The 119,165-nt window shown below is 41.7% G+C and overlaps 3 protein-coding genes across 3 annotated transcripts; 2 read left to right on the forward strand and 1 right to left on the reverse strand.

Moving 5' to 3' along the window:
* Window positions 1–6,325: 6,325 nt before the first annotated feature.
* On the forward strand, window positions 6,326–10,277 carry SCT (secretin). Its single transcript, XM_009991458.2, has 5 exons — window positions 6,326–6,414; window positions 7,422–7,526; window positions 7,816–7,920; window positions 9,053–9,154; window positions 10,166–10,277. Exons 1-5 carry the CDS (start codon window positions 6,326–6,328, stop codon window positions 10,275–10,277), a joined length of 513 nt encoding a protein of 170 aa, XP_009989760.2.
* Window positions 10,278–12,665: 2,388 nt separating this feature from the next.
* On the forward strand, window positions 12,666–29,402 carry CDHR5 (cadherin related family member 5). The gene is made up of 14 exons (XM_086613963.1): window positions 12,666–12,744; window positions 12,968–13,146; window positions 14,053–14,103; window positions 14,458–14,550; window positions 14,666–14,764; window positions 16,133–16,243; window positions 16,606–16,782; window positions 17,191–17,281; window positions 22,034–22,131; window positions 22,916–23,122; window positions 24,179–24,295; window positions 25,214–25,286; window positions 27,779–27,930; window positions 28,824–29,402. The coding sequence occupies exons 1-14, from the start codon at window positions 12,666–12,668 to the stop codon at window positions 29,400–29,402; spliced, it is 2,106 nt and encodes a 701-aa protein (XP_086470089.1).
* An 8,093-nt stretch (window positions 29,403–37,495) lies between these two features.
* MADD (MAP kinase activating death domain) lies at window positions 37,496–103,425 on the reverse strand. The gene is given in 39 exon segments (XM_086614209.1): window positions 37,496–38,957; window positions 40,833–40,879; window positions 45,764–45,833; window positions 51,133–51,239; window positions 53,109–53,181; window positions 54,477–54,641; window positions 54,725–54,832; window positions 55,782–55,892; window positions 59,110–59,215; window positions 60,372–60,492; window positions 60,877–60,939; window positions 61,492–61,600; window positions 63,274–63,432; window positions 66,410–66,493; window positions 66,839–66,936; window positions 70,008–70,061; window positions 74,958–75,164; window positions 78,794–78,944; window positions 79,119–79,231; window positions 79,234–79,304; window positions 82,194–82,215; window positions 82,218–82,295; window positions 82,749–82,808; window positions 83,840–83,878; window positions 84,733–84,834; window positions 86,058–86,197; window positions 86,841–87,172; window positions 87,789–87,982; window positions 88,824–88,927; window positions 89,925–90,081; window positions 90,457–90,692; window positions 91,383–91,561; window positions 92,315–92,371; window positions 94,133–94,213; window positions 94,914–95,027; window positions 96,270–96,401; window positions 96,730–97,033; window positions 99,809–100,423; window positions 103,239–103,425. Coding segments are annotated over 39 exon segments (5,133 nt in total). The 5' UTR covers window positions 103,301–103,425; the 3' UTR covers window positions 37,496–38,849.
* Between the last annotated feature and the right edge of the window lie 15,740 nt (window positions 103,426–119,165).

Below are 119,165 nucleotides of genomic sequence, written 5' to 3' on the forward strand. Positions count from 1 at the left end.
GCACTGCAGGTTTGGTGACCCCTCCCTCCCACTGTAAAGAGAAGAAAGACCTTCCTCTATGCCACTCTCAACTTTGCTGCCTTTGGGATGGGCCAGCTTGTGCGCACTAGCCATCAGGTACCCTTTAATGCAGAGCCTCGGTATGGAAGAGGGAATGGCCCCTCTGTTCCCTAATCTTTGCTCACTGCCTCGCACGAGGGTGTCCCCAGCCAGCAGCGTGGCTGCCATGAATAGCCCTTGCACCCACTGCAGCTGGATTTACTTAATGCAGCTCACCACAGGTCTCTCCACGCGGCACATGTCAGTCGGTGTCAAGTCTAAGCACAAGTGACTGCACAAAGACTCTGGTGGCTTTACACCTGGCAACGTCCTCAGGGCAGCTCACCTCCTGCGGGCATCTCTCTCTGCCTTCTTCAAGGAGTGTTGATGCACAGCCTCAGCGCTCCTTAGCATTACCTGTTTGCAGCACTTTGCTATACATCCAGTAAACACCGTGTTATGTCCCATAAACAGGTAAGTCACTGGCAGCTGGTGGCAAGGATCAGTTCAGCCCTGACTTCTTGCAGCTTCAGGTATGAGAGCTGCACAAGGAGCAGGTATCAGATGAGGGCAATAATTTCCTTTTCCTTAGCCATTCTTAAGAGTCAATGATGGGGAGCTTTTCTCTGAAATGATACTGAACAGAGATGATGGGTTAGACTACAGTGATTAGTGGATGATTTAATCACGCTTTGTGCCTGCTGGATGCAGGCAAGGGAAATCTCCACTCCCACTTTGAATGTTCACACAAATGGAGAATGGGAAAAGCAAGGTAAATTCACAAAGCTCCATCAGCTGCTCTTGCTAAGCAGTATTGTTTACCACCCTGGTTTCCATAATGTCTCCTGATGAGACTTTAATGTTAATTCTGGTTAAAGGAGAATCAGATGTTGTTTCAGGAGTGGGGATTTAGTTTGGGCTCCAGTTTATTCAGGTATAAATTTCAGCTTGCAAAAGCTTTTGAGTTTCCTTGCACCGTCCTGAATTTCCTCATCAGGGGCCTCAGGAGCTGCATTTAAGCTCGAGCCCGTGGTTGTCGCCTGCATTATGTTGCAGCAGTGCTGGGCATGGCCACACACTTTTCTGCCCCATCACATTTTCACTCTGCCACTGTTGCTGCAAGGCAACCCCCCATCTTTTTGTTGCAAAGTAGGTAAATCAGGTTACTTGGTTCACGCTCTTCCAGTCCCCAGAAGCTTTTGCTCTCCTGTTACTCACCCTCTGCTGCCATCATGGGGCCACTTCGCCATTGCAACCTGTTCTGTTCGCCTCTTATCTAGACCCGTTTAGATTCGCATAGCAATCAGTTTCCCCGAGCTTGGAGGCGTTTCAGACCCATTGAGGTTATTTGCAAAGGAAAGGAAATTACATTAGTCATTTTTAGCTCTCTATATGTTGTTTAGCCGGTTTTTAATAAACTTTTTTTCCTCCTTGCCTTGTTCCCACATGGTCTTTCTCAGTTGTAGACGTTTGGGAACAAAAGTCCAAGCTGAAACCGGCTGCCACCAATGCAGACATAAAATATCAATACAGAAATATGAAGATTTAAATGCAAACAACAAAAATACAAGAACTTCAGATGTCACTAGTGTCACTGGGGGCTCCCAGAGCAGGGCTGTGTGCCCAGGGGAGCTTTCAGCTGCGTTGGAAGAAGGATACCACTCACAACGCATCCGTGCCTGGTTGTATAGAGAGGAAATGCAATGAATGAGATGGTAATGCTACAGCAAGTTGTATCAGAGTGATGGTGGGAGGGCTGCAGGAGAAATGCCAACACAAATGCAGCTGAAGAAAGAAAGCACTCGAGAGGAGAGGAGAGGAGAGGAGAGGAGAGGAGAGGAGAGGAGAGGAGAGGAGAGGAGAGGAGGAGAGGAGAGGAGAGGAGAGGAGAGGAGAGGAGAGGAGAGGAGAGGAGAGGAGAGGAGAGGAGAGGAGAGGAGAGGAGAGGAGAGGAGAGGAGAGGAGAGGAGAGGAGAGGAGAGGAGAGGAGAGGAGAGGAGAGGAGAGGAGAGGAGAGGAGAGGAGAGGAGAGGAGAGGAGAGGAGAGGAGAGGAGAGGAGAGGAGAGGAGGTTGGGAAATGCCTGGATGTGTGTCCTGGTTGTGGCTGGGACAGAGTTAGTTTTTCTTTTCAGCAGAGCAGCTAGAAGAGCTCTGTGTTTTGGATTTAGTATGGGATTTGTTATGAGAAGAATTGAGGGTCTAATTGGCCAGTGGAGTAGTCCATATAAAGCAACATCATACTCAGTATATAGATGCCCCTGGCCTCTGCCAGGCTGAGGCTGCTCTCAAACAGGGGTGCACACCGCAGCTTGGGTGTCAACAGGTACAACTCTAAGAGATCAAGAGAGTCCCACAGAAGACAGTGAGCCATTCTTCCTGGTCTACCCTCATCTATACACTGGGCATGGTGTTGCTTTATATGGAATATTCCATTTGTCAATTTGGCCCTCAATCCTAAATCTAAGTTCAAATCATAAGAGGAGTTGTGGGCTCTTTGTCCCACCTGTTCTGCCCCCCCAGCCTGTTGTGCTCCTGCACACTAGCAAAACATGGCAAGCTGAAAAGTCCTTGATGTCTCATTACCAACTACAAACATCAGTGTGCTATCAGCATTCTTCTCATAACAAATCCCATACTAAGTCCAAAACACAGAGCTCTTCTAGCTGCTCTGCTAAAAAGAAGAACTAACTCTGTCCCAGCCACAACCAGGACAATGTGTGCAGGACTGACCTGCACTCTCTCAAAGGAGGAAATGGGCTCTCCTGTCTAAGCAGTGGCTGTGGCACCTCTCGGTCCTCCAGTCCTGGAATGGGACCTGGAACGTCCCTGCTGTTTCTTCCCCTCCCTTTTGCAGGGGTTCAACTGCAGCCTGCAGTCACATGCAGTAGTGCTGAGGCTTGCTGCTCATCAGTGTGTGGGTTATTCTTCCAAGGGAATGATGATGGGGAAAATCAGGTCCCTCCCAGCCCTCTAGTTATGGGGATGCCCTCTGCTTTTCCAAAGAAAAAAAAAGTAAGCAAGAAAAAGTGTAATATAGCTCCTATTTCTCCAGTTGGAAGATAAGAAGATTTATTTATAACGATTAATCCTTCCAAGCTACTTTATACACCATAAAGGAGAGAAAGTGTAATCCTATTTTCTCCCTCCATTTCCATGTCACCTTTAGTAACAGTATTTGACAGCAACCAGCTCCAAATCCCAGCAAAGGCAGGGAATATATTCAGGATGTTTTCTATGCGTGTATAAGTATGTCTCTTTCTTTGAAGCTGTGATACAGTCTGTTCGCGGCAGGCCTTTCCCAGACATGGCTGTGAAATGACAGCTTGCCAGGTATTGTCCTCTTAAGCAAAAGCCAGCCGTCATCCTACTGATCAATGTTTGCCCTAAAAAAGTGACATGTTGTTTAGCCAAATTGCAGGTACACACATACACTCACTGACTCTTCCTGGCAAACAAAACTCAAGCCAGAATTAAAAAAGAAGAACAGAAGATTAAGCTCCTATCAAGAGGTAATTGAAGCCAGGAGGAGAGATAGTGATGACAATCATGATGAATCAATTGGTAGAGGGATGTTTGCCCAACAAATTACTGTCACTATGCACAGAAGCAGGAATTATTACACATCAGCAGAAATACAGTCCATTGAACTGATGAGAACGACCTGATCAGATTTAGAGAGTAATTAAAATTACGTTCCAGCCTGGATGCATTATTTGCTGTTGTTAATGATGATTACTCATATTCATATCTTTACCCAAGTAATTGCTTCTGATAAGGGCTGCAGATTTATAGGGGGCCATGGAGAGGAGTGGGCCAGTGGTGCATCGTAGCCGTGAGACAGCTGAGCGCCTGGAGTGACCACGGTTTGGTGAGTACTGCTGTGCTGACATGGTCAGGCTGGACGGGTTACCTTGTTCCTCTTTCAATTTTTGGGTGGTGGATTTCAGGCCTCCGTGATCCTGAGCCATGGCCATGAGGCCATCCATCTCCTGAACAGCAATGCTGGTAATAGGTGGGGTTTTCCTCCTCTGGAGCAAGCAGAGTAAAGAACGGAGCCCAGACAGCAGCTGAACCAGGTGGCTTCCAGAAATACATGATCTTTAGTTTTAGGTAGAGCACAGCAGATGGGCAGGAGCAAGAAGGTGCACAAACTGACTGTGTACCAGCCTTTTTGGAAGCGCTCCTAGCATTAGTGCTCCTGCAGGGTGATGGGAACCTTGATTCAGTTAAGTCTTTGTGTGCAATCTGACACTTCCACAGTAGGATTTGTCTGCTGGAAAGGTCTGAGATGCTTCCAGGTCCTGGGCTGTCTTGGTGCACACTTGTTTCAGCTAAAGGTCCCAGCTAACTAAGGACTTTGCATTTATTGAAAGCCGGCATCACTGGGAAGGGCAACAAAAAACTCAGAAGTATCTTAAGAAGATTAAACAGCTCTACTGTGATCACATTGAAGATCTACCTGCTTCCTGGGTCTAACTGATTAAAAAAAATGATGCAATACATCATTATTGATTCACAGGACAAGTTCCCCCACAGCTGTTACTGTTCCTAGCAGCTTCAGCAAGCAAATATGATCTGTGCAGGGAAGACAAAATTATGTCCAGAAAGGGAAAAGACAAGCTGATCCACTTGATTGGCAGCTAGAAATGTTATGAAGAGAGGTGAAACTCTGGAGCTAGGGATGGGATTTAAAATGGACTCTTAAATGTGATGCTCCATGACAAATGCCAGCCCAGAGTTGTCTCAAGGAAGGCCAAAATGCTGCGGTGAGATCCTGGCCAGGGGTCAAGGCATTACATGGCACGTATGGTACAGACTGAAGGACAGGCTCAGGATCTATGTTTCCCTTCCCTGAAGGGTGATGTGCACTGGTTTTGGTGGCTGTTTTCAGCTCTTTCACATCTCTCAGCTGGGAAGCAGTACTGTGAAGTCTGTTTTGTTTGGACTCCAATAAGAAACTGATCTTTCAAATGTCCTTCTTGTTTTACATATTCCATCCCCTTCAAAGCCAAATCAGGCAGGAATACACAACATTAAAGCATCAGAAGTGTGTGTGAGATGAAGCTTATGGCTCCCTAATCGTGCAAAACCTCTCACCTGTCTGCTCTGCAAACTCCCATTAAATATTTGTGCTGCGGCTTGCAGTGAATAAATTTCTGTATAAATCTCCCTCTCTTGTCCTTCCTCCTCTTGCCTCTTCACGTCTTGCAGTACCTCTAGAGTGTCAAATAGTTCCAGAAGGGTGCCTAGAAAGTGTTCAGGAAACTCTGTCAGTCCTTTAATGTGCTTTGTACTGTCCAGTTTCAGACAGCAAAGTGGGAGGACTTTAATTTTGGGTTAGTAAGTGCTATCTGAGAGTTTCCAGGACAGCAACTAAAGAAGCAAGGTTTGCTTCCTTGCAGGAGGAAGTCAGGTATATTATAAATTATAGATATGGCTACTGTGTAATCCTTGGGGAAAAGCGAACACCCTCTTGTAAAGGTACATACACATCTCTGTGGGCATAGGGCTGCAAAAAGAGCCTGGAAATAAAAAAGGAAAAGATGCAATGGCCTGTGATAAACAAAACGTGTTTTCCTTTTCTTTTTATTTCAGTAAGAACACCAAATACGAGGTTCTGCTGCTAATGAAAACGTGTGTTATTTCTTTTTTCTTGAAAGATTCGAGGATAGGCAGATAATGGCACACTCAAGAGCCCTTCCCTTCCTCTGTGTATAGATGAACTTTTCTTTGGAACTTGCCTTTTTTTTCAGTCTAAAAAACTCAAACAGACTTCTCCTGGGCATCTTCTAGGTATACTAATAACTGTCTGTGTGGGGCATTTTAATGGATGCTTTAAATCCTCTCCCTGAAGGCTCAGCTCTCAGAGACTTATTGTAGAATGGGGTTTATTCCATGGTGTTGCGCTGCTGATGGATTAGCTCACATGATACCTCCCTGCATATTCAAGGCTCACAGCAAAACTGGCTCACAGCAAAACTCCAGCACAAGCATCATCTCACGCAGCCAACCTCAGACCCGTGCTCCGGGACTGCATGATGATCGTGGTGGGATAGCAACTACAAACAACTTCCAACTAACTGGCAACATGATGATTTGAATTGTTCATCTTTTGTATTTTAAAGAAATACTGTCTTTACTTGCAGGATTTGCTGCCTAATTTAGTTATAGTGGTGTTAGTTGTATAGCCATCGCTTCTGTGTGGCATGTGAACTGTACCAGACAAAGACGAAGGCCATTTGCTCTATTGCTCATGAAACCTTGTGCTTTAATTCAGGAGAGAACATGGTTTCCCTGATGACTGGTCTGTGGCAACTAATTATTCCCATGATTGTCCTATCACACTTCTCAGCATCTCTTCCATCCCGGGAGAGGTAAGCATTACTTGTGCCTCTGCTTACTTTTTCTCCATGGCTTTTCGTTCAAAGAGCCTGTTAGCTATAAAGTCAGCCTTATATCTTCCTTCCAGAACTTGCATCTGCTTGGCTGTTGAATTTTTTTCTTGCCTAAATCGATTTAGTTAAATGAGTGAAAAAGTTGTAAACATTTTTTCTTGCTTAAGAATGGAAACTTTGATTTGACTTACTTCAAGAGAAAAATCAGGACCCCAAGCAGATCAAACTACAGTAAAAAAGACACTCTTAAGTTTATTTTCCGGCTAGATACTTACGCGGGCTGATAGAGGTGGAAGTTTCTATTTCAAACAGCCTGGTCCCATGAAAACATAACCAAAAGTAGTCAATCTTGTAAGTTCACCAGTTCACAATCTTGCGTGTAAGACTTTGGCAGAGTTGTGTCTCCTCCCGCTTGTGCAGGTGCAATTAAAGCACAGAGAGACTAAAGGACTTAGGGTGGAAGAAGACAGAGCTGAGACTCCCTTGTAGCCCTTCCATGGCCACAACCAGTGCCTGACCCAGCTTCCCTAGCACTGTACTGGCATAGACGTACACACACACACACACACACACACACAGAGTCTCTACAGAAGCTGGACCCCAGACCTTTTATCCTACCCACTGGCTAGTCTGGTTCAAAATTTAGTAGCTCTGGTTGACCCTCACTGAGGCTTTGAGCCCTTCTTTTAATGGCTTCTCAATCAGTCACCTGCAAGTGCTGGTCTTTGGTACTACCACTGTTATCTACCTGTTGCTCAAGGTTTGTGTATCTGGGTGTTTAATTTATTACTTCTTCAGTCTCTTGTCCTACTCTTTTGTGCTGAATCAGTATTAACTGTTTTTGTGAAACGTTGCCAAATTGACACAAATGCTTGCTCATCTTTATTTGGGACCCTCTCTCCTTGAGGGAGCAGTTTTAGATGCCTGTTCTTCTCCAGTCTTAAAACCATGCCTTTTAGCCTCTTTTTTCTCTTCTAACCTCCCAGGACTGAAAGACATGCGGATGGGCTCTTCCACAGTGAGCTCAGCAAGATGAACGGCAATGCCTATGTGCGACAGCTAGTCAAACACCTGGTGGGAATGAAGGAGAGGTAAGGACCAGACAAAACTACTCTCCTGGGGCATGGAAGTCTCCAGTAGGAGATGGGATCCCATCAATGAGAGGGACGTCCATGAGGCTGAGCTGTCTCCAGCTCCAGAGCCAGCCTGAGCACTGGCCTCATCCAGAGGATGCCCAAGATGAAAGGAGACAGAAGGGGAGAAGGAGAGGGATACAGGGCTCCTTGATGGTGGGAAGAGAGAAATTTCTGTGTCTTGCAATAAGTCCCATATCACATGGCTGGGAGGAGCAGCTGTTGTACTGTATTTTTCCTGGCACAGGTCCCTGAGGCACTCAGATGGACTGTTTACCAGTGAATACAGCAAGATGAGGGGAAATGCTCAAGTTCAGAAATTCATTCAAAACCTCATGGGCCGCAAGCGCAGGTGAGAACTCTGCTTCCTGGGGTATAGGAAGGCAGCTTGGGCCTTGCAGGCTGCCGGGAGACAGGTCTCAGCTCCAAGGAAAGGGGGGTGGCATGACCAGTGGTTTGGAAAAGTGGAGACAGGGCGAGCAGGCTGGGGTTTGGTCTCCTCCAGCTGGAGCTGCTGTGCAAGAGCAGAGACATTCCACCCGCCTGTCACAGCAGGCAGAGCAGGACACAAACCTTCTCACCAAGGCCATTTCTAAGCATAAACCAGCATTGTCTATTGTACATGCATATCAAGCTTAATCCTTAGAACACAAAACTTTACATCAGATCACAGCCTGGGATTTTTTATTTGCATTTTGATTTAGCCTTTTGGGGAAAGTTGTAGGTGATTCACCTCCTTCAAATAAAGCATCTGAGAAAATGTTTGTAGATAAACAGACTCTGCAGCAGAATGAGAAAGACCTCTGGGTTTCAAAGTCCCCACCCATGGCTCTGACTGCCAAACTGGGCAGGCTTTAGACATAATCATATATAAGGCCAATATGGGGTCTTTCATCCAGTTGAAATATGGGGCCACTAGCTCCCACCAAAGCCACGTATATGAGCACATCACCAGTTATAGTATGTGGTACACTGTGACACAACTCACAACTGCTGCTGCGCTTGCCACTGGTTATGAAGGGACAACATTACCTGGAGAGGTTTCCTTCAAGCTTCGTCCTTTCTTCAAGGGAGAGACATAGCACATTGATTCCTTCCCATCTTTTCAGGGTGCTTTGATATTTTCTGGGGCATGCACCACTAACAAAATCCTGCCAGATGCAGTAGATTTTTAATTTCTAAATGTTGGAAAAAAGTATATATCCATGGGCAGAAGGATATGCCAGTACAGGATCATGAGGCAGACTGCAAATGCACATTAAAACCTGTCCCGTTGCCAGCCAGAAAGCATCTGAGCCTGATTTGAAGAGGATACTTCTTTTTCTTTCTGCACAGCTACAGTGATAGTCAGCAGGTTAGCAGAACACGGAGCATGGGACAGCTCAGTGGAGGGGTGAACTTGCCTTCCAGACAGCAGTGCTGCTTTACAGCTGTGGTGGTTACACTATTACTATTATTATTATTTTTTTCTTTGTCTAAACAAGCTCTTCAGGCCCACTCAACACAGATGTGCAGGGGAGCGAGGAAGAAAATGGCCATGAGGAGCTTTGCTTTATGTGGTTGTACCAGAACTTTCTAAACACCAGGTACGTGAGATAGATTTGTCACCTCTGTGGCCCTGATCACCACAGTATTGAAGCTGAAAGAGGACTTTTAGTAAGTTGTAAATGCCCAGTTTTTGCCCCAAGCGCAGAAGTCTGATGTAATGCAGCAGATCAGAAGGGCTTAGCTGATATCCTCAAAAATATCCTCAAAAAGGGGAAGGGTGAAAAATTTGTCCATATTTTAAAATCACTTCTGCCTCATTTGCCATCAGCTCATGAGGCACTGTCTCGGGGACTACCGTCACTGTTTTATACCTCCTGTCACTCTCCCAGCAACCACTCCTGGGGGCTGTTTGCAGAGCTAGAAAAATAAATGCTTTAGTCTAACTGCAAGGTGGCATGTGGCTGTGTGCAATCTCAATTTATTTCTGTGCCTACATTCTCAGTAATCCCTGTTTCCACATGCCAAGCCCACCTGGCACTCAGTTTTGCCTTACCTAAAGCAAAGCTGGCATTGAGATTTACAGCTAAGAAGTGCCATATAAAAGCCAGTTATTAAAAATAATAAAACCCAGGGAAATTAAATAATATCTTTTTCTTATCATAGAGTTGTCATCCTAGACTGAAAGAATTGTTCATCCCATTAGGAAACCTGATCTAACAGTTACAATAGAAAGCCTTTTCTACCTTGTCTTGATTCAGTCATTGATTCGAACGCACACCTCAGGATGGGCTGTCCCAGCATCTGGACATTGTCTCTTCCTAGTGACCAACCACTTTCAATTAGACATCTCGCTGCCAAATCACTAAAATTAGGAGAAATAAGCTGCCCCTTAGTACCGCATGCCCACATTGCCTAGAATAAATGGGGATGATAACACCAATAGCCTTGCCTCTGCATTTGTGGAACCAGGCAGCCATGATCTGGGGCCTTCTATCATACGTCTGCTCCTTGGAGTCATCTTTGAATTTTACAAAGTGGCCTTGTCTTACTTCCTGCAGTCCATGCCCCCAGGAATAACAAACTATCCCTCATTTTTTGCCTCCCAACAGCCACTCAGACAGTGATGCCAGGGAAGCTGCTGCAATTACCAGCCAGTACGTTTGCCCCATCTCCAAGCAGCTGGTTGCAGACATGAAGGAAGATACAGACAGTTTCAACTGAAGGTGAAGGGAAAGAAACAGCCAAGAAGACAACTTTGCATGTATATAGCCTTCAAAATAAACAGGGAAGCTGTTGAATTTGCTGAGATCAGCAAACAAAAAAAAAACCTGGAAAGCAGACAAAACCAATAAAAATTCTTAGGTTATTGAGTGAAATATATGTCAGTGTGAACTGCTGTCAGTAGATGGAGCTTGAATGAAGCACATAACTTCCACTTTGTATTAGCATCTTGCTTCTGAAGTCAAATAAAGATTTATTAGCTACGCCTGTGCTTTGGCTGCTCTTTGGGAAACAGTAATAAGGGTGGTACCATGACTAGGTGTTGGACCATTAGGAATGCAAGGGGGGAGAAGTATTTTGCTGGGCTTCCTCCACATGAAGCATGCTGGGACTAGCTGGAGTCCCTGGCCACGTCTTCTGTGGCTGGGACTCAGCACTGCTCACAACTCAACTGTACAAAGAGGCCAGCATCAGGGTCTCCATTTTGCAGAATCTTAGTGGGGTGCTAGATTTTATTGCAAAGAAATCTACTGAGAGCTACACAAAATGGATACACACTGTAAATATTGTTTCCACTCCATCTGCCCCTGTGTTTACTGGCCTGGCTTTCTCATGGCCACTAAAGACAAAGCTCCACGAGGAATTTATTCCTGCCATTTAATGAGGTTTACATGTTATCCCTGCATCATGCTTCCTGGCAGATTCTGTCCTCTGACAGAAGAGAAACTCCTTTCCTGTCAAACAAACAGATTTTAACCAGCTCTAAAATAACGCACCTTCAGCTGCAATTCCGTGTGCCTGCTGCAGAACTGCTCAGTCCATCCCACACCATTAGATGTGATGTACGTGACATCTGCCAAGAAGCCAGTGCCCATGAAATGCTCGTTTGAGCACACACTCCCTTACCGTGATGCTGAAACGCTGTTCTCACGGACCTTGACATTTGTTTATTTTGGTCCATAGGAAACCTCTGCTAGGAAACAGACCTCCCGTAGAACTTTTGGAAGGAGCATTGACAGTCTGTACTTTGTTAAGCCACTAATGGCCACCTGGCTAAAATGCAGCACCTGAGAGCCATCTGAAATCAATTGGTATTTTAAAAGGAGTAGTGAGAGCAGCTGTCTCCTTTCTTCTCCTACACAATGGGTGAATTGAAAGCAATGGTGTTTCTTTGCACAAGTGGTCAAATGCCTTGTCACATGATATTGGGCTTGGAAAAATTTACACAGGCTCAGAAAAAAGGCAGGACAAGATAGTAGAATAGCATGCTATTGATGTTTCAGGAAGCTGCTGAGATATAACTCAGGATGGAGTTTCTGGGGAACATCCCTACAAAGAGCCGCTGCTGGCAACTGGTAGAAGGGAACATGCATTGTCCCTTCAAAGTCTCTGAATAATCACTGGGCTGCATCTGAGCCCAGTCCCTGTCTCTGGATCTGCTCTCCTCACCTTGTGAGGATACTGTGGGGTGGCTAGGAATAATAAGATTGTCTCAGAAACATAACGGATTATCTCAACCCTAGGACTTACATAGGCCCTAGCTCATTCCTTTACCATTCAAACAAAAGAGCAGCCAAGATGGCTTTGTCTTCACTGAAACTTTTGCCTTTTCCAGAAATAAAGGTAAGACATTTGAGAGCTGGCTTTGTATTTTTTTTTGAAAAAGATCTGTTGTTTTCAAGAACGGCATGACAGACTGCAACTAGAAAAGAAAAATCATAAGCCATGGACTGGAGAGCAAAACCTGTTATAAAAGGGAATGTGGGCCATGCAGAAAAAACCTAGCTAAAAGAAATAAGATATAGGGAGTATAGTAGCATCATTATGCCTTTTTCCAGGAAATGATCTGACCAAACCAGACCTTATCTCTGGCACATCAGATACATAAATTTGCCCACTTCCTCTGCCCTTCCTTCCCCACATGGAGTGGAAACAATATTTACAGTGTGTATCCATCTTGTGTAGCTCTCAGTAGATTTCTTTGCAATAAAATCTAGCACCCCACTGTATACTTAGGAAGAGTATACAGACAGCTTCCCAAGTGTCAGCTCTTATCCTCCTTTGTGCTCATCTCAGGGGCTTGGCTCTGAATTCTGAAATGCTTCAAATATATCCTTGTTGCTACAGAGAGTTTAGGATAGGAAAGATCCGGGAACAAATTAGAAAGAGGAATTTACAAGTTATCATGTTCCGTGACTCATAAATATCTTTCAATAAGTCATCCAATGAGGCAAAGAGGCAAAGGTTGAACTGCAGCAATCCACTCCAGCCAGCCAATGTTTTTTGCCTTCCTGTAGCAGTGAAGACAGAAGACGTCACGGGGAGAAACACGGAGAGGAGAATCGGCTTAATCAGAACAGGGACTTTTTCAACAACTGGCCGCTCACTATGGCTGTTTCTCACTGGCTTCTCACTTCCGTGCTCTTTCTGCTGCCCTTCATAAAACAGGTTTCAGCACAGCAACAAGGTAAGCTCTTGCAGGAGATCCATGACCTCAGAGGAATAACCCTCGTGGCAGCAGGTTGCACTATTATAGGTGGGAGATGTTTATACTCTTGCTCTGAGACAGCTTTGTTCAATGGCCTTCTCCCCAATGGTAACCAGAGGAGTCTCAGATCTCATGTCTCACCCAAGTCTGTCACAGTGTGAATCTCTGGGAAATTTTGTGTCTCGTTTGTGTGTTTTTCCAGGATGTTCTGTCAATAATAGCAGACCAAGTGTTTATGAAAATAACTCTCCTGGCTACGTGGTGACCACAATCCATGTGGAATCAGGCTTCACTGTAACGATTGATCCTACTTCCCCCGATTTCAGTTTTTTCGTTATACAAGGGTCTGAGCTGCAGCTGAGCCAAAGCGTGGACTATGAGGTAAGCCTTTAGCTGGCAGGCTGTAAAGGATGAGATGGATAACACTGGGAAGCAATGAGTTTTAACCTGGGGTTTTGGAGTTCCTGTGATTTGTAACCCATTTCTAAAGGGTCTAGGAAATAACTCTGAAAAATAAACCTATTTCAGTTGGGTTTGAGTTGGTCAGCCCCTCCACAAGCAGAGTATAGGGAGAAGAGGGATGTATGATATGTCTGTTGTCACCTTCCTTCAGTGAGTCTGTATGAATTAAAGCAAGGGGAAGTTTTAAAACCGAAAACGTGACAACTGTAGTCTTCAGAGCTCTCCAGCATTGTGTAAAATTGTCCGTGTTTGCCTGTAGGAAATACAGCTCTGAGCAGTGTGGTGATCTTGTGTGGAGCATAAAGGCAGTATAAAAGCTCAGTATGTTCAGTTAGGTTGCTGCTAAATTATTTTGCCTTCCTGGAGCACTCTGTACACAGCCACAAGCATCCTTAAGATGCCTTTACCCTAGTGTATAAACCCACATTAATTTCAGCAAAGAACAGCAGGCAGAGTTAACACCCTGTAGGCGACACTGTACTTGCTGCATGGTACATTCCTGTTTCATTCAATTTAAAAAGAAATCTCTGTTTTAATTCACCTGAAGTGTGAGAAAATGGCCAAGTAGCTCTGCCAACATGCTACAGGGAATCACAGGGAGAGAAGCTGGAAGATCGGTCTGCTTTAACTCCATCATAAACAAGATTCCAGCACTGATGGATGGCTGTAAAGGAAAGAAAGGAAAAGTTAGATATGTGTGAAAACAAGATAAAGCCCAGCAACATTTCTGATTCAGCAATGCTTGTATTTGTCTCATTTACTTTAGAAAGAGTTAGTACATTTCAGCTTGTTTCTACAATGGCTGGGTTTTGTTTTTCTGTACAGGAAAACACCTTGCTGATCGTGTACCTGATTTGTCAAGACGCTGCTGGGCAGGTGAGTGCTCTTCCAAACACTCAGCCTTGTTACAAGGTACTGCAGGGCAGCACGTCCTTCCCTCTGCTCTTCCTAGTCCACACAATGGGATAAGGAGATGTCCTTTGCAGACATACACACTCCTCTTGCAAAGAGAGAGCACCCAAGGCTCTGCAAATGGGTAGCAGGGGAGAACAAACCCACAAACCCCCCACACACTATGGGCTGGCTGCAAACCCCAGCCCCGTCCAGTCCATATCCAGCTGTGCTCCTTACACCATCCCCTCTGGTCACTCTGCAAATCAGGATCAGCCCCTGATTCTGTCTTTTGTTTGATCATTTGTCTTTGATTCTCTCACTTTATCCTTTCTGCAGAGTGATTCTTTGGAAATTCTTGTGATCATTCTCGATGTGAATGATAACAGCCCAGTGTTTAAGCAAACAAATCTCACCGAATTTGTTCCTGAGGTAAGCATTTTATGGAAGTGAAGGTCACCCAGTGCTGTAGGACTACGGAAGGGATAGCAGGGAGAAGTCTTCTGCTCATTTCACAGAGAGAATAACCACAGGAACTTTATTTCAGGATACAAAAGTGAATGCAACCATTGTAGCCCGTGAAGATTTAAGCGCTACTGATGCTGACCTGGACACCATCTTTTATGAACTCACAACCATAGTGTCAGTGAGTATCTTTGTTCTTTGGGGAAAAAATTATAGCTTTGGAGAAGTCTTTGTGTTTAATTCAGAAGAGCTCCAACTTTGAAGCTAAGGTTACTGTATTACATTGAGTTCTCTGACAGTTTCTGGAAGAGCTGCATCTTTTGCAAAATCCAAACATTGGTTTGGTTAGCAGAACAGAACAATCAACATTGCAGATATTGGATTTTTTTCTGCCCACACTTTTGTTACACTATACAGATGAAACTTTCATCTAGGATATTCTGAGCCATATTATGCAGGGAAGTCTTGTTGGGATGGTATGTAAACATATCAGGAGAGACCTTTGTACCTCACAGAGTCCAGAATTGTGCTCAGTTGGATAGGGAAAGAAGTTATTGTCCTGTTTTCCAACAGTGTCCATGCAGAGTGAAGATAACATAAGCTGTCCAAAATCACACAAAAAGTCTTTGGCAGAGCCAAAGGCAGACTCCACTTTCCCTGGGTGCCAGTTTAGTGCCTCAGTTTATTTATTCTTAAGGGGTTTGCTTGGTAACATGGGAAATGAGTTGTATGCACAGTTAAACTGATGCCAGCCTATAGTGCAACGGTCTGCTAGAAACTTAAAAAAAAAAAAAGTAAATTAAAGAGAAAACAAAAATGTACATTATGTACATTTACATTTTTAAAAACATTGTGGAGTGAGCAGGCAGTGTCTGAAATGCTGCCTCCATTACGTCCATAATCCCAGGGATTTTAAGGGCTGTGAACAGAAACCACAAGTTTTTGAATTTCAGCTCTGGAACCAGACTTTGCATTCAAATTGATGTACGTCCAGAGGGACTTAGAAATTCAGAGGAATTCTTGTCAAGGCGTAAGATACAAGGCAAACCAAAATAAGTGCAGAAGGTTATAGAGTAAAATACAACATATGTTATTTCAATTTGGCTTTTCAGTTGCTTCCAAAGTTCAGCTGTGTTAGGCTAAGGCAAGTGACCTTGCCAGCTCTTGGAGGCTGAGCCATCTTTGATCTGTTTTGTGCATGAATGTGACTGCTTGGCTCTCATGGACCCAAAATCAAGGATTGTTGGCAACCTGTTGAGTGTAGGAAATAAATGAGGTAAAAGATTTCATCCAGTACCTGCTGAGCAGGTAGGCAGGCAAAGCAGGGAATCTTAGAGAGGAAAACTTACAGAAACATGAACAAACCTTTCTGACAAGCCAGGTAACTCCGGTGTGCAACACCAAAGATTAAACAGATCTGGCATTCTCACACTGTGACCCCACCCCCATGTCCCCTCTCTCCAAGTTCTGCTTGGGATGACAAAGAAATAAGCAGTATTTCGAACATGTCTGAGTCTGCTAGTAGGATTTTTCCTTTTCCCTCCCACAGGGCACAGATGGTTATTTTGCCATAAAAGGAGTTAATAACCCAGAAATTTATTTACAAAAAGCATTGGACTATGAGAGATTTAAATTGACAACATTGATCTTGTATGCAAGGGTAAGTTCTTTAGAAGAAACAAAATCCCTCCTTTGTACCAGTCTCTCTTAACTGAAGGGTAAGTCTGAATGAGAGATCTCTGGGATGCCAGGAGGGAGGGTGGATACTGAGGGTGGTGAATTTGGAGCAGCCTTCCACTCTTCATACTTACACAGTGGCTGTGTCCAGCTTTGAATCCAGTCCACCTTTGCCAGCAGAATGAGATAATTCACTGCTTTAGCTAATCTCACATAAACTGCTAAGCCTTAAACAGAGTGGAGTTACAACAGCTAAAAGACCCTGGGCCACTGGCTTTTGCAGATGGGTTTTTCTTTTGACAATGAAACTTGCATCTCCTGAGTGTGCTTTGCCTTCGGGCACAGGACAGGCCTGTGGGCAGCACTGAAACCACCAACACAGCTACCGCAACAATAAACATATTTATTGAACAAGCTGACACCAAACCACCCTGGTTCCTACCCTGTACCTTCATTAACACGGACAACAGCATTTGCATCAGCAGCCCCTATACTGGGAAGGTGAATATCTCCGAGATGTCGGTAAGCAGGCATGATCGAACAGTATTCTTGATGCTATTCTCAGACAACATCCAGATGCTATTATCAGTGGGTAGTACCTAATAATTTCCATGAGCTCATGCTGATCTCCAGTCAGAAATGCAGATGATTCAGCATGACAGAGAGCCTTTATCATCTGGGAAAGTGGAGGTTCCCCCACCCCAAGCAGCACCCCTTGTGCTTGTTCCTGCAGCACATCACAGGAGAGGTGGGAGCTGGAAAACTCTTTCCTCTAGGCTGTCTCACCTCTGCCCTGTTACAGCCATCTCCCAGCAATAAATGCCATTCTGCCCAGACAAAACCACAAGAACCAGGCTGGGGCAAGAGAATGCTGCAAATGCTAATTTGGAGCTGTAGTGTGGTATGTAACGCTTTGCCTTGTTATTGCAGACGGAGCCACTCATCCTAGAGCCAGGGCCTATCTATGCTATTGATCCTGACTACACTTTAAATGAAAAAATCGTGTACAGTATTGTTGGTGGTGAGTAGAAGTTGTCACCTTCCACAAATGGCATTGCTCATATTGTCCCCTACATTACCTGCCAAGAGAAGATACCCTCCATGGCACTAGAGAGTTGAGAGTCTGGGAATTTGTCACTCTGTTTCTGCCACAGAAACATAACTAGATCCACAGAACATTATTGATTAAGTAGAAGAAACAGACTGTACAGAGAGGAAGAAAAAGAGAGCTATAGTCCCACAAACTAGTCTCCATGAAATCTATTTCCAAAGGACTTTGTTTTTTAGGCAGGTGACACTTTTCCACAGGGGAAAAGGCTGCTTGCTACAGAACTAGCTGGGATCATCAACAGGGCTTTAAACTAGATGTGAAGGGGGTGGGGGGTATTGTCAGACTTAGAGGATTAACAGCCGAGGAAGGCCCTCCATTGTCTGATGAAAGGAGTGTAGGCAGGTGCCTTCGGCCTGCTGCCTCAGTGATAGTAGGGGGTGATATGTGTAGTCAGGAGCAACACACAAGTTGCCTAGAGGTAAAAGAAAATCCCAAAAATAACAGCTCAGGTAATAAAACTTCCCCCCCTAGGGGTGCAGTGGGGTCGAAAGCCCAACTTACATGCTTCTATACGAACGCACGCAGTATGGGCAATAAACAAGAGGAACTGGAAGCTCTTGTTATCCGGGGAAACTATGACATAGTTGCCATCACTGAAACATGGTGGGATGACTCGTATAACTGGAGCGCTACCATGGATGGCTACAAGCTCTTCAGGAGGGATAGGAGAGGTAGAAGGGGTGGTGGGGTTGCCCTGTATGTAAGGGAAGGTCTAAACTGTTTAGAGTTAAATGTTGGGGATGACTTGGTAGAATGTCTGTGGGTGAAAATCAAAGGGGAGCCTATGAAGGCGGATATTGTAGTGGGAATCTGCTACAGGCCACCCTATCAGGACAGTGAGACTGATGAGCTATTCTTTAAACAACTGGGGGAAGTCTCACGCTCACTAGCCCTTGTCCTTATGGGTGACTTTAACCTGCCTGATGTCTGTTGGAAGTATAACATGGCAGTCAGGAAACAGTCTAGGTGATTCCTGCAGAGTGTGGAGGACAACTTCCTATCACAACTGGTCAGTGAACCGACTAGAGAAGGTGCTCCCCTAGACCTGCTGTTTGTGAACAGAGAAGGTCTTGTGGGAGATGTGATGGTTGGAGGACGCCTGGGGCATAGTGACCACGAGATAATAGAATTCTCAATTCTAGGGGAAGTTAGGAGGGGGAACACTAAAACGGCCAAGCTGGACTTTGGGAGAGCTGACTTTGGGCTGTTTAGAAGTCTGGTTAACAAAGTCCAATGGGAGACAGCTCTCAAGGGTAAGGGGGCGCAGGAGGGATGGTTACTATTCAAAAAGGAAATTCTGGAGGCACAGGAGCGAGCTGTCCCTGTGTGCCGGAAGTCGAGCTGCCGGGGTAGAAAACCAGCTTGGATGACAAAGGAGATTTGGGAACATCTCAAAAGAAAAAGGGATGTCTATAAGTCTTGGAAGAATGGGCAGGCATCCAGGAATCAATACAGGGAGGAAGTTAGGACATGTAGGGAGACAATCAGGGGAGCAAAAGCCCAATTGGAACTTAGACTAGCCTGCTCCATAAGAGAAAACAAAAAGTCTTTCTATAAATATATTAATAACAAAAGGAGGGCTAAAGATCAGCTCCAGCCCCTACTGGACTCAGGGGGTGCGTTAGTCACTAGGGATGAGGACAAGGCTGAGGTCCTTAATGCCTTCTTTCCCTCAGTCTTTAATAATAAGGTCAGTAGTTCCCAGGTGAGCTGGCCTTCGGTGTCTGAGTGCAGGGAGGGAGAGCAAATTGAAGCTCCTGTGATCCAAGAGGAACAGGTCAAGGATCTGCTCCTTCGGCTGGATGCCCACAAGTCTATGGGGCCTGATGGTATCCACCCGAGAGTCCTGAGAGAGCTGGCGGATGTCATTGCCAAACCCCTGTCCATTATCTTTGGGCAGTCTTGGCTCACTGGGGAAGTTCCGCTGGACTGGAGGCTGGTGGATGTTACCCCCATTTACAAAAAAGGGTGGAAGGAGGATCTGGGGAACTACAGGCCTGTCAGTTTGACCTTGGTGACGGGCAAAGTCATGGAACAGGTTATCTTGAGTGCTATTAATGAGCACATACAGGTTAACCGGGTGATCAGGCCCAGTCAACATGGGTTTATGAAAGGCAGGTCTTGCCAATCAAACCTGATCACCTTCTATGACAGGGTGACCTGCCTGGTTGACGAGGGAAGGGCTGTGGATGTAGTTTTCCTTGACCTCAGTAAAGCCTTTGATACAGTTTCTCACAGTGTTCTGGTTGAGAAACTGATAACTGCTGGCCTGGATAGGCACACCCTCCTTTGGGTTAAAAACTGGCTGGATGGCCGGGCCCAAAGAGTGGTGGTAAATGGGGCTAAATCCGGCTGGAGGCCGGTCACCAGTGGGGTTCCCCAGGGCTCTGTGCTGGGTCTAGTTCTGTTTAACATCTTTATCAATGACCTGGATGAGGGAATTGAATGTACCCTCAGTAAATTTGCGGACGACACCAAGCTGGGAGGCTGTGTCGATCTGCTTGAGGGTAGGGAGGCCCTTCAGAGGGATTTGAACAGACTGGATCGTTGGGCTGAGGCCAATGGCATGAGCTTTAATAAGGCCAAGTGCAGAGTCCTTCACTTGGGGTATAAAAACCCCAAGCATCGCTATAGGCTCGGGGAAGAGTGGCTGGAGAGCTGCCTGGCGGAGAAGGACCTGGGGGTCTTGGTTGACTACCGGCTTGATATGAGTCAGCAGTGTGCCCAGGTGGCCAAAAAGGCCAATGGGATACTGGCGTGTATCAAGAATAGTGTGACCAGCAGGAATACGGAAGTGATCCTGCCCCTGTACTCGGCACTGGTGAGGCCGCACCTGGAATATTGTGCCCAGTTTTGGGCCCCTCGCTTTAAGAGAGATATTGAGCTCCTGGAGCGAGTCCAAAGAAGGGTGACTAAACTGGTCAAGGGGCTGGAAAATAAAACTTATGAGGAGCAGCTGAGGGAGTTGGGGCTGTTTAGCCTGGAGAAGAGGAGGCTGAGGGGAGACCTGATTACAGCCTACAAATACTTGAGAAAAGATGGTGGGAAGGTAGGGGAAGGGCTCTTTACCTTAGTGTTGGGTGATAGAACAAGAGGAAATGGGTATAAGCTTAGTCAGGGGAGATTCAGGTTGGATGTTAGGAAGTATTTCTTCTCTGAAAGGGTTGTCAGCCACTGGAATAGGCTGCCCAGGGAGGTGGTTGAGTCCCCATCCCTGGATGTGTTTAAGAATAGGGTGGATGATCTACTTGGGGATATGGTTTAATGGGGATTAGGGATGGTTGGACTCGATGATCTCTAAGGTCTTTTCCAACCTAGAAATCTATGAATCTATGACACATGTTTTATCTTTAAGCTTTATAGACTTGATTTTGCCAGTCTGGTCACACCACTTTCATTCAGCCTTTGAGCTGAACCTAAAATTCCCACATCATCAGCATAATTTTCATTCATTGCCAAGAATTATGTTTTTATTCCCCAGTACATCGCCACTGTCTAATCTGCCTTTTTAGTCTTGATTTCATAAAGACTACTTGAATACATTCAACTGATTGCCCAATCATCGAGTGGGCCATTTATTTCATTCAAAGGATTTCTTCTTTTTCTTTTTTTTTTTTTAAAACAATAGTGAGTTGTTGAGTAACTGTCAAGGCAAAGGTAGATCATATTCGTCAGGCAGAGTGATTACGTGTTCATCTCCCTTTACCTATGCCACATGGGGCCACATCTGTGAGTATCCTCCCGGTAATAAATACATTAAAGAACCTTACATTCCACTGAAATTTTGGATGTAGTTTGGCCTCCTTATCAGACAGTCAATAGGAAACCTCATATTGGGGAGTTCTATCTAAATACAGCCCACGATGTCTCACAGTGAAGAATAGAACTAAAAATTTTGCTTATATTTTAACATATAGCCAACATAGATGTTTTTAAGATTACAATATAGATTAGAGATGTAGGAAGCTGATTTCTACCCCTACATCAAAACAAGAAAGTTTCTGTGTCTAGGCTCTTTTTGTAGCCAGTAGAGAGAAATAAGCATTTCCAGAATAGAATGCAGCTCACCTTGAGGCCAATGTTCACAGTAAGTTGGATAAATCATGCACTGAGATGCCATTTTCTCTTCACAGTATAGGTAAGAAAGTCAGGTAGAGATGTATTCCCTTTAGATGCCTAGAGCTATCTGAGATGAGCCCCCTTTCAACTATTCTTTGTGGATTGGTTTCTTGCCTTTAAAATAGGAGTAATCCTTCCCTGATCTCTCCTGAAGTGCAGCTTGGGTTCAGATAAGGTTTGGGCTCAGGTAAGGGTTAGGGAACTGGAGACCTTCAGTCCTCAAATTGCACCAGAATCTCTAAGCTCTAGGCATTTAGCAGAATTTAAGTTGACTATGTCTGGGCATAGGTGCTGGAAATGCAAAGCTTTACTGTCCTACCTCATCTAGTTGGGTTCACACACGTCTTCTTGATGCTTTTTCTGTTGAGTTCCTCTGAATCCCTGGACAGCACTCCTAGCCCTTGGAGCAGCCAGGCACACAAGGAAAACCATGTTATGCCCTGGGGGTGTTGTCGCTAATGTGTGAAAAAATGAGTCAATGAGTTCCAGGTCACTTTATGAAGGTATCATCTGATGATTGAATAGTCTTTCCATTTTCTTTAGGCGATACAGACAATGTATTCTCAGTAGATGCAGACACCGGGAATCTAACTATGAACAAAGTAGTAACTTCCACAGAGCCGTATCTCTTGCAAGTCATGGTAAGTCTGATGATATTGCAAATAGCAACCCAGCATAACTGGCTTTCTAGGAAGCAGCAGTCTCGATGTGACAGGAGTGAATTACATTAATAATTCAAGCTAACTCAGTTACACGCTTCCTTTTGGAAGGGCCTAGTATTTGACCAGTGTTTCATACCAACTTACATGCAAAGCTCTTGCAGGAGTTAAGAGGGTTTTCGTTTGTGTGTGGGTTGCGACATCAAAGCAAGTTAATGGGATGGGGACATCCTGCTGAGTTGAAAGCATGGAGGAGCACAACCGAAAGGGTGTCTTTAGGCATGACTGAAGCTTGTGTTACGGCAGTTAACATGACTCAACTCTAAAGACAAGCTCCTCTTTTGGCTACAGCTCAAGAGGAAAGGAGGCAGTTGAAAAGCGCTCCTTGCGCATACATACTCAAGAAGATGTGGACTCTCAGGCAATAACTGAACTGACCCAAACTCTATGATGATGAGCAGATTGCCTGCTGGAGCTGGATCTCACTGCTTTGTACTACAGCATGGCAATTTGTCCAGACGTGGCCCTTATGGAGGGTCATATCCAGACTTCAGGGCTAGATCAAGACTGTGTGGAGGGCCAACAGCAGCAGCAAGCTAAAACACAAGGACTCCAAACCGTAAGGCCATGTGTGACAGGCCTAGTTCAAAGCTCACTGAAAATGATGGAAAGAATCCCACGGGTTGCAATGGGTTTCAGATCAAGCCTATCCTTTTGTGTCTCATCACTGATAGGAGAAAGCTAGCATATCTCTTTTTCTCTCCAGGCCTCTCAGGTGAACAACATACAGAAATACGCCGTAGTTACTGTAGAGATTAAGGCCATCAATAAAAGTGATTATCCGCCATACTTTGAGAACCCGATCTACAATGGGACAGTGTTTGTTGGTCTGGCCCCGAGAAGCTTTGTCTTCCAAGCTGGTGATCCTTCAAGCCCCCTGATGATAACAGCAGTGGATGATGATTTCCCTAATGTAAGAAAATGAAAACTCACTGTGCTCTTTCTCACTGCCTCAGGCTTAAAGCAGGATCAGAAAACATGAGGAAGAGAAGGTGGGGAGAGGCAAATAGATGTTTTCCTCTAGTGTTCTGTATTATATTTCCCTGGAAATTCCACATAGATCAGAACTGCTTATGGTGTGATGCAATGTAGAGAAGCTGCTGGACTCGTCTTTTCCAAAAGCCAGTCCTACCCAGATCTATGTAGGTGAGCTGATCTGCTGAAAACAGCGTGATGAGTAAAGCCCAGGGTTAGCAAATATTGTGAATGGGTCCAGATCTGAATTAGGTCTGGGTGAAGTGTTTTCTTGAAGAGTTCAGGGTGACAGGATCCCAGGTGGAGGTGTCCTCTTTGTGCCAGATCAAGGAGAGCTATTTGTGGACTGGCCTGGGAAGAGAAGTCAATCCAAAGACAGCAGACTAGCAAGGACCTGAAGTCTTGGGCTGGAAATTGTTAACCTTCTCCCTGTAAGGACTCATTTTGAAAGAGTCATTCTTGAACAATGTACTAGGAGAAGGGAAGGGAAAGAGATTTACTGGCAACTCTATTAAATAAAGAAAAAAGTGCTAGTTTTATTGATGCCAAGACTTCCATAACAAGATTGGGGACCTAGTAGAGGAATAACAGCCTAGACACAAAGGAAAAAGTTGTGCAAACCTCAGCACAAGTATTATTCTCCATGTACATACCCTTTTGGTACCGTATTAAAGGCAGAACTTATTAAATTTACAAAGTCCCTTGCATAGATGTGTTTTGCTCAGGCTAATACTAAAGATACCAACGCAAGCTGGGTGACTCTTGGGATATTTTTTGGAGGCAACATGTTCAGGATACGTTCTTGAACTCTGAGCAGCAGGGTGAACACACTTGGGTTCAACCTTTCTCACCTCCTCAGTCCGGATACATTTATTGCAATATACTCTTGCTCATACTTCAGGTGTATTTGACAAGTCCTGCCAGTGGGTTGTTATGAAGATGCATGCAAAGCACAAACAGTGTGGTTTAATCATTCATTCTTCTGGCTTTTCAGAAAGTCAACCCAAATATTGAGTACTACATAAAAAACAGCACCGATTTCATCGCAACCAAAGATGGACTCATCCTGACAAGTGTGATGCTGCAGTCACTGGGAACTGTAACCATCGAGGTAGGGCAACTTTCTTCATTATGTTGCCAGGGTTGTAGAAGGAAGGGGTAATTTCTAGCACAGAAGCACCAAGGGTGGAATTTCATTAGGTGAAGGATGTAATGAAAGGACAGTCCCAACATTTGCATCATAGTTGTATAGAGATGGAAGGAGATGAAGTGAGAGCAAATTTACTCTGTGTGATACAGGTTATATATGGTTCTAGCTGTAAAATTGTTTCTCCAATCCTGTGAAAAAAAATCATTGGAGACAAGCAAAAGGTCAACTGGAGAGATTTTGGCAGCCCCTCTCCTACACTGTGGTTCTGATCAATAAGAAAAGGAGAGTGAGCAAGTGGGTAGGAGGTTGATATGTAGGTAGGGTATGATGGCTGGCATACACCCCAGCTCTAAAGGCTACAGCCCCAAACTTGGAAATCCTTTGGTAAATCCACTGTATTTTTGCTCAGGTCAAAGGAAGCAGTTAATAATTTTAGACTTTCTAAGAAGCCAGATGTTCACTTTGCCCATCTGCCTGCCAGTGACAACTGGCTCCCTAAGACTTGCTGAGCTCAATGCCATGTGCTAGAGAGCTATGTGAACCAGCTTGACTATAGCATTGTTTTAGCTACACAGGCAGGGCAGAGAGAGAGATGCCAACGCATGCGGCAGCCTGCCCCACGCTACCTCATTATCTGTGTACAGCACTGTGCTGCAAAGCTGTACACAAATTATGCATTTGGTTCTGGTCCTAGACAGGGAATCTTCAGAGTTTTCCTTCCTCTGTGACCAGGCTGTCCAGCCACAATTGAGGGCTCCTGCGAGGACGTGATGAGGATATGGACAAGGTACTTTGTCCACAAAGGGCCCACCACATAACTTGAGAGTGAGCTGGAGATCTAGGAAGTCCCTAAACTATCTCTTTCCCACGTTCATGTAGGCTGTTGGAAAAGATACGGTGAGCCTGCAGGACGCGAGCACTGTAATCGTGGTGGAGGTCGTCCTTGCTACAGGTAGGCTGGGTGTCTATTTGCTTTTTGCTTTGTGCAGATGACTGGCGAGTTTTTTCCACTCTGTGGGCAAACTAGTAACGACAGATCACTGACTGAAGTCTGTGGACCTGGGCTGAGGCCAGCCCCATACCTACAGGAGGTTCTATGGTGGCTATAAGAGAGAACACACTCAAACAACATCCTTATGATGTGGTCATCACGTGCCTCAAACAGCCTCCTGAGACTTTAAGTAGTGCTGTATATTATAGTGTCTTTTCTTGTTATTCCAAACCTAAATCTGGGGTTGCTTCATCCAGTTTTGCGGCTCAGAAATAATCCAGGATGTTTTATCATGGCCTATTATTAAGGAGGGTCACCTTCACACCTTGGTACAGTATTGCTCTTTCTTGGCCAAAAATAGAGAAAACTGCAACATTGTTTCCTGTCTTATGCAGAGCAGGCAGAAGTGGGCACACCTCCGCACAGCCAGGCTTCCTCGTGAGTCAAGGCGTTTTCTGCTTGGGTCAGGTCAAGTTCTTATACTGCAAGATTTTAAGATCTTACTAGGAGAAATGACCCATGGGAAATAAGATAGATGTGAGGCTACATACATAACCCTCCAGCTATCATTTGGCTTTGTTGACGTAAAAATATCTTACACTTATATACTTCTTAGAAATGGCTCTTAAATAGATCTTATAAATCAGTTAGATTTGAAGCTTATGAAACTTCTTATACTTTGGATTAAGATGAACGAATATGATGCATTTTCACATCAGCGTAGGCAGATAACTCCCAGACTCCATCGGTTTCTACATGTGTGACTGAAGTTCCCAGTTGGGCTCTTCCATTACTTCACCCTCTTATCATCACTATCATGGGGATTTCTGAAGGAAAAAGAAGTGGGCTCCTGGGTGTAAATTTGGATTCCCTAAAGATAGTGTCACTTCTCAGCTAAAAAAACCTGGCTGCTTAAAAACCAAATTTAAGGGCACAGTCCAGCTCAGCAGAAAGCTAGTTCAGATGTCAGTATACAGAGCTGCAAATGCTCAAACAGATGTACCAACACTTTTATGCAACTTTTAAATGTTACCCTTGCTATTTAAACCTCACAAAATAATGATGCAGGTAACTATGCAGAAAAGTAGGTTGAAATTACACTGAATGGCTCAGAGCATATGAGAGGAATTGTGCTTTATTCTATACTATAGCCAGCACTCGGGAGTGGCCTAAGCAGAGCTAGTATTACCATTTGCTTGGCCAATCTATAGGATACTTAACGCTCAACTCTAAGAGGTGGTGTTAAGGAATGCACATGCAGGGGGTTGGAGAGTGCTTTACTGAGTGTTCCACTATCCAGGGAGAAACTACAGTAATTTTTATTATACTATCCTTCTGGGAAGTTGTAACTGTACTTTGGCCTCTGGTTTCTGAGACACTGGTGTCAGAGCGAGCTCACACAGATTTCAAGGTGAGTCATTCCACCAAGCTGAGCTAGCTTTCACAAAGGCACCGCATATTGCACAGCACAGAAGGAGTTGAGGGCGGTGGAGTTTCACATCAGCTTTGTGGGCTGTGGCTCCCTAGGAGACACGATTAAGAAGCAAAAATTCACTGATGTCCTAAACTCTGATCAACGTATTAATCATAAACTGAGAGAGCAATCAAATGTGGAGGGAATACTCAAAGTCCATTGTCATAAACGGGTCAGCAGGAGAACAAAACTGTGTTTCATTAATCATTAAACTTTCAGGAAACTAATTCACACTCAAAATGAAGCTGGAAAACTTAAAGAATCCCACTGACAACAACAAGCAAAGCTGTTTAACCCTGAGGAGATTTTTGTCTTTCCACTACAGTGTTGATCTCTGTACAAATATGCTTACACTGACTGGTGGCCGAAAGCATAAGCAGCTCCTGAGAAGGCTGATGTACAGCAAGAAAAGAGCAAGAAAGGTTTTCCTGTCCTGGGAACCTTCTAGTGCTTTTTCTATTTCTTATTATGCTTTTTTATATCCTATTTTAATGTGCCCATCAGTATCAGAGGTGACATTCCGGATTAAAGGAAGATTTGCGTTTTCACACACATATGTACAAGTGTACCACCTCATTTTTGCATGCTGGTGTAAATAGGTGAAGTGAAAAGGTGCAAGATCTACCTAGCTTTACTCCATGTAACATCTGCTTGCCTAATACAGTCACATATGTATTAGCTTAGTTAAATCATGAGGTAAAAGTCATTGTGCTGTAAATGGATGCTATTTCCACTTCATGTAACTTATTGGAAGTTATAATATTCTGTGAGGGGTCACCTTTAAAAAAAAACCCTCTGCTTTTAGCACAGCAAACAAATGGCCTTCTGTGACATTGAATATATCACTGTCCACGTTCCACAGCACAGGATGATTCTTTGCCCCTTAAAAATTTGTTGGAGCTTCTCTCAAAATGAAATGCGTTAAAAAAAGCTAGCTGCCGTTTTTAGGCTTTGTAATGCTGGTTTGTTTTTGTTGTAGCTGCAGCCTCCTCTGATAAGACACACACTGCTCAGGATATGGCTATCTTAGGTGGTACGTTAGCAGCACTGCTATTAATTTCCTTAGTCTTCCTTGGAGTGATGATATACAAACAGTATGGAAAACCAATCAAATTCCTGATAAGGAAAAAGGTAAGTGCCTTGTGTGTACCTGAATTTCTTAAAGGTAGGAATTGGGATCTGGTGAGGTTTTAAAATATGGATGGGCTGTTCAAATACTACACGTGTTTGTGTGAAGGTGATGAATCACTCCTGAGACAATGTTTGCAAAGCATCGCTTTGGTGGTATTTGCTGCTGTTATTTTCCGCTCCCTGAGTCTGGAGCCATGTGGTAGATGATAAGCAGACATGGTAAGGAGAGGACCACAGCTCCATGGAGTACAAAATCTAGCTTGAATGTGACACATCTTGGAGGCAGTCTCTGAAAAAACTTTGTCTGTTGATAAACCGCTATTCATGCTTCCTCTGTAGTCAATGGAGAGAAAGGTCCCTTCATATCCTATCCTAATGCTTGTTCTTAGACAGTAGTCTGCACCTGAGCTATTTACCTTTGGGTGTCTCAAGTCCCTGGCAGTCTGATTACTTTGACGTTTAGGGCATAATTTGTTTGACCAGATGTTGGTCTTTGCCTTAGGATGGGACTGTGAGGAGCCTGGACTCTGCTGATAACAACATGAGTCCAGAGCACATAGCTCAGGTGAGTAACAACAGTCCTTCACCCTGAGTGAGGTAAATCTCACTCCAGAGTGATACCTCAAATGGATGGGTACAAATCCGTATACATTGCTGGTGCTCAGCACTCCTGGAAAACATGCCCATGCTTATCTGAAAAAATCCAGAAATTGAGTCAATAAAAAATAGCTGCTCTAGGGAGCCATCTCTTTCCCAGGCTTCAAATAAGTCTAACTGCAAAACAAGTTGAAGCTTTACTGAGCAGGAGCTCAGGCACTTCGGTCATCCCTTTTTCACCTTTCCCTTGTTTGTTTTCCTTTCACTACAATCACAAGATGTCTCTCCTCCTGTAGTTCTCCAGGGAAGTCTCTGGGGGTTACCAGAACCAATCTTATGAACAAGATGAACACCCAGATGTGAGCACCAAACAGCATGAGACGCCAGAAAACAGCAGTGTCCATTCGATGACACATGTGCTAGAACAGCCAGCGCTTTCCTTGCCGTCTTCCAATACAGAAGAAATTGATAGCTTCTCAAACGCTTTTATAGCTTCCACCATCATCTTTGACCGGGAAGAGAAAGAGAAAGCAGTGGAAGAAGAGCCTGAGCGTGAGAAAGAAGTGAAGTCTATCCTCAAGACAGACAGGCACATGGCAGATGATGGATACAAAGCAGTGTGGTTTAAGACTGATGTGGACCCAGATGCTGGAGAGAGGGTTGAAGTGATTGAGGAAAATGCAGCAGATGGTGATGATGAGAGTGACCAAGATCTGCAGAAGAATGAGAAGGAGAAAGAAGATGGTTATGACAAAGATGATCACCACAGAGGGCTGGGAGTGTCTTTTGCCTCTGAGAGCTCATCACTCCCAGTTGCAGCAGTGACAGTCAACATGTCTCACACAGATGTGACAGAAGACGACACTGACATATAATGAAAATAGGCTTGCACTCTTCCCAGAAAAATCAGGGAATCTCAGCTGCTTTGCTGACATGAAGCCCATCTTTCTGCTCAGCAGGGAAACTGGAATGCAGGAGGACAAGGTTGCCTGTCCTGCTTGTCTGAATGCAGTGATTAAAGCTGGAAGAGATTACAGCTAATTCAACCTTTTAGTGAGATCTTGAAACATCACTTAGGATTTTGGGTGGGGGGAACACGTCCCATCTCTCCACCTTTTTGCCTGTTCTCCCTGGGGTCCCTTACATCACATTTCCCAAACTGGCTGCAGGTACAGCAGAGATGTAGCTGAACTGACTTTGAAGCAGTTAGCCCAGCTCGTGGTAGCAATTTCGTTACACAACCCAGTGATCGTCTCCTCTCAGTGGGTAAATAAGCCAGCACCGACTGCTTGGGCCGCTCCCTTTAGCGTGTTGCTGTTTGATGCCAGCTGCAGGGCATAAGCCAGCACAAGTCACCCTGGCACCACAGCTGGACACATGACTGTATCCAGGAGCTCACTTCAGGGCTTAGCTCTGCTCTCCGCCATGTCAGACTCTGTGGTCCCAGCACAAGCAGCTGGCATATCACCATGGTCCTTGTCCTGCCAGCAGCCGAGTTTACATCCTCAGAAGCTGCTGTTTCCTCTATCACTCTTAAGCAAGGACTGATCACATATTCTTTACTGAAGGACTTTATAATCGATTTTTCTGCACTAATTGTGCAGTACTTTAGCTGTCTCTCTCTTATCTGTCAGGGAAAAGAAGAGTTTCTGTCAGGACCTGCTTACAAAATAGCAGGGGTATTTCCAGGTCTCTGGGCTTCTGGCAGCAGTGGGTATCATTCCGGGGGTGCTGGATGTGGGGTCAGCACATTGTTTCCCATTGTTTCTCTTGTCCAAAAGGGCTCAGGGTGTCCCTTTTATCATTGCTGCTGAAGGTGGAGGTCATGTCGTGGGTTAGGTTGAACGCCCCCCCTCCCCCCCTCCCCCAGCTGGTCACTCCCCCTCCCCCACCCCCAGGAATGAGGGAGAGAATTAAAGGATAAACGTGAAACCCGTGGGTTGAGATAAGAGTGATTTAATACAGATGATTTAATACAATGTAGGTGCTCACCACCCCCTCGTATGCGAAGCCCGTCTCGTCCCGAAAACTGCAAATCCCGGACGAACGCGAGGCCCCGAAATAGAGAGGGGCAGAGAGGGAGAGATAGTACTCCGAGAGTGGGAGTACTGGGAGAGAGAGAGGAAAGAAAAAAAAGAAAAGCAATAGAGCGAAAAACACAGCAAGAGCAAAAGCGGCAAAAGCCAAAGCGCAAAAGCCAAAGCGCAAAAGCCCTTCTTCCCGTCTGACCATCGCTTTTATACTGGGCATGACGCTGCATGATACGGAATACTAATTGGCCAGTTTGGCCCTCAGTCTTAAGTTCCACACAAATCACAAGGGGAATTGTGTCCCCCTTGTCCCAGCTATGCTCCCCCCTTATCCCGCCGTGCTTCTGCACTCCGGCACACTGAAAAGTCCTTGGCAGCTTGTTATCAGCGTTCTTCTCAGAGTGAGCCTCTGAGTAAAACCAAAACATGGAGCTTTTCTAGCTGTTAAAAAAAACCTCTGTCCCAGCTAAAACTAGGACAGTCAGCATTTTCTCCAAGTGCCAGATGTCACCACCATTTCTCTGCTCCTCTCTTGTCTCAGATGCCAACCCCTTTGCATACCACCTTTCTCCACTCATGAGGAACCCAGCAGGCTCTTTTGATGGTAAAAATACTATCTCTCAAGCTTCACTTAGAGCTGAGCTGCAGCCTGAGAGAAGAGCTGGTTCACTGAGAGCTAGTCAGCTCTGCTTCACTCCCCTTATGAGTCCAGGCTTGAGCTAGAAAGCCTGCTGACCTCTGGATTGACTTCATGGAGTGGCAACACCATAGTGTTTTGGACCTCTTGTCCCTCAATCCTCCTTCTTCTTTCAGCAATATTGTCCTCAATTATGGCCCTGCCATAAAACCCCAATTCAGCAAAGTGAGCACACCCTTTCCTGGTAGCATGGGGAATAAAGCGTTTGATGCTCTAGTCTAGATTTACACCTCCCATCAACCAATCTCTTCTCTCAGCTGGCAACCAAAATTTGGGCTGATTTCCACTGGCTGAAAATATGGCTGTGTGAATTTGTGTCTTCTGACCTATCAGCACAAAATCTGTGCTGCTCCTGATCTTCTCATTTTGGGGCTACCTACAGAACAGACATGGGCTATTGAGTGTTTAACTTCTAGTAAAAAGCTCAGGAGTGTCCAAGACAGGGATGCAGCAGAAGGAGCTTAGGTCACTAATGTTTATCTTACTTTCTCAGCTTAGCACAACAGCATGGAATTGTAACAAGATAAGTCCCATGGTAGAGAAGCAAACCCAATAAATAATCCTGCCTTTTCCCTACAAGCCAATGTCCACATTGCTACCATTACTCCAGATAAAGCCTTAAGAAAGAGAAGCCAAAGTGTGGCTGCTGAGATCTGCATGTACACCAAAGCACAAAAGATTTCCAAGGAGGCTTTTATCCTTTTGGTCCATACTTTGTTTCTGTACATCTCCCTGTCCTGGTGTTGCTAGCGTTCAGTTCTGCTTTCCTTTCTCTGAGGAGAGCTGCCCTTGCTGTGTGGACTTCAGGAGCTGCACTTTTGCTGAAGGTAGAGATTAAGATGTGGAAAGCTTCCTTCCTTACTGCAATAAAGCTGTTTGCGCAGAAATTACACATGTGGTTTTTCTGATAACAGAGTGGAGAGTGGGCCCTGTGTTTGCCCTATAAGGGTAAGTCCTGAGCTACCCTCCAGTAGCTTAGGGTTATCTCCAGTAAACGTTTCCCACGGAACTGTGAGAACTCTCCAGCAGTTGCTAGTTGCTAGCCCAACACCTTCAGCCACCAGCAAGGGTGAGCGCAGTCTGCCCTCCATGCTGGCACTACTCACAGGAGGATTGCCGACGGGTGTGCCAAGCCAGAGTGTTTTTACCCTGATCCCCTCCAGGCATTTGCTTTTTTCACTTCTGGCTAAAGGTCCAAAAATGTGCCACTGGCTTGCTGTGCACCAAGAATCAGCATTTATGAGGGTTCAGTGGTGCTAAGTGCCCAGCTCATTGAGGATGGTTTTGGCAATGCAGGATTGCGTCCCAGGTCAGTGGCTGACATAACTGAGCTTACATGGAACAAGGGATGAGGAGGCTTAAGAGAAGGAGCAAAGTGCAGATAAAAGCAATCTGTGTTCACCAGCCCCTCTGCCCCAGTTTTCTGCAATTGGGACGAGTACTTACCAGAACCCAGTTATTGTTATCGACATGGTTGCAATTGGCCATTCTGGCCCCAGGGCATTCGTAAGGAGCTTTGAATTATTTTAAAGCATAATGACCTGAAAAGCAACTGACTGGCATTGTGAAGGAGAACTGCTGATTGCCAGATCCCGTCTGCCTTTAATGAACCAGGAAAAACATTTCTGAGAGAAATGCTGACACAGACAGACCTGTTTACTGAAAGCAAGGGACAGGAGACAGGCTCAAATCAGTCCTGGTACAGCTGGATATGTGCAGTCAGGTAGTGCTGGCCTGGTATGTACAGCAGCACGGTGAATTTGGCCCCATCAGCTGCTACCAATGACGAAACCACCACAGTGATGAAGGGACACGCACATACGCTCACAACTCCCCTAGACCAGCTGCCCCCTGAGTGTGCTAGAGCAGAAATCTTTCTCTCTGTCAAAGCTGGCTGAACCAAGGTCTGCAAAGTCCAGGAAGGGAAAGATGCTTCTCTACTTACCAGAACGGCTGGAATAGCAGCTATGGGCACCAGTGATGAGGGACAAGAGCTGGGTTGGTGGGCTCTGCAACTGTGTTTGGTCAATTCCCCCGTTTTAGCAGCCATCCTCAGTGGAGTGGCTGCCATGGGACGCAGTAGGTCACCTGAAGAAAATTCCCTTCTTGAATGTGCCCAAGGCACTCTTCCTTCTCATCCACACCAATACCCCAAGCTATTTTACTAGCAGTTTCCCTAAACAAGTACCTACTCTTCCCTCCTCATTTCTTGCAGCATTTTCTAGCTTCAGGATTACTGGAGGTACAACTTTCCTCTCACTTTTACATTCGGAGACTGTTTTCCTGCGGACTATCCCTTTGTAACTCTCCTTTCTACACACTTGGAGAAAGGAAAAATTCTTTTCTGCTTGTCCAGAAGACTGTTTCTTGATATCTGCGATCGATGACTGAATGGTTTCCAGCAGAACGCAGCTCGTGTGGGCTGACACAGTGTAGCTGCTTCATTTCTTCCCTTGTTGCTGCACCATGTGTGATCTATTCCTGTCCTTTGGCACCCTGTTGTCAGTCTGTCTTCCCTCTGCTGTTGTGTTGTTTGGGCTTCTGGACACTTGTGTTGGCGCATTGATTTATGAACTCCCTCGATTTGCAGTCTGCACTCGTCTGTTGGTGTGTTTCACATGCTTTTGGCCTTTCATGTTGGCATGCTGTTTGAATCCAGGCACCCTCAGCTTGCAATTTGTTGGTGCTCTGGCTTCCCTCCACTGGCGTGCAATCGAAATCCCGTCAATGTGCCACTGACCTGCCACGCTCCCTGTTGGCAGTTCGTTCCTCTGGAGCCCCAGCCGCTCAGTCCGTCCCCTCGCAAGCTTTTATGTTCTTGTTCTTTTATCCTGCACAATTCATACTGGAAATATCCAGAAGTCGTGCTTGTTAAGACAAAAGTGAAACCGCAGCACTCAGAAGGGAAAAAGCGTATTCGAATAGTGCCATCACATGGGCAGCAAAGGCACCTGTCTTTAATTCTACACAGCTTGAATGAGAAGGCACAAAGCGAAGGCACTTCTGTCACCTCCTTCCTGCACTCGACTCTGCCTTCAGAGCCTTGTGGTGAATTGGGATGTCCTGTCAGCAGGAAGGTTTTGCTGACGTTCCCTCTCCTGGGATAACAGCCCCACACAAAGACGGCATGCATCTGCAGAACCTGATTACAATTTGTACAGTGAGTGTATGGATTACAGGGCTGGCTGCAGCCCCAGAACAAAGGTGTTGAGGTGCCACCAGTGCCATGAGTTCATCGGAGTGCCATATCAGAAAATCTCACTGAGCACAGCAGGGAGAGGGAAGTGTGGCTGCTGCTCCTCTTTATGCCATTTTTAAGGTACTGAAGGTAGGGTTGCCAGGGCTGGGATGGTGCTGAGAGAGGGGGACGGCGGAAGGTTGTCTTCTTTTGCCTGCACCTAGATGGGCAGGATAGACCAAGAGAAAACGTTCTCGAGCATCAGTTATGATGCTGATCCTCACCACCACTCGCCTGACCATGCATACTGTTTCCAAACTTGGGTCTCAAAAGAGGTTTTGGGTGCCTCTTTCTTTTGTTCTCTCTGTTGTAGTGATGTCCAAGGACCCCTGTTCTATTCTGCAGACTCTTCCCTGCAGGTATACTGTGAACCATCAGGGCCATCCCCAGCTTGAGAGCCATCCCCAGAAGCCATTTTTCTCACAGAAGGAAGATCTCACCTCAGTGGCAACATCTTCTGACTTTCATCCATTTGGCAATCAAGGGGAACGAGGGTGTAAATATTGCTCTTTGTGAACAGCTTAGCTCTTATGTTCTGTCTAGTTCTGAATCCAGCGGTGAACAGGAGCGTATGCCTGACACAGGGGCAAGCGGCTAGTTTGTTCCCATTCTAAACAACCGCTTCCCTATTGACAATACATTCAATGGGAACCAAAAGCCCTCCTCTGGCATAAGCAGCATGATCCTGGGAACATCTTCAATACCTTTGCAACACAAAGGTTCCTAAGAAAGCTTAGAATCATAGCCACATTTTTCCATCCACTTTGATCACTAAGGTAGAACTTAGTTGGAATCAAAGTTCTTCATGATTTACATTTACTAGCAATTTAGCTTTTTAATGCCCAGATGAACATTTTATCTTACACACTCTGCTATTCTGAAAGCATCAAAGTAGGAGGGTAGAGATTATCTAAAGCCAGGAATCAGGGTGTAGGAAATTTTTACAATGGTTTTCTTAAAGCAATGAACTCTTTCCTTCAGCAGACAGCTTCAAAGATTTTTCCAAAGATATCTTTAATAAATATCACTTAATAAATACCATTGTTGCAACACTCACGGATGTTAAAACCTTTAGAACGTGGACTCACTTACACTGGAAACTGACATGGCGTTCACAAGCAAAACGAGGACCTTTTTATGGAACTTCACAATGAAGATCTGCGATCCAGAAGACAGATAAATTAGTAACCTTGGTTCCACTCTGAAAACTGCCAGAAAGACTAGTCACAAACCCCAGCGTTTGCAGAGAACACTGATGGTCATTTTGAAAACCAACTTCCACAAACAAGGAATTGTAGCAGAAAAATAAACTTGTTCGGGATAAGCAAACACCTTAAGTTTTAAGGCAAGTTCATGAATTCATATTTGTGTAAGTGCCTTGCAGATATCACAAGTGTTAAAAAGGTTGTTGTTATCTTGAAATATTTCAAAACTAAGACACAGGCTACTCCTAGTGGTAAAACCGGAAGGATTTTTCATTTTGCTTTAAGAATCTTCTAGCACTATTTATTATTACCAATTATTCTCAGTTAGTCTTCCATTTGGTTCTGGGAGGTTTAGAAGCCTCTAAGTTCTTACTGCTGCTATGGAATTCTAAAGATCAAACAAGTGGGACATGACAAAAAACGTGCAAATCACTATAATTATTTTTTTTTCCTCCAAAGTAAAGATTTTGTACCTCTCAATGCTTAGGAGCGATGAAGCAAAGGATGAAGAAAGGATAGAAGACTGCATTCCAAAAGACTTACGCTTTTATACCAACCATAAATCCGACTGCCCGATCTGGTATCCAGGGATCAGCACTGTGGATTGTGTAGTGGAGATGCTGCACGACATGCCTTTGTCTCAGGTGAATATGCTACATTCCCACAGCCAGCAGAACACCTGCCAAGTCACCATCATCAAGTACAAGAAAGATTTTGTACATTTCAAAAATTGCTTCAATTTTGAAGCCAAGTCAGTTGCTGTCTCACCTGAAGAGCAGAAGCCCAGTAATCAGTCCACTTGCTGAGGCTGTTACTGGTTCTTCCTTGACACTGAACAGCAAGTGCTATAACTATTTAGCCACACCTGCTCTTTAAAAAAATAAAAAATCTGTCAAAGGGGACAGAGGGCCATTTTTATTATCAGGCTCTTTAAAAGTCTTATTCTGGGCTGAAGCTTCTCAGCAGACTACAGCATACAGCACTATGTAATGTATGATTTTAAGTCACGGAAAAATACTCTTGCAAAAATGCAGCTTCTACAGGGGAAAAAAACAGGAGCTGTATATAGTAAGTGATACTGGCATTTAATTATTTTAAACTCTAATCTTCCCCTTACATTTTAATTTAACTCATCCAAGTATGTTAATAGGCCTGCTAACATAATATTTACAATTTTAGAATTAATATTGCCTACCAAAGTGGGACCCAGTATTGCAATAAATGGAACATCCATTGTAGACCAAAGTGATTTCAGTCTTAACCATACTTGTAATATAGAAGTATCGAGAATACTACAATTGCTAAAAATTCAGATATTACTATAAGAAAATTTACAGTCTCAGAAGACAAAAGAAAGAAAATAAAGTAAATACAAAACAGGCTAATTCCAGGGTTTGCCAATTTCAGTTTTATCTTTGTATTAAAAAAGGATGAAAAACCCTTTACATTTGCATGAGTGCAAAAAAAAAAATCAGTATTTCAGATGTGTCTGTTTTCCCCTATTAGTGTTTTTCAGACACTTTTTTTTTAAAGACAAATTATATAGCTGTTATAAGAAAAAAAAAAACAAAACAAAAACTCCTTATGTGGGAAAAAATATAAATTTTCTATTTATAGTCTTTTTTCATCATTCCATATATGTGTACGATGTATTTTGTATATAATTAAATTAATTTCAGAATAAATTGTATCAATTGAAAAGCACAGGAGGATGAAAACCAGTTGCTGGTTGAATGACATTTTATTTTCACATTCAGACAGCTGTACAGTTTCTATAAATAGATGTGGTACTATATTATTTACATCATTTCCTCACCCACTACTAGTATATTCCATTCAAAATGGTAGATACCCTGACCAAGCCACAACGGGGTTATTTCTGGGTGCATTTACTCAGAATTCTATGTCAAAACATACAATATGTCAGTTTGCATCAGAACATTTTTTCCAGGTATTTTACATGTAACATTATTTTCTCTAGACAGTCTCTCCTCCCAGCATCCTAAGAGCTTTCCAGACAAGTGCAGTACAGTTCAAGAACAAAAACAGGATGCAAAGAACATTCATATTCGGCCTACTTAAAATAAGGAATGTGATGGATAGTTTTAACTGTGGGAGTTCCATTGTACATCAACACAGCATTTGTAAGATTCCTTGATATAACAGGTACAGATTGAAAAAAAGGCAATAGCTTAAAAACTTGGGAGACAGAATAATCCTTTGGGCTTCTGAGCATGTTCTGCAGATTGCTATAGAAATACCTTGTGTAGAGTATAGTTACAAAGCCAGAAAGACTTGGGTCTGCTACATGCTTCTGCCAATAATGTTTCCAAGTTTTACGTTTCCTTATTAGTTTTCTAATCCCTGTGATTAACTGCTTTAGGTAGTGCTTATATGTATCTGTTCACTCTACTGCTGGGATATCTACAAATTTTACCTAAACTCTCATTTGAAAATCCACACGATCCATGAGGTGTCAGGGTGTTTCACAATATATTGCCTTCAAAGTTTCTCTCTCCACTTCTTTTCCCACTTGAGAAGCAGTCATCTCCACAGATGGATCAATTTAATAGCCAAACTTCAATTGTCACATGGTATTTTAAGACTATGGTAGCTAAATTGTTCATCTCTACCAAAAGGATCTGAAGAACTATGTGACAAGAACTTCATGTGGGTGGGTAAAAATGAACAACACAGAAGGAAAACAATAAAAACACAACATTTAAACAACATACAGGACCAGACTGCTTCCACTGTGCACATACCAGAGAATCTGAAAGCAGAAGCCTGCAGTTGTAAAGTGATTAATCTGTAACAAATACCACTAGAAACAAAAAAACAACCCAACTCAAGCTGTTAGTCATCCTAAGAAAAACGGAATTCCAAGAACGGCCAGAGTAGGTCACTCATAGCTGGATGCTGATGCTCAAAACTGTCTGATTAACAGCTCATATAAAAACTCCATTAAGGATGAATTCAGAAGGAGACTGGGCAGTTGAGTCTTAGGTTTTTCTATGGGGAAAGACTTGCAGGGTCATACATAAATAATCAAGTTCTCATAGAAGACAGTAAAGTGAGCTCCAGGAACTGCAGTAAAAATGGGAGTACTGCACGTCAATGTGCCAAAGAGTAGGTATTTCCCAATATCACGATCAACTGGAAACTGGTCGAGGTGGTTTGCTTTTGTTTTCTGCCTCTTTTCCACGAACGGCAGCCACATAAGAGAAGAGACACAGCACGGAGTAGCAGATCTCATGAGCCTACAAGAATTTAGAAAAGGAAATAATGAAATTCACATGATTTAGTGTTTTACAAAACCCACTGCACATTTTCTGTTTTGCTGCATGTCTTCCCCCACGGGACAACTACTATAGATAAAATCAGGCAAAAGTGTTCCATACTACCTTCTAACTGAGATGGCTAGAGAAGAAAAGCATTATAAAAAATAAAAAACCTCCTTTGGGATAAAACCATTAGTTGCTTGATAGTATAACAATTTTTAAGAACAGTATGCTAAGCTAGAAAGTTGGCCAGCTGGCTTTAGAAAAAACATCCTACATATCGGCTTTTGGTCTGATAAAAAATAAAAAACCTCCTTTGGGATAAAACCATTAGTTGCTTGATAGTATAACAATTTTTAAGAACAGTATGCTAAGCTAGAAAGTTGGCCAGCTGGCTTTAGAAAAAACATCCTACATATCGGCTTTTGGTCTGTTGTATGAAGTTACAAGACATTTTTGGGGAGGAGATGAAAGAGCTAACTAAAAGGACTAAAACTAAACATCCAATACTGTACCACGACTCATGAGATGGTGGAATTCTTTCTTATTCACAACTATCTTTTTATGCTCAAAAATACAAGGACTGGTAATCCTTGTAATTTTTAACTAACACTAGTGAATCCATGGATAATACAAGCTTGCTTTTTTTCTGTTCTTTTTTTTTTTTTTTAATTAAAAAACCCCTACAACCCAACATAGCATGTTTCATATGAAGAATATCAAGCAATTCTGTCACTACCTTAAAGCTGAGGGTTTCACATAGCATTAGCAAGATTTACGATTATTGCTTTTAACTGATTAATTGCGCAATTATTTAACAGAAAATTCTCTTTTAGCATGAGACTGGCAGCACAAGACTTGGACTTAGTTTATATCCCAATTCTAACACTGGCTATTCTTGTGATCTTAAAAGTTCTTGTCCTGTAAATTGATATTTATAATCTTTCTAAAGGTAATAAGCATAACAACATGTTTTGTTGTATTATAGTACAGCTAAAACACTCGTATAAAATACAATTAATTTTCATTAACCTGGCTTTTCTTATTAAAAGATACAACTATCTGCTTCTTAAGTTATGTATATTCTAAGTATTTTCTTTCTAAAACATTTTTAGCTTCTTCAAGTAATCTCTCTGTCTCTCCTCTTGAAGGACGGTGAGTTTCCATGTAATCAACAAATGTACACATTATACTTCAGATATAAAATAACTGAAGAAATTTCAGTTCTGATGATAATCATTGGCTTCTATTTCTTCCTCCTAAGTGCATATAAGCCTGATCACTGAACTATTATCTGTAAAAGTGCTAAGTATCATTATCAACTGCTGGTGTTCAAAAAACGTTATAAAAACTGAACACTAAACCACAGCAATAACTCACCTATATGGCAGGAATCAATACTTACACTATTCTCTTGCATGTCACTGCTCGCTTTCATGAGGAAATGGGAATTTTTCATAAAGTCAGTTAGCAATCATTTCATGCCCAGGAACTAGTCTCCCTTTCCATCTGTTCTGTGGATTAAGGACTGTGGTCTGCACTGTCTTAAATTTAACAGCTTCACTAGCTCTTACTGTGCTAAAGTTCTGACCAAATCAGGTACTTTGCATCTTTATCTTAACAGAAGAGACCACACTTTCTGCACTACCTGTGAGTTCCTGTAGTTTCACAGAAACAACAATCACCAAGTTTTGTTGTCTTCCCTTACGGAAAACTATCATAACGAAGCAGCTGGTGTTTCACTGCAGCATTAGCATTGCAAATCCTGCAATCTCAACATAACTCTTTTCGCCACACAAAAATCTAAAGATACATCCTCTAAACAACTACCAGAAGGCATCACAGTTGACTCACCATTGGCGTCTTGTACTTGTGGCTCACCACTTCTTTAGTTTCAGGAACTAAAACCGGACGGGCAAGAGACAAAACAAAAAGTTCAAAAAACGAGAGGAAAAGGGGAAAGAAATAGCACAATGTACCCATAGGAAAGGGAAGGGATGCACACAGACAGCAGGTGGAGGTACAGGGCACCTCACTATCCCTCACTTCTAGATACTCTTCCTTCTCTTCATTTACATTACATATGTTCTTGAAGATACTGGTAATGTCATAACAAATTACCCAGGTTGGCAAAAGTATTTCACTGCCTCTATTTGGAAAACCATAGTAGATATTTGATGGTTCTTAGAGACTCTGGCTTTTCTCATACTACTTATTCCTCCTAGACAGCAAAACTAATGACAAAATATGCTTAATGACAAAATATGCATAATGTCTACTACAATAAAACATAAACCAACAATTCCATAGGAATTTGTCAGCATGTGGTTTTTGATGTTTGAATCCTTCTCTGCTGAATAACAGATCTCAAAAGAACTGTTGGACACTTTGTAGTAAGTTAGTGAAATCCAGGGAAAAAAAAAAGGAGCTGAGAGAGAAAATTTTCTAAACTGGAAGACTGTTTCCCAGTTTTATTTCAAGAGTTTTTCAAGATATTCTTTCTCCTGTCTATGATGTATGTGATGGTGTTTACTTGACATACTCACTGAAAACATTGCTTTTGAACAAGTTGCCTTAAAATAAAAACACTGATTTCAGTTACATGTATTCTTAAAATACCAGGCTTGTTGATTTCTAGAAGGTTTTTATATATAAAGAGGATTAGGGCACTGACCAAAAAGAATCTATTATCCAGAACATTTCATCTTGCTCCCTTACGCTGCCTCAAACTAACAGAAAGGAAACAGACATAATATAACTAAAGAAAATTTGCCTTTTGTTCTCATTGTGTAATGCATAAAAAAGCAAGCTGTAATCATCTCATTAGTGTGATTGCATCCAAACTGTGCCTTTGATCCACACTTGGTCTATAAATATTGTTGTGAACAGATACCATGGGAAATCACCAGGAGAGAACAATGATCACACAAAGAACATACAAACAGCAAATTTAAAGTATTAAGATCAGTGGAATACCAAGACCAACTTTGAACACTTCCCTTCCAGAATAGCTGAAATTTGCCATGGAATTTCTGTGTCACAACAAAAAAATTTAGAAAAAGCAATACGGAAATTACGCAAAACCAAATCATACCAGATTCATGGAGGAAGGGTAAATGTTTTATTACACATAATACTACCGACAAGAAAAGAAACAGAGGCAGATGAGTTCAGTATGAGTAACTAGGAAAAGTCCACAACAAAACCTATCCATGCAGATGCCATCTTTTCAACTACAATATGACACAGCTAAACGCTGGAGAGGGAGACGGATCACACTCTAAGGGGCCAAAAGTAGGCAGTGCAGACTGGGTTTGAGAAAGTACTCTAAATATAAACCAGTGCCTACTAATTATCATATGTCACGGTATTGTCATTCTTGAAAAAAAATAATCTAGTGAAAAGTACAGAATATGATTGTAAAAAGTAATGTAGTATTTTTCTTTAATTTTTCAATTCTCTCTTTTCTTGGAGTTGGCACTTACATTAAGGACTGAGAAACAGGGGAAAGTGCACACCCAGGCTGCACTGCCCCAGTGATACCAGTGACTAGACCTGGGGAGATAAGGAGGTGCACATCCAAGCTACCTTACCCGTTGGCACCCGATGTTCCAAATTAACTCCATGTCACCAGGGGATATAAGTGGGAGTGAGGCTGGTGCACAGCCAAATAGGGTAGGACTTTTACAGCTGTGTTAAGTCTCACTGCCCACTGGATAACATACAACTGTCCACATACTCTTCAAAAAGCAGGAAGGGAAAGCTGTAAGGACCTTATGCCACGAGGGAAGGAGAGAAGGGAAGCTGTAAAGTCCTGTATCATAACTGAGAATAGGAAGAGAGGGAACAAGAGCGTACCTAGGCAAGGTACTGTCTCCCCACTTCACAGTCAGTAAGTTGCCTTGTCTTTAAGTAAAGTACTCCTACACAGTCCTTCCAATGGGAAAAATTCTCCTGAAAGGACTGAGTTAGGAAGAGTAAGAAGAGTGGGTTTGGATTTGAGAAGTCAAAGCACTACCACTGCAGAATACAAACAAAAAAGAAGAAGAAGAAAAAAAACACATACAAAAAAAAAGACCCAAGCCTCACATTAAGAGATTAGCAGAAGTACTTTTCTTCTAACATTAAAAGTTATTCCTGATGCTGTTGAGCTAAGTGGATGAAGGGAGTAAATTATTAAGCACCATCCTGCAGCCTTTGGTCCTGTGAATGAAAATATGGCGCTAGCACAGAATGAGTTTAGGGGACATCACTTTACCTGCTGGAGAATGAAGGTTTTCATAGCAGCGGCGGTGAAGGGGCCACAAGAAAGTAAAGCACAAGTACACAGCAGTAACTCAAATTTCAGAGGGAAGAGCCTTACATTTCCTCATTTACTTAAATCTCCACTTCCATTTGTGGGCAACAACTCCTGAACTTCTGCTTGCATCCTGCTCTGAAATCACAATTTCACCTTTCATGCTGCCATCTAAACCCAGCGTTAACACAAACAGACCTTTGATTTCCTGCTGTGGTATCACTAAACTTGGAGCACTCATGCTTGGCAAAATCAAATAAACAAATTTTGCACTGAGGTATTTCCCATCAGACTGGAGTATGCATGCTTACTTACCACTCACTACCTTTCTAAGAAGAGATAGTACTTCAGAATACTCCTGCTATAATGAATCTGATTGCAAGGTTCACAATGTTTAACATGGCTAAATAACTTAAAACGTCCACTCAAGTTTTTGGTGAACACTGTTAGCTTACTATTAACAAATTAGCATGTTAATTTCTCTTGAACAGGACGAATCAGCATATCTTCGCATTTTTATAACAATTAAAAAACCAGCTCTGAGGCAGTCTCTCATCTCTGTCCAAAACCAAAGGTTAGCTCCCCTGCAACATCTATCTTCTTTTCTTCTCTATTAGCTGGCTGGGCAAATTGTACATCTCCTTTAGTACATTCAAATCGGTTCCTGTCTGTGACTTCTGTTTTGGGAGGAGGGTACTTTTAATTTAATGGGTTTAATTTCTCAGTTTTTGCTTTTAATTTCCAACTTCCAGGGTTTTTTTTAATTACTTCTTAAAACTACCCTTTCATAAATTCCATATCACAACTCTGGCTTTTGCAACAGGCCCCTGATTACAAAATTTTCTGTAAAAAAAAAATAATTTCTTTTTCTGATAGTTATTACAGTTGTTGTTTAGGGGCTAAATGCTTAAATAAAAGTTGACTGGAAATAACTAAGTCAAACACTGTCTGTCTTCTTGTGCAACATACACAAACTATTAAAAGAAATACTTTGAGTTAAAACCTCTCAAAAATTACCCAAAATTAATTTCTGATCCAAGTAATTTCTTTCAAGTTAAAGATTTCAGAAGCTGAAGTCATTCTTTAAGCTAATTTTATGGCTTCAGAGTTCATGTTATCTTTGTAAAACTCATCAATATTTTTTTACAATCTTAAGCAATTTCTCTAAGTAGTAGAATGGATCGTGCCCATCAGGGTGAAAACATGTTATCAAAGAAATATGCAACCATAAAGTGCAGACAAGTTCTGATCATCTAAACTATTAGAAATTTTCAGGGTTTAAATACACTGACCGGATCATTTGAACCATGAACAACATATTCAGAAAATGGGTAAAAAAATTTCACAAATTCAAATTCCAGACTTCTGGAAGATTAATTTATAGCAAGCAACAAGCAAACTGCAATAGTCAGAAAGGCTTTATCATCTGAATACCTTATAACTTTGTATCACCGAGAGAAGATAACATTATTATGGACAAAGACATTAATTTCAGCAATCTCGTATTAACTGTCTTTTATATTCTAAGAGAGAATCCCTTAGCCAGAACATGCTATTCACAGCACCAAAGCACAATGAGAGTCTTGGTAAAGAGAGCTGCTGATATAGATTTTGATTAACGGCCAAGGTATGGATGCTGATCTCTTACGAAAAGATTGTTGCAAATTTTACCTTCTTTTTAAATGTTTCATACATACACTTAAGATCTAGGCAAACATCTCACAAATGGGTGGAAGAATAAGCCAATATGGGCGTGAGGACTATTTCAAGAGAAGTATGTGAATCTCTCTTCCGGAGAGCTGCATTTGAAGTTGCTCATTTATTCCAGACAGTAGTTAAGTATAGTGCGACTGACACTAACACTGAATAGTAACCCAGAATTTTCCCCAAACTAGACTGTAGGCAGATTAGATGTAATACCAATAACTGATCAGAACAGCGCAAATTCTCTATTCTCCTTAACCTTTACTTTTTCACTCTTTACCAGTCATGCTCTGAAACAAAAACCACAGGATAAAGTGCGAACTGACAAAACATCTTCTGCTCCATACAACGAAAATGAAATTCCACATAAAGCAAAGAGGAAGCTTTCAATTAACAGTAATTCTTTGTAATGAAAGCATAGTGTGTTAAGAAAGATCAGCTATAAGTCCTGCATAAAAATGTGGTTTCTCAGATGAAAAAGGAACATACCAAAGAAAATTCCTACACACATCCAAGTTTAACTGTCCTTTTGTTTGCTTCGGAAGACTCAGAACATCTTCTTTGTCTATTAACAAAAAGCACCTAGGCCACAAATCTTAATATGATGAAAATTAATGTGTAAATTTTTAAGTTAAGTCACCCATCTCTCAGTTAGGCAACTTCTCACATGCAATCTACATTTCTCTCCCATCTTTGAAACTGCAGTGCAACTCTGAATCTGAAGACTGGAAATTTGAGTTACTGCCATGTGAGTACAGACCTAAAATCAAAATAATGTAATTACCAAATTCCTCCAGGACAAAGACTCCTCGCACAGTATTGCACTTTTTAATGTGATTCAGCTCTATGAAAACCTACAAAAACAGGAGGAAAAGTAACATAAAATTAGTCAGGTTTGTTTTTTTAAACTAAAAACCAAAATTAAACAAAACATCATCACAGCAGATACAATCTAAAGTGTTGTAGCATACACTACCAGTTCATTTACAGTTTAATATATAAATAAAGGGTGAAATAAATATTCAAAAGACAAACTTGCCACAATGCTAGAAATCAACAAAAAACTTAAAAAGTGCTAAGAAGCGAAGACAGCAGAAGATGAAATACCTTCCGCTCCTTGCAGGAGGAGAAAGCATGGAAGAGAAACGAAGGAGTTAGTAACTCTGACATATCCAACATTGCTACCCCTTCAGGCACTCACATGAGTTATTGCAAAAAGAATACCAACATATCTGAAATACAACAGAAAGGGGGACGAGAAAAAAAGCTGGCTCCCAAATTTGACATGATTTGTAGCCTCTGATCCATCCTAGTTAGTTTCTGCCCCTCCATGCATCCTCCTCCAGCACAGAGGGCAGGTAAGGGGCACTACACTTCCCACCCTGACACTGATCCTCCTAACCTATCCAGTAGTCAACTTAATCCAATGAGGAACCACTGATCTTCCTTCTCCCTGAAAGCCTTGCCATTTAAGATTTTACTACAGTTCATGACATATAATCTGCATACTTACTCTTGGAACTGGTCTCCTTTAACAGTCAGTACCAGTCTTCTGCTTTAAGCAGGATGGGAGAGTGTGGACCCTTCTCTATTGTTTGCTCATTTCACCTATGGCTGCTGCCAGCTGAGCAGTCACTTAGAAAACAAACCTGCTTTAAACTCATGTTTTACATACGTGAACCCCAAAAGACAAAACAGTTGAACTACATGACTAGGTTTCTCAGTCCAGAACCAAGATGCCAAGATTGCATGAATAAACAAGTTCTCTGAGCATAAGAACTTTGTTCAATATTCAATCTATTTCAAGATACAAACCAGTTCCTTCTTATATGCACATCTCCAAAAGAGTCAGAGTCAGTACACAGACATAAGAAGCTGTAGGAAGTACTATAAGGAATCAAATCCATGTTTCAGTTTCTAATACACTTGCTTTTTCAAGGCAAGAGAAACACTAGGTGTAACATTGCCCTAACATTCACAGCAAGCCTATGTTGAATACCTTACAGAGACCCTTGCAAGACTATATTACAATAGCCTGGATTGATACTTTCAGTGCCTATACACTTATGACACCATAATCTCAGGACCTGTTTTAAAAAAATGTTACTAGAGAAACTTTAGTGTCTTGGAAAGAAGGGAAAGCAAAACTCTGCAACCCTCTTGAATCCAATATTAGCAACATCCACGTAATCACAGATAATAAGCTACCCAAGACAGGCAAAGGAAGTCAACATCAGAAATTGTTGTGGTTTTTTTAAGAAACAGGCTGTATGTGTCAATAGAGATCAGTAAATGCACCGTACATCTGAAAAAAGTCAGGCTGATTGTCAAGTCAAAGGGAGTTTATGATTATTTTTATCAGCAGAGAACTAATTAAAAGACCCAGGAGGTTTTGTACTCAATATAAAAAACTAAACTTCCACTTAGTTAATGAGAAAACCTGAAGCTTGCTTTCTGCTTACATTCAAGCACGCAAGGGAAAGGAGATTTAATCCCAGCTTTTTTGTTTGCCTGTTTCTGCCCATGTTCTGCATTAGTTTAGTTTGTCAAAAACATTTTATTTTTTGAGGAATAGTTACAGAGTAAACAAGTCAATAACAGAACAGTTTCTTCATTGCATTTAGCTTCCATTTTCTGTGAAAAGTTTTTGCTAGTAGTCTAAAGTATAAAAGTCAGAAACTCTCTAGAAAGGCTCAGATTGGTTGTTTCATTTGGTAACAGTAAAGCTGCCTAAAAGGCTTGACTGCCCCAGGTGCTCATGATTTGAGTATAATGTTAAGAAGTGCTGCATTTCCAGAAGAGTCATAAGCAAGATGAGAATTTATCAAGTTTGTCACAATTACAGTAAGTTATCCATTTTCAGATGACATGAGTCGATGGGCAATTTCTTCCTATACTGTCTAAGGGACAGAGATGATCCCCTCTCACTCAATCAGAAAACAAGTGTAAAGGAAATAACAGTTACTTACCCTAGGGAAACTGTAGTTCTTCAAGACAGAGCATTCAGTGTGGATCCTACTGTAGATGGGCATGTGCCTGCTGCATTTTATCAAACTTTCATCTATTTTTGACATAGATGAATTCATAACAGGGACAGAGTTGCTGAGTCCCAATATTCTAACAAAATTTGTAGGTGTAAACTTAGAATAATCTGCCAATGCCACAAATACACTTGATTCCTCCCTATTCAAAAGGACTTCCTCTGACCTGCGAGGCACAGATAGACTCAAAACATTTTTTCTTCTGAAACTTACGTGCGCTGCTGGCATGGTGAGACAATTTGGGAATGCTAAAGACAACTATCACGTGGCAGTAATAGGTTGCCTACTATGCACCTAAGATGTTTCCTGATGAATTCACAAGACAGTAAGAAAGTATATACATTGCAAATCAAGAGCCTTTAAAAACAGTTTCCTGAAAGCAAGCGCCATTCTAACACTGAAGCAGTATATTCAGTCTTCTCAAGTAGGACAGAAAAGACTCCATCTACACTTTTCTTTAAAAAAGTGGAAACCCCTCTTCCTATGTTCTAAACAAATTATTTCTCATTTTTTCAACCAAGCAGAGCAACAGAAATCCCTTCTTTTAGTCAGCTGCATTGCTGAAAAGAGTACTTGGAAAGAGGGCCAAGAATAGGGCCTGTATATGGAGTAAGGAGAGGAAGATGAAGACAAAGCTGTGTTTGATGAGGTCCTGCAAGCATCTGTGGGTCAGTATCCCCATCCAAACTCAACAGAAAAAGCCATTTTCAACACAGAGAAACAGCTGTCGGATCCTGGTTTTAATCATGTTCATATATATATATATTCTGAAATCAACTGCCTTAGGGAGCAACTCATATCATTTGTATGAAAATTGGAAAGAACAATTCATCTAGAATAGCAGGCCTTTTATTAAGAAAGCAGACTGGTTGATGAGTGATAGAATAAGAATTGAAACATCCTTAGCTCCACAGATTATGAAATTGGAGGGGATTTTTTTTTTTGTATGGTGCAACTAGTAGGAGTCCTTTACATAACTGGTACAGTTGTCCATTCTATACAGACCTTCAAACGGCAGATTTTTGATACCTGTCTAGACACTTTGTTTTGAGAAGGAAAACAAGGATATGTCTTAGGTCCACTAAATAGTACTGAATGCCCTTGCCAGCTGGCAACGTAAATCTAACAGACTAAGAATTAAACATATTGAATAAATGAAGCGTATTTTCCAGAACCGTACCTGTTTCAATATCTATCTTGTAATGAAAACTCATCTGGCTTACAGTCTCATTGGAAAGGTGATGAAGAGGAGGAATAATCTTTCAGGTGGAGGAGAGAGCTGGCATACTTCCTGGGTCTGACCTGCACAAACTGTCTTCCAGAAAAGATGTAGTAATTTCTGTCACAGACAGCAAATTCAAACACCATTCTCTGTAAGGAAGGATATGATCAAGCTCATAGTGCAGGAGTGCTGGTGGTAGCACAGGACTTGATATCTGTGGTACAAAACTCAACTGCTAATGGTCCTGGCAGTTGTATAACAACAATCATTACTAGGTTTCCCTACGGTTTCTTTCAGAATGTCATTCCAGTCTTTCAGGAAAAAAAAAAGGCTTTGGATTTAAGGACAAAGGTATGTTCTAGGATTTGGAGGTTTTCTTTTGGACAGATGCACGTGTGCTCACTATGTGATTAACACTGAGTGTCTTTGTCTTGTGAAGACACCTTTTACACTTGAGAAACCATGATGATGATGATGATGATGATGATGTGGCTACCTTCTTATATATCTTTTCTCACTGCAAATGCATATATGCCTGGCTATTTATGAAATACAGTCATCTTCATGGACTGTTCAAGAGCTGAGCAGTTTGAGCGCAACGTTGGTTTTGACTTCTGGCAGAAGAAGAAAAAGGAGAAGCACACGGAACATTCCCTATGGTGTGTCCTTACCTTAGGACAAAGTGATTTCTATTATGTCCACCTATAACGATATCAAAGTGTTGCTTTGAGACCAGGGTTTAATTTTAAAAGGTTTTAGACTTGTCATTTCCAATAACTATGAAAATTCATTCTGTACTACCGATGAGTTCCCCTTGCAGTTCTTCGTATTTTGACATATACAATAAAAAGTTAAAATCTATAACTAAGACAGGCAGACTGTTCCATCACAGAGTGGGTCTGAAATACTACAGCAGGTCAGTTGTAGTCCAGGTTCTATCCTGGTAATAGACAGGAAGAAAACTGAAGGAGGTTCACAACTCTCCACTCTTTATACTGACACATATGAACTTGAAGAGACACATAGTGCTGCTGTGACCTTGGGAGAAGTATTAAAGATTCTGAGCATGTGTGTTTGAGACGCACATGCACTTCCAGTGGGATCTACACTGATGTATCCTCAAAGAAGAGCAAAGCTTGTGTGGGGAGAAAAGTCTAGTCAGGAGGAAAGGGAAAAACACTCCACAGAGGACTGACAAAAGCTTTTCTTTCTCTCTCTCTCACACACACTCTCTCTCCCCTCTAAAAACTGATTCTACTGTCTAGCATAGCATGCACTTAATATCATATGCAAACCAAAAAAACAGAAGGCAAAATAAAAAACAAGGATCAAAGGAAGCAACAGAAACAACATCCAGAGAAAGGAAGAAATGACAATTCTGGTTGTGTTTCCTCTATCGCCACAAGATCTGCTATTTGGAAGGAAAAAAGAATCAGTAATTTTTTCTTATTTTTGTGAATTACAGCAAGAGCCACTTTCCCATTTTATTTTCATGCTAAATTCTACAGATGATTTCTCAAATTTTAAAACAAGATAGATTAAACATGATGCGGAAGGTTGCCCTCTGTACTCGAAATATTCAAAACCTGTACGTTTACAGTTGACTGCTTATGCCATCAGGATATGTTCATAGTGCATTATGGCAGTTTAGTTACTATAGATCACTTTTCCTGTCCCTTAATATACTGGTACCATTTGTTTTCTGTTTAGACAATTCAGACCACCAGAAACAAGAAGCTGAAACCTATCAACATTTTTTTTCATATGCTTTTTTTATCCCCATCATGCTATCCCTTGTCCTTGTTCACACTCTGGGAAGAGGAAACACATATAACAGGCATGCTGCAAAAAGCTTCATGCTCACAGTCTTCACATAGATTTCCCTCATACCTGACTGTGCATAAATTTCAAGTTAATTCCTTCCAGTGTGACCTGAAGAAGACCTCCTTCACCAGTTTTCATATCCTGCACAGGGAACTCACCACCCAACTCAGGTCCTGTGATATGTTAATTAAAAAAAAAAAAAACAAAACCAAAAACCAAAACCAAACGAACAACAATATCCAGAAAGAGAGAGAGAAAGAACAGAAAGCAGTCAGCCAAGTCATGATATGTGGAAGGGAAATATAAAACAATAAAAACATAATTTCCATTTGATGTGCATAGCAAGAGGACATTATTAAGAACAGTAGGGAGCATTTTAGAGTCCACTCACTAATGACAGCCTTCTGAGAACCACTAGACAAAATTTTAAGTATCGTAACAAATTTCACCCTGGTTACATGAAGGGAGATTGATGTCAGCTCAGTCTGTATTTATTGTAGTTCATATTGGGGTTTTGTTTGGTTAAGTGCCACGTTTCATTTCTGCATGGTAAGACACTGCAATCACATGATACTACAGACAGCATAGCCTTAAGTATAAACACATACTCAAGCACAAACTAAGCTTGCATTTGTGAGCTTGATGATTTTGTACGGCATTGTTTTATGGTTTCAGCAATGAAAAAGTCAACATGGTTACAACAATAACAATTGAATACAGGATATTTTCACCTAGTTTATTTTGCATCATTCAGTTCAGCTAGAAAGTGCTTTCTTATAATGATTTTTTAAAATTTATCATTTGTGCAGAAACACTAAACTCCAAAGAATGGCTTTCAAACAGATTTTTTACACTACATTATTGCCCAATTCTTAAAATAGCTTTCAAAGACACTTGTGCCTGCTCTACCTTCAGTCAATGTCTAGTCCTTCCTCCTCCTCCTCAAATTAAACTGGACTAATGGTAGTAGGAAGAAAATGGTGGCTCTTCCAAGCTCCAACAGCTAGCTGAGGATTGAACATCTAGGAAGCTATATTTAAACACAAGTCATTTTCTCAGTCATGCTGATGCCAGTTATGAGTATAAAATGCAGATCCCTTAGATTTGGCATTAAGACACACCTAAAATAGGCTTGTACCTCAAAGCATGGCTCCCAGAGTCCTAGCATCCACTTGGAAAAAAAAGAAATAGTTTCAACAAAATCAAACTTGAAAAGACAAAACCACAATGATGTTATCCTGATCCTGCAAACAGACTCCAGCAAGGGAGAAATCTTATGAAGGTATAAAATAAGACACCTTTCATGTTACCCAGGTACATACAGCACCTTCTGCTCTCTGGGGACTAAGAAAAATGGAAAATTGCATTCCCAAGAACTTATTCTCCCAAAACCCAAATTCATTTTTCTAGAGTTTTTTTCTGACTCAACAAGGAAAGGAAAGGGGTGTTTGCCAAGAAAAGTTTCAGCAGTACAATTATACTACCCTGTCCTAGATACTGATGTGAAACTAAGAATGTCTACACTGGAGAAGTTATACTGATATAAGGACATTGGGTTAACTGCACTTTTGACTTGCACCAGTATGAGACTTTCCAATATAGAAAAGGTTTGTGCATTGAAAGTCTGCAGAAAGCTGCAGATTCATTACTGTAGACTCATTAACACAAACAAGCATATTTATTAGCCTCCATTCTCAATACAAAGTGGACATCTCAAGCAGGAATATGAGGAGTAACTAGCCAACCATGAAGAGAAAGTGAAGCTGCAGTTTCACAGTCTTCTCTAGTCATTATTTCACTGGCAGCTAGTCCTCCATACACGTAACTCTTCTTTATACAGGTGTTTTGAGTTTTGTTTGTATTTAGAGTGAGGTATATGGAGGCCAGCTAACGATAACACTAAGTCTGCTACATACAGACAGAGGTACAAAACTACCCTAAGATTTCCAAGTAAAAGGTGATAATGTTTGAAGAAGTTATTAATTACAAAATTTTGTTGATTGCAGATTAAACAAATGTTCCCAACAAGCAAAATCTCGTACCTGGTTTAATGCTTTGCTGTCTTGCTGCTGCTCGCTCCATACTATCTTTTACACAGTAGTACAATTCCCGACACTAACATATAAAAGAGGAGTAATACAGTATTATTTTTCCAAATTATTAAGAGAGAAGAGCAAGATTTTAAGATTCTACAAAACAAATAAGCCCATGTTATGCATAATGACAAAAAGCCTGTGAAAGTTCAACCACAGCTAATTACTAGATGGTATTTATATTTATTTTTCAAGTTGACAGAGAAACCATTTCATAGTACAAGCTAGTGAAGAGTTCACAGTTTGGCACATGCTCATGAGCAACGTAATCAAGTTTACTCAGTTTTCTAGTGTAGAAAAAGCCTCACAACAACATCTCAGTCCCTCTCTTTCTTTCGGCTTCCAGTAATCAATGTTGCTGATCTTGCTCATATGATCTATCTTTTTGTTATTCATATCAATTTCCTTATGCCATATTCTTCTATTCATCTTCCTCCAACTCCGCTCTCTACTATGAAATAAGTTAAGCCATAATCTCAGAGTAAAATTTAAGAACGTTTTCTATCCAAAGTCCAATTTACAGATGCAATTAATTTTCCAAGTAACTTCTGTAGCACACTGCTTTTGTCCTTCTTCTCTTTGTATTCACACCTGCATTATGATGACCTGGTCTACGCAAAATTAATTTTTTGAAGCAGAAATCAAATCACTTTATATATCTCAAAGATAATAACCTTTCAATATAATACTTGCATTCACAAACCTTTACCTTTTGTTTGCTGGTTATTGGGTAGGAATTACTGGAGTTCTAAGAGTTACTGAAGTTTTCCTAGTGGATTTAAGCTATTTCTTTATATTTGCAATTGATCATAAGGAGAAGAAAAGGGCTTTCATATTAGTAGAGAATGTAGGCATATACCAAATAAAAATCAAACATGGGCCCATGAAGAAAAATTTTCATCTACTTGTCCGTTTGTGTTTGCCATTAAAAATGATGCAATTAACTCAATTACTAAGACATAGCTTTATTTAGCTTTTTCCCCATGAATCTACCACACTATTTTTACTACCTTTATAAGCCTGCAATCTCACGCAATATTTAGTGATACTGATGCTTTCCTTCTTCTAACCAAAACGAGTAAAAGCTATACATGTAAGTTCTTAAATTACATCCTGCTGTACTACTATCTTCAGGTAAATGACAAGGCATGATGCCAGCTTCAGATGTCAGAGCAGTTAAACAGCCATTGCAGTTCAGTAACCAGTACTGCAGACAGAATGCTACTTTTTGATTAAACATGGAATACAACACACCAAGGATTTGTCTGTGCTATGCAGTTTTCCCTCAGAATTGTGTGTATTAAACAAGACGCATACCTTCTTTGTGTAGAACTTGTTCAGTTGTGTCTCCTGACCATTCCTCCGCCAGAGGCATAGCACTTTTGTTTTGGGACAGTAGGTCATGTTGATGAGTTTCTCATACCACCACCGTTCATACACAGTTCCAATGTTGCTTCTCAGCACGATGCAATCATCACATACCTGGGAGAACAAAATATTACATAAGATTTCTAATATTATTTATTGAATGCTACTAGTTGTATTAATATTATTCTTGTCGCTACCTCCATGAAAAATATGTCTCCTGTTGTGTCTGTCCCAGCATGTACTACAAAAGTCTGCTTCTTGATATGACGGCTGCCACTGGGTCTCACTGGGAGTTCCCGTCCATTCTAGAGAAAAAAATATGCAATTATTCATGAACTTTGAAACGAATTTCTTCTGATCTATTGAAAAAAAGTCCCATTAGGTGACACTAGAAGTATTTTCAACAAATGAAAGAAAAAAAGAAGTATTTTTAACACAGCTGATTGGAGGCAATTTTGGACAAAGTCTTAAACAAGATACGCCAGTAAGTTTAGTTTCAACAGCTGTGACAAGTTTAGTTTCAACAGCTGTGACTGCGAGACTTATCACAGTATACAACAACATCCATGCTGGTACCATGCTCAGTATGAGATAATGAGGTGTCTGACTTCCAGTAATATTAAACTGGTCTGCTTTTTCACAACTAATTGTAAGATAATTTTGTGTCTTTTCTGTGCATAAAACTAAGTTCCAAATGCAAAAATGCTTTGAAAAATTAGCTTTCAAAGGGCCTAACTTGCATCCACACTGGTGATGGTTGTGTTAAAAGCTGGCTGGTTTTATTAACTTAAGTGTTAGCCTATATTCTTAATGAGCGTTACAGGACATAAGGTTTATTCTGCATAGCAGCTGATAGTGGAAACAGTTTCGTATAGAAACGGATTGCTACAAGTCTTATAAATGACCTGGAAACTGATGGAAAACAATAAGCTTGTTACAGTCATAGTAAGAATAAAGGTTCCCACCCACAAAAGTAATACTAAGAAAACATGAGGGTTGCATAGAACTGTGGTACTGAAGTGTTATGTTTATACGTATTTGTATTGATAACTGCATAACATTATAATTTTACAAACAGGGTCATACAATCAGTCTTTATTTTATACATGTGAAGTCAGTATTTAATAATTAAATTTAATTATTTTAAATTATTTTAAAATTAGTATTGTAGAGCATTTATAGAAGAATTTTCAGATACTTTTTTTCCTCCACTGTAGGTCCCACAGATATATCATTCAACACTGTTTTACTTACCAGATTGGCGAGTTTGTCTAGAATATCGTTTATCTGCTGACTGTGCACCAATCCAATATGTGATTTTCCCATTAGACGACGTACCTTTTTCCTAATATCATTCTTGTTCACCTAGAAGGCAGATATAGACAGTTACATACTCTTCTCTATTCACAGATGACAACTCCTGTCTCCCAAAATCAACATATCTTGGTTTCCATTGCTAAAGATAGCAAAACAACGGATTTCCATCTCAGTCATGATAGGCCCAGCACTACAAGCAGAAGTTGCAGGTACATCACTTTTCCCAGCTACTGGGCAAGTGATGCTGTGCACAACAGATTTCTTGCATACTCTTGCACAAAAGCAACAATTTCACTACTCTCCACTTCCAACTACTGACATCAAAAGCCTCAGTTCTCCATGTTGCTACTTATGTGATGAGTCTCATCTGCCAGGCTAGCTTCTCCACATCTTCCTCTGCAAAGAGCTGATTTAGTCAACTGTGGAGTAGTCAACTGTGGAGCCCTTAACACAAGAAATATTAACATAGAGGCATGGCATCTTTCAGAATTCTCACTCTTTCACAATCTGTTTCCTGGTCACTAGGCCAGGGCTCTAACAAACATTTCCAGATAGGCCTCAAACAGCAGCAGGTTCCTCCTGAAATTAGCTGCATGAAAGCTCAGAAGCGAAACATTTCTGCCTCAGATGCATCCTGATTTTGGCTGAGATAGATTTAGTTTTTCTTTTTAGTAGCTGGAATAGCTCTGTGTTTTGGATCTAGTATGGGATTTGTTGTGAGAAGAATATTGATGGTGCACTGATGCTTATAGCTGGTACTAAGACAGCAAGAACTTTTCAGCTTCCTATGTTTTGCCACTGTGAAGGAGCACAACAGGCTGAGGGAGAGCATTGCCAAGACAAAAGGCCCACAATTCCCCTTATGATTTGAACTTAGAGTTAGGACTGAGGGCCAAATTGGCCAATGGAATATTCTACATCATGCAACGTCATGCCCAGTATATTGCTGAGGGTTGACTGGGACATTTGGAATTCTCTTCTGAGGGGTCTCTCAGACTCTCGGACTTTCAGAGTTCTCTCTCTCTCATCCTCTTTTCAGGCCTCTCGCTCATCCAGGATTGCGGTTTCAGGACTTACCTGTTTTGGAATCATTTGCCAGGTCAGGTTGGCATTTGGTCACCGAGTGGTGAACAATTATACTGTGCATCACTTGTTTGTATATATTATTATCTCTATATACATCCGTTTATTATTGTTATTATATTATTGTTATTATCACTATTACTTTTAATTTTCTATTATTATTACTATTTAATTGGTCTTATCTCAACACATGAGTCTCCTTCCCTTTTCCCCATTAATCCTCTTCCCCATTCCCCAAGAGCTGGGGAGAGTGAGCAAGCGGCTGTGCGGTATTTAGTTACCAGCCGGGTTAAACCATGATAGGGGCCATTTCAAAAGGCTATTATGTATGTCAGCCATTGATACTAAAGACTTCAAGGCAGTACACTCATGCTTGAGCACTGACTTCAAGCTAGATCAGACATTCTTTTTAATCATATTGTGACTATGCCCTTAATGCTGTAGATCATACAAAACAAACTTAACCTGCAACTCAACTCAACCTCAAACTCAACTTGATTTGGCAAGAATTCTTTGCACTGGAAAGCAAGTGCTGTATTTTTCAAGAATTTTTTAGGTAAAAACTACTAGGCTCTGCTATCTCAAAACAAGAAAATAAATACCCAATACCAAAGTGTTGGGTTTTGAGGATTATGCTTCCCTTGATAGTTCAGAAGAATTCAGCTCTCTAGTAAAAAAAGGCCTTCCAATTTTGCAGTTTCTACTAGAAGCTGCCCTAAGATGAGATACTTTGGTAGTCTTTAGTCTCTTAAAACCTTCACTCTAACTGCTTGAAAAAAATCCTGTATACAAATAATACATACCAAATTCTAGACCCATCACCTTTCATCCCAAAACTGATAATCAGGGGAAAAAAAAGTAACCACAACAATAATGAAAAAATTCCAACACCTCACAACCCTTCTTTTGCCCAGTTCTTCATCCCATCCTCAATCTCGAACATCTCTGAAGACACACTGAAAGAAGCTATTTTTGTCACAACTCTCAGATCCCCTGTATTCCTTTTTCATCTATAACTGATAGGCCCAGAATGATATCATTTTCAAAGGCATAATATCCCGTTTCCCTCCTTATCCCTTTCCCCCAGGAAACCGTTTTCTTGGGGATCTGATTATTTTCACCACCCAAAAGACACTCTTCCCCTTTGGGACTAACTCTATCAATGTCGGTCATGAGACAGCCTTTTGAAACCAATATTATTTGCTCTGCTCTTTTGTATCCTTTCATGAAAGTAGCTGCACTGATTATGATTAATTCTAAGTATTGCAGCAATGCAAGTCTTAATGGCCAAATCCCACAGCTGTCTTCTGAAATAAACTCATTCCAAAGATACTCAAATCCCATCTTAAAACTTACCTTCACATTCCATTTATGTCAGGAAAAATCAATACCTTCTCCTTCCCGCCCCCCCCCCCCAGCAAAACAATAATTCCATACAATAACTTCTTTCACTGGTTGATATCACACATTCTTTATCTATGGAATGATGTCTCACCTCCTCATTTAAACAGTGAAAGTTATCAAACTATCACATGTGTACAGTTATTCTTACTGTCAGGCTGTTTCATTGGACAGCATAGTGCATCAAATCTGTTACAGGTAAAATCATGCACCTAAGCTGGTTCTAAACATGACAAAAAATTTAAAAGATTGATTTTCTAGTGACTTTGAGGGAGGATTTGGACTATTTAAGAAATTATTAAGACTAAATTCCAGACACCTGCAGCATTAAGGTGAATATAGACAGCCCATTGAATGAGTAACATTACTAGTAATGGGAAATTTCATGTTAAGTTATTGATACGCATATTAGCGATCTGCCCACATTTGAAATTTGCAGCTGTGAGGAAATCAGATTCGAAGATGCTTGCTACTTAATTTATAACCCATACTCTTAAAAATAAGAATGTCTTGTAAAGTTACTAGTAGAAATAGTCAATTTCTATTTTAAATGGCAATGCATATGCATACTCATGGCATAAAACTATGCAAACTCAGACAATGTATTTCAAAGAATCTCCAGGTACTGAAGAAATTTTTTCATTAAGATTAGTAGATGTTTTATAACATTATTTTACACTTCACTGTTCTGAGCTCTGTGAATAGAGAAGTACGGTTTCAAGACAACACCAATCAAATATACTGCTAAAGTCTGAGCAGTGATCTATTAAAAAGAACTCACCTTTATCATAAGCATATAAGCAATCATATTATGCAGCAGTGTAGCCAACAAACGGTCCTCATCATCCTCCAAACGCTTTCGATCATGTTCTCCCAGGGAAAGATACCTGCAAGAGAGCGAGATCTGACGCAGACTCACAGGCATTCTTCATCCAATTCACTAAAGCACTGGCAGAGGACAGAGCAGTTTGTAAAGTGTATGGCAAATAAAACCTCCAAAAACACTAAGCCAAATGGGCATTTTCCAGTAAAACACTGTGATCACTAATTAAACATTTTCATTATTAACTAGTTGAAGTAAATAACATCTGCTCAGTGGGAAAGTGCTCAGTGGGCCGCTGAGCTTATCCATTTCCTCTTTTCTGTAGTCACAGCTCCATGACAATTACAACTGCCAGAAGAGGAACATATAACTCAGTACAAGAGCTACCTGCCTTTAGAGCTTAAATACAGCTGCAAGGCAGAAGTAAAGTGATGAAGGAAGTGCACAGACACTCTCTTTTTCCAGTAAGGTAGGTAGGTAGTGGAAAAAGAAACAGTTCTCAAACTAGCACCCCACAAACTAGTTCTTATTTTGGCTACCAGATCCTATGTTACATGATAGGATGGGTGTAGGTGGTACAGCTGCAAGTGGTACACAGAGCAGAGAATTATCAGATATTAACAGAGCTGAGGGGACAAAAAAAAAAAGCGCAGCAAGCAGGTAGTGAAGACTGACATCTTAGAAGTAGTCTAGCTTTAAGCAACCACACAGATATTTCTAGAGTGGTTCCCTCATGTTTTTTTCATTTGTTTCTTTTAACTACAAATGTAAAGTAAAAACCCTTATAAGTGACTTTGTATTTTTAGAAGGCTCTAAATGCAGTTTCTGAAGATATTTAATTCTTTCACTTTGACTATCAATGTCAACACATTGATACCTTCCTTTATTCCAGAATATAGTCATCTTGCCATAAAAATCTCTTGCTTTACTACTAATCTGGTCTATTCCATCTATTCATACTGTGATTATGCTTACATTACGCATTTCTCTGGAAGTATCACCTCTTCATAAGAGTAAAAAAAATAAATGTATGTAACAACTGAAGATAGCATTTCAGTATCATGAAATACTGGCCAGCACAGAGACAAAAGGCTCACTTTAGAACAGCCAGGCATAGTAACAAAGTTTACAAAGTGACAATAGCATGTTCAGCAGAATTAAAATTTTTTTTTACTATTTCAGCCCAATGAGGAAGAAAGAGGTCTACTAAAGCATTTTACCTGTCAATCATCTCCTGAGGTCCCTGGTCCATCCCCATTCCTTCTCTCTCTAACATCACAGCATCCAAAAAAGCATCTTCCCAGAACTGCATCTGGTCCCACAAAGTTGAACGCTCTTTGCCTATGCAATGTATACAAAATTTGAGCATTTATTCCATTTACTCCAGTCAAACACCTTAAGATTAATTCCTGTTCCTTCCCACTCCTTAAAACACCATGAGCCAACACACAATTAATCCATATTAAAAAAAAAAAAAGGTTACTTTTAAACCACAAGCAATATCACAAATGAAGAGAAGTGTAAAGGAGAAGATAAGACATATCTCTCATTCTAATTTATGGCATAATCTTTTCAAACCCTCACACAGAAGTATCTCTCATCTCTATTCTTTAAGGAGTATATCTTCTTCTATATACTGTTAACATTGCCCAAAGAGATAGGAATATCTCACACAAACACAGATCATGGCAAACACACACAGAAATGGAAAGATAAGATTATTACTCATAGAGAAGGTTTCCATTGCAGCATCCTCTAACTGGTCCCAGACAGATCCTTTATCCCTACCTGCACCATTCCAAGCAGGTAGGAACGATAAATGGAAAGGATGAAAAACACAGGAAGACAGAGCTCTTGATTAACAGCAAGTTCAGATGAAATACATTTCAAAAAAGCCAATACACTCCCAATTCAAGGATACACTTGAAGGTCATTAGCATTCTCAGTTTAGTAGCCCTCTGTTCAATGACTTAAGCTGAAGGATCTTTTTCCAAGATCAGTGATACGTTTTAGCCCTACATGCATAGCTAAGTTCCTTCTCCCCTTTTTCCAACAGTTTAAAGAATTCATATTCAAGAACAGCAAGAGACTCGGACAAGCTACATTTTATGCATACGACACCACTCACACCTATCTACTCTTACTCTTACGCAATTTCCCCAGCAAATCTTTGGCTTTGCTCTGAATGGCCTGATGCACCCTCCTGTTCTACCAGAGCAGACAACAGCAAGTGGTTAAAAACAGTCTCTGGGAATGTAAAAATTCCAGTCTGCTCCAGACATGACTCCACCTGAACTTCAGTCTAAAAGATCCCTTCCTCGCAAAAAAAAGGTAGTTTACCCAAAAGTCCTTCATAGAGATAGACACGTTGGTTTCCATCCTCTGGACCTCTCCCTGGAGTACTGCCTTTGCTATCCTTCACGCTCTGCTTCAGGTTGTGAGACTTCGCCTGAAAATAATACAAAAGAGGTGTCAGACAACTTAACTCTGTGCCCTGCAGGGCTATTTCTTGCAGTTCACTGTTGTGCTTAACAGACGCAGTTTGCAAGCTATACTTCATAGACACTTCTCCCACTAATGTTCACAAAACAAATAAATTACTCCGTTCAAAGAGCAAGGTAATACACTTAAAAGCCAGGGTCAGACAATGGCAAAACAAACAGAGACAGAGAGAGAAATCAAAGCACAGAGGAAGCAAAATGCTTCCCTGAAGGAAAACTGAGACAAAACAAAAAATGCAAATCCCAGACTAAAGGAAAGAAGAGTTAAACCTTTTCTGGGCAGTAAGTTTGCTCAAATTCTAATAACAAATCTTTCCCAGTGTTTAGGAAATAGCTCAGTATCACTGTCATTGTACAGATTGTGAGGAACAGAGGAAGAAATACACAGCCTTCTCAGGACTACATAGAAAACGAATATTCACAAGCAGAGTAAGACTACCTGAGCTCTATCTCACATTCAGACTTTACAGGTTTTTCTTTCATTTACCATTCATAAAGGTATGACATTAAGCAAATGATTACATATCATCTGGTCTGAAGAACTGTGAGCTGGGACTATCAGCCAGCAGGAACTGTGGTAATAAAGCTGTCCTATCTATTTCTCTACCACCAGGTAAACTATGGTGGGATACTTGACATTCATCATGTACACCCATCATCTTTGTTCTAAATCTGTTTCAAGGGTTCTTAAAATTCCATTTAGTTTCATTAAGCAAGAAGAAAAATGCAGAAAACACAGTGTTTTTAAAAAAAAGTCTAACTCTTTAGTAACTAAGAAAACATCCTCTTGCAGCTAAAAAAGTAGACATAGTTATGTCATTTTCATGCTTTTAGAATAAATCTGCAATGAAGCACGATGATTTTGTGTGTTGCTTAAATTTAGAAGTAGAAGCCTTGTAAAACCTTTTACAATCTTATCCGGATTATAAAATAATGAACACAGTGAGATCAATCTTTAGGCATTGCAAGTTGTTTTCCTATTTGGCGGACAGCTTGATTTAGCCAAATGGAGTATATGATTATTTGCTTGTTAAGATGTATATTAGAGGTTATACCAAGTAATCAAGGACTTGAAAAACCAGAATTTGAATTTTACTGCATAGAGATCTTTCCGCTAGGAAAATAAAAGTTATGATTACACTTCAAACAGGATTAAACTAATGTTTTAAGGAAACAGAACAGCTGCTAAATCTACAATGGGTCATCCCTTTCCTGTATCAAGTAGCTGCTCCTAAGAAACAGAGGAATCCTTTCCTCTTAGTTAGGTAAGGTTGAACAATGCCCATCGATGTTGTTTTGCCTCTGAAGGGCAATTAAATCTCCATTTGGTTGAGAGAAATATTGAATGAGGGAGAATTAAATATTGCTAGACCCTGCAATATGGTGTGAGATGTGAATCTACTATTCTCAAAGAACCATGTATTGCACAGGAAACGAAGAAAGGTACGTGGATCCATACAAAATTACATCTTTAATATTTTAATATTATACTTCTATATCGATTAACCCTTAGAACAGAATCAGAGATCCTCTTCCACACATGCATACACATTGAAATCATTACTGTACAAGATTTAATTTAAAAAAAAATATCCAAAAGGGAAGTCTGCAATGCCCTTACAAAAATAGAGCTAGTAGCAGAGTTTGTCTCAATTTCACTGTCTGACACAGTGCCTCTGGATCCTGTCAAATTGCCACCGTTTTCCGCACTCGGGCCATCACCAGCATTGCTACTTAAGTCACTGTCGGCTCCTAATGTCTCTCCAGAACTGTTACTAACCTGTGGAGAAAAATAAAGCAGTTACCTTCAACAGACAAAGACACTGCAGAGGAAATCAGTAAAATATTTCCTCTTAAGGTGCAAAATAAGAAGCAGTACAACTGAAGGACATATTTGCCTTTTCTCCTTCAGTAACATTATTGTTTCATGAAATCCTAATCTGCAAAAAACAACGAAGGGAGACTTAAAAAGTCCTTCACAAAAATCACAGAACTGTTTAGGTTGGAAGTGATCTGTTAAGATCACCTATAGGCAAGACCTCTTGCTCATGCAGGGTCAGCTAGAGTACCGTGTTGAGGACCACGTCCAGTCAGGTTCTTAAAATCTCCACAGATAAAGAATCCAAAACCTCTCTGGGCAAACTGCTCCAGTGTTTGACCATTCCCAAACTAAAGAATTGTTTTCTTGTGTACAGATGGAATTTCCTGTTCTTTAATTTTTGATTTTTGTGTTGACTACCTCTTGTCCTGCCAGTGGGTACTACTGAGAAGAATCTGTCTCCCTTGACTTCATTCCCTCCCATCAGGTATTTATACCCATTGATAAAATTCTCACTGAGCCTTCTCTTCTCCAGGATGAAGAATCCCAGCTCTCTCAGTGTCTCCTCTCATGGAAGATGCTCCAGTCCCTTAATCATCTTTGTGGCCCTGAGCTGGACTCACTCCAGTAAGTCTTTATCCTTCTTGTACTGGAGAGCCCAGAACTGGACATAACTCTGCAGATGCAGCCTCACAGGTGCTGAGTAAAGTGGAAGGATCACCTCCCTTGACCTGCTGACAATGCTCTTCCCAATACAGCCCAGAATACAGTTGGCCTTTTCTGCCACGAGGGTGCATTGCTGGCTCACGGTCAGCTTGTTCACTGGGATCCCAAGGTCCTTCCTAACAAAGCTGCTTTCCAGCTGGTCAGCCCCCAGCGTGTACTGGTACCTGGGGTTACTCCTCCCCAGATATAGGACTTGGCATTTTCCCCATGTTGAACTTCATAGATTCATTTCTGCCCAGTTCTCCAGCCTGTCAAGGCCTCTCTGAATGGTGGCACAACCATCTGGTGCGTTGGCCACTCCTTCCAGTTTTGTACCATCTGCGAACTTGATGAGGATACGCTCTGTACTGTCATCCAGGCCATCAGCGGACACGTTGAACAGTACTGGCTCCAGTACTGACCCAGGGGATACACCACTAGGGACTTGTCTCCAGCTGGACTTTGTGCCGCTGATCACAATCCTCTGGGCCCAGTCATTCAGTCAGTTTTCAGTCCACCTCACTGTCCATTTACCTAACCCATACTTTGTCAGCATGTTTATGTTACAGGAGACAACATCAAAGGCAATGTCGAAGAAGTTGAAGTAAACTGTATCTGCCATTCTCCCCTCATCTATCAAGCTAGTCATCTCACTGTAGAAGACTATCAGGTTGTTTAAGTGTGCCTGCCTCTTTGTAAATCCCTGATGACTTGACCCATTCACCTTCTTGTCCTTCATATGCTTGGAAGGACATTTTCCAGGAAGATTTTTTCCATCACCCTTCCCAAGGACTGAGGTGAGGCTAGACAGCCTGTAGCTCCCCAGATCTTTCTTCTTGCTCTTCTTGAAGACAAGAGTGGTATTTGTTGTCTTCCAGTCTTCAGGAACGTCTCCTAATCCCCATGGCTGTTCAAAGACCATCGAGAGCGGCCTCACAACAGCATCAGCCAGCTCCCTCAGCACTCGTGGCTGTAATCAGTCAGGAACCATGGACTTACGTATATCCAGTTTGTTGCAGTGCTCCCTAGCCTGGTCATCCTCCACCAAGGGTAAGTCCTTTTTGTTCCAGACTTTTCCTCTGGTCTCAGGCGCCCAGGATTCCTGAAGCAAAGAAGGCCCCAGGTACCTCAGTCACCAGTTCCCCTGTCCCATTCAGCAGCAGGCCCGTTCTTCCCAGTCCTTCCTCTTGCTGCTTATGTACTTGTAGAATCCTTTCCTGCTTCCACTCACATTCCTTGCCAGATTCAACTCCAGGTCCATATTGGCTTTCCTAACCCAATCCCAACAAGATCATACAGCAAACGTATACTCCTTCTGTGCCACTTGCCCCTGCTTCCACCTCTTGTACACTTCCTTTTTATGTCTGAGTTCAGCTGGGAGCTCATCCATTCAGGCCTCCTGCAGATTTTGCTTGGTTTCCTACTTGTTGGGATGGACCTTTCTTGAGCTTGGAGGAGGACATACTTGACCTGCTCTCCTAGACTCCTCTTCTATGGGGCAGTATCCCATAGATTACGATTTCTGGGTCCATTAGAGAAAGACGGTCAGAGTACTATTCTTGTTACAGGCTGGGTAAAGATCATGGAAAGCCAGATATTCACAGGTACACAGCAGTTTGGAGAGAAGAAAAATCAATAACAAAAAGAGAAAAGTTCCTTGGGTTTTACCCCTGGAATATGCCATATCAGATAACGTGTGGTAGGGACAAGGCTCATTCTTTTTTTACTGAATGCATTCCTGCTACTTCTTTCCCTCTAGACCCTACAGCTGATCGGAAAGCAAGCAAACATATTTTGATATGACTCAAGTGCTTTAAGGTAATATATCAGAAAGTCTGCTCTTGTTTTTAATGCATCGAATGATCTGCCTTTTTTGCTCTCAGGTTACATTTTTAAACTTCTATTCTTTATAGATAGGTTTATAAACAACTAAGGCATATTTATAAAATTATTGCAATCCATCAGTTCTATAAATACACCAATATGTAGGAATATGTAACAGCAACGAGCACCATATATGAAGGATGCAATCTGCTAATAAAGCACTATGTATGTTTTGTCAGACACACATACTTGCCACCCACTCAGAGGCTCTGGAGAGAGAACTCATAGACATATATTATGCATGCATGACAGTATGCAGCCATACCACACAAAATGTAGGCACGAAATGCCCTCCCCGACTTTAGCAAGCAGTGAATCACATCAAGATGTCACTTTGGTCATATCCTACCACTGTGCTAACTTCAGAATCCTGGCTTGTACTCCGGACCATAACTGCTGGTCCTCCACTGGGAACAGAGTCGAAATCACTCTTCTGCAATCAAAACATATAAAGGATGGGAAGAAAAGTCACATTAGTTTTTATCATGAGGAAAGAACATCACTTCCCATTCCTTTGGGGTCTTGAATCACACACCTTACGCTTCCTTGGTTTATTTAGCCAGCCAATTAGAAACTACTGCCTGCATGTCAAAAATATTATAGGGTCATAAAATTGAGGAGTTCACAAAGATCAGTCCCCTACAGGAAGGGGAGAAGAAATTTTACTGAATGAGCCTTTCAAGAATGCTGAAACCTAGAAATCTTCTCACAATTAAGTAATGAATAGAAGCATACTGTCTCTTACCACTTAAATAAATTAAGCATAGGAGCCACTGACCTGAGAACCTGAGGCCAAGCTGAGGCCACTGTCTGCACTGATTTGGGATTTTTTCTCATCTGTTTCTCCCAAATCAAAATGTTTCACACCTTCTGGCCCTGAACAAAGGAAAAAGTAAATCATTACTATACCAAGAAAAAACAGTATGGCAGAAAGCAGATGACAGACTGAAAGCAGGAACAGTACCAAGAAAACAAATTTGCTTTCTCATTCCTTTGATTTTTTTTTTTTTAAATTCCTTGGTACTGTAAACAACAAGGCCAGGAGGACACACCTGCCATTCTTTGAACATTGGTTTGAATGTCAAATACTCCAAAGGCATAGTCCAGGAGCGGCTAGACTATCACTAAACAGTACCTTTGTTAGCCACTCAAGAGAGAAAAGAGGACAGAAAAAGGTCAAGTAGCTTCCAGTTATGATAACACATGCAGAGCAGTTGCCATTCAACTCTAGGAAGCCACTTCCTTTACTCTTGGTAAAATAAAGGATACCTATTTACTTAAAGCCAGAATCCTTTTTTGAACAGCTAATTTGCTCAAAGCTTTGGACTAAGTTTTTTAGGTTGCCCATAGCAACTATCTAGGCAAAAATCAGGCAACACATGACACGAACATAAATACCTAGCGACAATTGGTGTTACACCAGAAAGAATTTCAAGGAAGAAGCTTGTATGATGCTGTACTTCACAACATTCCCCAATTACATTAACAAATGGCTCTCCAGAGTTGGCAATCACATAGGTCAGTAGTAACAGAGGGAATCAGCAAGCTCTAAGTCATGCATTCATTAACCCACCCAATCCAAAACGAAAAAGGGGGGAAAAAAAAAGATAGAGAGCTTTATGTTAAATTTCTCATGCAGTTCTAGAATCAAATCATCTGTTGTCCTCTGCTAGGATGGTACAAGGAAAAGAGAATGATGGAGAGGCAGAGCCTGAAAAGAAATTTGGATAAGCATCTTACGAGGTAAATAATGAGGCAAGAAGAGAATGTGTTATAGACGGTACACAGGATGTCACTGCACTCAGAAAGGGGAAGAGACTGAATGCAACACTTCTGCCATATCCATATCTGCCAACTATTCAGTAACAGGAAGACATGATCAGCAGCTGGAATATTTGTATTATATACCCATGACTATTTCCAGTATCTCTAAGCAAACAATGCCACTATCTCTTATAACCACTGATCACAACAACCCGGGAATTATGAAAATGTTTGTATTTTATGTGATATTAGAGGGGGTAAGACAGTGAAAAGGAAAGAAAAAGGGAAGGAAGGAGAGAGAGAGAGAAGGATAATATAAAAAGATTTGTGGGAGTGAATTTGAGATGGTATGTAAACTCATGAATAGCAAAGCCATAAGCGGGCTGTGCAGACCATACTAGCTTACTACTCAATCATCAATTCTCCATCTGAAGCGTTTTACAGAAAGTGTTCTTCATTTGTCACAGTATTCTGCCTCCAAGTCCACATGCCTCAGATACTGTAAATCAAATCATCAAAGATTCTAACAAAGAGAAAGTATAAACAAAATTTACAAAAAAAAAAAAAGCTAAAAATATTCTAAGAATTTGGAATCTTATTTTTCACTGAAATAGACACTGCTGACCTCTAGAGGTCTATTCCCACTCATTCAAATGGCCACCATTTCTAGTTCTGAATAACGATGCAGCAAAAACTTTTATATCTCATTACTACAGCAAGAGTACCAAACTTCAGCTGTGTGTTTTCAGCAATTTAGGAGTTCCCCATCCCAATACTTAATTCAGATATATTTCTGGCAATTTGACTTTTGAAGCAAATGAAACTGATTGGAAGCAGTTCAGGTATTTGACAGTTGTGGGCAATACTGGTAACTGAGTTTAAGGAGCACAATAAACACAATCACATTTTTGTCACTATCAATTTACAGGCACTTACAACTCCATTAAGAAGGGAAGGGGAGATTTGTTATATCTAACACTCATAAACCACTAAACCCTCAATTTATCCCTATCTGAAAGGCCCAGTTAGGGAGACTAGGTGTGTGCATGTGCTATGTGTATCTCACACACACTCCTACCTCAGCAGGAGGAAATTCAGATCTTAAATACAGTAAGCTGTACTGCAGAGTTGCCCCATTTGACCCATTCTCTCTGAACTAACTCCAGATGTTCGCTTTACTTAACTGAAGTATTTAACTGAGGAGCCTAAAACTAGTGTAGCAAATTCAGGCCCAGTCAGAATGTCAGGAATTTTCACTCATTCATCTTAGCTATTACTGCTCTCCAACCTTCAGTCTGTAAAAGGGACATCAGCTCTGCGAAGTAGAAACTATACTTATGGCTAGGAAACATCTACCACATCATGGTTATTATAAACTAGCTATTCTTATATCATATGTCTCTACTTACAGCACTGATAATCAAAAGAGTAAAACCTGGTGCTACACCTGCAGATAACATATATTCGATATTTTATTCAATATCATATTTCAATAGATGTTAAGATTTGTGTAGAATTAGACTACTGTTTAGACTCTGCAAACAGCCTCAGACTATTTCACTCCTTTAACACGGGATATAAAAAACAAAATCAGCTTGATTCCTTATTTTGAGGCTATTCTGTAAGAGCCATCATTAAACACAATTCTTCACATACACCTTCTCTCTCCCCCTCAAAAGTATTTCTTGTTGATGTCCGACTGTAGTCATAAACTGTTCATGGTTGATGACAGGTACCAAAATTTGCCATCCCGTGGCTTGAAAGAATCAAGAATTCTTCATCCCAATAACATCCAATCAATCAATCAATACATCCACGTCAAAGATTTGTTAAGCAAAACTGGTCTTTAAGAACGGAGATGGAATATCTTAAAATCCTTCCATATATATCTGGTATGGTGAGGATGTAAATATCTGCTTCCCCTTCTTTGAAGAAGGCAAAATTCAGGAGAGGAGAAAAAGGAAGGGGGAAAAAAAAAAAAAAAAAAGAGACATTTGAACACGATTTCCTCAAGGCAAACTGATCTGTTTGGTCTCCTCTATAAAGCAGGCTTTCTTGATAGACCTTTGTTCATGTGGGCATAAAAACTGTGTGCCATAGATGCAAGTTCACCCTGCACCTGGGGAGTTGGCAGTTATGGGGAGGCTGGAGGAGTCAGTTTCTATGTTTTTTAATTTCCTTACTCGTTTTTTCCAAAGATTTTTGCTTTTTCACTTCCTGGTGCTTGTTCCACAATTCTACCCAAGATGCATTGAAAGCAGGAGAGAAAGAGAAAGAGTCAGCGGCTGGTCAGACAGGTGAAAATGAGGAAAAAAAATTGAAACAAAAACCCCACCCCTTCATCTCACAAAAAAAAAAAAAAAGCAGAAATTTACAACAGCTATTGAGTGAATGGTTAATTAACACTATTTTACAAGAAATTAATGTTAGGAATCAAGCACTGCATCATCTCTCATTTACAGAATTCAAATGTTTGAGATGATTTCATACAGTGAAGCAACTAAGGAAAAATGGCTATTATGAACACATATAATGCAATTAATCACCTTTCCTGAGAAAGGCTTTTAAGATTGTCAGATATTTATTCCTCCAAAATGTAGGCATCACAGCTCTAATAACAGAAACGTTTCAGTGTCTCTAGTTTATATCATTGAAAGCAAAAGGCACAAAAACAGCAGCAGCAATTCCAAGAAAATTAAAACTGTAGGTAAACACAATATTTAACCAATATTATATCTCAAAAATTATCACAAAGTTTACAAGTACAACAGGCTATTTTTGACCTGACAGCATTCTCAATAAATGCTTGACTCTGCCTATCAACCAGTCCTACGTGCAAAAAGCTGAACTTCTCTGCATCTACTTGTTCCCATCAGGGTTCAAAGAATGGAGAATAGGAAAGAGGAAGAAAAATTAGTAAGATATCGGTCATGCTTAATGCTGATTTCCAAAATTCAAATTAGGTGACAGCACTCCAATCAAGTCAAGGAATGCCATAAGAGGATACAATGCAGAGGAAAGGAAAAAACTCTGCAGCAATTCTTTTCACTTGAAGCTTAGCCCTGAGACGAAATCGCTATGAGGCACTGGCACTTTTCTATCACTCACATTCCTCAATCCTCTGAAATGCAGTCATCTTTTCTGCTCAGAAACATCACATCATTCCAGGTGCTGGACAAAGGAAACATTACAAGCTGACATACCAAACTGACTGAATGATAGGCACTGTCCTCTCATATTAGCACGGTTAAAGCTGGGATGCTACAGAGGAAGATACTCTTAAAAAAGTGGCAAAGGGAAGGAAAAGAAATACAATATTGTTCTACTTCACTTTAAGTAAACTTGCTGAGCACCTAAAAGGCCACTTGAAGTGTGTCAGAAATCAATCCCACCCAGCAAATAGCAGAAATTAGGGCAATTGTAAAAAACTTCTATTGAGCAAAACGTCTACTGAAAAATAAAATAAAACTTAAAAAGGATAGCTTTACAATTGTGGAGGAAGGCTCCAAAGTATTATCATTAAACATAACAGGAGCAAGGCAAATGTAGCAAGGGAGAAAAAGCTAGAAAGACAGCTGCTAGTCAACTGATTTTTGAATCTGCTTCATGATTGATGGATGTTCCTTCAACTTTTGTTAAGTACACAGATGGATAGGAGAAAATTGCTTATGGATCCAAACAGCATCCTATAGGCTTATCTAGTTGAGCACACACTGACACAGATAACAATCTCTTTAAGATGTACTGAATTTGTTTGTTAAAGGGCTTTGAAAACATCTGGCCTCTTAAGTGCTCAGTCTGTATTGCTTTACTTTAAAAACCACCAGGCTGAAAGCTACAATACCTGCCATTAAATTACTTTTACCTGACTTGCTTGTTAATTCAGGGTTGAGTATATCCTAGCACATTAAAAACAGCCTATATTTCACTCTCAACTACTTTGTCAAAGAAGAAAAGGAAAATCTCAGGTAAACTCAAGAGGCAAAAAACACTATGCCTGTGACTTTATTACATGAGCCTGAACTAAACAGGACAGCAGGTCCAGAAAGGCTCTGATGCAGACAAACTAGATAGCACAATTTTTTGTTTCAAAAAACTGTCAAAATAAAGTGATCTGCCAGCACTAAACAATTATTTTAAAAGTAGTAATGGAAACTTCAGTAAGTACTGATATTTTCATTAACAGTTACAGCAAGTATGCAATAAAACCAAACCAATCATTAACTATTAACTATCAACTTTCAAGTCACCAGTGTCGTAACAAAAAGGCCAACACTACAGGTGATGACCATGGACCCTGGAAGACAAGAAACCCAGAAGTAAGCAAATAATTGGTGATCTTTTAGGAAACAAAGTATCAGAAGCATCATCTTCACAATCAATTTCCCAGCTAAGCAATTAGGCATTAAAGCATAGCAAAGATCAATACTCAACTGATAAAAACCCATCATCTTTCACCTCAGAAATAAGAATTTTGAATACCAATAGCCTTCCATGTTACAAGGGAGTATCCTACATACTTCAGAGGTACCAAATAAACCATAAACTTTCTGAAAAAGTGAACAAGAAAAGGGGTCAAGCAGGAACACATCCATTCTAAACTTTGGAAAACTCTGTGAACCTCCTGTGAACAGGTCATTGTTCCTGTAGTACAAGAAAATCACACATTCAGCTACCATACCTCTAGATCTCAGAGAAGCATTTTAATCACCACACTAACACACACTTTTTGTATGGCTATTGCAAGCAGTGCTGTACATGATTTTACTCCATCATGCTGATGACTTACTTTTCATTCCAGTACTTCCTCTTGTAACTAGATCAAAAGGTTAGCAGCCCAATTTGTATTTTGTCCATACAATACCAAGAGATTCATTGAGAGTTTTATTTACATCTCTGCAACCTGAGGCTGTACACACCTTCCAAACCTCACAGAATCGAGGAACTGCTGAGGTTCAAAGGGACTCTGGAGATCATCTAGCGAAACCTTCCTGCTCAAAGCAGGGTCAACTAGAGCAGGTTGCTGCAGGACCATGTCCAGTCAGGTGTTCACTATCTCCACAGATGGAGAATCCACAACCTTTCCAGCCAACCTGTTCCAGTGTTAGATCATCTTCACATAAAAACATTTTTTCTCATGTTTAAATGGAATTACTTACAAATACTTGGTTATTTCAGCAACGTGTAACTATTTACCAAATGCTTCTTCCCTAAAGAACTTAGTTTGAATGAGAAAGTCTGCATTTCACTACAGAAGGAATTTAAGCCTAGCCACGACTAACTCTGGTCCTGTATATCCAAAGTATTGTCTTATACTTTCATAACAGAACATAAAGGAAGTATAATAGCCAAGCAGCTTTAAATTATCTTCCTGCAACACAAGAGAGATTCCCTTTACTTCTAGATCTCAAGATTCAGATGGACACTACATTGTTTTATGGCAATTTCTTAAAGACTGACTTGCATACTAGTTCATGATTCTTGGTAACAGACAAAACAAGTTATAAAAAAGGTTTCAGAAAAAAACATTAACGTCTTTTGAACTTTGATCAGTTTTGGTGAAATCATATCCTTCCTGTAACTTACAGGAAGTAGAAATCATTAGAGCATCAGAATCACCAATTAGAATTTACCTGTTGCCTGTCCTTGAAGACTGTGAATTGTTTAGGGTTAATATTCTGGCAACAGTAGTTAACATATTAAGAAGCATTTCTTTGGAAAAGCATTTCCTACAACGATTCGCAAACATGGACTGTCTGATCTCTGTGATTTCCATTTCTATGCAGCTTTAATTTCATCTGAGGGAAAGGAACAGTCTCAGCAATGCAATCAAAAGGTCTCTCTTATTCCTTGAAAGAATGCTGGCCTAGTGTCTGTTTTATTCTTAGTTGTGTCTGAAGCATACTTTGTCTTTTCTACAGAAAAGAAATTAAGTACGCAGAGCAACCAAAGCACTAAACTGAAATGCTGGAAATCTGAATTTGTTTTAGCTCCCTGACAGATTTTCAAATAGAGGGCAAGACTAATTTCTGAGCAACTGCCTCCCTAGATTACCTCTTGAAACAAGAAAGCAATTCAAGTCAGAGGGGTTCAGTATCAGTTCAGAAGGACTTGACACCACTCAGCCTGCAGCTATTATGTGGGTATAAGAATGAATGTCCGCACTCCTATCACATAACTGCCCTTGTCTTATGCCAGATACTGCAGGTACAGCCTCACAGTAAGACTCTGCTTTCAGAAGATTAATCTTTCACACAATGATTCCATTAAACAGTTATTTTAAACAGGCTACAAGAAGCAATGGTTAAATTTTAACATGACGTATTTTTGGAGTTGACAAAGAATTTCTCTCATATGCTGATGGTACTTTGCTCTTGTTTACAATCCACAGCAGGTTGGATCCAACTAACTTTTTTCCTTCTTTTTTTCTCCACCCCCCTACCCCCTCCCTCAAAATCTGTAAACCCTTTTTTAGGTAAAACAGTTTAAAGTCTACTTCTAACTTTTTCCCAGCCATAGGGAAAAGCTATACCAGCTAAGAACTTAGACTGGGAATAAATTTCCAGTGACCAGCCTAGTAGATGCTGTTTAGAAGGACATACATTCTATTTGCTATTGCATAGAAGGAAGATCCATCAGTCCTGCTCACTGAAACTGTTTACCACTACAACTAAAATCTTTTTGGCAGTTTTTATTATTAACAACCAGCATATCCTAGGTCTCACTTCTCTCAGGATGCAATCTAGATAATCCACAGGTAGTCAGCAATGATTAGAAAATTTTTGTTTCATGTAGTCCCTTCCACAGCTGCCCTTTCCAAAGACCTGCTGACCCTGTTTCCCTTTTTCCATTTCTTCTTTCTTGAAAACATCAATCACAGAGAAAAAAATAAAATAAAGTTGTCTAAAGTGTAATGAAATTCAATTAAGATTAGAAAGCTTCTAGGAGAAAATTGCCCTGGATAGTTTATCCAAGAGTAGAGTGAAAACACATATGATTGTTCCTTGTGATCCAAGGCATAAATGAAGCATGTCACAGCAGCAATGTAGTGTGTTAAAATGGAGAGAATGTAAAGAGAACCTAAGGCCAAAATAGAAGCCCCTCCTGCATTTCACATGCACGTCAATACACACCAATGGAAGCAATAAAGTTTTCTTCCTTTAGACTTCTCGTGTCAAACTCCCTTGGCCCTTTGCCTGCAGGGCTCGGTGCCTTTGGCATCAGTTGAGGCACTGGCAGCTGCATCGCAGGTTTTGGCTCCACTCTTGGAGACGATGCAGGATCCTTGCCAAGTGGAGTGACAGATCCATCTGTTGGACTTCGTCTTCTCTTTTCTGGTTCTTTAAAGAAAAAAAAAACAGTGCTGAGAAAAAAAGCAAACAACAACAAACCCCAACACATCAGGAAAAAGGAAATGAGAGCAGCAAAAGGGATATGAGACAGGTGGTCCCACCTAAATCATTAAGCCTAGCACTGAAACAGCTCAGTCTCACATTTGTTCCCATAGGTCACCATGGCTTGCAGAAAGTCCGACACAGTGGTGGAAATAGTAGAGGAGAAAGCCAGAGCGCTGGTTTTGGGACACTCAAATTATCTCCTTCCTGTATATGTGAAACCTAAAAATCTTCTTTAACACAGTAACTGTAGTATCTCCTCTGCCGAGTTGTGCAAAATCATACAACTCCACCTAAACTATCAAGAATATCACTTCTAGACTATAAGCAAGCTCCTGTCACAGTGAAAAGATGACAAATACAATTGTCTTTGATGGGTAACACTAAATTAAACTTCGGCTAGGAAAAAAACCCAAAAAACTATCAGCTCTAGCTCTTTGATCATTCTCTGAGACTTCCTATAATCATATGTCCCCAAAGGAAGTTCGGATTATTATCAAACTCCATAGCTTGAATTACAGCAAAGCTTTCAGAACAGAATAACTAAAATTAGTTTTTCTGCAAAGAACCTTCTGCAATCCTGTTCAAACTGTTCCAATAGCTGAGGTTAATAGCTAAAATTTCATATCCTAATATCTAAATTTGTTGTACCGCTAGACCTTATGATACCTTTGTCCAGCAGATTAAAGATTCTGCTATCAGCAACACCTTTCCATTTAGATAATAATTGAAAACAATCCATACCTAACATTCAATAGACTGAACACCTCCATCTTTCAGAGAAAAAGTGTTTTCCCAGTTCCTTGCAGGTCTTTTCAGAAATCTCCTCAGTTTTTCAAAATGTGATGATCAAAACTGGAAGCACTACCTCAGCTCTGGGTCTTGATAGTGACATACCCAAAGACAATTGTGGGAAAATGACTGAAATTGGAGGGGAATGGGAGAATATTGTTCCCCAGAATTCAGCTAATATTAGAGCAGCTCTGACATGAGGCACAGCTGCTGCTCTCAGGAACAAACAAGGTCTCAATATCCTTGAAATGGGGAGTAGAGTGATACGAAGGTATCATGGCTCAGTCCTGTTATTGGGGACAAGAAACAATGAACAAGGCCCACGCAATACCCTTGAAATGGAGAGTAGAGTGGTACGGAGGTATCACGGCTCATCCCTGTTATCAGGGATGAGAGGCGCCTGGTAAAGATAACCATAAAAATGCCATTGAGGGAAGTGAATCACAACCGCTGCCTCAGCAGTGATGGCAAAATTGTGTCCTTCAGCTACTAAGTCACACCTCCACCTGCCTCCGAGCTGCGACCACCCCTCAAACGAGCAATTTACACCAATCCTAATTTGTGAACACCCCTCACGAGAGAAATTTACACCAATCCTAATAAAAGTTATGTATGACTAGAGTCACTCGAGCTCCACCTAAAAGATATGAAAAAAGTATAAAATAGCGGCAAACAAAGGGGATGTTAGGGAGAAGCCCCCCCATCGGAACGTCTGGGATCAGTCGACGGGCTGAACCTCTCTTCTCCCCCCCATAGGGACGCCTATTGGGTAAGAACTCTGTGTTATGTGCACTTACTTAATTACTTACTAACATCTTGCTAGCTATTTAGTATTATCACTGATCAGTAATCGTTTTATATTATCACTGCAGTATTTCAATTAAAGTTGTTTTTGTACTCAGTCACTATCACCAGCTATCCTCGAACCTGTATTCTGTCACAAATAAAATATATATGCATGTTTCCGGAAACTTTTGAATTATTATAAGGAGTTGGCCCATAGTACTACTAGTGACGATCCCTTAATAAGTGGGCGAATCACCCTCCGACCTACTGAGCTGCCAAGAGAAGGCAGGGGGAGTCGGACCCAAGGGTCTCGTCTAACTTGGGAGCTGGTATACTGGCCAAATTACCTCCTGTTTGTCTATTAGTGACGGATCCCACGATAAGTCAGACGAATCACCCTCCGACCTACTGAGCTGCCAAGGGAAGGCAGGGGGAGTCGGACCCAAGGGTCTCGCCTGACTTGGGAGCTGATAGACTGGTCTTTTGACCTCAAAACGTGACAACAATGCAATAGCTGCATCCCAAATCTATATTCCCAGGTTTACGCAGTGCTCCCCTCTCCAGTTTTTACAGACAGAATAACAGCAGGAAGTTCACACATAGCTGCCATTTTCAAAGACACTGCTTCCTAGCAGATAGTTCCCAATCCCGCTATTATTGACAACTGTCCTTGTTCCTAAACACAAGTCCTTAGTTTGGCCATATTAAAATGCCACACAACCATGCTTTATTAAGATTCAGCTTCCTCTACATAGATAACCTATATCCATCAAGTCCTGTTCAAACAGTATGCATCATATGCAGACTGAACAATTTTAGGATTACTAGATCACTACTTTATGTCAAATAACATTAAGCTAAGCACTAATCTCTATAAAACATTTCTAGAAATAGCTAGATCAACACACTGAAAACAGATAAAACATACTATACAGTTAAAATTTGACTATAAATCAAGAGTCATGCAAGAAATCCTTCAAAGATGTACCAAAACTTTAAAAGTTTCTACCAAATTTTGTCTATTGTGACCACAATTAATTTACTGGGTAAACTCTACTTACCATCAAACTATGGTATCTGGCATTACATCAGCAAGACTTCACTCTAAAATGATCAAGTTTTACATCAGCAACTCTAAAATTTTGCTTAGGATCAGTGTCAGACTAAAAGGCTTATTAATTACCAAGATCAGCCTATTCCCCACATTCAGGACTGTTACACTAACACAGCCTTCCTTACCTTCCTCAGCATTCTAACGACTGGATACGAACACCTGTAAGCCATAGGGCGTCTAAGTCAAATCATAAAATCCCTGATGGAAGCCACCCAGAACATCAACTATAAAGTGTTTAGCAGATGTTACTCCTCTGCTATGATGAAATAAATAACTTTTCATCATTTGAGATTATATTTGAGTTAGATATTAAGAGAAGAGGTAGCTTTTTGTCATCTTTTGCTCTTTTTCCTTACGCATGCATTTTCTTATTTTCCATTAAGAATCAGATTTTAAGAAAAAGCTGAAAACAAAGACGTATTTTCAGACTTTCCTCTCCAAGAATACTTAGTGATATAAGAATCACTGTGTAATGCAATCTGGTTGGTCATATATAAATCTTGTATGGTTCCACATTAGAAATATCTCCCTGTTCAGGTTGTCTGCAATAACTTTCCAAGACTGTGGTTGGGACAGTGTTAGCTAAAGGTCCTCACTGCCAGAATTCCCACTTCATCTGTAAAAGTCTCAGATTTTGTATCTTGCTGCAGTTTCCATTTTCAATCAAATATCAGTAGGGTCATTATTTTGCTTCGGTCCGGTTACACGTGTGCAAGCGAATGGTTTCAAGCTTTGTAAGGTTTCAGTAACAATGGTACAGCTCTCACCTATCTTGAAAATGTCATAAAGCCCCTGAAACATCAGAAGCCACAAAACAGCTACCTTCACAATAAGGATCTTGTTTGGTTCATAAACACTGTGTTCTCATAAATACCTCTCTTACCTTTGTTGTAATAGTGAGTATGTGCTATCTCTAGCAGGCCAAAAACACTGGCCATGCCTCCCAGGCCAGCATTTGCATATGACTGCTCCAGGCTCAACACGGTGCACTTCAGCAAGTCCAGCATGCCTTTATAAACCTTGCGGCTGATCTCCTGCAATGAAAATCTCATTAGTGTTGCTATACCAGAAGTAAAAAAGTAATTCAAGAACATAAATTCCAAAACTGCTGCAACATCAGCTTTTAGGAGGTAATTTAACAAAAACTTTCTACAAAATGAGCCTCAGCAGATGCTAGGTATGAGGACCCTGCTGAGTTCAGCACTGACCACATCCTGTATGACATCCTGTCGAGCATCTTCTTCTGACTGGATCGTGCGATTCAGCTTGCTTAGTACAAAGACACGAAGCTGCTCACTCTCCAGCAGACGTCGGACTCTCTCATATTCAGCCAACCAACACCTTGTCCATCGAGAACATTGTGTACCACCTCCTTCAGGAACTGCTGGTTCTCACTGATGGATTTAAGAGGAAGCAAGCGAAAGTTAGCTCCCTGCTTACCTTGGCTTCCATGGGAAGAGAGATATGCCCAGGACACATACAGAAATGCACTGCCTGTCAAAGCTAAGTTTACAAGAAAAGAAGTTCAAATCTAGCTATGCCTACTGCTAACATAACTGCACACAGCCCAAGCTCTGTTCTATAGCTGTACTATCAAATATTTTTTGTCCGTTATTTCCTATAATAAGCCATAATCAGATTTTCCTCTAGTTCCTCTAGCTACCACTTTACTCCTCACCTTCACAGCACTTCTCAGAATCCATAGGAATCCTCTATGCCATAACCTTCTCCCACCGCTGCCTTGTCTGACCTGTAGGCTTTCCTTTAAAGAGGAAGAGTAATTGTCCGAGCAACCAGAGATAAGGTTAGGAAAGCTAAAGCCCTCATAGAGTTAAATCTGGCCAGGGACATCAAGGACAACAAGAAAAACTTCTGTAGATATGTCAGTGATAAAAAAGAGATCTAGGGAAAACGTAGGCCCTCTCCAGAAGGAAACAGGGGACCTGGCTACCTGGGATATGGAGAAGGCTGAGGTTCTCAATGATTTCTTTGCCTCAGTCTTCACTGGCAAGAGCTCCAGCTGCACAGCCCGTCACGGAAGGCAAAGGCAGGGACTGGGAGAATGAAGAACCACCCACTGTAGAAGATCAGGTTTGAGACCATCTAAAGAACCTGAAGGTGGACAAGTCCATGGGACCTGATGAAGTGCATCTGCGGGTCCTGAGGGAACTGGCAGATGAAGTTGCTAAGCCACTATCCATCATATTTCAGAAGTCGTGGCAGTCCGGTGAAGTTCCCACTGACTGGAAAAGGGGAAACATAGCCCCCATCTTTAAAAAGGGGAAAAAAGAAGACCCAGGGAACTACAGGCCAGTCAGGCTCACCTCTGTACCCAGCAAGATCATGGAGCAGATCCTCCTGGCAACTATGCTAAGGCACACAGAAAATAAGGTGATTGGTGACAGCCAACATGGCTTCACTAGGGGCAAATCCTGCCTGACCTATGGTGGCCTTCTATGATGAGGTTACAGCATTGATGGATAGAGGAAGAGCAACTGAGATCGTATACCTAGACTTATCTAAAGCATTTGATACTGTCCCACACGACATCCTTGTCTCTAAACTGGAAAGACATGATTTTGATGGATGGACCACTCAGTGGATAAGGAATTGGCTGGAGGGTCGCACTCAAAGACTTGTGGTCAACAGTTCAATGTCCGAGTGGAGGCCAGCGACAAGTGGTGTTCCTCAGGGGTCAGTACTGGGGCCAGTGCTATTTAACATCTTTGTTGGTGACATGGACAGCGGGATCAAGTGCACCCTCAGCAAGTTTGCTGATGACACCAAGCTGTGTGGTGTGGTGGACATGCTGGAGGGAAGGGATGCCATCCAGAGGGAACTCGACAGGCTAGAGAGATGTGCCTGTGAGAACCTCATGAAGTTCAACAAGGTCAAGTGCAAGGTCCTGCACATGGGTCGGGGCAATCCCAAGCACAAGTACAGGCTGGGCGGAGAATGGATTGAGAGTAGCCCTGAGGAAAAGGACTTGGGAGTGCTGGTGGATGAGAAGCTCAACATGAGCCGGCAATGTGCACTGGCAGCCCAGAAAGCCAACCGTATCCTGGGCTGTATCAAAAGAAGCGTGGCCAGCAGGTCGACGGAGGTGATTCTGCCCCTCTACTCAGCTCTCTGAGACCCCACCTGTAATACTGCATTCAGCTCTGGAGTCCCCAGCACAAGAAGGACATGGAGCTGCTGGAGCAGGTCCAGAGGAGGGCCAAGAAGACGATCAGAGGGCTGGAACACCTCTGCTATGAAGACAGGTTGAGAGAGTTGGAGCTGTTCAGCCCGGAGAAGAGAAGGCTCCGGGGTGATCTTATTGCAGCCTTCCAGTACTTAAAGGGGGCCTACAGGAAAGCTGGAGAAGGGCTTTTTACAAGGCCATGTAGTGATAGGACAAGGGGCAATGGATTTAAACTGAAAGAGGGCAGATTTAGATTAGATAGAAGGAAGAGTTTCTCACTCTGAGGGTGGTGAGGCACTGGAACAGGTTGCCCAGAGGAGTTGTGGATGCCCCATCCCTGGAAGTGGGGATGGAGCATCCATCAGGGGTTGGAACTAGATGATCTTTGAAGTCCTTTCCAACCCTAACCATTCTATGATTCTATGATTCTATGAAGTGCAGCACTAATAATAGCACTGTTGCAGCAGCCTTAGCACATGCACTGCTTCAGCTTGTTTTGCCACAAGGAAGGGAATGGTAAGAATAAGGGAACTCCTGTGCAACCTGCTGCATTCCCTGGTCTGAACTGCACCTACTGTTCTTGCTTATCTCCCAACCCCAGTAGCTCAAAGTAAATTTCACTCTACCCATGACTGCTACATAAGAAAGGGAGGAGAAGGCACAGGCACAGGTCAGGTAATGCTTACTAGCACAATTCTTCACAAGGCTGAGAAAAGCGTTTCACATGAATTCAAGGAATCAAACTGCTTCACATGACTTAGTTGATCCCATGCATAGTGCATTAAAACTGCACTGGCTAGACTAGCTTGTTCAGAACAGACTCAATTACAAAGAACAAATACTGAATTAAAGTAGAGACCTAGAATATTTTTGAATCTCAGACAGAAGAAGGACATATCGGAGCACAGAAAAATATGTATGTGTGCAATTAACTGTAAGATCATCCACATCAAATCTTCTCAGACAATAATACGTGCAAGCTTAGGGCCATAGAAAAGTATTATTTAGTTTTCAACAACTAGACTTCTGAGGAAACATTGGTCGAGCATGAGACCACTCTAACAATACTGTGTACTCAAAAAGCAATGAAAAATATTACCTGGAATTGCTAGTTCGTCCTGAGGCGATGGAGATTCTCTCTTCACTGTTGGGCTGTGCTTAATGACGGAAGACTTTTGATCAACAAGGGCTCGTCTGTTCCCTAAACAGGAGAGGAAACAGGATGAGAGGAAGGGGTAGAAGGAAAACAATCTGATCCCAGGACAGTAACAAGCAACGCTAACGTTGGCTAACACACCTATTCGGATTATAGGTAACAGACTTCAAACAAAATGGAAACTCCAAAAAAGCAGCAGCATATATCATATTCTAGCATCACACATCGGCAGAAAACAGTAATGGGAGTAATGCAGAGAGAAAAAGAGAAGATGGTAATGGGAGCAGGAGGTGAAAGGCAGGAAAAGTTTGGCTGCTCTGCATGCAGTTCCACAACAAGAACCATCTTCAAATTAGTCACTATATGCAAAAGCATAATGCGTTGGGGGTGACTAGTATAGATCATGTGGTACTGGTTACCCAGTGAGAAAGGTAGCCCAAAGTCAGGCATAGGGAATGCTGGAAATTTCATGCACAGCTCATGCTGTAGGGAACCCACCTTCATTGCTTACTGGGCCAGCTTCAGTAATAATCTCCATTATAGTATTTAACCCAAATACTGGGACACAAAATATACAATTAGTAGTGTACTACAATATCTACACTCCCCACCATCAGCATCAAAAGAATCCAACTACTGGCTTCTTCCCATCCCTCCCTCAAAACAAAACCCAAATGACACCAGAGCAGGAAGGATGCTTGAAAGCCCAAGACAACAAGGGCTAACGTAATTAATCTTAGAGATAGTGCTTGACTTGAAATTTCGCATCGTAGAACCAATGTATTGCATCTTCAAGGACACTATGGCACATATTGTATTTCAAGGGCACTATCAAAAACATCTGCATCACTGAGGAAAAAATATCAATGGATGTGCATGAAATAAAAATTAAAAAGGAAGATGGAAAGTAGTCAAACAGCAGCAATGAGATGGAGTCCCAGCATCATTTCCCATTACAGTTAGAAACACAGGGTACTACACACACTTGGTAAGAACAAGTTAATGCAGCAATTTTATACCTGTACAACAGAGACAAAAACATTTAAAAACCAGTGAAGTGCCCAATGGGAATCCCAGTGAGCCAGCATGCACACATAAACGAACACAAACACACACACACACACACACTTGCACATGCATAAAACACACTGAGCTACTCCACAGAAATCCTATCCTCCTATCTGCAGAGTTACATTAAAGGCCCTACAGGATTACAATAGTCAAGAAAAGAACATCAAAGTGCAGAAGATGAGGCACAAAGCGTGAATGTGGAATGGCAAACCCCATCACTGTTTTCTTCCAATGCATGTAATCGGTCATTAAGTTTACCCACAGAAATAACCCTGACATGAAGCATGTTTCTTATCCAGCACAACTGGACATGAAAACATAATCAACTGGTAAAAGGTTGTCAAAAACAGCTGTGCAGAGCCTCTGCTAGTGTTTTCACCCTACCAGTCCTGTTCCTCCTCATTTTACACACAGGGAATGATTACTTGTCTCAAAAACAAAGTCCAAAGCAGAAATATAAAAACCAGCTTTTGGCCTTTGTTTCTACAGGTCAAAGGTCAGCAAAACATCATACCAACCTTCATCCACATCCCTTCCCACTTCCAGATTAAAGTAATCTTTACCGATGAAAATGATGAGAAGGAAAAAATAAATGAAAAAAAATCAACATATTAAAACAAAAGCAGTAAGTTCTAATCAGAGAGAATAACTCGAAAGGTAAAATAAAACCTTCCCCCAGTTTAGCAACTGAGAACGTCTTAACACTAGAACATCAGGATGTGCTCAGACATCCTTCTGTTATTACACCTGGTACAAGGACAACCAGACTCTAACTCCCCACAGTAAGGGGGTCATTTCTCTAGTGCCCATTCAGACATGCTATCCAGCGATACTGCAGACAAACAGGAGATGTTCCAATGAAAAGATTGTGCACATAAGCTGGAGATCAATCTTCACTCTGAATGAGCTGAAGTATGGTTATAATTTGATTTTGATCAGTAATTTTCTATTTACTGAACTGAAAAGGCTATAAAAACTTTTGAAACCCACGTAAACTGCAGTCTCCATGGGAGGCTGGCATTATCCCCACTTACAAACGCAGCATCTGACGAGTTATCTAAGGCTAACCAGGGAGAGTGGCAGTACAAAAGTAGGACCTACCTCTTGGTTCTCATTCTTTACACTAAGCACTTAAAAATAAAACAAAACAAAATACAAAACAAAACCAACATTCACAGTGTATCCTCTAACAGGCTAGACTAGCCAGTCTCCCATCCCAACACAGCCCAATTGTTGGGAAGAAGTCTGACCGAGAAATATCAAGACAATTTACAGTCTTGATACTTAAGACAGGCAGCATCCCAAACTACCAAAATGCATCACCCCCAGGATTCCTCTTAGGGGTAAGACCTCAGACTGCCAAGTCACAAGAACTGTAAAAGCTGTAGAAGACAAAGGGAAAAATGGTTACCTTTCAGGCTGGGAAAGGGAGTATTCTTATCTCTTCCAACTTTGGTTGGTAGGGCTAAGTTGGACAGACTGAAACTTGTGCTGTGATTTCTGTACAGGCTGCCTATGACAGAAGAAGAAAACAATTAAATACCAAACGCTCACTGCACACACCCGAACTTCCTAAACTTCCTGTAATTCACCTTCTTATTCCAGATCCTTAATCATTAAGTTCTTTGCTACCCAAAAGTCTCACAAGCACAACGCCATCTCATTTACATTGCAAACACATCTGTAATCAGATTATTCTAAATTGCACAAAAAGATAATTTTTAGCTTTCATGTTGCAATCACTGCTGTTGTATCTTTGAGCTGTAACAGCAACATCCACCTGCCTTCCTGCACTTAAACAGGTAACCTCACATCAGCTGTGTCTTTTAATTTGGTCCTCTTTTTAGGGGCAAATGAATGGTAGGGGCCACATGAGAAAAAAGGATGATGGAAGATTGCTGAAATATGTAATTCTGAAGTGAGGATTGTGCACTGTGCCCTGTGAAACACTGTAGATCTGCCTCAGAAGCATGCTTTAAAATAGAAGCTTTCCATTTATTAGGAAAAAACAAAAGTTCTTCCTACTACAGACAGATCTTAAGAACGCAATAATGCATCATCATCTCGTTAAGCCTGTGGACAGCCTAAAAGCATCTCATGTACATCAATGAGCTGATTAACACTTCAAGATGTTAATTTAAAACGTCAGCATACTATTTCAATTCGCTTTGCTTCTTTTTTTGCAGCCTTATTTTAGTAACAATCATTTTACCAGAAACATCCAATATACTTTTCCCACTGCAGCAAACTTTTGCACTGCTCCACTCAATAGTGCAAGAACCAACTGGCCACATCTTCCTTCATTCATTAGAAAACTTTAGATTAGTGTTCCACACCTGTAGTCTTTATTATTAAAATATAATGGTAAGTAGGTGAGCACAGTCAAGGAATTGACTTTAGCAGATTACTAGTAGCATGGAAGGCATACTACTGGTAAGATCAACTTCATGAAATTGCACAATTTTTTATTTAAATGAAACTGAAAGAATTTCTGATCTGTGCCCTATAGTGCCATATAACTCAAGGGCCTAACCACATAACCAAAGTCTTTCTTACTGAAAAAATTTATCAGCAATATAAGTTACATAGGTTCTGTGGCTACCCACATGACCTCTGGAAAGCTGGTAAGAATTTGTCAGCCAAGTCATTCTCTTGACTAGCCATCCCTCTGTTCCATCTCTCTGTAAACTCTAATATAAGAAATAAAACCATCTTAATGAATGCATTAGTACATACTTGCGAAAGACATGATGCCTCCAAAACCTTCACTGCTGTTGTTCGAGACAGTAGAGTTTGGGGAGCTGGCCCTGGAATCCGAATCTGCATCAGAATCATTGGCCAGTTTTAAACTGTTTGGACGGAGTAACTTCTGAGACCTTTAAAGAAATTAAGTACAACTGTTACTAGTTTTCCCTCTTTCTGCCCCAAAGCAACACATTGTACGATTGTGGAAGATTGATGCTGGTCTCATTCCTCATCAGTTTTCACCACACTACCCTTACCTTGTGGGACAGAAAAAAAAAAAAAAAAAGAAAAAACGAGAGAACTGAAGCATCTTTGCATTCAGGCTTTTATTACCTTTCAGGGCATGCTGAAAACTTGTCTGAGAAAGGGCATTGGTGGATTTGCGGCTGAAAGGGTTCTGCTTTAAGAGCAATAACAAGAAAACCTAATGTCATCAATCACTACAGTATCTTTCGCCCAAAAGACAAAGCTTCACAAAAAAAAAAATTGCCCCAAGTTTTCCAGAAATCAGTAGGTGATATACTAGAAAGTTTCTAGGAAGAACTGGTAATTCTGTTATCTCCTACTGCTTACATAAAAGTAAGGAACTGAGGGAACTAAGCAAGTGCCTTTACTCAAACCAGAAGGGTTTACAGAATTCCAATAGTAAAGGGAAGTGATCAACAATATATCTCAGGTGCAAAAGACTTTGGAATGAATGAATGTTAAGCTACATGAAGCAGATGGAAAGCCCAACAATGCCGTACAGAAGAGCGGGAGACAAGGAAGACTCACCTGCTTCCATTGAGGTTCTGGTTAAATCTTGGGGTGTAGCTCTCTTCCTGCTCATCATCTTCATCCTCCGTAGGAAAACCATACTGCGGTTCGAAGTACGGATTGTCATACTCTCGCTTCCTCACCACCCCTTCTGAGGAGCTCATGCTGCCAGCTGTGCTGTCGCTCTCACGACGATCCAAGCTTATCTTGGTAAAGCTTGGTTGCAGTGGCAAGGAAGGGAGATGGTTTGAAAATCCAGCAATCAACTTCTCTTCAATTTCTGCTGAATCTGCTGACTCCTGTGGACCAGTCAAATCATTGATCTGTTCGCTAATTTGCGTTACATACAACTGAAGGGCAGGACAAGAACAATTATTTCAAACTGGGAAGTTGGCAAGGTCCTTGCTGTTTGTTACTGGGCCCCAACGCCATCCCCACTATTTGTGACTCTAATCTAGGATTTTATATACGCTGCAGTATTTGTGCATTGTTCTACGGACTTCTCCCCTGTAAAACAGATCTTACCAGTAAAGGGTTAGCTCAGGGTAACGGCTCTCCATTACTCTGTTTTGTATTTATGCAAGTAACTCCTATTCTTCCTAACTGGCCACAGATTCATGAGTCTCCCCACCCCAATCCCTGTTCCTCTAACCCATCAGGTCTTTCCAGACTCTCTAAAAGAAATTCCTGCAGTCACAACCTGGACCAGTGCTCTCTGTTAACACTGCATTTTTCAATGCAAGGGGGCTTTTATGTACAGGAATGTTCTATCCCAGTGTAAGAGGGTACCAGGGTACCAGTAAATGCCACCTTGCTCAGAAAGTCCAGAAAGAGCATGCAATTTAATCTGTGCATGGTTTCACAGTCCTATTAGCTTTTGCCCTTCTCAGAAAGAACCACGTGCATTCTCCCATTCTTTATATCCTAACACACTGATCTTGGGGCTGAACTCATCTCAGTACACACATGATTCACTCCATGGATGACAGTGCTGGGGCTGCTACTGGCTGTAGTACTGGAACTTGAACGAGGCTGGTTGTTCTCTTGGGAGTTTTCACTGTCCATGGCCTGTTCATCCAGATCCCCTGAATATTCTTGAAAATCATCAAATTCCACTTCACTAGCATCACCAAGGGCTGCGTGAGTCAGGGGGTCAACATCTGCAAACACATCATTTTACATTAAAGTACACTGCCTTCCTCAGCCTTTTGCCTATCTAACTAGCAGATGAGGCCTGCTCAGTAGAATAAACTTGCATAAAAATTTAGGTTGTAAAGGGCTTTTGGAGGTCATCTATTCTAATTCTCTGCTCAAAGCAGGGGTAACTTCAAAGATTAAGTAGGTTGCTCAGGGCCTTATCCCACTGAGTTTTCAAAGTTTCCAAGGCTTGACATCCTACTGTGATCCTGGGAACCTCTTTAACTACACTAACCGTAAAGACCTTTTCCTTATGTCCAAACAGAATTCCTTTTGTTGCGACTTATGATTATTACCTCTTGTTCTTGGCACATAGGAAATGTGTTGGCCTTCCTAGATTTAGTTTATCGAAGAAGTAAGAGTTTCCCAATTCCACAAGAGAAGCTGTAGCTGGAGCCTCCATATAAGCCACAGAGAATGCATTTTCCTGTCCCCACTAGGATACAGTGACTCGTTAAAGCCAGCATGTAGAACCAACATGTGGGGGCAGGACGAAGCTCATACTCTGCTGCCATATTGCACAGAATCTACTGGCAGCAGCAGGTTGTTTCCAGATCTAGTGAGTCAGTTTTGTTCAGCAGCACCTATTTCTGTTCTTCCTCCTCCTAGTGTCTTTTTTCAGGCTACCCCTGGATATTGAAGAAGGAGTATGCAAGACACTTTTACCTCAGAGCAAAACTACAATGGACCAGTACTGATTGGTCTGATTCAGGGACTTATGGGAGGCATTTTTCCCACAGTGCAGATGAATGGGGAAGAGGAACCTATGTAGACCTTGTAAAAGTACAGCTCAAAGTTACTCACTCGGGGTATCGCCATTAATGTCACATTTCATCATCTCACTGACAAAGTCACCGAGGGAGGAGTAGGAGGAACTTGAGTCGTCATAGTCGACACTATCACTGCCACTGCCACAACAGGTGAGAAAGAGAGGTGAGTGGCAGCATAACAGCAACAGCAGGGCCTGATGTTTCAAATATGTGAATCAGCACTGGTTTTATGGGCTTCTTAAAAATCTCATTATATTACAGTCTCTACAAACAAACTTCTTGCAAGAGTCAGAAGCCAGCTTCATGAAAGGTCAGAGCAAATGAAATAACTTTGAGGTATGTCAAGAGACATATGGGAAGACATTTAAAGGCTTTCAGCAAAATTGATGGGGTCAAGCGTAAGTGAGCAGGGAGTAGTGTATTAATTCTCTGTGTGCGTGTGTGTGTCAGATGACTTTAAGGGAACTGGAAATCACAAGTAAAAGCATTCACTTTTTATACTAATGATAAATCCCACTCTGTCAGGACCACTGGTACTGTGTAGAACATGAAATATGTGCAAGCCCAAGCCTGAAAGATCTCACAGGCTAGCAGAGAATGAAGGATAATAAAACTAGATGCAAAACTCTGGGAAATATGGCCAACACTACTACAACAAAAAAAGCTTATGCTCATTTTCCTGAACACACAAGGAGGTCTCAGGCAGTGCGTAGCTCTAACAAGCTCTGCATAACTATGTGCACTGAGTAGAGATTTGAAAGAGTGGTAGGATGGGTAGGAGTACTTGTAGTACTGCAATAGAAATAACCAGAGAAAGAACAGCACGGAAGAAAAAAGCATCAGGGTGGGAGGAAATATTATATGTCAAGTGGCATACAGGTAGCAAAAGAAAACAGGAAAATACAACTGGAGAATCACATTAAATGAAGGCTTGAGAAGACACTAGCAAAGGGTTAAGAGGTTGCTGTGATAACACAGCAGTGAGACAATTTACTTCAGTGTCAGTAATCTGCCCAGACAGAAGAAATCAAACAGCACCCTGGCAGGCTAGAGGAAAAGGTTGCAAACGAGAAGCAGGAGAGGCTCAGCAATCTGAAGTAATTATCATGTGACAAGGCTTATGCTCCCCACTAACCTGTCATCAGTGGGATCAGAGTCTGTTTCTTTCTCTATGGGGACGTTCAGTGCTTCAGCCAGCTGTGAATTACTGTCATAGACACGATAGTGGATGGGCTGCAGCTGGTGAGCATACCACTTTGGTTTGTCACCAATCAGTGCTGGGTCAAACATGTCTGCACAACAAAACAAGGAGAGAGTTAAATGAACTCATTTATGGTTGTCAAACGCTTCATTCACAGTGAGGCTACCCCCTACTAAGCCTTGCACAAAGAAAGGGACAGTCTCTTGTATAGAAGCCTACAAGACTTCTTCTCTGTAACCAAACAAGACAAGAGGTAAAATTAATTGGAGGAGTGAGTGGCTAATAGCAAGGCTAGCTTGGTAGAAACACATGAAGACATATATTAAAAAAAAAAATGATCCTTGAACTGAATTTCCTTCTCCAGCAGGAATAATATGGTGTAAAACTAAGTCCTCCTCTAGAATCACTCTGCTTTTTACGTTCCTGTGTTACATCCAAGGGCAGGAAAGGCAAGAACAAAACTTACTGTTATGAATTCTTTGGAAAGCATAGTTAGTAGGGTTGAGTGACCATTCTCCAAAGTATTCTACTGCCTGTGTCCTGGAAAGTTTATCTGCAAAAGGTGTTTGCTTCGGCCTAGAGGCAAGAAAAGAATTTGCCTGGAAGGCCACCACTGGTCGTGGGAAGAGACGAAGAGTGCGAGTATGCATCTGGAAACCTTGCAAAACATTTGGCGAGTTGAAGAATCTCACCATAGCAACCCTAAAAAGAAACAGAGGACAACATATCAGATAAAAACACAGAACACCATGGAAAAGAAGACAGAGAGCCTTTAAAAGGTATGCAGTAGGCAATGTTTCAAACCTTTGAATAATGGTAACTCAGTATGAAAAAATAAGTCTTCTTAGAAAACAGTTGTCTTTAAAAAAAAAAAAAGAAAAAGAAAAAAAAATCAACCAAAGATACCACTTTGGTTTAATTCACCACCTCAACACCAAGACCCACCCAGTGAGGTACATCATTCTCATATCCACTAGCTGAGATCACAACCGAATCTTCAGCTTTTTTTTGTAGTTCAAGGCCTGTGATTTAAGCCGAGGATACAATATCAGACTGACAAGTCCAGGTAAAGTGGATGATCTATAGGAAAACACAAGAAACAAAACACTCCCTCAAGACACACGGTTTCCCTGTCCATGGCAGGGGGGTTGGAACTAGATGATCTTTGAGGTCCCTTCCAACCCTAACCATTCTATGATTCTATGTTCATGCAGTTAATAGATCTGAGATAAACACTGTAATTTCAGCTCCTTTTTTCCCCATGATGTAAAATAGAGCTTGCAGTAGAACCTGGAAGATGCTGCTTCCACCACAGGACCCATAGAAGTGTCTGTGCTGCCTTCAAGTGCAAACTTTACGAAGACTCAACACTACCTTGCTGTTCAGCCTCACCTGGTAGCCACATCCACAGAGTCTACATCATTTCCATAGATCAGAGGGTTGAATTCTGTAGAGGGAGTAGACTGCAAATCATTCTGTGGTCTTCCCAGCAGCAGTGGCACCTCCTGCCCCTCTTGGAACTTCTCTAGATTAAGAATGGGCTGAGTATTCAGACTCATGCTGGCCAGTGCCTAACAAAGGACAACATTATGCACACATTAGCAAGAAAATTATTCAAGGAACAAGAAAGAGATCAGAGCTACCCTGCCCTCTAGGCAATTGCAACAATTGTGCATGCTCCATTAGTTTGTCTTAAAGCACCTCCTACGCTGAGTCAACAAATATCTCCAGGCCCTCCTTTATGTGAATTGTCAAAACGATCTCCTCAATGCTGAAACAGTCCTGGAGCCAGCCAAGGGATAGCACAGAAGTCCACTTTGCTAGATCAGTCATGACATGCAAAGAGATAGCCCAAATCGGACCTCTAGTAGTATGGCAATGTGTACAACTTATTGTAGCATTATTCCCATGTGTAATTTGAAAACATCTTGGGACCTAGAGGCCTTGAAACTTGCCTTGCAACTTGGCCATTCAACCAGTGAGATTGATATCCCAAGACAATGTCAAGACATCCTTACACAGACATCTGGCTGTATCCCTGCAAACCTCCACTTCCCATCTGGATGAGGTCTTCATCTCTCCATAAAGCTACCATCCTCTTCAACCCTCATAACATCTTCCAGGATACGCATTGGAGCAGCACAAATGGTAAATAAGTCCTGGACACCCAGACCTATCCTACCTAAATATTCTTCATTTCTCCCATTTGCCCACTGAGTCTTCACCTTTATATTTCAAAAATAAATAAATATACAAAACAAAACAAAAACTCCAAAGGAAAAGGGCAAATGTAAAATTGAGGGGAAAAGAATAAAATAAAGAACCTTGTTGTCAGGAGTGAGCAGCTGTTTCTGAGTGATTGCAGTCATGCTAACCAGACACTGGAGGCAAGATGGAAGATCATATGATAACACCAGCAGCCCATCAGAGCCAAGACGAACACATGATCACAGAGAAACAGATGGAAGAAAAAAAAATATCTATTACTACCAAATATCACAAATGAGAGGAAATAAAAGGGGCCACAAAACAGGCACGTCTTGGGAGAGAGGTTTAACTGCCCCACCCCCAAACATTCACATCTGGCCACTTTGGAAAGTGGAAAGGCTGCTGTCCTTACTGATGCAGCTAAGAACTTTCTACCGCAGTTTAAAAGCAGAAATCTTGAATTTTATTCATTGACGTTAAGGCCCAAAGTCACACAAAAGTGTTAACCTTAGTGATGTGGGCCACAACTTACTCTTCTCTACTCTGTACAGCAACTGATAGTGCTCATTCTCCTTTGCCAATGGTCAGTTCTTAATTGTGATGCCTGTAGGACCACATAGGGATGTAACCTGAATTTGAGTGAACGCTCTGGGAATTTTAAATATGTCTTCAAGGAAATCACAATTTGTTCTTCTAATATCCAACTTTGCCCTAGTGAGAGAGTTTTGCGGAATAGTGCCTGAAATTGCAAGGGGGTGAGGCAGAAGTGGGGGAAGGTGGATCTAACAAAACTCCAAGCAACACATGACTTCCATCTCTGCTGACAGCAGGTACTGAGGTATCATAGAGGTTGCACACTTTGCTCTCCAGGTCTACAAGAAGAGAGAAAGAGCAGACCTCATCACATTAGTAACACACTTTACCTTTAGATACTGCATGCAGCGTGCATAAGGAAAACAGAAATAAAGAGATAAAACCTGCTTGACACGATCAGCCAGGATGACCCAGGCTGATTAATGGCTTAGCAGGACCTGAGAGGAGAGACTGAGACCTCACACACAGATCTGTGAATGGAGGGGAAACAAAGATGATCATAGCTTGATGGATCAAGTCAGAGTTTAAAGCCCACGTGGCAAATGTAAAGGAGGAATCTGGAACTTTCTGCACCAACTGGAAACAAGTTAGCCCCAAACAATGGTAAAAAACCAGAAACCATCTGTGCATCCAGAAGCATTTCAAATTATCCCTCACCCAGCTAAGAAATTAACTGCAGTTATAAGCCTCAGTGACCATTCACTTTTCCAAATTAACTCTCTCCACTAAGACAGAATAGCAGCAACTGGATACCTACTGCTTTTCAAGGTCAAAATGCTGTTGTATTCCAACATGGGGGATGTTCTAACTGGCCAACTACATGAGAGAGGTATCTTAAACAGGTTGACAGAAAATTTCTAGTCCTGCACTTCCCCTACAAATGACAAAGGTAGAAGCAGCAGAGACAGCAAAAGATGAAACAGGTAACAAAAATTACAATGAAGTGCTCTGGAGAAACTACAGAGAGATCTGAAACAAGATCAAAAATTCAGATTTTGCTTAGTCAGGAGAAGACAATGTTAGAAAGTCATACAGCTCAGGGATCTCAAAAGAAGACACCTCTGTAACTTATTATCAGTCACCCTACTGATTAGCTCACGTCCACATTCAGAGTAGACCTCTCCATGACGGACCAAGGGGCACTTTCTTGAACAACAGTATTCTAGTACTCTGATATGTTTTCACATTTATCTGATGTGCCAGGATACACACCTGCTTTTAATACATTTTGCTTTACATTTGTTGACTTGCACTCTTGCCCAGTATAGCAGAAGGGCTGTCCAAGACTACATCTGCTAAGTTCTACTGAATCTGAGTCCTTTCCCCAAAGTGCTTATTACCTGTTTCAGATGCTTTTTCAGCTCTGAAGCTTCTGGTTCTGGCAGTGCTGGCAAAGATTCTGCATTTGTGGGAACAATCACCTGGAATTAAGCACAGCAACAGACCAAAAATTTGCCAGCTGTAGTAATTTCCAAAACAGAACCCACCACTCCAGAGAGAGAGGAATAAAAGCCATAAGGTAAAATAATTAATAAAAAAATTCCAGAACACAACCCTCACGCACAGACACCTGCATCAACACTTAGATTTTCACTTCTTTATGATTGTTATTGTTTACAACAATGGAGGAGATACTTTACCATTTACCACAAAAAAAGAAAAGTTTGAATGAAACCACACTGATCCTTTGGAATTTCCATCAAGCAGAAGATGTCATACACATTTCCCTTGAATTAGCCTTGCTCATGACCCAGTACAAAGTGGGATACATAGTGCCATTTGAATCATGACAACCAATGCTGCTGGAAGGCTCTTATCAGATCAGATTTCTTAGGTAGGGCTATAAGAGACAGGGTCACAATTGCTCAAGAGGACAGCTTTATCATTTGTTTGAGGATTTACCTTCCAATGATATAGCCAGATGGATTATCTGAAAAAGAATGCCTTATGATTAAATAAAATGGGGACCTTGAGACACAACAAGGAAGAGAATCCTAAAGTTTAAGACAGGAATGGCAAAGGCAGACTAGGCCAGGCATTCTTAAATTTTCAGTAGGTACACTGATGAAAGTGCACAGTTCCCTGGAAAGAAAGCCACAAGTCCTTATGGGCACCACTTACCCTATTGGTATCCAGGTCAATAAGCCATACATCATCGGGCATTTTAAAATCTAGTTTGTAAAGGAAGAAACTTGCTGGAACACCAATAATATAAGGTGTAGGGGCTAGAAGTAACTGAAAGAAAGAAAGACTTTAATAAGGATAAGATTTACATTTGGTATCACCATGTTGTTTCCAAATATTTATTTATTAACTACAGTATGTTTATAGCAGAGGAGACAACACACAAGGCATTGATAAATCAGTAATTAATTCCATACAATAGAAACATTAAAAAAAAAAAAAAGATAATAAAAGCTCCTCTTCAGAGAGCTTCAATTTTCATCTACAAGAAAATAAATTTCCACCCCCCATGTCCCTTCTCCCCCCTCAGAGATGTAATTCATATGGCTGCATGGCTCTTTGGAAAAAAATTAGCTAACAGCTTGCCACATCCATCATGGACCAAGAAAAAAGATGTTTGGAGTAAGAGCCTAACTGGAGAAGCAGTAAGTCACAGATAAATACACCCTCAGCTCAAACTGCAAATACAGCTTTACCCATGCAATGGCTTTACCCTTAGCCTTGTAATGGTAATTTGGTTTCAAAACAGTAACATCTCTAGGAAGCAGAAGAAATAGACACATTTTTTCAAATGTACGTGGAAAGCCTAAAGGGAAATTCAGGTTGTTTCTGATAAGGGAATCAGCAGAGGGAAGGGTTTAAATCAATAAGGCACATAGCAGCTTGAGATCAGTAGCTAGGGAGGGTAATTTATTCTTCAAATCTGGAACAGTTGGTCACCTACAAGGGGTGGTACAAGGACAAACCTGCAGCGTCAGTTGCAGGATAGCACTGAAGTAGTAAGATGACTTGAATTCTCTATTTCCAAGTAAAATAACGAGCTCCTGCAGAGAGCTGACTATTGGCAAAAGGCAGGCTCCCAGCTGAAGTAACTCAACACTTCATATTTCTGAGGAGAATGAATTGCAGGCAACTGTTTCTAAACCCTGAATCAAGAGCCCTCAAGCGTCCTTAAATATTACTCTGGACCCTCCTCAACAAACCTTAATACTCAGTTAAGGGGAGGGTGGGGGGTAAATACTCGTTATAATATTGTGAATCTACGGCCTTTTTAGTTCATTGTTTGTGAACTAGCGTCAAGTGCTGCTTTGAATCACACTATTCAAAAGCATACTATATCCTAAATAAGTGGTGTTACCTAAGGTTTAGCTAGTGATACGCAAAGAACGTTCTTTGCAAGGCAGATTTTGCTACAATCCTGAGAAAACAGCAGGGAAGGAAACAAGGGCTACTCCTATATCAGACATCACAGAAACATTCTTTGTAAAAGACTGATGAAGGAAAAATACGTACCTGTTCTGCAGAGGCCATGCAGGTGGGAAGCAGAGGGATCACTGGGAACATGTACTCTAATGGGTAGATCATAGCCACAAAGGCCATCACAGACATTGAGAGTGCATTATAATCTCGGGATTGCAACACAACCTGCAATCAAAGAAACTCACATCAGCACTGCAGCAACCATTAACTTCTAATACTCCCCCCAGGGGTATACAAAGATCACAGCCTGCAGGTCCCTGATTTGATGGCTGTGAACTGGATGATCCTCCATTAATCTGCCTGAAAACAGGCTTCAGGTGCTTTTTTGAGCCAGAGCAAAACGTTTCAAAACAGGAACCTCAGAAGGAGCTATTCCTTCCCCCTGCAGATGAACTGATTCCAGGCAGTGCAGAAGACAGCTGTTCTGCACATCCAGCCTACCTTGGTTTTGAAGAGGGCAGAGCTTTCTATACACCAACTCTTCCCTTCTTACCTTGTGCTCCAGAAGGATGCAGGTCAGCACCTGTAGGCAGGCATCCACTCCCAATAACTCCAACGGCAAATGTAATGGAAAATCCACCAAGGTGAAGCGGGATGGATCAGGAAGAGCAAAGGTCAAAGCTGGCTGCAACTCATGCGGCAAGACTTCCACATCCACCCGCTTCTGACCAGCAACCGGCATCGGCGAGCGGAGCAGCCGGTATATCCAGGCCTCAATCTCCCGCAGGTCGTGGAGCAATGCACTAGACTTTTCTTCCACCAGGAGGGAACCTGTGAAAATCCGCCACATCGTATCCCTGTACAGGGAAAACAACAAGGTTAATACCCCAGGAGCTTCACTTCCCAGCCATTCCGCAAGGCTCTTCCAGGGAAAGGGCAGATCCACCGAGAAGTAAAAGATGCAGCTAACAAACATCTGCTCACAGAGAGGAGGGGAAGGTAGGGATTTAAGTTTACTGAAACAACCACTGTGGGGAAGTATAAATCTTTTTGTGTCAGGAATCAACACAAGTATGTCACTTCCGTCTGAAAGGTCATTCATTCATTGAAAGGGTTCAGTTAGCTCCAGATCTCTGAAGATCTCTCGTTGCCCTGGTGTTCGAAATTCAGCACGCACACAGGATAGTCTTATATCCTGTCCAGAATTGTGGTAGACTGATTGATGATAGGATTCTGCTTCCAGCAGTCCTACAAACCTTTGCAAGAATAGGAGCTAAACTTGAGATAATAATAGAATGCCACACCAAGATCTCCCAGATGTTTTGGCATGTTAAAATACTCTTTTTCATCTTACCCTAAATTGCATTGTGTCATTTTTAAGAGCTGAATAACCCATGGCAGAAGTGGATGCATTAAATTTCTGAAAGCTGTCTAGAAAGCACTTAGGTACCTTAGCAAAATAAGCAGCCATTTTTCCATGCCCTAAGCTAGAAATCTGCAAACTTGTAGCTCACAGACAGGCTGGCCAAAACACATGTGCAGCATTGCTCAGGGACTTCAGAACTTCAAAACCTGAAACTGGGTCTGACAAGGGAGGCAAAGGGGCTTGTCCACCTCAGCCCTTAATGTTGTAGCACAGCGAAGGCTGCAAACCTGCTATAGCCATTCCACAAAACACTTCAGCCTGATAAATATCTTCAGTTACTGTAACAGATCCCTTAAAATGATATCAGCTCAAATTAGAGGTTCTAGCTTACAGTTCACAACTTAAAAAAAAAAAAAAAAAGAAAAAGAAAAATCAAAGAGATGATGACATTGGAGGCTTCAGAAAGGAAGAAAAATTGGAGCTATTTGGAGGGGTCACAAGAAGGGAAATTTGAGATTACGCTGAGTAACTGGTACACTTCTCAGGACCTGTGATGCTTCTCATCCTCACTCTTCCTTCAGCCACTTGTAATGCACAGGACATTAGGTTGTTAACAGGCACACTCAACCTTTTGCAAGCTGTAAGGATTCAGTTCCATCTTTATTCTGCCACCCCTTCAAAACTATTCTACTCTTACAGGTCACGGTTTGCAAACCACATGGTAATTGAAACCTGCTGCTTTACTTTTCCCAGAGATGTATGCTCAGCATTCCTTCTCTTGCCCTCCTCATCTGTCACTCAGTTCTTCTCTTTAAGAATTATGTTCAACAAGAGCACATTTTTTAAATACCACATGTCATTCAAACACTGGAATACTTTAGCACCTCTTTCAAAAATCAGACAAGCTCACAGAACTGAGGAAAATTATGAAATTTAGATTTTTTCTGCCTCAGCAAATATCAGACTAAACCAAGTGACAAAACAAGCTCCCTTAATACATACTTCCATTAAAAAAAAAAATATTCTGACAGAATCATTTTCTCCCCAACAGTCAGCAGATTCAGGCGATAAATCTGGTCATGCAGGAATCAGTCATAAGCCCAGGACACTATCCTAGAATTTGGGTTACTGCCCTGGAATAGAAGTAGACTACTGCTCTGAGAAGGGGACAGACTTCCTCTTTCATGAAAAAAATAAAGAGCTTATAAAGATAAAAATGCCGGATGTCTTGTCATTTTTTGATTTTGAAAATTTCAGAGTGTACCAAGCTACTTAAATTACGAGCTCACAGCCCCATCCCTTTTACTACTGAGATAATCCACTCCTCCTCCAGGGATTCATTTCATATTTTCTCTTTTTAGTTAGCAGATTGGAAAGGAAGATGTCATCCTGGAATGTAGATGTGAGGCACAATAGCACAGATATACATCCATGACTGATAAATACATCCAATAAAGACATTGTTCCTTCTGTACCCTACAGTGCAATAACTTTTGTTACATACCCAACATTATAACAGCAGACATGCAAGATTACTACATTACATCAAAAAACCACCAAGTTCCTGTTAATTTGCTGTTACCAACCCCCATTCCCATATGCTTCCTAGACAACTCCTTTGTTTTCTACCTCTCCTCCCTCTCCCACCAAGTTCCTGTTAATTTGCTGTTACCAACCCCCATTCCCATATGCTTCCTAGACAACTCCTTTGTTTTCTACCTCTCCTCCCTCTCCCTTTCAAATACTGCACTTTGATCTCTTTCAGCTGTTCCTGCTTCTCTAGTCTTTTCTCTCCCACGCAGAAGTTCAGATTGTTTCATAAGCTCATAAAGTACACTTTCATCATTTCCCTCTTGCCCCAAGTGGAAATCCTCTCTGTTATTTCTTGGCTGTTTCTAATTTGTCAGAGAATCAGTCCTGACGTACACTGCCATGGAGCTTATATGCCAAAGCAACAATAATAGCATCAGAGCTCAGCTTCAGAAAAGATCACGCTCAGTCAGTTGTTAGCAGGATAGTACCTCCTTAGGCGTATCAAAAATGAAAATCATACCAGGTTACAGAATCAGGCAGAAAAGGTTTAAAGAAATCATCACAACAATTCCCTTTTCCTACTGTCATCCTGGGTTAAAACAGCAAAAAGGTCAACCATGGGTGTTTGGCTGCTTCTGCAACCACACCTGTAGCCACAATTTGCCACGCAGACAATTGCAGCCCTGGACACAAACAGTGGGAGGAAGAAGTTCTTTATTCCCCCTCAACATACCTCTGCACCCCACGAGGAATCCCCAACTTCTTGCCCAACAATCTCTCACTACAGCAGTCCACAAGTCTCTTGAGGGTGTACAGACACTCACGGAAGGTGGAAAAGAAGGGATAATGACTAAGGATGCACAGAGAAGTCAGGGTGCTGTTCCGAGAGCGATGGCTTCCTTTGGTCAGACGCTTACTGCGCGGTGATCTGTTCACATCTGGGGTAGACTCTGTACTTGGAGCCTGCAGTGAAGAACCACTCTCTGAACTCTCCGTCCCCACTTCCTCTTGGGGTGCAGATGCATCCCCAGATTTGGGGATTTTCTGTCCCTCCCGAGCTCGATGCCCCCCTGTGCCTTCTCCCTTCTCCTTGGGTACTCGCTTCTGGAAGGAGCGGTAGAAGTTGACACAGATTCCATAGCGAATGACACCTGTATCCTTGTCTGTGAGCGTGAAGACAAAGGAAGTGTCATCACGGAAGCTCATGCGTTTTTGCCGCACGCTCAGGCATCCTTCTGGCTGGCAGAAGAATACAACGTCAGGCGGCAGAGGAAAGTCCACATGGTCTTCTAGAGGGTAACGTCGCAGCAGTTCAGGAGTCTGAGCAACACTATCACTACTTGGCTGCCTACAAAAAAAAGCAAAGAAGAAAACTTACATAGTTGACTAATGCCGATAAAAATCTTTGGTATCTCCCTGCTAACATGCCAGGAGCCTGTGTGCTCAGTTTCATCTTTGGTTTCTCTCTCCCCTATTATCCAGGGAAATCGCAGCTTCTCAGTCAGTAGCCGCAAGGCTCAATCACTGCACAAGGCCACAATTGCAGAAAGGTTAAATAAAAAAAGTCTATACCATCATTATCAAGGCCCAACAAGAAGCCAGTTCAAATTTGACCGAGAAAAGGACTTTCAGGAGTACGTTGTTCCCAGGAGAACATGAAATTGCCATGTTTCCTTGACTTTGACTTCCAAATGAATTTAACTACACAGGTCTCTGGGCAGCACTTGGGTAGGAAATACACTGTCCCTCTCCAAATATACAGTCAGATAAAAAAAACCCTGGATTTCAGTCATTTATGAACAAGATGAAAAAATAAATTAGAAAATCCAGTATCCATTCCTAACTGGGAAAAACAAGAATTTACCAGGAAATAACTCAGAAAAATGGTGGAATGATATGGACCTCATCCTGTAAAATTTTCATTAAAAAGTTCTAGCAAGAATAGATATATATATTTCTGTGTATGATTTTCAAGCTGGATTTGAAGTGCAAGTTACCATAAAAGCTGGGTAGTAATATGCAGACCTATTTAACACTGTGGCTCACTAACCTTTGTACCACAAATGACTAATGGAACACAAAGACAGAAAAGGCAATACTGTTTACTCCTAATTTTCCACCAGAAAAACAGATTCTTTTGAGGTATTAACTATTTTGCTACCTTCAGTTTTTCATGAAAGTTAACGAATAATTGCCAGAGGAATAGTATGAGATCCACATAGTGAAGGACGAAAAATATGTCCCCAGAACAACCTCTCTTTGGTTTGATGTCTTTGCTACCGAGCCTGTTCTCTCACTATTTTCTAAAGTAATTAGCATTTAGTGTCATGTTTACTAAATGGGATGTAGGAGACCTGGCTCCACCATCACTCTCCCACAGGATCTCATACAAGACATTTTCCCACCTTGATACTTTAGATTTGCCCATTTCAAAATACAAATGACACTTGTTCTTTTCTTATCTGAGAGGTGAGAAAACCCAGACGAGTAGTAATAGAATGTTTGTGATTTACAAAAGAAAAATCACTGGTGTAAATAGCTCTGCTGACTAATTCTCCCAAACTATTAGTTTATTAAAGAAAAAGTAAAAATGCTTTAGTATTATTAAAAGCATAAATGGGTAACAAAATTTATACTGCCCTGTACAGTTAAGTACTGAAATATTACACAAAAAAAGAAACTCTAAAAAGCTTTTATACAGTACTGGACACAATTAATGTATCATCTGCTGAAGAAGAAAAGTCAGATAGTGCTGGTACTGTTTAGAGAGCCCATTTCCCAGTAAATGGTTAAAAAAAAAAGTAATCCACAAAGTACCAGTGAATATATCATCAGTTTGTGGCTTTGCAGCAATATTAGCTACAAAGACAGAATCTTGTCATGCATTTAGAAAATCTGCTTCTAACAAAAGGGAGTATTTCCAAAAGACATGGCTATTGGTGCACAGTGGATAACGAGATGTAATGGTAAAGGCCACATGGAGCTGCCAAGGACTTTGAAGCAGAAGCTACTTCAGTCAGCTCCATCTCTTATCACAGGCATTTGTCGAAGTGCCTAATGAGACAAGAGACCTCTGAGCACTGGCAATCTAGCTACCGCTGCCCAGCAAAAAGCAAGAGAACTGCAGGAGTCCAGAAGCGATGCTAGAAAACTTCTAAATGAGAACATTAAACACTATAAGCATTACTGAAGGAAGTAGTTAACATTTCTTCCTCCTTCTTTTCCTAGTTGGTGACACACATACGGAAAATTTGGTTATCTTTCTACAGACAATAAGAATTAAACTATTAAATCATTCTGTCCATAAAATACAGTAATAAAAATAATTATTACTTAGGATTGTGTAATTTCCTCCACTTAGCCTATTTAAATATTGCACTCAAAGTATTCTGAAAAGAAAGTGGGAGGTAAAGCAACAGGCTGATGCACATAAACCACTGATATTTAGAAATGAAAGTAAAATAGACTTGGAATGCACTCATTAAATAGACTGTCAGGAAGCTACTGCATAAGCTTTGAATGAAGAAAAATAACATTTACTGAGCACCTGTGTATTTGACAAACAGCACACATATCAACCTTACATTTCAAACTAAGTAAACATTTCATACTAAGCAAACAAGTAAACTATCAATTTTATTTATTGATAGTTAATAAGATTTTAAGAGAGAAAGCACTGATGTCATACCTATGAGGATAAAGGAGTATCAGAGGGAGAAACAGTCAAGTAAGGCAAGTTTCAGATTATTTTTTTAAACACATTACACTTCAAAAACTAGAAAAGTAACCCTAAACTAGTATTTTACTTGTATGTGGCTTTCAGTATTTTCAATTTGTGAATCCCTCTATCCTGATGGCAGTAGAAGCAAAGAAGCTCAGACACGTAGGCTACGAGAGAGCCATATATAAATTGGCTATTCTTAGTCTGCCTTTGCAGACCCTTGAAAAGGAGTCTAAAGACTGCAAGTTAAAAACCTTCGGCTATACTAGTATCTTTCAAAAAGTGCCCTAGACCAAGTAGATGCTCCCATTTTGGTAGCATTCTGCACACATTCCAGACAGCGCTTCCTCAGCACCAAGCAGGGCTTCATCAACAGATGCTACGTTATTTGTCCCCACTCTACTGACCAAGCAAAAGCAGAGCTGAGGCTCTTTTACATTACCTGGCTCCAATGATCACAAGGTAGTCGAGTAACCGAGGGCAGATTTTCTTTTTCTGCACCATTGTCCTTGACACCCGTCCCTATGTCATCTCAGGGAATTTCTGTTCATTGATCCAGTAGTCAGGTATCCGGTCAGCTGAGATGGACTGCCTTGGGGAACAGAATCTGCCTGGAACTGTCTGGCAAGTCGAACCTACGATCAAGAAAAGAAAGAGAGTCAAAAGCACAATTAGAAATGCCAACTACCTATAAGTGACTTCACGACCTTAATTACATTCCCCCAAAGTCTCAGTGTTCTGTGCAGTCATGGCCATCCACAAATCTCTCTCTTCATGAGTATAAAACCATAACCACATGCCCACAAAAGCTGAGCGAGCTGAGAAACTCAAAAAAAGTGCAAGAGGATCTCAAGAATGATCACAGACAAAGTAGTATATCAAGGGCAAAGAACTATTCATGAAACAGTTTGAGGTAAAAGTATTGTTTAGGCAAATCCCTGGGATTCCTACAGCGCTTGGGAAAGCCGCTTTAATTGGCAATTCTGTACAGTTAAACACCAATAAAGAAAAAAACACAACCTGAACTTCAGCTGTCTCAAAACCAGAATAACTAAAGAAGGGGTAATATCAAGAGAACACCAATTTGATAAAATGCACATCACCATCCCAAATCTGGATGTGGCTTAAAGCAAGAATGATCTCCACAGTCTTGAACAACTGTGATCTCTTAACACTTTTTCTCTGAAGATATAGAACTCCACACTGCGGTTTGCAATAGTAAAAGTTATTCTTGTAAATCATACTGTTTCTTTCACTTACTTAATTTCATTTCATTTATTTTGTGTATCTTCATCATTTACTCATGATACTCATGCCTCCTACTATTGCTACTTTCTCTGTTCATTTTATAATAGAAAAATCCTCTTGGCACAATTGGGATTTCACTACAGCATCACTATTTGTCAATAACTATGTTTAATAGACATCCAGAACTCAGTAAGCACGGTAAAATTGTTCTTTCCATTCCCACCGTTCATACTTCATTGAATTCATGAAAAGGACAGGGGCAGATTTAAAAAAAAAAAAATGAAGTTCCATATTACAATGTCCCCTACTTATATTTGAAAACAATCTGAAAACAGAAATTTTTTGAAACAGAAAGTTCTCTGAAACTTTAAAATCAGAGGTGTTCAAACTGCACTACAAGTTTACTGAGCATCCCAATGAAAGTATTAATAAAGTTGGTTTATATTTTAAAAATTTAACTGTTTGCCTTTTGGGGCACATTTAGAGCAAAGTTTCTATTTCAGTTCATGTTTACCTTCTAAGGCTATCACAGACATCAGAGAATTATTATTACTGTAGTAAAATCTTTCAGTTCTGCAGCATAAAGTTTAGATTTTATTTGTATTAAAAGTATAACAGATTTACTAAGAACCTGTAAATCTCAGCAAAATTAGGTAATTTTCTTGATGTTTCTCTCATTACTTCACAACCAAAAGTTAAAAGCACTGTAATTGTCAGCATCTCGCAATCATGTTCAAAGTCTAGCAACACATCTACTTTTTTCCCAGCCCTTCACATTCCAGGTACCGAGTCTGGGAAGTTTATTCATTTGCCCTCCAAATACCAGTAAGAACACATACACACAAAAAAAAGTCATTATATGGTTTATCAAAAAAGGAAAATCACACCAATCAGTAAGTATTAATTATGGAAAAATAAACTGAAAGAAACCTCAACCTTCACACACACCCAACACCCCCACATTTTGTAAGACTTCGTGGCATGGTTTTAGTAGATCCTCATTTACAGTTGCTGTAGGTTCCTAAGTGACAGCACTATGAATTACCTTCTTTCAGCAGCAATACTTCTATAAATCATCTTCTCTGAAGAACAGAGAAAATACAGGCACAGGAAGCAAAGCTCCTGTTTCTTCATTTTAATGATATCATTGAAAACATCATAGCATCTGTTTTGCAACAGCTCTTGATCTAACACATTCTGCAAATATGTTGGTGTAAATAAACTTGAGAGGAACAGGTGAAGTTGGGATGATCAAGTGGATCTTTTTGCCTTCAGTCTGAAGAACTACTTTATCTGTTTTCTTCCCAAATAGCTTTACCCAGAACTCTTTAATGAACTCACTGTTCAGTTACAGATATGGGCATAGGAATAAGTTACCATGAGGTAACCTACATGTATGACTTTGAGAAACTTCTGCTACTCGGTGGTAACCAAATACATGTTCTTCCTCTGTAACAAAGACTATCCTACCCCTCAGTGAAGGTGGAGAAAGTAAACTGCATTTACAATGGAGTAAAAACATACGTAATGACTACAGAGTAACTCAGAGGCTACAAGACCACAACTTTAGCTTACCTTTCAGTAACTTGTCCATACCCTGTCATTTTTCTTCTATTGTCTCACCTAGAAAACACATTTTATGACTGCAATTCACTACAGATCTTCCCCACAGTTCTGCAAAGGAGCTAGCGAGGTATGTAATATGAAGACCTTCATCAAAATCATAAAATTTTTGAAAGAGTATTAGAGAAGACCAGTACAAGGAACATATGCAGGGCTTCCAATGACCTTGGAATGGCTGCTGCATCCTAGTGACACCACACATCAAAGTTTCTGTCAGTTTTTTAAAAAAAAGATATGAGAACTCTCCAAGAAATAACCCTGATCTCTACTGCAACACAGGGCGATCAGACTGAAGCAGATATTCTGCAGGGGCTTCTAGAGTCTCCCTTACTTGGTTACTTATTCTTAACAAGGTCATAGTTACAACAAGACACAAGAAGACAAAACGCTTTCTTTTGGAAGATGAAGTTCTGTTGGATTGGAGCAAGAGGCAGAAGAATTAGAATCAAGTTTCAGTTTTATGTCTTCTCTCATTCAATCTCTCGCTTCTTCAGAAATCTAGTAACGGCTGATAACAGCAATTAAAGAGCATTTAGATCAATATTTGCTGGAACTCACCTTCCTACTCTTGGTTGGAACCAGACACCGCAGCTGATGATCTGTACAAACCAACACAAACAGTGCTGCCTCTCTCTCCTTTTCTGCCAAAAGCTTGCTTTCAGCCCAGTGTCATTCCCTCCTCTGTGCTGGTGTAAGTGCTCGTGCAGTTACATGGTGAATCAGATGGTGGAACTGATACAGACTAAAACTAACACCCTCCCTTCTCCTCCCTCGCCTCTTGTTTTTACTAGGTTATTTCTATGACTTGGTTCACCAAGTGGCCACACAAATGCTTCTGCAGGCACAAAGAAAAAGCAGGAGTGAGAAGCTAAGGGAATCTGAAAAATTTGATTGAACATAATATGATCATAAAACTACAGATGCAGCTCTCTATAGGAAATAAAGAGGTAGTTTCTTTCTCAGAGATTTGCTATCATCCTTCCTCTAGCTCCTACATTTTACAGACTAAGTACATTAGAACCAAAAGAGATCAAACAGCCGAAAGATAATTCCATTTCTCCTCTTTCATGCTGGCATTTGGACCTGAACTGAGATATTATCTTGACTCTGAGATGGTACAGGCTTTGACATCAATGGCCTCTTCTTTCTCCCAGCTGCTTTAACTCTAGGTTGTTTTTTCTGAAAAGATCTTGTGCAGTGTGCTTCCTCTCTGCAAACATCTTGGAACTAGCCCTTTGAAGCTCAAGCAGCGCTTGAGAAGAAACTTCCTATAACTTCAGCTCAAGAAAAGGAGAAAAATAAAGAAGTGAAGGCCACCACAGAAACATACTGCACAAACATAACACATATCAGAGAACACCGTAATTTAAATAAGCACTCATATGGATGGTGAACAGGTTGGTGAGAACTAACACTACCCACGTACTGTAGCAGCTGTCACCAATACTCACGAACTAGTAGAAATTGGCACAGTAGCCTTGACGCAAAGACAAAGGCCAGAGACAGCACCAATCCACAGCCTACCAGTAACTCAAGACAAAAAAGTGTTCAAAACAACACTTCTATTACTGGCACTACTCTACATTTCAAAATTCCCCAAACACCCACGTTTTAGGTTGTAGCACAACTTCTTAGAGAACAATCTGCATGGTATTCTGCAATTTAAAGTCCTCCCAGAAATAAAAGTCTATATAAACACACACACACTCATGAAAAGCACCACACCACAGAACGGATATGGTAGCATGAAAGAACTGCAGTAGACTTTTTATCAGTTTAGAGCCATCTGTGTCAGACCGATACCCAGCATTAGTCCCAAGAGACGTGAATTGTGCAGCACTCCTGTCTCATCTACCCCTTGGAGTCTTCAGCCTTTTTAAGTGTCTTTTCATTCTAGACACAAAGCTAGAGGAAAAATCATTTAGTCAAAGAATAACTTGAACACAACAAACTGTTAACCCAACTTAGCTCACTTACAGTCAGTCATTTTCCTCACACAGAAGCTTCCAGTTTTGACAGGCAAGCTGTACACTCAACTGTATGACAGTCAGCAGATATTGAAATCATTGCTTGAAAAAACAATATGAAGACAGCAGAAGGTTATTTTCCAACAGCCAGATGTTAAGTTTTCCTTGCAACTCTTCCACAGTTTAGGCTGGTACCAGAATGAGCCCTCTCCTTCCATTATCTCCTGCTTTTATCTGGTATAAGGATCATACTGCACAGTTCACTAGAGCATGGATACCTTTAGAATATAAATCAGAGTCATACAATTCAATTTACTAACTGATTGAGTGAAGAGCATACAATGGCACACTAATTTCTAAGAGAAAAAAGAGGAAGTCATGAAGAAGACAGCCAGAATTACAGGACAGAAGCCACATGAATTCTGGTTCACTGAAAGACCGCCTTGTGAAAGACCAGATTTCCAGCCATGTCCAAAAGGAACTAAATTTTCAGTTCTAAAATGTCCTTGGAACATCCTGAATTTTTATTTGTTCTCAGCCAAGATAGTCTGTACTCAGGTTCAGATCTATAGTCACTATGCCTGACCTTAGTGCATTGTTCACCATGAACTCAAGATCCATCCCAATCGGACTAAACTGAAAGCTGAAACGAACGTAAACAGGGCCAAGAGTTTCAATGCCCACTTTCTGGTTGATTTACGTTTCCTTTTCTCACATTACACACTTCGTGTATGCTGAGACAGTTATCTGCTAAGCTGTGAGAAATTAGTACAAGTACCTCACAACCAGCCAACCTCACTTGTGTGGCCAGAAACCCCACTTAACTCACTGTAGAACTGAAATCAACACAGTCTGAAGCACAATATGAACTATTCATGGTAGCTTTGACCTGTTGTTAGACATTTTAATAATCTTTATGGAATCTTTACCACTGAAATTTTGATTACTTTCTCTGCTTAACAGCTATAATAACATGAAACACTGCTAGTAGTTTTATACTTAAAAATATACAACATTCTAGGAAGCCCATTATCCTTACTAACCAGTTACTGCAGCAGTTCTACTAACACAAGAAACATGGATGACAGCGCAGATAAGTTGAGAACACCCCCGCTTCTCCAGAGCTTGATGGAAGAGTTTGACAGAACATGGAACAATTTCTAAAGTCAGACCTGGATGGACTTGCTCTACAGGTGCAGCTGCTTTCTGTGTTACCATCCACCTTGGCAAGGCAGCAGTGCATGCCAATGCGGTGACTCCTAAAAATATACTAGCACTTTGGCACACGCACACAAAAAAAAAAAAAAATAAGGAGGCATTTTCAAAGCATTGCAACCATGCTTAAAACAGACAATGGTGTATTTATCTAGTATGGTTAGTCTATAATATAGGTGAGGTTCTGTGAAATGCCTAGGGATAGTTCCAAGCATAAGAAATCACTCAGAAGAGAACAGGACTGCAGGCAGATTCTAAAAGCATCCTCCCTGGAGCACACACATCACTTGAGTCAGTAAGAGTTCCTTACAGAGAAAACAGCAGATGTATCCCAACTGTTTCCACTTTCCATCCATCCATAAAGCTCGAGGGAAAGGACAGAATAAATCAGATTAAAGAAAATTAGAGAATGAAATTGTGAAACAGTTTTTGGGCAAAGACAAAAAGACATCCTTGGAAGTCCTTCTGAAGAACGATAATTATGTAAAGATTTCTTCCTTTCCTACTACAGAATGATATTATCTCTTCACCTTCTGAAAACAGTACTGACATAGACAAACATCTTTAGCCTCCACATCTGTTTTCCAGAGCAAGATGGAGGTAGCATAGACAGGGATGCTGACAAACAGACCGAACATGACCAGAATTAGTTCGCAAACAGAGTATCGTGCCACACAGACAGGAACCTTTCTGCAGCATCACAGAGTGAAGCTGGACTGGTTCAGGATCTCAGTTGCTATAGGAACAGATTTCCCCATGCTTGCCATATGCTGGCCCTTCAGCCCTGCCTCCTCTCTCCCCCCTGCTTCAGCCACACGCTTGTCTAAAGCCCCGTGTGGTACATGCGAGACCACGCAGCCACCACACATGCACATGCTGTGAAAACAGACCCACAGGTAATCTGATTCAGATCAATCTCCATAGCAACCCAATCTTTAGTCCCTAGATCTTAGCCAGTCGGATCTATTTATAGAGCAGCTGCAGCGCTCCACCCCCTCCACTCTACCACCAAAGCTCCCAGCGCTGCCCACACGACAAACAAGCTTCACCCAGGCACCAGGGCTGCCTGGAGCCGGCACTGAAACCAGGCCCTCCTGGCACCTGTGGACCCCCGAGCCAGATGACAGCTGCCACATGTTAAATGCCTCCCAGACCATGAGGTTTCCCATATCCACGAATACCACAAGTATCAGAAGTTGTTATTGCGCACGGAAAGCTGAGTACCAACGGCAGCTGACAAAATCCGCTTATCCAGGTACACGCAGGATGCTTCTTCCATAGACCTCCGAAGCAGCTGCTCCTTTAGCCTTGTGCAAAAAGGACGTGCAAAGCATGACAACCCAAAGGTGCAATCCTAACAGGAACTTGCAGCAGCAGCAGCAAACGCAAAGGAGTGGTCCCAGCAGTGTCTGCCCCACAGAAGTACGGCTGTAACCACCAGCAGATATTTGAAAACCATGCGGCTGGGACATTCATCTACTACTTGTTTAAACAAAGGAAAAAAAAAGAAAAAGAAAAAGAAAAAGAAAAAGAAAAAGAAAAAGAAAAAGAAAAAGAAAAAGAAAAAGAAAAAGAAAAAGAAAAAGAAAAAGAAAAAGAAAAAGAAAAAGAAAAAGAAAAAGAAAAAGAAAAAGAAAAAGAAAAAGAAAAAGAAAAAGAAAAAGAAAAGAAAAAGAAAAAGAAAAGAAAAAGAAAAAGAAAAAGAAAAAGAAAAAGAAAAAGAAAAGAAAAAGAAAAAGAAAAAAGAAAAAGAAAAAGAAAAAAGAAAAAGAAAAAGAAAAAGAAAAAGAAAAAGAAAAGAAAAAAGAAAAAGAAAAAGAAAAAGAAAAAGAAAAAGAAAAAGAAAAAGAAAAAGAAAAAGAAAAAGAAAAAGAAAAAGAAAAAGAAAAAGAAAAAGAAAAAGAAAAAGAAAAAGAAAAACCAAGACCGAGGCCTTGAACGAGAGATAAGCATGTAAGAAAGAACGGTATGCAAATACTGTTATCCATTTTATTCTACTACACTCTTGGGGAAAACCATCAACAATAAATCAATGCAGGAGAAGCATACACTTTTACAGTACTCTACTTGCTAACAGGAAGGAGATGACAGATTTTAGCCTCAGGCCCAGTTCATTTCGCACACTTTAATTTAGGTTAAACTTATTCTCCTCCCTTCCTTTACTGCCTGAAACACCTCTCGTGATCCTCCCTGCAGCTCCTCACAGTGCAGGGCATGCAGAGCACCACTCACCATCTTCTCATAGAACATAAATTCTGGCATAGAAACCTTCTGTTGACTCAGCCAGTTCTCATATTCTACGCTGTTAGAATTTAAATTCATCTTTTATTTAAAAATAACCTCCAGAGATTTGCAAGAGAGAACAGTAACGCAGGAGCTTTGGCTCCCTGCCCTTCTTCTGAGTCTGTCCTTTTTTCCCCCACCTCCTTGTGCAACATCACCATCACAAAGTACAAGAGCCTTCTCATCTAATTCTACCTCATCAGCTTTTCATTGATCCTCAAATCTCCAGTAGCAGCCACTCTTACACTTTGCAAGGAGGGGGCAAACCAAAATCTACATAATGCCCTCGAACTGAATTAGCCTCACCTTCTGCAACCAGTACACCATTACATCCTTTTTCAAACCAGAACTGCTTCTGCCTCAAGCTTTGAGTTGAGAAACCTTCTCGCTGCTTCTGAGCGCAGCCTAGACCTCAGCAACCACAAGATGCTTCCATTCCCAGCCCTCTGTCCAGTTCCCATTTGAGAAGCGGGCCACAGTTCCCATAACCCGGGCACCAGCTGTTGTTTTTTTTCCAAATGCAAAGTCAAACACTGCAAATGTACAGCCATAAAAAATTAACAAGAAAACAACAAAGCATGTGACATTTAAATTGATAGAACTGCTGGATGCAGCTGCAACTGCTAAATTATTCAGCGTTCTCCCTTGCCCGGTGCGTCCCCCAGCTGTGGTAAGCAGCTCTAGGCCAGGAGCTCAGAGAAGAGACTTGTACAAGAGGACAGCAGGTAGAAAAAACACACAGCAGGCAAACAGTGAGGAACACACCAATGGCTAGTGTCTTCTTCTCTCACACAGGTTTCAAGCTATTCAGCTACTTATTTAACAGGTGACACCACTCACGGCACCACCACCAAATACAGGCACATCCAACTCTCTTTCCTAGACATGGGCCACACAGGGACAAAAGACAGGCTTGCTGGGATCCCAACAATAAATTCCAGCCATTTATAAGGCAGAAGGGGACACTCGCAACCTCTGTGGAAACACTGAAACATTACTCAGGATAATGAGAACAGGAAAATAAAGAGAAGTATTTTAAATAATCCAGGTATTTGGCAGCTGTTAGCACCACAGAACTGGTACTCAGAGCCTCACACTTGTTTTGCCTCATCTTTGAAACACTCAGCCTGTCTCCCCACATGTGCTACCTGCCTTGTTACTCCTTCCCTCTACACACCTTCCCCTTCTCCTCATCAACACCGTGGAGTATCAGGAATTGCTACTGTCAAACCCATCCTACTATTAATTTCGGCGATAAGTCATAGTACCAGCTGGTCAAAACTGAAAGGAAAGCAAAGAGAAAAGCTCATTTCGTCTCTGCTAGAGCTCTGGGACATGAGAAGCGTGTGTTTGGCACTCACCCACACGTAAACATTGGGAGAAGCAAGCTCAGAGCAACGAAGGGATAGGAATTGCCTCGAGCAGCTCCTTAGGGCCAGTGAGTGACAGAAGGAGGGGGTCCAAGAGGACCTTCCAGACATCAGCAGTTGCCACAGCAAAGGAGGAAGGGAAAACACAGCACCTGCTGGATATGTCTAAAGACTAATGAGAGACAGAAGGGAGAAACGAGGTGGGCTAGAGGACAGAACAAGCATGCCCAGCTCGTAGCTCCAGCAGAGCACAGTTTAACCGCTATCAAGCGGAAACAGATACAGACCCAGCAGCGGAGTGGCTCAGTACTCTTCAATGAAGCAATTTTGGTGAATATCAGTTTCAATTCTTAATTGTCTTTATCACAAAAAGCACTCCTCTCCTCCTGCTATCTGATGCAGAGGCAGAACTTCCCGTCTCCTGCCACGAGGGCCTTTCCAGAGCTAGTAGAACATACCCAGGCAAGCAGAGACCCAGGGAAGCTGATGTCAAAGCTATGGGCAAGAAGACAATCAAACATCTGATACTGACAGTGGGAAATTCAGTTAGAATGTAAAGGGAAGCAGGACACAACCATGGCGCTGAACTCGCAGATGTGACAAAGAAAAGGAAGGGATGAAGAAAACAAAGGTTGCTTTGCTTGTAAGATAATGCACAGTTCCTGGAGGTCATCAGATACATTACTGCCAATCTGGGTATCTTTATGCCCTGTGTAAAAAAAAACAAGGTTAATTTCCTTATTCTCACAAATACCACTTAGAACAATTGTTTAGAAAAAAGTTATAAGCCAAAAAAAAAAAAAAAAAAAAGAAGAGACCTGACAAACATTACTGGATACATCAAAGGCAACATAATGACCAGCCCTTTTTTGAGGGCTGCTGCTGCTGTGAAATACTGAAGGCTGTTGAAGAAACAGAAAACCACGAAACTTTGTTCCTTGCTGCTACCCTGATGCATTACTTCTCACTTTGACCTGCGAACACAACAGTCGCTTATTTAACTGCAATGCCTAGGAACGCAGCACGAGAACTGCCTCAGCGCAGGTCCTTTAGGCACATGCAAGCAGCACTTCTTACTTTTAAATTACTGCAATGGTCCTGCTAGTAGCAGCGATTAAAAGTAAACACAAGGTCTCACAATTCCATGGCTTCTGGGCACCAAAAGGCACAGTCTCCCCACTTGGGAGTTCTCTGGTGCGACGACGTTTTAGAGCTTCTGGCAGAACATGGGTTATTTCTTCAGACTTTGCTGGGTTTGGGGCTTCAGTTAGTTATTCTAGTTCCAAGAGACAAATCAGGAGCATGTTTCTCAATCATCAACAGCAATTTTCATGTGATCATGACAGGTTTAACGGCCTCCACTGACAGAGAATCTAATCACTCTCAAATTATTTTCCAGCTCAGAGAACAGAGCAAAGACCAGCTGAATTATACAGGTTCAGTCACAGAAAGTGAACGGTAGGTCATCGTAACAGTTTTTCATAGCTCTTGAGGTAACGAAGGAAAAGCAGCAAACCCTTCTGGGGTCGAAAGAAAGATCACAATTATTCCATGGATTAACAGATTATCCCACTAAAAACATTCCCTTCTAATTGATGCCTTATGCTGCTCATTTTTATTTCACTTCGTGTCTCGTCAGGTCATCGTACGATGCTTTTGGTTCAGGAAAATTTATGCCTTGAGATAGATGAAGATCGTTTAAACTGGGGAAGTGATATTAATCCTGCATATCAAGCTCTTTCATTCTTGTTTCTAAATCCTTTCCTCATTGCTGCAAATCCCCAATCAGTAATTGCACTCTGTATTTTCTAATAGTGCGTTAAATAACTACGTCAAAGCCTTTCTGCTAAGGGGCTTCCCAGAAATTTAATGCAGTACAACTTAAATGCAGGCACAACAGGGTCAAGGGACATTTGCAGGAATTAATCTGGGTTGTAACATATGCATTACCTGTCTCCAATTCCTTCCTAATGGAAAGTAAGTGAAACATGCAACTCTGTACTTGGTTTTAACAAAAAAAGTATCAATTTCCGTCTTGTGAGCATGATGGCACTACCCACCTAGTTAAAAAAACACAGTATGAAATGACAACCAAGTCACTAAGTTTTACATCGTTTGTTATCCACCTCCATGCACTAAATTTCTAACAGTATTTAAAAAAAAAAAAAAAAAAAAAGAAAGAAATTTCTCTAACAAATGTATCTGGGAAGAAGTATCAAAGAAAATCTATTAGCTCAAGTGCTCTAAATTAAAAACTGTGAAGAGATTTATTCTCTTGGAATTCAGCACTACTTCTGACTTGCTAATTTAATGCCAAATATTTTCATAAATATTTGTTTTTTCAACTGACTCATTGCAAAAGCTATTAAATAGACCAGACTGAACCATCTTTCCAGAGGTATGTCTAACATACCCTGTCTATACATAATCTGAATATTTGATATGGCTTGAGGTGAGGGGAGAAAAAGCTATACATTATGAGCTTCTGTGCTCCTCACCCCAAGACAGATAAAAACATTAATTTAATTTAGGAAGATGAATATGAACAAGCGTTTTAGTAAGACTGGAGATGCACTGATGCCTCCACCATTTCTACTGAACCATCAATCCTGATACTCTAAAAACTAAAAAGCTACTTTGGCTAGATGGGCAAGGCTTACTGTTAAAAATCCTTGAAACTTTTATTTCTCTGTCTCCAAAATCCTGCTGAAACAGACTGAAGTTGGATACCCTGACTGCTTTCAAAAGAATTACAGAATGGTATCAAGGCTGAAGAAGAGGCTTGCCCTCTACAATATTTACTTTATGTTTTTCCATGAAAACTTTAAACTAGAAGACCTGTTTTTTTGCCAGTTGCTACACAGCCTTTGTTTCACCACCATTCATGGCTTTGGCACATAACACGTACATCATCGAAATGCATCTTGGCCGTATTACGCATTTTGTATGGAAAACATTCTTTCAGTGTGGACATTATTCTCCTTTTTGCCCATCTACTAAAACTAGAACTGTTTTAAATGTAGTAATGATGTGGAAACTAACGCAGCAGGACTCTGAAGCTTACAGCTTGAAAGCTGTCAATTTGGTAAAACCACAAAAGTCCAGACTTGCAATACGACTGCAGCACCGCTGGATAGGCACATATAAGATCTTTAGTGCGGACGAGGCTATACTGCGTTCCAAACAAGTGTTCGAGAGACTTGCCGATGATTTTGCATTTTATTAAACACACAGTTAAATGCTTAATGAATGTATAATTAATTGCAGGGTATGTTAAATTGGGTCCAAGACCTATGCATTTTCTCACAGTACAACAGTAAAGCAAAAGAACTATTTTACAGCTGGAATGAGTGATCAGTTCAGCATTACATAACATGCAACGAGGGGATGGTCAGATTAGATCCTGCGAAAACTGCATTTTAGCTGTGTTAGATATCTCAGGTGCTCTTGATGTGTCAGGATTGCAGATTTTCATTAGTGCTGAAAACAGCAAGTACTTCCCGTGCCTGTCCAAAACAGTTCCCACAGTTCAAGCAGAATAAAGTCCAAAAATGGAGACACTTCCCAAATAACCTATATTTAGATGACTTTGGTTTGGTTATATGACCCTCAGGGCACCACAATACATCTTCCCTCCCCTCACTTCTGTCTACCAGTAACATCCTTTTTGCAGATAAGTGATGCTGCAAAGAGCACAGCAAGGACACTTGGGAGCACATCAACAGAAATGCTGACCCAGAGTTGCACTGAATGTAGAGAAAATGGCTGGCTTGCCGAGGGAAAGCACAACATATTGCCAGATTCACTGTTCTACCCCATCTCCATGGGGCTGCAAATTTACAATACACGTTATTTTGTGCATGTCTGAAAACATTGTGGTATATGGGCGAGTTTAGGGAAAAAAGGGAGAGAGAAAGTCAGACGATAAATCAGTTTCCTCCAAGGCTTATCATTCCTCTAAGCACTTCTTTACCGTGACTCCACACAAACAGCAACGTAGAGCAACCTTTCTTCCCCTTCTCCGCCTGAAAATAAAAGCGAGCCACACACCAAGGTGGTGACACCCATTTCTAAAGGGAAAACGCTCTTGATTTATAGGTTACTTCATAACAAACCGCCTAGTATAAAGTGGACTTCCTATTCTATTGTCTTGGGGAGTAACAGGATCTGCTGTTTACAAACCAAGGAGTAAAAGCACCTTTCCAGCCACATTACTGCAGCAAACCCTTCACAAAGCTGCACACCCAACCTCTTCAAAGGGGTCTTCCTCCCCGCGTCTCCCTTCTACCTGCCCTAACTGTCCTGTGCGCTTCCTCCCGGCAGGGAGCGAGGAAACGCCGCTGGGAAGCCCGCGCCCGGCCCTGCCCGCCGGGCGCCCCGCTGTGCGGGAGGGCGGCGGGCCCCGCGCCCTCGCACCCTCCGCCGGCCGAGCCCCCTCCCAGCCGGCCACGGCCGCCATTTCCAGGGCCGGCCAGCCCGGGCGCGCCGTGGTCCCCTGCTATGCTGGAAGCCCGCAAGCGACCCCTCAGGGGCTGCCCGCTCCCGCCCGGGGACCGCTCCGCCACCAGCCGGCTGCCGGCAGAGCCCCGCGGCGACAGCCCGCAGCGGCCGCGCCGCACGGCGGGCCACGGAGGCGAGCGGCCCCGAGCATCCCCGGAGCCCGAGCCCCGGGAGAACGGAGCAGCGCTCGGCCGGCCCCTCTGCCCGGAGCGGCGGGACACCGCTTCTGCCCGCTCCTGCCGTGACCTTGCGGAAGGGCTCGCCGTACCCGAGCATCACCACAGCACCCCGCCGGGCGGCTACGGCAAAGCCAGAGGCGGGCGGGGAGGGCCCCACCGCCAGCTGTCCGGGCGCGGATCACCTCGGGCAGCGCCAGCCGGCCGGGCTGCGCGCTCCCCCGCCCGATCCACGCGTAGCGGCGCCGGGGCAGCCTCCCCGCTGCTGACATGTGCGCGCACGCACACGCTCCCCGCCGCCTGCGTGCCGGCCCGCACGGGCAGCCGCCCCCGCGCCCCGCCGGGCTGCCCCGCTCACCTGCCGCGCCGCCGCCCCCCGGTCACTCTGCGCCGCCCGGCCAGTTCCGCATCGAGCGCCGGGAGAGGAACGCGCCACCGCCGCCCGCAGCGAGGGAGGGAGGAGCGGCGCGGCGCGGCGCGGAGCGAACCACTCGCACCGACGGCGGGGGGAGCCGCCTCACCGGCCTCCCGCAGGGGGGCGCTGCAGCTGGCTCGCGCCGCCGCTCCCGGTGCGGAAAGGAGCGCTGCGGGAGGGCGGCGCGCGCCCCGGGGGCCGGCCCGGCCCCACCGCCGTAACGGGCGCCTCGGCGGCGCCTGCGGGAGCCGCGAAGCCGCAACGCGGAGCTTCGGGCGATGCCACCGCCCCGGTGTCCGGTCCTGCCCCGGCCCGCAGCGCCATCACGCTCGGTTGTTACCCGGGGACAGTGAGGGGCAAACGACCAAGCTGAAAGCAAGATGGCAGGGAGGGAAAAAAGCTGCGCGGAGTCACCTCTCCAGAGCAGGCTGCGTTCAGCCCCGGGGCTGGATGCAGAGAGCCTGGATTCTCTGGTTCCAACATTTCTGCCACACGAAGCGTCGAATTTCTGCTTTCAGACCTCGTCCGGGCAAGCAGGTGGCGAAGCCTCACAGCAGAGCGGGCTGTGGGCGAGCAAGGCCAGCGAGAGCCGCCTGGGCGAGGCGAGGCAAGACAGCCTCACAACGAGGAGATAGTGCTGCCTACTTTCACCCTGCGTGTACTGAGCTCCTTACTCGCTGATTCGCTACTGGCTTCATAAGATTGCAAGAGAATTTGGTTATTAAAAGCTTGAGATACAGCTCTTTTTAATTCCTTCCAAGCTCCTATAAGCCAGTACACTGCACAACCAAATCCATTTATTAACAAAACCAAAATTACTAAAATAAGACCAAAATGCAACCAGAACTACCACAACTATCCCAATGGTTTGTTGTTTTGTTTTGTTGGGGTTTTTTTTAAAAAAAGGGTGCAAAATGGTGAAATACTTGGTTTGATATTTCACGCCTATACTCTGCCCATTGTAGGGCAATTGGGATTTCATGTCATCTTCCTCCTCCTGTTGATCTGAATTGATTGTGAGCAAACACAGCTATTGCATAAGGGCACTGCCAACAGGGAGCGCCGCCCGAGATTGTAGTTCAAGCATCCCATGATTTCTCCAGGGGTCAAGTTAGCAAATTAATTTGAAACAATACAGGGTACACAGACTTAGAGCAGCAGAACTGAGTCTTAATTCTAGGCAGCGTTTTGCAAATGCGAAAGTACAAAGAGCCACCAATCTCAAGGAAAGTTCTTCCCCCACACCTGCTTGCTTGAGCTCCCTGGGCTAACCTAGGAAGCTGCTATAAAACTAATAACTAATTCTGTACTGATACTGCACTTAAAAAAAAAAAAAGAAAAAAAAGAATGTGACTGTGTAAACAACAAGCTTATATTTGATTACTCAATGAAAAGGGATGGAGAAGCCAGAGCCAAGGAAAATCACATTTTTCACCACTGCCATCAACAGCAACGTTATGGGTTGTACCTTGAAGATCCCTAGAATTAACAAGCAGTTTTTCTCTTCAAATTCATAAAAATGAGATGCAGCTCAAAATAAGGAAAATTAAATGAATTAAACTGAAAATGCAA

Source organism: Tauraco erythrolophus, chromosome 6 (genome assembly GCF_009769465.1).
Source record: "Tauraco erythrolophus isolate bTauEry1 chromosome 6, bTauEry1.pri, whole genome shotgun sequence".
Taxonomy (NCBI): Eukaryota; Metazoa; Chordata; class Aves; order Musophagiformes; family Musophagidae; genus Tauraco; species Tauraco erythrolophus.

Excerpts from the sequence above, each read along its gene's own strand:
- SCT (XM_009991458.2), top strand. The coding sequence starts at position 6,326 with ATGGTTTCCCTGATGACTGGTCTGTGGCAACTAATTATTCCCATGATT. Across the intron at positions 7,527-7,815 it reads CTGGTGGGAATGAAGGAGAG|GTCCCTGAGGCACTCAGATG; the intron begins GTAAGGACCAGA and ends TTCCTGGCACAG. Across the intron at positions 7,921-9,052 it reads CTCATGGGCCGCAAGCGCAG|CTCTTCAGGCCCACTCAACA; the intron begins GTGAGAACTCTG and ends TGTCTAAACAAG.
- CDHR5 (XM_086613963.1), top strand. The coding sequence starts at position 12,666 with ATGGCTGTTTCTCACTGGCTTCTCACTTCCGTGCTCTTTCTGCTGCCC. Across the intron at positions 14,104-14,457 it reads GTCAAGACGCTGCTGGGCAG|AGTGATTCTTTGGAAATTCT; the intron begins GTGAGTGCTCTT and ends TCCTTTCTGCAG. Across the intron at positions 16,244-16,605 it reads CATTGATCTTGTATGCAAGG|GACAGGCCTGTGGGCAGCAC; the intron begins GTAAGTTCTTTA and ends CTTCGGGCACAG.